Consider the following 103,764-nt stretch of genomic DNA (forward strand, 5'->3'; position numbering starts at 1 on the left):
GTGAGAGCACTGCAGCTCCTGAAGCTGCCGGGATGCCCATGAAGGGATTTAGCTCAAGCATTACACACAAGCAAAGCAAGGTTTATATCAGAACCACATCTTCTATTGTAGCAGCCAGATTAGATGAAAACCAGACAAGTTTTCAATGACCTGTAGAAAGCTGTGTGTGCCTGAGAGCCTGTCTTTCCTTCCAGCAGTACTGCAGCTAATAGACCAGCTGGTCCAACACAGGGTGTTACACCTCACCCTGAGAGCCACACGTACATCTGCAATAGCATTAACACTACCCCAACATGCATACTTTCATCATCTTCAAAGGAACTAACATGTTCTGAATTCAGTTTCTGGACAATATTATTATTATGAAGCAGCACAACTACTCTACTGAAATGCACTGGGAGTTCGTAACTACATTTCTTAACATAATCAGACATAAAAATTCTAGCATGCAGCAGAATGAAAACTGTTCTGCAATGAAAAATTGCTTCTTTATGGAGGAGAAAAGTGAGTGAAACAAGCAGTCAAAGAGCCCACATGTGTTTTTAATGCAGCCTGTGCAAGGCTAAGCATATCTTCAGGTATTCATCTTTGCTTTTGGCTGGTTGAGATGGTGGCCTGGTATCACAGGTGTCAACCAACAGCTCCACATTTGTCTTTTGAAAAGAGCTGTAGGCTTGGATGGTGTAAAAATCACCCACCATCCTGGATGTCTTGAAGGCCTTACATGGTACCATACACATGCCACACAATCACTGTTAACTTATTTGAGCTTTTCAAGTGATACAAGTTATTCCATTTTATGATAACCATAGGAGTTCAGAAATAATGACTTAAAGCTAAAAAGAAAAAATAAATAAATAAATAGCAAAGCTGGTGATGTATCTTAAAAATGCAAGCAAGCAGGTTTTCAAGACTTCACGTCATGTTCCTACTTTCTTTACATAACTTGTTTGAACCTTTTTCAGTGGAATATAAGCTTTGAACTTCCTGGGTATCTAAAACTTCTTGTGAGGACTTCTACAATAATCCTGTAACATCTCTCTCCTACTTAATCATATTTACCCTCAGCCCAAACTCCATTTTGGCACACTTTTCAAGCTCAAGGCTTGGTTATGATTAAAAAATTTCCAAGTGCTAATCTCTTCCCTACAAGTAAAATGTGGATATAATTAATACTGCTCTGTTTACTCTCAGTTGTTTTCTTTGCCAAACAAGAGTTTCTATTGGTTTGTTTTAAATCTCTCTCTCTCTCTTTTTTTTTTTTTTTTTTTTATGTTTTTGGCACTTGGATCAAGAAAGAAATATTTTAATTGATATTTTTCTTCTCGTTAATCTAAAAAACCACTCGTATTTTCTAAATAGCAAAATCCTATTTGATTTCAGTTTAAAGAGATATGTCACTATGAATAACTTTCTCAACTTGCCCCGTAGTTGGAGCTTTGGACATTCATGCTCTCCAGCATCAATCCTTGTTCTGAGGAAGAAGCAAAGTGAAAGCAGGCTGGAAACAGGATCCCTCCACAGCAAACAGGGACATGCCCTGCTTGGGCATTTGGACATATTTTTCTTTTGTTTATATAGTTGCACAAGGAGGCATTTGAAGACTGAAGAACTGGCTGCTCTTACAGTGACCTGTAAGTGTCTGTACCTATGAAAGCTTTTTTGGCATGGTGAAGGGATGCATGAACACAACTGCAATGCTGCAGGCCAGTGACAGTCTGTGACACTGTTGCTGTTCAACAAAAAAGGCCACCTGGGGCTTGAACCTGCTTCACACGAACACAAGTCTGGTTCAAGCTCAGAGCTGGTTCATTTGCTAAGAGGCATAGGACCTTTATAAAGAGCAGGAACTCTGCTAAAAACAAGTCCTGTAGAAATCAGGACAGCCTGAAGAAGAGATGTCTGTAGGCAGGGGGGTGTTAGAAATAAAAGAGAAGGAAAGAAAAATAATTATTAAAAGTTGGCTAAACTTCCTGATCTGATTCACTGACATTCACACAGGAGGATACAATAGCAGATGAACAAGGTTCCGCTTAAAGAAAAACATATAAAATGAGGACACAGATAACACTGTCACAGACTTAGATCCATCTGCAAGCTCATTCTGGAGGGACTGTTTTATCTCACCGTTGAAATACACACCTTTATACCACAAGCTTAAGCTATCCCCAGCTACTGGAAGAAGTGAGGTGCTTGAATAACTTGGAAATAACTGGATTCTCTGCTCTTTTCCTTCAGAAAACAAATGAAACCAGCAGGTACAGTCCAGATACCAAGCATCTATCAGTCCTAGCAGACTGGCTCGTCCTTGCCATCACTCCCATCCCTCTTACCCCAAAAAAACACTTCTAGGAACACATGATGAGTTAAAAAAAAAAAAGTTAAAAGAAACTCCTGTTTACAGATTTTTGCATAAGTTCAGTGCCCCAGTCCTCAGCCCTAGAAGCAGCGTGTTTGTGAGATGCAGTGAGCTGCAAGCTGCTACTACTTCTGAACGCCAACCTGGGTAATGTCAATGAGCAGCATCCCTTGGCCAGGGGACAGCAAGGAGCAGCGCTTCTCACTTCTCTTCCCTCCCACGTGCTGCCAGGGAGCAGCAGCACTGCTGCACACGCTCAGCTCTCTGCCTTTCTGACCGGGCATCTGCCGCTGCCTGTTTTAATGGCAAAGCACAAAAGCTTTAAACAATTGCATATTACTTGTTAGGTCATTTCAGACAGATGGGCCATTTTCCAAGCATCACAAATTTTCCTAAGTTCAACTGTGTCAGCACCGCTTCAGTTGCATGCCAGCTTTTTTTTTTTTTTTTTTTTCTGATTACGGCCGAGTGCAAAGATGACAAATGTAAGCACAAAGGGAAAAACATCCTGTTGGAACAGTACTCCCTGTTTTCTCAGGGTGAGAAAAGTATAAGCAACATTTCAACAACAAAACAATGAGATCCATTGGTAGAATTTATTTTTTTAAACCCATATCATAATGTGGAACTAAACACATTTCAAGCTCTGCAGGAGTGCAATATGAAAAAGGAAAAAAAAAAAAAAAAAAGAAGGAAAGTGCTAGAAAGCAAACATTTTCTAGCATGGGTTTGCATAAGGATTATCAGTGTTTTTTGGTTGTTATTGCAAATTCTTTTCTCATCTATTTAGCATAAAACTTTGGAAAAGAATAGAGTCATTTTTTATGGATTAAACAAGTTGACTACAGCAAAAACAGCCACTTAAATATTAATTGATTTCTTCAGTATTTTAAAGCAGATAATCTTACTAAATTTTGCTTCTCTAATTCATTTTTTTCATCTAACTATACACAATTTTCAGAAATAATCTGCTCCTCGGTTTAATAATTGCTGACTACTGTATAATAAAAGCAGCTCTGCTTCACTCAGCCTTCACAGAAGACATATATTTCTCCTCCCCACCCCACTAAATCCCTTTTCCATAACAGACAACACTGAAGTCAGCTCAAAATTATATTTGTTGAAGCTTTTCAAAGTAGAGACAGATGTTCCCAGGCACTCACAGAGAGCCTGCAAAACAGCTGGGGCTATTTAATTTAGTGTCCTTTCACTGCCTGTTGCTGCCCCTTCTCTAAGATGCTGCAACCTTTGAAAGCACTGTCCATTCAAATGCAATGTAAAATGTACTCAAGTAATATACAGATCTGGGGAAGAGACTGGGACACCTCCTTTTCCAGCTTTACCAGCTGAAGGAAAAGTCTCCTCCTTCTGCCTGCTGTCCTCACTCAAGTCTACAAGCTCAATCATCCATTTGGGTGAGAAGTTGCCCTCCCCAGCTACCTCTCTCCATCTCCTCTGCACCACACAGCACCAGCTGCAGGAGTTTTACTGTTCAGCTGATCTACCTCCAGCCTGGTGCTCAGGAAAACTATGTTTAAATCGCCTTTAAAAACAAACAAACAAGAAAAAAAAAAAAAACAAAAAAAAAAAACAGACCTTGGGTAAAGGAGAAGGGATAGGGGATGGGCAGTTGAAGCAGGCAGGGAGCAGCAAGCTGAAATCAGAAGAGGAGCATCCCTATCCCTTAGGCAAACCAGGTTCACTTTGCACTGAGACAAGAGCAGGAGCACGTACATGGTTCCCCTATAGTAGCTTAAGCTACAACAGCTGTTTGGCAAATGAGTATCAGACTACAACCTCATGTTCATACCCCTGCTTGTAGGTAACCTGAGCCTGCTAAAACATCTGCTTGGTTCTGCTGATAATTCAGCATGTCTGGGGAAGGTATCAGACTAAAAAATGAAATTAGGAAAGCTTCTGCTTTCATTGCTTGCTGCTCTGATGCATTATAAATAAAACAAATAAACCAACCTCAATGCCACAGTCTATAAGGCCAGGTGGAAGTGCAGCCAGATCCCAGGACTGTGTTAAGGAGCTGGGACAGAGAGCACAGGGCAGAGGCATGGGAAGCTTTTGGAGGCAGAAGCTTCAACAAATAAACCAGGCTGTTACCAACAGTAACAACTGTCAGGCACCCAATATCCCATTAAAGTCAGAGCTATATCCTAAAGTCCATGGGGAAAAAATAGGCTGGCTGGGCAGAGCAATGGAAAAGCAGGAAAAATCATTTTGGATTTGGGGGTGAAAGAAGAGAATACTTTAGGAGAACTGAGCTTTGGAGGCTCCAAAAGAGGGAATATCTCATTCTTGTTTTCTCTTCTGAGGGACCAGATGGGAGAAAACCATGCCTGATCTCTAGTCTATTGTATTGCTCCCTTTCAGTTGTGCGCTAGTGCAAAAGTCCAATATAAGTTAAGGGACATTAAAAAATTGAAGCCTATTTAGGTGCATTGAATTTATGTGGTCAAGCACAAATGACCTGAGTAATAAATCCTTTGGGGCTTGGCAGCCAGATGAGATTTGGACCCTTTAAGTTGTTTCCATTAAGAGAGGACTTAGATTGTGGCATCAAGCAATTCTTTGGTACAATCCTGTCGTTCACAAAGAATGTACGAAAAATGCTGTTTCCCTGAGCACAGAAAGGAATCCTATTGTTCTGGATATCCAAAAGCACTTAAGGGCTTCTTACATTTATGCTGAATGCCATCAGCTCCAAGGGAATTTCACCTGACCTCATAGCAGTGATCCCTTCCTTCTGTCCCACCCCAGGCACAACCTTGTCTCTTGTTTGCCTGTCCTCTTCACTGCCACTTCAGCTGTGCTGGCTGCAGTACAGAAAGAAAGGAAAGCAAAAACTCACAGATGATGCAAGCTTAATTACTTATAAAGTGTTGTTTCATCAGGACACTTTCTCCATACCCCAGAAAACATTTTCAAGCTGTCACATTCATCAGTGGTAGCAGGCACATAGTCAATACAACTGAAAATGTTCTACTCCAAGGAGAAATATACAGCAATAAGGGAGTAAATATTCTATAGATAGTAATTTCTACCTTAAATTTCACTTTATTCTCTTTGCATGTTTTACTGCTAGTTGTCAGGAGTGTTGGTGCTTGCTGCGGCAATAAAATCTCATCCTACTTCACCAAAATCTTGTCCTGCCTCAAGGACTCCCACTTAAATAAGGCAGTTTAGAGCAATCCAGCAAAATTGAGCTCTTTGAGTTAAGTCAATGAATACACAGGGGTGGGATGGGGTGTCTGTAGGCTGTATTCCTCCCCTTCGTTTTGTTATGCTGCTTGCAAAGTGCAGAGGGAAGTGTTCAAGTCCTGTCCCAGGTTTGCACTGGGCTCTCTGGAAAACATGGAGCAATTCCCTAGGAAGAGCCTCTGGAGATGTCCTACCTGTGCACTCAGCAGTACATGTGTTTGTCCCTTGCAAATTATCCCTGACTGGCAAAAAAAATAATAATAAAAAGTGACCTGGTGGGTTAGCTTGTGAGTAAACAAAAGCACGTGGACCCATCCTGGAACACCTCCCCATGGGCTGGCCCTGGCCAAGTGCAAGCAGCATGGCCCAACAGCATATGAAGCATGCCCTGGCCTTGTCCCTCTATCTGTTTGTGTTTTGAAGGGTGCCAATACAAAGCCAGAAGCTTGGATTTTGGCTTTAGGTAAAAAAGCCTGCATGAACAAAATGTTTTTATCCGATACGGTTAATATAAACCAAGTTCTTTGAGCAGTACAGAAACAAGAGGAAGGACCACAGCTGAAGGTACTGTTTAACAGCAAACAGCAAGAAATAAAGAGCTACGAAGAGAACAGAAAAGGAATTGTAGTAATGGGGGTGGGGTGTAGCTGCTGTGAGGGAGAGGGTTTCAACAGACAAATGGCAGGAATAGCTCTGGCCATGTTCTGCAAATACTGTGCAGATTGCTACACCAGAGCACATGGGAAGACAAAATAAGGTTATATTCAAGGATGAGCTTCCAAGAACACTCTCTCACACATACACATACAAGAAAAAAAAAAAAAAGCCAATGAAGAGTTGAATGACAGCAAAGCCAAAGATGGTTTCCAACACTCAAAGACGTCCAGGTTAAAAACTTTAAATTGACAAAAAGATATATACAAACAGAAGATCAGAGAGTGAGAGGCCAGAAACATGTAAAACTATGTGTTATGCATGCACAATGATAGAAGGGCAAGAGTTTAGGCTTCTGTATGGGGTGTCTGTGTTGGGGTTTTGGTAGCAGGGCCTGGAGGGGCCTCTGTGAGGAGAGGCCGGCCGCATGCCAGACACAGCCACTTCTGGCCAGCTCCAGCAGACACCTCAGGCCATGGCTGAGCCCAACAGCCGAGCTGGTGCCTTGGTGAAAACTGATTTCAGAAAGGGCAAAAAACACTGCACAGGCAGAGAGAATAGATAAAAATGTGAGAGAAACTGCCCTGAAGACACCATGGTCGGTGAAGGAAGGAAGGAGTGGAGGTGCAGAAATCCCCCTGCAGCCCATGGAGAGGAGGACCATGGTGGCACAGTGTGTTCCATGCAGCCCATGAAATAAACCATATTGGAGGTTTACAGCCTCCCTGTCCTTACCTCAGCCCATGAGCTTTTCTACCTGATGGTATCAGATAAGCAAAGGAGAAAGTGTGAAGATGAAACTTTTTAGTTACTTCCTAATAGAAAGTGTGGAAGGAAGGCATAAAGTTTCCTACACAAGTGGAGGGTGGCTGGGCAGGAATTGTATTTGGAAGAGGAAGCATCTGGAGACAATTTCTCTGCTAGTCACAGAAGTAAGGAAAATCCATTCTACGCGATTTGGCTCAAACAGGGCTACAACACTGGAGCTGAGCATATGTGCTAGTATTGTATAGTTTTAATCGCTTTTCTTCCAATTATTCATGTACAGCACCAACAATTGTAACTCCTAAGCATTTATTCATTTCTGGAGGCAAAATGAATAGTTTAAAATATGAAGACTGCTAGGACAGAAGATCATTTAGCATGGATCTTTCTTATGGAATTTAAACAGTACACAACAGCAAACTATTTCTCCAATGCCAGTAGGGCCTATATTTGTTTATCTATGTATGTATGTTTCTTTGACAGCTACCCTGTTCGCCATCAGTCTAAATGAGTGGAGCACACACAGTTTCATGGGTTTTGAGACAACAAAAGCCTGTGAGATTTGATCTGACACCCTGCAAACGTGGCTGCCTTTTCAGCAGGTGGTGAGCCAAAGATGGGGCTGCACTGGGAGCTTTGAATGCCCCCATTCAGTGAGGTGCAGAAGAGGTTGAGGATACCTCCAGCTTCACAAGCATGTGAAAACTATTTTATGCTGGTGTACCAGCAACAGCAGCTGTGGCTCCTTTTCCATAAGTAACCTGTTAATTTAGTGAAGCACCATGAATAAACACTTAAAATACCATATGTGGAAATTCAGACAAGGTGGTGCTGGCCTCAGGGCTTCCAGGAGCAGTCTCATGCCACCACCTTTCAGTGATCTCCCAGAACTAGTTGATACCTCTGCTTCTAGTTCAACTGATGTCAAAAGGATCACATTTGGCATCCCTGGGTAAAGCCTGCTATGTGAGAACACTGTTAGGAACAGCTACAGCTTTCAAGAATGATGCTAACATATATTTAGCTATCTGGCATTCAAACTTAGCTATCATCCTTTGTAAATATTTGGGAACCTGTCTGCTGCAATGACTTTAAATTTATAGTTTAACCATCATATTACATCCTTTGAAGCGAGGAAAAAATTTGTAGAATACAAAATTGAGTATTATTTTGTTTTCTTAACATCCTATACAGGCCAGCCTGTTTAGAGTAAACATTTCTATAACTTTGGACTTCAAGAGAGGTTCTTTCTTAATCTAAAAATTTCCATACTCATCCCTAAACAGTTAAGGTCTATTGTGGACAACCCGTGTAAGGGGCAGAGTCAGCCTCTTTCTTTTATTTTCTTTTAGGTACACAGAGCTCCAGCTGACCCCTCTCCCTACCCAGCACACTCAGTACTGATGGATGCTGAAAGGAAGATGCAGAGATCAGTAGTAATTAGAACAATTACAATTAAAATCTAAGCAAACCAGAAGCAAAAGAGACTCAAAAGAGGGACCCAAAGATTATTACTTTAGAATCAGACTAATCAAAAACATTACAACTTCAACCGTACAAAGAACTGCAAGGCAGGCACTGTTTTATTTACTCCTTATGAACTTGTGCCTCTAATCAGCACTTTACACCTGTAGCATAGGGAGTTAGGGGAAAAAAAAATTAGATCTTTAAGATGTTATTGCCCTGATTAAAGAAATTCATACATTTCCTTCAGGGAAAATAAATAAATAAGGCTTAAGCAGAGATGCCTGTAATGGGAACCCTATTGAGACAGATTGCCTTTAAGCCCAACACTTCGCTAGTGAAGCTCCAGACAGTGAAGATTTTAATATAAATCAAAAGCCAGGTGGTGTGGGAGCTAAAGTCATAAGTAGTTGTTTGCATAATATTAATATTGCAGGAGGTAAATACAAACAAAACAAGTTGCTTTGCTTGTGTATGTACTGGATGCCAATTTTAACATTGCTATAAGGTAAGAAGATACCAATGGCAGTTTATATTCAAAAGATGAAGAGAGAAGGCTATCTTCATAAGGTAAAACAAGCTTTAAGAGATGATTTTTCAAACAGACTTACTTCTGTGTGCATTAAACAATGCTTTCTATTTTAATTATGAATCAGAGGAGTTCCAACATCACCCCTAAGCACACATTGAACCGACTCTCAACTTGCCAAATCCCAATCCAAGCTACACTTGGCAAAAATACACTCACACTACTTCATAGCCTGCCTTTGCTTGTAATTATATTTACTTCAGACTACTTCAACAAGCCAGAAAAACACGGGGGGCGGAACGGAGGGAAGATGCGCCTACCGTACCAGTACCAGTGGGTCTTTTTTCTCCATGACTGAGGTTTGATGTGGAAACTCCGCTTTGCCCTGGCCCCTGCAGTGGCTGCCCTGGCCCTGGTCCGGCTGGCAGGAGGCTGCCCGGCCGCCTTGGGCTTGGGAGCTGAAGTCAGGGTGCCAGCTGCCCCGGGAGGACAATGGCTCCATTGGGAGATAGCTTGGGGACAAAGGCGCTGCTTTCAGGGTTGATTTTATATGCACACATGTGACCTTTGCCTGAAATGACTCTATGGAAAGCATCCCTGTCCTGAAGATCCGCTTTCAAATGCAGCGGACTGATGTGCCTACTTAATCTGTTCTTTTTTTTGTTGTTTTTTTGGCTACAGATGCCTCAGGAGAGGTCATGTGCATATAACAAGGTGGTGCTGAGCTCTTTCTAATCATTTAGTGGTGCCGTTCAGTAACTGATAGGGTTATTTTCTTCACTTTCAAAGCTAGCTGGATTATTTTTATCTGCTTTTAGATATTTAGCTACAAAACCAAAGAGTACTAGCTTCCAATCCTGAGCCATCCCACAAGCCTCTCCCAAGTTCAGCCAGCTTTGCTAGAGCACATATAACTTTAAATGTATGCACCCAGACACAAACAACAGAGTCTTTGGATTTTTAATGGACTTGCAGGATATTTGTATATATTTATATAAAAATTCCTATATTGTAAATGTGATCTTTAAGTATTTTTGAGGCTTCCTACTTTATTGGATATAAAATAGAAGTGATCAACATTTAGCATACTGGAAATCTAGATATTGCTATAGCTGGGCTGGTGGAGGAGAGACGAGGGAGTTTATCACCCTGATATAGGGATACTGCAGCAAAAACTGCAGCTGAGGCAGGTCAAAGGAAGGTCCCTTGGAGTGCTTCTTTGTTACATTATAGGGAAGATTAATAGCAGTATGTCTCTTTAAGTCTAGATAACATTTTCCATTGTAAGATCTTGATTTTTGCTGTTTATTACTCTGACAAACTAACATTTTCATCGACCATTTTTGTGCTGGAAAGTATGTGGCATTTTTTAATCTATTTTTAATTTAAGACAAAATATGCCAGCTATTTTTCAGAATTAAAACAAAGGGTGAATGCTCTGCTCTACTGACGTTAAACACATTTCCCCGTCCTTTCCATAAACAAATCGAGGGATTATATACCCTAGAAGTAACAGATTGGATTTGGGGAACCAGGGAAGAGTGGCCTTTTTGAAGTGAATATGTTCATCCATCCCTACCAAATTCCAACTGGGTTTGACCAAGTCATAAATCTTCAAGAAATCTTTGTGTATGCTCAGCCCCGTGTGTGACTTGCTCACATTTAACCACTGCTCTTTCTGAAGGTCATCTTCCCTGGGTGTCTTTGAGCCCCTTACAGACCACAGGGTGCACTGCAGGTTTATTTCAAGGGAAAAAGATATTTAAAAGGTGCTCACAGTCACAACTGGATAAAGGAGTGGGTCACCCCCCTGCTGCCAGCACAGCTACAGTTTTAGTTGCCCACATCTTTCCTGTAAATGCCTGTGCTTGTACATGCTGGTGAAGGGGATTCCTTGACCTGAAATAAATACCACACCATCCCCCAAACTAAACCTAACCCTCCATGAAATCTTCCTGTTGACCCCCACTCCATCCTCCCTGCTTCTTAAAGTCCCTTCCCTCACCATCGGTCCTTTGAGATGCCCACACCAAGAGGAGTATAATATCAGTGCTTCGAGCAGCTGCTAGATGGGTGGTGGGTCCTCTACTGGAAAAGAAACAGGGCAGCTGTTGAACAGACACAACGTAAGGGTCCCCTACAATGCAGAGACCAACAAAGCACAGAGATTTCAAGTACTCGATACTGAAATCTTAAAATATCATGCCAGTATCTTTCTATGTCAGCTCCAATAATTTTAGCTACAAATCCAATTAGAATTAGAAGTGCTAACTGCAAACATTTGCACCTTTAAATTTTTATTATTATTATTTTATCAAACATTTTGCAAGGTCTAGCAGCAAGCTATCTGAACATCCTACAACACAAGGGAGCAGCAAACAAAGGATTGAAGAAGAAGAAACAAATTAGCAAACTGACACAAGGTCTCCCCACCTCATAGCAGGCTGTTCCCAGCATTGTACTCCCTAATATTTGATTTCCATTTAAACGAGGATGCCCCTTGTTTCCCTTAGAAGCTATCATGCAGCCTGTTGTGCCACTGACATTTTTTTTTATCCTTTGATCCCCATCTGACTTTAATCTTTTTTTTTTTTTTTTTTTTTTTTTTTAATTTCAGCTTATCACTTCTAGCTATATTGCTGCCCCAGGAAAATGCATCAGTTCTACAGCAGAGGGACAATACATTTTCATAAGTGCTCTGCTGAATGGAGACAAGTTTACATAACAAAACAAATGGCTTCTGCACATTTACAGAATTTATGTCTTACCAACATTTGGAGACAATCCCAATCTTCCACACTTAGTCTCCTTCCAGCACTGTTAGCAGGTACTAGCATGATTTAACATTCCCCAATATATTAATTGCAATCTGAAAACATTTTAGTAGCTATTTACCCCTGTTTAACAGCACAGCATTCGTGGTCATACAGCTATCTACATCTCTGAGTCATACTCAATTAAAATAAATCTTTGCCAACCCTCTTTCACTCTGCATAAACAAACTTGAGCTGTGTAGCAAAACAGACACTGCTATCTCTAGCTGTCACTGGGAGCAGCAGGGCTCAGTTTGGATGATGCTTGGTCAGAATTAACTAATGGGATCTGGGACAGTTCATGCAGGGGACACATGGCCCTGGGCAGGACAGCAGCCAGAAGAGCACACAGCACTTCCTGAGCTGGTCCGTGTCCTTAGTGGTCCAAAACGCATGGGGAGTGCTTTAGTAAAGGGTTTCTAATGGGTTTCATAAGCACATCCCTTTTATATGTGTGCATTTGAAGAGCTAGTTTTGCAATAAAACGTGTTTAGGCAGCTTGATTAGTAAGTCTATTCCAAACACCAGTAAGGCAAGGCATGTGGGGCCATTTTCCTTGGGAAGAGGCTCCTCAGGAAGAGGCTTTTCAGGCTCATTCTGCTCCTTGCCCGAGCTTACTGGACTTTGATACCATAAGGTGGGGTCTGTGCAGTGCCACCACCACTCTTTTAAAGCCTGTGGCCATCGGTGTATGACATCAAATATGATCTCCTCGCAGCACCATCTCCATTGAGCTACAACCAGAGTTGCTGGATCTGCTTTCTGGGCTTAGCTTTAAGCAGCAGCAAGGCACAAAGCAGCTCAGCTCAAGGCAATGCTGGATGTACACAGGACTATTACTAATGCACGTAGGAAATCTCCAGGTGTGACGGGCCGGTACTTCCCATGTGAAGGAGCAGCTCAGCTGGAGAGACACTGGATTGCAAGTCTTGGATGAGGAATTAAAAATCCCCCCAAGTCCTACCTTGATCATGCCAAACCTTTGAAACATCCAGTCTAATGAAAACCAAAACTACAGTTTTCCAGATACATTAAGATTCAGAAATGAGTATTCAGGAATTTGATTTTACAAGAAATGCACCGAGGAGAAGACTTTGTGAGGGGCATAGTCTCATGCTTTCATGTGTATCCCAGTCCAGGCTGTGCTGGAAGGTTAACTGAAAGAATGAAATTATTCTTTCCTTTGCAGGACTCACAATTTGCAGAGATGATTGTGGGTGGGACTGAACCTGAAGAAAAGATTATACAGTCTCAGCTTTAAAGCAGCTGTTCTCCTCATCAGAATGAGAAGCCTGGAAATCTGAACATCTCTTGATCCTGTGCAATCAGAGGGAGCAGCTATATACTTAAGCCAGGCCACACATCGAGCACCTCTATATGGATTTCCGGAGCTAACGTTAAGATCCTATTTTTAAAAGCTGTGTTTACATATGTCCCAGTCTGCTAGAAATAAAGATCTTATGAACATTGCTCCTTTTAATCCCTTCATTGTCTGCATTTGAGCAGTATTGTTTCACATAAATTTTTTAGAAAATTGCACCAGCAGATAAATATGCCATGGGTAACACAGCATTAAAATCAACCTCGAAAAAAACAGCACTTCAAAAATATTGTACTGGAGATAGTCACGAATAAAAGAAGATTGTGATTTACAAGAAATATATGACCCCTCCTACTGTTAATCTGTTCCATATTTGTTGATTGAGCATGAATTACAGTTGAAAAATATCCCGGGGGATTACTTAATATACTGCCTAATCCAACCATCCACCCCCTGCAAAGTACAACCTCATGCGGTTTTGCTTCATTAGGAGTTTTCTCTGCAGCTCCAGTGTCCCAGCTCAATTTCACCTCCTGCAAACAGGTCTGAGCATGAAGAAATGGCTTCTGTGGCCAAAACTGTGCAGAAATATGTAATTCTGTACAAGCATAATTGCACGAGTTGAGCTAATGGAAAAAACATACTTTGTCTGACTACCTTCTAGGCATGACTGGAGTTACTCCTTCTGAAATCTGAATGGATGATGTGGTCTTGTATCTCTGGCTTTGCTTTGGCATGTTTTCATTTTTTTTAACCCTTAGTTCACAGCGTTATGGCTGCAGAACATAATGCAGTTTTGCTCAGACTCCATTTACCACCTCTCCTGTTCAACAACATTTTTTCCTGCCATGAAATGTTTGATCTCCAATTCGGTTTGCCCACCAGCAGGTATATTATGGCATCCTCGGCTTATGCAAAAACAAATCTTCACTTTGAAAAGCCATCTGATCCATAACGTCTAAAGAGCCTCTGTCAGAAATTAATCCTCCCCTCGTGAGCTCCATTAGCTGCAGTATACCAGGCTAGGAACAGTTATAAAACAACACAGCTTTACAAACTTGCACCACCTTAGGATCCGGCTTCTTGAGGGTATCTGCCACAAGTCTTGGAATGGAAGAAAAATGGCCTTAAACTGGAGCTGTAGGTAAATGCATGCAGTGAGACAAGGTGTGGAGATGTGAAAAACTGTAAGGATTGTAAACCAGAGTTCAGTTCTCCCTGAGCAGCATGAAAAGGGTCTGCACAGGCTGAAGGTTTATTCTGAGGAAGGATGAAGTTGCTGAGATAGCTTACAGCTTTATCACCCCACCATCATGCAGGGTGCTCCAGATCCCAGATAAGGCCAGCAAAGAGCCTTAGGGGAGAAGGGAGTATTGCTGGCATCAGACAAGATCCTGCTCCTTGACTCGAGGGCTGACACCACAACTCCTTTATCTGTTTCCATATCACTAAAACATTGCTTTCTACGCCTCCTTTCTCCTCTCACACCAGTTTTCTTGCCCTAGGCCCTGTCCTGAACATTTCTGTAGCTAATGCAGGAGACACTGCTCCACCTCCTTCTGAAGGTCCTGCTCTAGTACAATATGTACAAGCTATGTCAAATTCCATGTCCTGAGCAAGATGTACAAATTTCTTAAATGAAACAGTAACTCACAAATTGCAACTCGGGACCAAGTTAATAAAATAGTTCAAGAAATCTGACATGCCTGGGTCCCCAAAGGGAACAGTACAAATATTCAAGGCTGCTCTTATCTGCTCCAGAAAACCCAGTGTCAGAAGCGGGTTGTTAGGGTTTGAAAGTCCTGGATTTCTATCTTCCTGTAAAGAAAGTAATATTATGGAGAGAGTGTTAAAAATGCAGTATTTGGGGGATTGGGGACATTGGTTGATTTTTTTTTTTCAAAGAAGAAACCCAACAACTTTCTTGGTTCTCATCACCTTCTGCTGCAGTATAGGAGTTAATTCAAGAGAATGGTCAACTCATGCGTGCATTTTCCATTGCAGTGTGGATTGGGACCTTCTGAGTGCTGGACTGAACAGGTATCAACCACAGTGAGAGCTGCTCCTGCACCAAAATGCACTCAGCTCTGGGGAAAAAAATGAGAGCTCATGGGCCTCGTCAGTTTTGGCCACTGCAGAGAGGAGCTGCTGAGAAGTGAAGGCTTTGGGGCTACACAAGTGGTCTCTGACTTGCATTGTGCATGTAACTGTTTGAGACTTCTAATACCACTCCAGTTTGTTTGCGAAGCTTGGTTTATATTCCTGCTTGTAATTTATCTTCTGCTTTTGATTCCTCACAACATCTGTGTCCTTTTTCCAGACCCCCCTGCATGGTTTTATTCACTAAAGCTTTTAGAGTTTTGTTTTTGTTCTAACGTTTTTGCCTTCTAAGTTGTTTTTATTATGATGTACACCACACTGAGTGCTCTGGCAGCCTGTGAGGGGTGTTTTCTAAGAAGAATAAATTATGGGCATTAATAAAACAAAGCACAGAGCTTTTGAACATTTGGTTTCAACGTGGAAGGATTCTCTTTCATATGAGAATCATGTTGAGGATTTATTTCTAGGGGGACTTTTTCTGTTATTAAGATCTAACAAAGCAGTATTTTACTGAAGGCTTTTTGTTTTTCCCTCATCCACTCTGTCATGGTTATTGCAAAGCTCTTCTGCTGTTTCTCATTTCACTGCAAGGTACCTATGTGCATATGAAAGGTACACTGTGCAGGGTTTGCTTTTAAGTTTTCAGCAGAGTGGGGGGAGGGAGCTTTGGGGGGTTTTGTTTGAGGTCCTTTTGTGGAGAGGGATTAAGGTAAGAATACAGAAACCAGGGGTAAAGTAGTTCTTTAAAATAAATCCAGATCTCCCCTCTGTAAACACATGCCAACCAAATACACAAATTATGACAAATTGGTTGGCTGTGTTCACAACTGGGCTGGTGCTAAAAAACAAGAGCACTATAAGCAGGAGTTACAACATTTATTTGGACCTCCTTGAAAAGTCTTCCTTTCAGTAGGCTCAATCCTGCAGCATAAGCAATTTAGCTCTCATGAGTAGTCCCATTGACTGAAAGCAGGGCCTGGATTTACAGGGTCACCTAAACCAACAGAAGAGTTTTGAATGCAACATTTTCCCATAAGTCACTTCCCATTATACCCTTTTGCCACCTGGACTCCATCTCCTTAAATCTGCTTTATTGCTCCCATATGCCTTTATTCAGCGAAGTGCTCAGGCTTTGATGAAATGGGAGGGATGTAAGCGAGCACCGAGCAGCTTTGCTGAGCCAGTGCTGCAGCCGCACTCCAGATTAATGCCTCCTTTCATATAGCTGCATCCCCGCACTGCACTCAGGGAACAGCCTCCCGCTTGTAGTTCCCAAACATGCTCGCAAAATCCTCCAGCTCGCACCTCCATGGACATCAGTGGTGCAAGGGAGGCTCCTTTTGCAAAGCGCCAGTGGGTGTCCAACACCACCACGTGCTTCAACTGCCCCAGACTTCAGTCCCCTCTGGTTCCCAGCAATGGGGTCTCACCCACAGCCCAGCCCTCACTCACGCCAGGAGTCTGACTTTGGCTTCCCAACTGGCACAAAACATTATATTTTCCCCCCTGATTTTAGGTAGATTGGGTTTCTGGCAATTTCCCAACTGACTCACCTGGCTAAGGAGAGCCTCTGGGCTGATGCATGGGAATCCCAGAAGTGGAACACAAGGATGACAGGACCACCACCTTCAGCAGCACTGGATCAACTAGCTGCAAAATCATACCCTAATGAGGAAAGAGACACATAGTGACATCTCTGTATACCTCCCAGCCTAGTATCTCCATGCAGACGTAAAGGAGAAGATGCATTTTACAATACAAAAAGATGAGAAAACATTGCTTTCAGGAAATCTTCACTAAAATGTCATACTCTGCACATGGAAAAAATTTTAGCAGCATAAACGCATATTTCAAAGCTAGCATGTTTTATCTATGCACCTACTTTTAAAGATGCAAGCAGCGTGATAACATAATGCTCCAGATCAAAAGGAGGGGGTGGGAACTGTAAACTTTGCAATGTTTGACTTGAACTCAAGTGAAAACATCTGACAGCTTTTATTGGTGTTTGCACTTCTCAGGGATGGAATAAAGGTAAAAGCCACCCGATTGTTGCTTTTTATCACTTTCCAGCCGTGCTACAAAAACAGGAATCTGTTAATTGCTTCAGACACCTACGGGGTCAGGTTGGCAGCAGCGAGGAGCTCTGAGCCTTCCCCTTGTAGCTACTGTCATGAAAAACCTCGTGTGTTTCCTTCCTCACCGCAAGTCTCACAAAGAGATTTACTGCTGTGTTTTAACCACACGTCTATGAGCCATTCAAAATTTACAGCAGCAAATTTGGAGACTTATCTGTGACAGAATTTCCCCACTGATGGGCCATAATTTATAGTAAGTGTTTGCATACTTAATTAGCTGTGTGATGAGATGAAATACTACCAAACGGTGGCCTAAACGATGGAAGCAAATCAGAGGCACTATATCCCTACTTAGGACTGTGAAGAGCAAGCAGGAACTGAGGAATGAGATCGGATTTCTTAGCTGCACCATGCTGCTCATGAACAGCAGCAAGCAACTGTATAGGAATACCTAGAAATGGATGTTTATTTGCATGTCCTGAGGTTTTACTTTACTTCTCGCTGGATTTCTTACCATCAATGCCACTTCTGTAAATTCATTTTCAACTGGGCACCCAAACACCCCAGTGGAGACAAGGACCTATACAGGGAATTTACGCTGGTGATCATCTTGATTTGTTTAGACATCTTTTAATCAACAATGGGTTTGAAAACCACTTATCCAGGCTGTTTTAATGATCTGGTCACATGGAAACACAAAGCAATGCCACGCAGAGGAACACCTATCAGCCAAGCAGAGATATCCCAATTCCCCTGGGAGTCTGGAGCAGGATATGGAGAAAAGGGAGCTTTTCCTTGAAGAAAAGGGGTCAAAGCTTCAGTTTTACAGTCCATGTGCACAAGATGGGGCCTGGTGAAGTTGAAATGGGCAAGACGGACTTGTGAGATATCAAGGAAGAGGCTCTGGGCAGGTGAGAACTCAACACCCTTATTTCCCCCTATCACAGAACCACAGAATGGCTGAGGTTGGCAGGGACCTCTGGAGATCATCTGGTCCAAGCCCCCTGCACAACAAGATCACCTGGAGCACGTAGCACAGGATAGCATTTCTAGATAATATCTCCAGATAAGGAGATATACTTGAATATCTCCAGAGAAGGAGACTCCACAACCTCTCTGGGTAACACGTTGTTTCTCATTTCTTGGCACTGTGTTTCTTGACAGCTCTCAGCTTCTTTCATGACAGGCACACCAGGGAACAGGACAGCATGTCAAGGAGTCCCTGCAGAAGGTCTGAGCAATGCAGGTACTTTCCTGTTACCAGAGATGCATTTTTTCTCTCAGATCTCCTAGCTGATTTCTTCTCAACTGATGAAAGCTCCACTCCAAGTAAGGTGGTGTCAGCTCCTCCCTCTCATTTTTTTGGCGTGTGCACAGAGCAGAACCTCCCTCCATGCTTCAAATATCAAAACTTTCATCAGGGCTTTGAGCATTTCCATTTTAAATTGATATAACACCTTCTACAACATATCCTCATAGCCAGAAGAGCACATAAAACTCTGACACCACCACAACTTGCCATGCTGTGTTCAGTTTAGCATCTCATTTCCATTTGGAATTTGCTGTTATGGATCACGATATGAAATGAGCATATGTCAGACTTCATTAACAAACAGCTGTTGAGTTGACTCAGAAAAACTGCAAAAAGCTCTCCATCACAGCCTAATTTCTGATTAGATTTCTTGGTTCATCTCTAAGGTTCAGTAACTCCATTTCTTCAGGTCTGTTACACCTAGTACAGTGTTGATACTCCTACCAACTCTTTTGGCTGAAAAGGTGAAAATTCCTCCAGCCCCAGCCTCCTGTGCCTTTTATTAACCCAAATTAAATGCTGACAACAGCAGTCCATCTTCCACTTCCTCTTTCTGCCTTCTGCCCCATTGATGGTCATTTCCATTAGTTTTATACTCTTTAGCATATACCTTAGTGCAAAAATCACATTTTACCTTTACAAAGTGCTCACAGCACCTTCAGAATACATTTAATTACTACAGAAGTAGAATTTTGCCTTTGAACTGTTGGTCCTCATACATCTTCCAGTGTATCGATATGAATTTCAAAAGTAAAATTAAGCACAAAACAAATTTTAAAAGATAATTTGTCTTCCTGCATCCTAATGGGTTTGGAGAGCATAATCCCATCATGTCTCCTTCTCAAGTCATCTGTAACACACTCAGAAAAAATAAAACCATACCAAAACAAAACAACAACAACAACAACAAAAACACTTTATGCGTAAACTCAACTCATGCATAGCAAGAATAAAACATTTTTAAAGTGTATTGAAGCACAAACTCTCCAGAAGTTTAATTCTATTAACTCTATTAATTCAGCTCATTCTTTCCCAATAGGTAAAAGCAACTGGATCAGTTTGGAAGGGTGCAAGTAAATAAGTAAGAATATGACTTGTAAAGGGCTGCAGGAAGGTGTTGTCTCTCTCTTGCAAAGCAACAGCCTTCACTCTCCAATCCCTTATGCCTTTGCTATTCACCTAGAGCTGGAAGCAAGGCCAAAGTGCTCAATCAGGCCAGAGAGCCCACCAGGTTTCCACATCCCGGCTGTGAAAGGCCCCCTGTGTCCATGGCAGGGTTTTATGGGGACTGCAGACAGCCTGCCTTGATCAGCCCGACCTCTTCCTCCTCCCAGCTCTGAGGGAGCCCCTGGAGAGGCCTTGGGCCCTGGCTATGGGTTCTTAGGGCTCAGCAGTGCCAGCCTGCCAGGCTTTCCCCTCAAACAGCCAGTGGGCCCTTGAGCAGCACGGGCCTCCCTCTGCTTCCATACCTCCCCTTGGTTTTGTTGGCGGGCTGTACCTTCTGCACGTGCTTTGCAAAAGGCATCACAATAGCAATTAAGCATAGGAGGAGTTTGCTTTTGATTCCTTCTGATGAATTGCCTCAGAAAGCCCGTGTTTGAAGCAGAAGAGATTAGTCCTGTATTTACTAACACACCACAGGCCCAGTGAGAGGAGCGGGGAGAGTAATCCCTCAAAAAAGCCTGTTTGTTATAAAATACACCACAAGTAATCAATATACCCCAAAAGAGCAAGGACAGCGATGGAGAAAGCCCTTAATGTGAACCAGACCGAAGAACATGAAACAATCAGCTTGATGGGTGAAGTAGTGATTTGGCAAATGTTCTGACGCTCCTTGCCATGGGATTTCCGGACAGTCATGGTGAAAGTAAGTAAACAGGCCTCATCAGGAATAACATTAACAACAGGCACAGCAGGCAGGCACAGCTGGGCTCTTCATTCAGGAAAAGAGTTCCTTCCTTCACCTGACACTGGATCCTAAGCTCCGTGTTTTATCACAAAGCAGCCTGGATGTGAGTGGTACATGGGGTTTGCTTCTACTGAAATATTTTGGAACCGGAGGTACAGCAATGTGATAGCCGAGTTCACACGTCACAACAGAACCAAGAGGTTCCCTCAGCTAACCCGTATCCACTTCAAATGCTTGAGGAGTCACTCTGCAACCTGGTGCTTTCTGGCTCCCAGTCTCATGCCCTATCCATTACACACAGAAATTCTGTGTTTCAGTTGAAGGGTTGCCCAGGGCTTTCAAGCCAAATCAATTTCCTCACCTGTGAGACAAGAATAAGAAGGTTAATAGATATAAAGGCTTTTAAAATTCACTGTTTAAGTGCTAATTGCTATTTTCCATGTGACAACCAAAAATTGTTGTTTTTTTTTTTTTTGTGTGTGTGTTTATATTTCATAGTAGGAACTCCTCCCATCCCCGGGGAACACGAACTGCACAGAATGGAGAGAAGCAGACATGGGATGGCTCATTGTGTCAGAGAGGGATTCAGTCTCTCCAGTAAAACAAATAAAATATATAAAGCCACTTTATAAACCTTCAGATCCAGAGCCAATAAATCCAGGGTTCCTTTAATGTCTTCGGACTCAGATGATCTCCTAATGTCCAACCCTTCTATCTGATTAGCTGCAAAGAGATGAGAGCTGTTTTTGGTGACACCAAACTCAGGACAGGGGGAATTTGAGGCAGTCCTCTAGGCTGGAAATAACAGCAAACAGTTGTATACAAAGGTTTGGATTTCTGGATAAAACAACAGGGCCCATGGGGAACATTCCTGCATTAAAGTCAGCATGTGATTCCAAAACTTGACATCTCCAAGGTGCTTGGAGCTTTCCAGAAAACAAGACCATCACTCAAAATGTGACAGGGGCTTCAAACTGTTACAACATCATCTCCAACAGGCATTAACACTAAACTCTGAACACTGGAGTTTGATGTGGCTCCAGAAAAGGCTGTGCTAAGCTTCAGAGAGGATGTGCTAAATTTGGAAAGATGTCCAAAGAGAAAACCAATTATTTTCACCAGAAGTCCATCTAATGTTTTGCAACGACCTTGAGGCAGGCAGATATAACAAGGGATGGCAAGTAGCCACTGTTGTGAATTATATTTCATCTCAGCTCCAAGGTCACTTGTCACGGTCACACAGCTCGTCAAGGTCACACAGCAATCAAATGTGGAGAAGACACGTGGTGTTCAACAAGCTGCACAAGGCCGAAGGGAGCTTGCAGCTCGGCTGAGGGACAGCACCCTGCCCTCTTTTCCCTGTGGAAGAAGCTCCTGGCTGGTTGGGTGTTTGCTGCAGAGCTTGATCAAAACAGCAATAATCAGGTCTGTGCTGCAGAAGACATCGACTTGGTTTTACTCGGGTGGGCAGCCAAGCTCCACCACAAGCACTCTCTCACTCCCCCTCCTCAAAAGGAAAGGGGGAGAAAATATGATGAATAGGGCTCAGGGTTGAGATAAGGACAGGGAAATCACTCAACTATTATCGTCATGGGCAAAACAGACTCATCATAGGGAGATTAATAAAAATTATTACCTATTACTAACAAGCTAAAGCAGTGAGAAACAAATCAGTTGTTGGCTCGGCTCTGGGCAGCAGTGGGTCCCTGTGGAGCCAGCTGAAACCAGCCCTTATCTGACATGGGGCAGCTGCTGGGCTCTTCTCACAAAGGCCACCCCTGCAGCACCCTTGCAATGTAAACCCAATAGAAACACATCACTCAAAATGCACTCCATGTCACTCAAGCCAGGGCGGATCTTCATCTGGAGTTTGTACTCCGGAAAGACACATACATGGCTCCACTGCTCTGACTCCAATGTGTCTGGTTTATTCTTCAGGTGCTTTCTGCACAGGTCCTGCTGCTCTACACCCTTGTTTCAAATTACATTGTCCACAGCAAAGTAGATCTACTAGATCTTACCATCCCCTTGGTCCATCTGCCTTCCCACATCAGCACCACACTGCAGACCAAGCCAGAGATGTTCCAGATCAGAAATTTTGAACCAGCTTGCTTTTCAGCCACCTTAGTTTTTGAAAGCCAAATGGTGCTGAGGAGAAAGGGGGATGATACCACAGCCTTGCTGCTTGTGTGCTGCACAGTTGCACCTTGTGGCTGCAAGATGAGATGAACCTTTTAGATGCTACCAATGACACCAACAACCCACAGAAGTGACCCAGCATGGTCACTGAATATGAACTCCTGACTATTTATGGAACACCTTTCAAAACTCTTCTCTGGGCTGTCTCAAGTGATGTCTTTGCAGTAGTGTCCACATAGTACCTTTGCAGTAGTGTCCAAGCAGTTTCCAAAATGTTGTCACTTTACTCCTTTGAGGTAAAGGCAGCACTATTACCATTTTCAGATGAGACAGAGATACTAACAAACTATTTCTACTAATTTCAAGATCCTTCCTTAAGACTTCGAGAATCCCAGATTTAGAAGACATGGCAGTATTTGATACTAATACATTCTGTAACAGGCACTACCATAGATGAGCTGTGCTGGCTTTCTGAAGTGCAGACCGCTGTTATCTCCAGCCAGAGCCATCAAGACTCCCTGGTTCTGTGAATCAGAACTGTGTGCCTCCAGCTGAGCACTGAACAGAGAAGTTGAAAGTGACCTTTTCTGAAAATTATAGCTGAAATGACCTGGCAGAATCCCATAATAATTCTGTCTATGAAGACACGGAAAAAGGATACAGCTCTCCAGAACACAGTTCAGCTGAGCATGACTGCATTCCCCCTGCAGCCTCCTGCCCCACTCAAGACACTGCTCTCAGATCATCTCATCATACTTTGATGCCAAGGGGCTGAGTAAAGTTGCCCAGCTGGTCTTTTGTCCGCTTGTATTTGCAATATTAATCATATTCTCCAAAGAGAATACTTAAAAAAAAAATATTGAATTATTGGAAGAGCAATTTCTACTCTGTGTCAGTGACATGACACGTTGCCTCTTTCATGGTTCAACACCAGCGTTGGAACATACCTTGCTCAGACCAGGTACGAGACTGGCAGCTAACAGGGGTTGCAGATTGCCATCTTCTTGGTAACTGATACTTAGAGAGAATGTCAAGCATTTTAGCAAATGGCTATGTAACCTGGTGCCAAGGAGCATTGCGTCTCCTGAATCTCCAGTTATAACTCAACTTCTGTGACTCAAAGGGATTTTGTCCAGTCATTTTTGCCCGTTGTCCCTCAATGCTCAGCTTCTCTAACTTACTGCTGTTCCCTCTCAGACCATCCTTTGATTTCTACTTTCTGTTGCAGTTGCTTGTTCCAGTTCTTTATCCATGGATTTAGTTTCCTCACTCCCCAGGCTTGCTTAACTTTCCATTTCACTTTTGACTCACCTTCATCAGGCGTCAATCTAAACCACCACATTTCACGCCAGAGCAGCTGAGGCCCAAGCACCCATTCCCTTCAGCTGCCTCTGCCCTGCAGGCAGTGATTTTGTGACCTTCTGCCATTGATCAAAGTGGTAAGTCACCTGGTAGTTCACAGGGCTTAGATTTCACCATGTTTAAGACTTCTGGAAATTGGGCAAAAACTTCTAAACCACATGGACAGTTTGGGCAATTCTACCTCTAACATCCACCAAAAATTGCAAGTCTTGACATTATTTCAGGCAGATGTTAGAGGATGATTCTGGGAGTAGATAGATGTAGTTGCCAGCCACTGAGATGAAGAAGTCCAAGAGAGAGTCCAAGAGATGATAAAGTTGAACAGAACTGAAAGTTATCCAAAAGCTTGTAGCTTGTGTTCAGCTCCCTTGGGAACACACAACACACACTGAGCAAATGATTCCAAAATATTAAGAAATAAGCTAGCGTGTAAGAAAAATAAGGATCTCCTGTTGAATTAAGGAGTTAGGTCATTAATGCTTGTTCATATTACATTACTCACACTTGAGAGACAAATAACTATCTGTTGCCTCACTAACCCACATATTTATTTGAACAAATATTTCCCAAGAAGTAGGGAGAGAGAACCATTTCAACAGAAAAGTTCTATATTATGGTCTTATCATAACAAGCCACTTCACAGTACGCTGATGTGTATCGTATACAAGCATCCATTGTAAAAAGCTAATAAGTGTATCTCATTTTACGGTGCTGACATGTTCGTTCGTTCTCAGAGGTCATTAGCTCACAACGGGGCCTCTCATTTCCATATGCCTTACTGAGGTTTTGCTATATTTCAGATTCAAGCCTTAATATGAGCGTTATTAGCTCAGAAGAACATGATCATTGTCATATAAAGTCAATTTATGTTTATGTAATGCATAATATATACATATGCTTTACATATTTATATATAATATATGCAATCTCTATATACTTTACATATACACACACATATATATGTAAAGTTCTGCAATTATTCAAAACAAATTTTAATTAAAAAATCTAGTCTCTGTTTGCAAAGGACATAATGCATTACCAGGTTCAACTCTACATGCTTACTATGCTTAACAGAAGGCTGGACTTTTAAAAAGGAAAAAAAAAATACTTATATATTCAATCCTGAACAATCCTGCCTGCTTTCCTCTAGGTTCAAAATGCTGCCCAGCCAGGCCTGCCTGGAAACATGGTGCTGGAAGCAGGCTCTGAACAGAGGTGAATCGCTGCTTCAGCTTTGGTCAAACTGAAGGGTTGTCACTGCTCAGGTCCACCCTCTCCAATCAGTCCAAAATTTCAGAGGTGTTCCAAACAACCAAGGGCAGAACAGCATCGATCCAGGCAATAAAAAACACACAGGGAAAGTCAAAACCTCTGAAAGAGTAAAACAATAAACGGTGGGAGTAGACAGCAGCTACTTAGCAGACTGCTGTGGCACACGTGCGCGATTTTAACTGTCTCTGTAATGATCTACGGAGCATGAAAGACCATCTAATGGTGTGTACTGATACCTTCTGCAGAAAAATACATCCGTCTTCGAGTTCTGCTTTTGATCTCAATGGGCTTTAAAGCCTTGACATCCTCAGCAGGCTGTGTTTGAAGCTGAAGAAAATAAAATAATACAGTAGAGAAAGAAAATTGTGGGGAAGGAAGAGGGAAGGGGTCTGGGGAGAAGGAGCCTGAAAACTGATGGGGTGTGTGGTGGTCCTTGTCCGTGCAGTGAATTCAGCTTGCAAGAGCAACAAAACCACTCATCTTCTGCTCCTTGCCCCTTCCCCAGCCTGGCAAGGTGCTTTTACAGCACGAGCAGGCACACACGACATCCTGAGCAGTGCACCTAAACAGCAGATGTGCCTGATGCATCAGCATCGGCTGGGAGACGTGATGCACAAGGAGGGGCAGGAGAAAACGCCCCAGGAGTTACAACTACTGCTTGGGTGAGCTCAGGTGTCTCTGGTATACTTTAGCATGCCTCCCAAAAGGGCAGGGAAGGATGGAGGACTTGAGCAATAATGTGAAGGATGAGAGGGATGATGCCTTGACAGAGAGGGACTCTGCAGATGAAGAAATATCCCCAGCCTGAATGATAATGGGATACCCAAAACTGGGATGGTCATCTCCCTCCAATGGATGTCATCAACCCCCCAGTTAGGTAGCAAACATGCAATAACTCACCACCTGGGGCTTCTCTGAACAGTAATAACATTATGGATGTCTTATACCAACTAAACCTTACTTTGAGTAGATAAAACAAAACAAGACAAAAAGCCTGAAGATGTGCAGCTTCCCTGTTTGACGCCAGCAGACAGGGATGTGTCAGAGGTTGCTTCAGGAAGCTTGTGAGGGGAGCAGGATCATCCAAGCAGGAAAGACCAAATCTTCCTGCCATCCTCGGGTGCAGCCTCTGACATATGGCAGCAGGGGGAAGGCAGATGAATGACAAAAACCAGCACTCAGCACAGGGGAAGGTGGAAGGGGCTCTGCGTGGCCTGGTGGCATCTGCTCCCACTGGTGACAGACAGGAGTCACTGGTTTGGCTCAGGAACCACTACCAGAGGTAAATATTGATTAAAAACATAAATGCTTTGTACACTAAGGCCGATTCCTGGTCATGTTTCTGTTCAGCACTAGTACACATTACATACGTAGTTATAGAACAGGTAAATCAGATTCAAAGCATACATTTAATTTTCGTAAAACAATTGTAAATGACATATTTACAAGCCTTTTCTATTTTTAATAGCATAAACCATCAAAAGAAATATAAAAGAGAAAATCTGAGCTGTTAGTTTCAGATGGTTGACAGGCATTCAGTCACAATAAGCTGCTCGACCCCGCAAACGACACAAAGCCCTTGCTGGACTCTCAGCACTGATGAATACAACACTCAAGGAAGAATGGTCAAATTAAGCTGTTATGTTATACACATTATCAGTGTCTTTTCCTCATTATTTTTTTTTTCTCCAATGAAATTGTTGAGCTTTAACTGAAAAATAAGAGTAGTGTTTTCAAATATTCTCTCCATAGTTTCATTTATGTTTTTGCATCATCTACCTCACGGCAGTAGTCAACAACCAACTTCTTGAAGTCCTTTATCAGTCCTCCAATATCATTACTTCTCTCTCTTCAATTAAGAGACCTACAAAAAAGCTTTGTTCTCTCTCTTCCTCTGTCTTATCCTGTATTGTAAGCACTGAGTGCTTTATTAAGCACATGGAAGTTTTTCCATGCTGTAAAAACAAATTTATGTTTTTAAAAATCTGACTATTAAAACAATGGAAAGTGCTCAGTATTTTGAAACCAGTCAAGTGCTCAATAACAAACACATGAATCCCAGCATTTTAAAATGATCGTGTCCTTTGATAAAAGCTTTCGAGACAGAAACTTTTTCTACACACACTGCTCCAAATGCAAGACAAGAAGGATGTTTGCACTGACCATAGTGGATGGGGATCATCTCTGCCTGATCCTCCAGAAGGACAAATAAGCTGTTAGTAGCCTGCTGGTCACATAGCTGGAAAAAGAGGATGGAAAACTGAAACAGGGCACTCCAATGCCAGGATATCATCCTATTCCAAAGCAGCTTTGGTGGGTGTCTGAGTGATCTGCTTCTCCTGAAGCTTGGACAACTCTCAGGTGGCCACTACCTCAACAAATTGGAAGAAGAACTGAAGATAAACAAATTAAGGGAAACAAGTGAAGCCTTCAGCAGCCCCATGGGCAAACCCCAAATACCTCAGAACAGTAGGAACAGCATTAGGAAGGTGAGCGACCGAACTGACACGAGAGCTTTGATCTCCCCAAGCCTCACTTCACTGTGGTAGCAATCTCCACCCCTTCCCTTTCTTCTTCCCTGTGTCCATTTTTATTTTGTACAGAAAAATTAGGAATAAAACAACTAAAACTAGCAAGACAATAGCACACTGTTATGAAGGTTCATGGCTGCCGTACCAATTTGAAAAGCTGTACTCAAATATTTCCAAAACTGCTAAAAACACCTCCTTCCCACGCAGGCTTCCATTAGCCTCCTGGATGGGAGAGGAGCCACCAAAAGGCCTGTTGACAGTGCCAAAGCTTAATGCGGTTAAAAGCTTGAAGATTTAGCAAAATAAGCAACCAGAAGCTGAGCAGCACCTTATGGTAGTCGGTAAAAAAAGGTCCCCAAGTGCTTCTGGACGCAGTGCAGCTGGTGAGCACCTTGTGGTGTCCCGCCGGGCCGGCAGCCTTGGCACGGCCGCCCCGGCACGGCCCCAAACAGAGGCTCACTCACACGGCTCCACGCTGCCTCAAAGCCGTGAGTCACCGTCCCTCCTTTTCCTGGAAAGGTGAGGAACAGATAACTTCCAAAAGAGGGTTTTTCCTGAAGTAAGTTTTTTTTTTTTTTTAAAAAAAGGGGAAGAGTTGATCGGGTCTTGAAACACGCCTTCACTTCTGTGGTGCCCTCAAGCTTGGGGACATACTTTCTCTGGGGGACATATGAGGGATATGTTTTCATTTATCAAATATATATTTTTTTCCACAATACATTTTATACATTTATAAGAAATAGGAACCTTTAGGAAACTAAAAGGACATTTTCAGAATGAAATACTTTATTAAACCCCTTCTGCAATTCAATTCAGGGGATAAAAATAAGGCAGAACAAAAATAATAATTAAAAAAAAAATCGCCTTGACCTGAAGTCACCCTCTGGAGTCATTTTTGAAGGGAGTTGCTCTTGACCCTGACTCTTGAGACCGTTCCTTTTTTATTTTTAACCCAGCATAGAAAATAAATAACCTCCAGTCACAGAAGTTCATTTCACTTCACCGTTCCAAAACTTTCGAAATGAATCTGGTTCAAACCCCCCCCCCCAAAACCTAGCCACAGCAGAATTCGGAGTCCCAGCGAGGAGCAGATGTCAGCGCTCGAATCCAGCCTCGTTTCGTTTCCCCTGAGTGGAGCTGCAGGAAGGAGCCAAGCCAAACCGGGAGCGGCGGTGCCAAGAGGGGTTTGTTTGGCTCGCTCTTCACGCTCCCCTCTCCATCCTCAGCCCCAGGAGCTACGGATGCAGCCAAAATCAGCCTTATTTTGTCCATAGGTGAGTAGAGTCAAGCCACTGAAGAGCCCAGCGAGTCCAAGGTGAGATTATGGGGCCAGGAGCTGGGGCAGGAAGCCCTGCTCCCCGCAGCAGCGAGCCCAAACTACCCCACACAGCTGCACTTCTACTTAGAAGTGGGGAAAAAAAAAATCTTGCTAAGCGCACTTAAATTTCATGCTGCCATTTTATGATGTTTACCACAAAAATACTGTTTTTTCTTCCTAAGCACCATATGAGATTAAGTATGTTTCAGTAAAATGCGAAGTCCTAATGAAATCCCATCTCATCTGCATCAGCAAAGGTCACTAACATTGCACATTTATCCACACAAAATAAAACAGTAATAAAAGAAAACCTTAGAAATGCATTTAGCGAAACTGCATTCAGGATATCAGGTGAGTATGGAATAACAGACTTTATGGATTAGCTGCTATGGCTTAATGCGTATGAAAACACTTGTATATTATTATTGCCATTTCACATCATAAAATCAGGAAATAAATACATAAATATTTTACGAACATATTTATATTAATGTAAATTATAAATATATAAAGTGATTAAATCTCATTCAAAAACATTTATATTTACCTTGTATATTTTAAGGACCCTTATGCAATACTGACACTGTGTTAAAAATCTTAATTTTCTGTGAATAAACTGCCTTAAGGAAATTAAAATAGGCATGCCTTAAATTTCCTTAGATTAAAATTTACACAAATGATCAGATCTCTATGAATACAAAATCAAGTAAAATGAAATAGCTTTTAGATCCTAAAAAGCTAGGCAGTGTAAGGATATGCTGCTACCATTGACACAAGCCCTGAGGTCAGGTTGAGTACATTATGGGATGGCACAATTTATGATGGAAAGGCAGTGCCAGCTCACCCAACAGCTCAGAGTTGTACACTGCTGTCCTTCCTCCACAGCATCAGGACAGAGTGACAAGACCAAGCAGAGCTGAAATGAATGCTTACTTAGACACCAAGGACAGAAGTTATATCCTAATCAGATATTTGAGCATTTCTACAAATCTAAGAAATGCAGCAGTCATTTTGTGAACATTTTATAGTTATGCTAATAAAACCAAACAAAAAACACAAATGCAAATGTGAAGTCTATGTTAAAACAGCATATAGGTATTTTCATGTTACATCTTTACCTTACACTTGTGTATTATGCTTATAATGAACAAAAACGAATTCACATTAAAAATTTCATTGTCTGAAAAATGGGAGATGTAAGAAACCATCAAGACAAACTGTAACAAGGTATCTTAATCCAAAGGCCTGCACTGTGGCAAGGCAAAGCATCCCCTAAACATCCCCAACAGATACTTGCCAATTTACGTCTTAAAAGCCTACAAGAAGAGTTTCACTTCACCATGAGGTGTGTGCTTATTTTCCATCTTAACTTCATCATTCTGCAAAAATTCCTTTTCTTACAAATAAAGCTAATCCTTTCCTTCCCAGAGGAAATACCAAGAACAGCAGGTACATTTTTTTCTTCTTCTTTTTTAAGCAGTCTTTTAGGTATTAGACAGGAGAGTTCCTTCCTCAGACTTATTTTATTCTCTAGACCATTATTCAGTTCCCTTTATTTTCTTCTTATACACAGTGCTACCTGTTGGTTCCGTTTGGGGGAATTTGCCCACCTGTTTCTTCAAAAGTGCTGCTCAAAATCATTGGCACTTGATGGAATAATTATTGCCATGTTTTACATAAAATCCTGTTAATCATCAGGTAAGATTTGTTTTTTTTGCAATAGTCTCCAATTGCACGTTATTTCACATTCACCCCTGCTGAATTCATTTTAATGTGCTGGTGCAGGGCGACCTGTGCCACCTGCCGAACTGTCCTGACCTCCAACTGTGCCTACCAGCAGGCAAGCACGCCTGTCCACCGAGCACAACACCCTGAATTCAAACCTATTTTGTATCCCATCAAACACATCAATGGATAAGCTGAACCAGCAGCATGACATAACCTCATAAACCATACTGGAAAAAAGTCTCTTTATTTTTTTCCCCCTCTAATTTTCTGGTAACTGTGTCTTCACCACATTTCCTTACCGTATGAAATAATTCACTTCGAATCCCTCAGCCAAATAAATGACGCGAGAATTACTGCAGCTCTGTCTCAGTTCTGTGCCTGTATCACTAAACAATACATTGCCCCACAGCATAGGAGTGTAAATCCATGCCTCCGAAAGTAGAAACATCAACCTAAATTATCCATGACCTCATTTCTAAAACATAAACGCATCTGCCTTCGCTCTGCCAAACAATGCCAGCTTTCATTGCTTATTAGCCCAGGTCTCCCACAAACACCTTTGGCACTGTTACCTCACTCCTTAGCCAAGGGAAAAAAACATCTAAAAATATTTCCATTGAGCTATTCCTATGGCCTCCTGAAGCTCTCCCTGCGATTCACAATTCACGATGCTAATGTAACAGCTCTCAGGCCAGGGGGAGGCGGTAAGCTGAACTGTGCATTGTTGGCCTGCCCAGAACAGGCTCGGTCCCTTGTCTTACCCATGCTTGGTGTTTTTCCTGTTGCATTTACTTCATTGAGATCGCAGGGGTGTGCAGCCTTGGCAGGCTACGGAGGACACAAGTGACGCCAAGGTGGGCTGCTCCAGAGGTGAAGGGCTATTTGCAGGGTAGCAAACGGCCAAATCATGCATGGAGAAAGGCTGTGATGCTGCCCAGCTTCACCATACCCGAATCCAGCCCCAACACACTTTAACACCTGCTTTGAACACAGCAATGACCAAAATGATTCTCACAGTACTAAAGGGATACGGTGTTTGTCTAAGTAATCAGTGTATGTGCATTACAAAATGCATCTGTCAACAGTTGTACAGAGAACTTATTACAAGAACTACACGATTCAACAGCAAGTATACAATATAAAAGCATTTATTAACTTTCATGAAACAGAATATGGCTTTAAAAAAAAATCTTCACGGGTCCCTGTCGAGCTCTCTCTTTTGCCCTAAAAGGAGAATCAGTCTCTCACAGGAATTTGGGAGAAATTCTAGAGAAAATACTTAACCCCAAACCAACCATCTTGTAGAAACCAAATGTGGTATGAACCCTGGACAACAGCAGTCAACTGGTACATGGAAGCAAAACCCCTGCCTCTATAAACAAAGAAAGAACACACATAAAAAGGGGCAGAGATGATTTATCTCTATTACCAGAACTTCTAAAAACTTGTAGCTTTTAAATAAAACATTTGCTGAGTGTGAATAGCACACTGCATAAAACACAGCTGAAGAGATCTGAATGTATCCATCATTTAAAGTCCCAGACCTAGGTTAACCCAATAACGTGTTGTTCTTGTGAATCCATGAATCTTGTGAATCCCTGAAGTATAGAATACTTCCAAGAAAACATCTGTCAGCAGGACGAAATATATATACTTTAATCTTTTAATTCTTAAGCTTTCAAAAATATTTCTTTCATTTTAACAAAGACATCTTTCAAAAGCATATTGCAATGTCGAGCTTGAAGAAAAAAAATCTGCCTTTGTCAAAATAATTTGCACACTTTATTGGATTTTTAAAAGCCTGATTACAGGACAAAACATGCATTAAGCATTTTGCTAAAATTACAAAAACATAATTGCAGAACGTCATTATATTCAAATGGTCATGTCCATAATAAATACCTGCAGCTTAAAAGCAGCTCAGACTTTTTTTTCCAAGTGTTTTAGTATCTGAAAAAGGCAAATGTTCTGTGTAATGTTCTTAAAATTCTGGTGTTACATCGCAATGGTTAAAGCAAGAAACAACTCAGCTGAAGACTACAGAAAAACCTTGTCTTCTCAGGAGGTCTATGCTTGGTTATACAATACTAGTCTGGAAACAGCACTTCACCAAAGGTCTGGCAATTGGCTTCTGTTTAAAACATACTCTGCCTCATAACATTCTTCAAAGGATTAAAACATAATTGATTCTGGCAGTACACATGGTCAGCATGATGTGCAGGGGGTTGCCAGTGGACATGGGGCCCTTACATAAAGGGCTGTTTTCTTTGTTTAAAATGGAAAAAAGAGTGGGAGGTGTGGAGAACAGTGAAATACAAAATGACTCAGAATCATAAAACATATTTTTTGAATCAGATTATTTCAACAACTGCATATGCAAATAGAAGGCTTCAAACGAGGGTGGTGGCAGAGCTTCTGAATTGCTGAGGCAACGCACATATTCCTACTTCCATAAAAAAAGATAGAAGCTATAGTTATATACATCCTTCTAAGTATTCAGAGAATATTGCAAGTTGAACTCCAGAGAAGCCACCAGTATCAGTCTGAAAGCGACGGGGAGCGGATTGATCGTGCACTGGCTGGACTGTTGGAGAAAGCAAAGGGATCCTTTTCCTTTTCTTTATTGTCATGTTTATGTTTATGCTTATGCTTATGCTTGTGTTTCTTCTTCTTTTTCTTGTGCTCGTGGTGGTGATGGTGATGATGATCACTATGTTTGGAGGAGTTTGATTCCTTACTAAACACAGAGAGTGGAGCTGCTGAGACAGGGTGCATGTTCACCTCTCCTGAAGACTGTTCTTTACCTAAAAGAAATTAATAAAATAGGATTAACAAATATTTAACTTACAGCACTTTCTGAATTGTTAGACCTACTTTATCATTTCAGTGTGCAAACAGAGTCCATTACTATACTGATGCCATTGGTTTCCTGCTTTTTCAGAGAAGGTTCTGAACATGCCATTAATGCTCCTGTAGTACTGACAGCTCTGTAGAGGTAACTCCTTCCTCCCTCAGAACTACAAACCTATCCCAGATCATTAGGAATTGCAAAGAGCTAAGCAATGGCAAGCTACATTGGCTTCCAGAAATAACATTTTAAACACAGTAAGGAGGTCACAATACCGTGAGCAATTAAAATCTAACTGTTCATGAAAACTACCACATAAAGCACACACTGACATACATTGAAGAGCAGTTTTGGGGTGTGAACTTTTAGTCAGGAACTAAAGCTCCCAGCAAGAACGTATGAACAGTTTTGACACTGAACATCAAAATAAATTAATTGATATTTCAGAATTGCATCTCACAATCACTTTCACCTATTTTAAAGATTATATGAACTTTTGTTCTTAAACAATTATTCCAACAAAGACAATTACACCAACTCTATTAGTGTGTATTTCACAAATACACTAGAACTACTTATATGTTAAGTAAACTCAGTATCTGAACTGGAGTAGAAAAAAATTGATCCTTGGCTTCTCATTTTTTGAGCCACTTCCTCATTCTCTCTTCAGAATATTTGGTATTTCGTTATTTCACACAAACTGCAATAGCTTCAAGAGTAGGAACTAAGGCGAAATAATATAAGAATAATATAGTTAATGAGGGGAAACACTTGGAGGGTGGGAAGGCTTGAATTCCTTTAGGTAGAATTTGAATCAAATCATTCACATTGAAAGTACATGCTTTAACTACTCGGTATGCCTGAAAGCACCATCAGACTTTTGAAGGATATTACTCCTTTAAAACTTTCACAGAAGTAGATTTTCTTCCCTTGAGTATTTTTTTTTTCTTTTTGTCCCCTCCAGTTTTCAGAGAAAACATCCCAGGTCAATAACAGGTAATTATTATATACTTTATAATTGCCTTTTCCCTGTATATTTGCAAACACATTTTTTTTCCAGTGCTTTTTTTTTTTTTTTTTTTAATATCTTACTTTAAGAGCAAGAATGATTCTTCTGTGGTAATACTTTAATCCTGGAAGTCTGAAGAGCCAATTCACTGTATTATGGCAAGCATTGAGAAAGATTTCCATGCAATCTTCCTAGCTTTATCCAAAGATTAAGAATGGATTCAATCAAGTACACACACGGGGAAGTTTTTACACAGTACAGCTGTGTGTTTTTTGAATAGAGGTGGAAAAAAATCTACATCTGTGAGCAGCATTTAAAATTCAAAATAGAAATATGACAGATTTTATGCTGTAAGGATAATCACTGAGTTTTTGTTTATTTTTATATACAATTCTGCTCATGTTATGGAGGTCAGACTAGGTTACAAGTTTCCTATAGACCTAAATCTCTTATATGGAAATATTTTTTAGACAGCTGTAATTTTGCATTCATAAGAATGATGCAGTAAGTGCATGTTATTGACGCAACGACTTATTGCTAGAACTTGCACTGCCTTTACTTTCTGAAGGGTATTATGGCAGATACGAGGTATGCACACAAATTCAAACTTTTGCTTGCTGTAGTAACTGCTTTTTGCTTGCTTGTAGTAACTGCATTACAGCACTTTTTTGCTTGCTACCTGGAGCAATTCTCAACAATGCAAACATACTGTACTGATGCAAAAAGTTTGCTTCATAATTTAACTATTATTTCTGATTATATTTCTGTTAACGAGCTCCTACCTGTACCTAACCCTGTCCCTCTGATGCAGCAGCAGCTCTAGTGCCAACTGCCAGTGGACACAAGGATGCAAACAAACCCTCCTGACATGTGCTCATACTTGTGCAAACCTTCTGCTGTTTATAGCACTACCAGCTCTGCTAAGAAACAGCCTGAATTATCATTTTATAACTTATTTCAGCTAGGTTATAAAAAATCTGTATTTAAAGCCCTTACGTAAAATATTATCTTGAGTGAGCACATATACAACAGCCCTTTAAGACAACGGGACTGAAGGGGTGGTGATGAACACCTGGAAACTGAAAAAGGCAGGAGATCCTTCAGAAAGGAGGGAAATCTGATCCAACTGTGACTTGAGGGCTACTGACACTGAAGGAAACAATCAGCATTGGTAATACGGTACAAATGTCAGTAACAAAGTGTTGTTACAGAAATCTGCTTTTCCTGAGCCTGTAGTTAGTACACATACATTTTCTTCAGAGATCACTGAGGACCAAAATCTGTTGTGCTTGCCTTTTTTTTTTTTTTAAATTCAAAAACATGAGCTACCCAGAAAACATCCTCCTCCTTTTTTTATTAAAGAGTGCTTTGAAATCAGGAATCAAATTCATCAGCCCCAGATGTATGGGTGTATGCAGAATGGATGTATGCAGACTACTGAACTCTGTAAAATGGAGAGACCTGTAAAAAGACCTGTAAAAAGCTCGAAAAAAAACATTTTACAGATGTGTACCTGTCAAACTCACTCTGTAATGAAACTACCTTTAAACCTGCAGAACACTTTTTTTTTTTTTTTTTTTTTTTTTGAGTTCTTTTAAATTAAATATCTATTCAAAGCCCATGCTAGGAACCTGCCAAAGTAGGAAAACAAAGCTGAGGAGGAGTTGCTTTAAAGGGCATTAATACCATTCTCCTATCAACAGGGGGGAGACTGCTGCAAGGAGGCACAAAGCGTTCCCTCTTCCTGTAGGGAGCCCACTTCCTCCTGGCATAGGCAGCGGGATGGGAACCCGGGTTTCTCGAATAATAGAAATGCACAATAAGGAGAGGGCAAGCCCACGAGCTCACTTCTGAAGTGGTTAGTAGCATTTCTTGGAAGGAAACACACATCCATGTGTCTGTCCATTTGGATCTCCTTCTGTTTTGGCTGTGCATATTCCAATGTAATTATTGGCTTCTCGGTGTTCCAGCGAGCTGGGCTGGGCAGTTGCTTCAAACCAGACAGGATTACTATCCCCTGGGGGAATGACCATAAACTTTGTATACACCTTGTCACATGGAACTACACAAATGCTGGAGATACCATGAGGGAGAACAGAATATAAAAACACCCATCTCATGGTTTAGTTTTAGAACGAAAGGGTTTTAGATCTTGATAGGCTTTAAGTGATGTTTTCTGTCATGAATAAAAATTGCGGTCAGATAATTACAACATCCTGTTCATCACTTATGAGATTCAATGTTAGAGCAAGGTTTTTTTTTGTTGTTGTTGTTTCTGTTTTTTAATTTAAGGATCATCGGTGCACAAACAGTGAACAATATTGTTGTGTAGAGTTTTTTAGCTAGATTATTTTGTATTGAACCTGTACAGTTTGGTAAAATGTAACTTTAGACTTTAACATGCTAACAAGCTTTCATTAGATCTTCCAGAAGTTCTCTCCTATACTTCTGCATTTCTGTGAAGAGGGTGGGACACCACAGACTTACAGTCTCTGTTTCTTTGCATTTACAATCTATTTAAAACTACTGGCTTAAATACAACTTTTCCAAATTGATACTTGTTAAAAATGACCCCCCCCTTGACACCCTGATTTATTCAAATGTCACAGAGGAAAAAAAGAACTTCACAAATCACAGCAAAGGGTAAGGCCCCTGGGTCCAGTGTTCTGGCTGAGGACAGGCTGGTGTTCCACAACCTGACACCGGCCACCTTTGGGAAGAAGGTGACATCAACATGAGCATGCTAGCACTTAATAAGTCTCTCCCAGAACCCAAAGAAAGCTTGCTAATGAGAAAAATCACGCACTCCCTTTGACTAGCAGTTGGGCTGCAGCTCTGGCAAGTATTTTTTCTAAAGAGCTAAGACTGAAAATGCTGAAAAGATCTTGAAAACTGTTTTGACAAGTATTTTGTTTTTCCTCATTTCTACTTTCCTTGTTTAGTATTGCCCTGGAAACATCTGACACACAGTGTTTTAATTTAATGTTGTGTTTATGCATCCCTTGAATCATCAATGAAGGGCACACAGCAATCACCGAGCGTAAATATCCCAAGCTTCCAGGCTGCAAGTGTTTTGTCATTTTGTCTTAAGAAGCAGAATTTTCAAATCGTGCATCTCTGAAAAAAGTTACCAACTTTGTCTAGTCGAGTGTTCTTTTAGTGGCCATACTGTAAAACTTAAAGAGTTTGAGATTGAGAAGGTTTGACTTAGCTAAAAAAAAAATCTGAGCTTGTGCTAAACATGACTGATTAAATTGGTTCCAAGGTAAAAAAAAAATTAACTAGTTCAAATTTACAGATTCATTTGACTTCATAGAATTTTTAATTGGATTTATAAGCAGACATCATTCCTTCTTATGCATGTACCAAAACTATAGACTCTACTGAAGTATTATAAAGACAAGCCAGTGATTTAACTAAAATACTTTTGAAACTGGTAATTGTTTTATTAATTTCCTCATTTGACTTAAAAAAAAAAAAAAGTTATTTGTCCTTAATAAAACAGCTTAACTATTTGTCCTTAAAAATAGCTCAACTCTGGTGATGTTTTTACCATATTTAGTCTAGCATTCTAGAAAACTTACTGATAGAAATGTAGTTTTTCTCTTGTAAGTAAATTCAGAATACTTTGTGCCTCTAACAGCTCTTAGGTAGTTCACTTGAGTATTTAGCTGGCAGCCTTACCCATCTTCTGGGTTTGAATGGCCAGTTATTTTCTCAGAAAGTCACAGCTCCAACATTACGTTTTTTTAATGAAATAATGTAGCTGACACACTGCAGCCACACACTGATGCAATTCTCATTTATGTTGTCACTTTATCTTACAGGGCTTGTTTGTATTAAAGCTGCTTTCATGGGTTTCAGGATAAAGCCCTTGAAAACACCCTCCCTTATGAAGCACAAAATTAATCACAGTTGTTTCAGTGAGGCAAAATTAGCTAGAGAACCTCAAAACTGGTAAGTTACCAGACTGGAAGCAGTTACGTTGACTTTATTACCTAAAATGTAAGTATTTGATAATATTCATGTTAGTAAAGGATATTCTAACAACACAGTTATAACTGCTTTTTTCTCCCTGAAGAGTAAAGCAAAAATCTATCATTGTCAGCATTGTCCTTTTATCCAAGAAGCAAAGTTTATTTACTTATTTGTCTGTAAGTCTGATGTTCAGTAACTCCTTTTTGACAGGAAGCCACTGATCAGTGGTTGAATTTTGAGGTACAGGTATTCATGTAGCTAATTTGGCTAACTTAGCTGAGCTGCAGAGGACTGAAATATTTCTACTGGTTAGACTGAATTCCTATTAACTACTCTATTGGACACGTGGTGATGTGCACCACAGGCTCCTACATTTAGACTATATACTTACAACAGCAGGTTGTCACTGAAGTAGTTTCCCTCTATACTTTACAGCAGAATTTGCTCTATTCAAATCATTCCAGGAAAAATTAAATCCACCTAAGCCATTATTTCCTGAAGCTTCAGACAGAAAGACCACAATCCAAACAATGTGCATGACTATGGCCTACATCTTTAGAGTTTTACGTATATTTACATGGTAAAGAGAGTGGAAATTTCAAGCGTGATTATTCTGTAAAAGCACTGAATGAATTAAAAGAATGGTCAAAGAGTTTTTCTGATCTGAGCTCTGAATGCTCGGGATGTGTTCTCAAACCACGCTGCTGCTGAGTGCAATCAAAAAGGGCTGCCAGCGCATGAAGAGAACATCGCTTATTTACTACTGTACTCACAGCATTTGCAAGTAGCACCGCACTTAGAGATGAGTGAAATGCTGCGAGAGGAGTGAAATACTAAAGTAAATAAAGAACTGTATCATCTTAATCTAATTTCACAGAAGTCAACAATGCATGAGTCACCTTACAGCCTGCAATAAGATGTTAAACCTACTGCATACATGAAACCTAATCTTAAAATTCTTTTGATCTTAAGACAGAGTAGGGCATATTGCTACTATTTTTGATGACTTAGTAGCAAATAAGAATCTGTTTTCATTTTAGAAACATGACCTTACAAAGTTTTAGAGGTTCAAAAGTGGCTAGCATGGTTCTGGTACATAGACAATAATCAAAACAACTTCAATCGTGAATTGCCTGAAGAATGCTGTTTTGTTTTAGTAACTTCTTGCAAAATACTTCGAATCCCATCTAACTATCAGAGTCCACAATTCTATTATCGTAGGCAGGATGCTTTAGTAGGATTAAAACCATTTTCTATATGAACAAAGGTGCTGTAAACTGTACTGAAACCTGTGATCCTGAAAGACTTGTACTGCAAGGCTTTTTTTAACCACCCTTGCAGCATGTCCAACCCCTAACCTTTCATATCCATGAGCAGAAGCCCACAGAGAAAATGCTTTTAAAGGAAAACAATATTTTCCTGGCTTTACAGAGGTTGTATCAACTTGAACAAATCCAAATTAGCATTCGGGAGGGAGAGGGGCACAGGGAGTGTAAAAAACAGAATACGCAGATAGAGCAGCGCTTAGAGCCAACACGAACTTCCTCCTTGCAGCTGCGGTTCACAGGCTGTGCTTGGCTGATGACCTAACACTTCATGTGACATGTGGGGACATAACCCACAGCTGTGAGAGGAAAACTAAGTATGGACCAAGAGCTCGCTGCTTTCCAAGTAAAAGTCACAGAATCGGGGCAGATACAAGATCTCACAGATTTAGTAACCAGATTCTGGGAACATTTCAGAACCTGTACCGATCTGTTTCACCATAATCACTCACTGAAGTGCATCCATCCTGTCACGTCTGCAAACAATCCGAGGGTCCTCAGGAAACAATATCTGCGATCCCCCTGTAAACCTGTTCGCAGACAAGTGTTCTATCTTATTTAGGTATGCTTTTATTTTCTTCCATCTGTTTGACATTTTTTCCTCAGGAGTATGCTATTTCCTAAACACTGAACTGCCTTTATTTACTCAGCCTGAAATTCATACAACTCTGCTTCTAAGAAAAATGCCACGAATAAGAAACAGGTGAAATTTTAGAAGCAAGGAGTATCTGAAGTGGAACTGCTTCTAAGTGCACAAACCAAAGAAAATGAAATTAATCTGAAATGTTTCAAAGTAATACTTTTCAAAGGCTTATTGCTTCAAATGAATTCTGTGGAAAAAAACAACATTTGTCTCATTTGATAGCTAGGAAAGAGAATGCATTCCAGTGTCCTGAAGGCCTAACCGGCAGAGGTGACAAGGTGGCTCAGCACTTCGGTGACACTCGTGGCTTTTCTGCCTGCTGTAGATCTACAAATGCAGCAGTCAACTGGCCATTACTCCCCTCCTGATCAGACTTCACCCATTCTGAATTACAGCACAGAGCATTCCCGAGCACAGAGCTGGCTGACAGAGGGTCCCGTAAGTCCTATTTGTGACGTATTTGGCTGAGTTTTGCTTATGACTTTATATCCCGTAGAGTGTGTAAGTCTAGTAAAGAAATTTGTTGCAAAATATCAAGTAAGAGTTATAAATACTAATCCTCAGTGGATCAGCTTCACACTTGCATGCCCTGGATGTGTCATTCTTTGCCGTAACAGAAAATGTGACGGCTGTCCGTAACACCAAGGACAAAATTCAAAGCAGCTCTGAGAGGTTTAAAGTAAAGGTTCTGTAAAATTAAGCTCCTAAATTCTTGAGAGCAACCCATTTGCCCCCTTCTCCTTTAATCTGCTGGGATGGCTATGATTTAGGGAAAAAGTTGTGAGTTTTCCTATTCTCCATACCTAACAGCAAATCCATCCTGGTGGAGCTGGCTGGACAGGCACATATCAACTAAAGGCCATCTGGAATCCAGAAAGCAGACCTCCCTGTGTTTTGTGTCCCCATATGAACTTAATTTGTTAGCTGAGCAATGACAGCAGTTACCTTTTATTCAGAAAAAACAAACCTTAGCGGCTAGAGCATCTGCCAAGGAAGTAAAATCGAAGTTCTAGGCCCTATGGGAGTATGAACCTACAGCTTCCACATCCCTGGCCAGCACCCTAGGCACCAGGCTCAGCAGGATACTCGGAGCAGAACCACCACCAGCCCTCCTCTTCAACGGGGCCACGAACTGCCAGGAACACTCAGGTCACAGGGAAAGCAGATGAGGTCACTTGTCAGCATAGCTAAGGACCCAGTGCTCAGACCCTAGGAAACCAATGTTCCAGATCCTGCTGTTAAGGTTTTTTGTGTTGGACATTAGGCAACCACTGGATAAAAACAGAAAAACAAGCGAGAGGGCAGAGTACCCTGAATCCAACTTCTGGGGCCAAACACTTAGCTTTTACACCCTGCGGGGACTGCAATCTGAAAATCTTAACACCTCATTTTTGGTGTGCACCCAAGATGTTGCAAAAGGTTTGTTCCACGGTCACACTACCTCAGCTTAGCTCCACCAGTACATCTGGGAACTAAAGTTAAAAACATAGTCAAAAGGTTTTCAGAAACCAAGACTAACTACTACATTTCTTTGCTGGGACAGGTAAGAAAAGAAGGTGGAAGTTCATTAATGAAGGTTTAATTAAATTGCTTATATACACAATACATAAATATTAAATTAATTTAATTTATAAAGGTCTGCCTTAAGGTTTCTAAGAAACATTATTTTTTGAGCAGTAATTTTGTCAAATATTTTATGACAAAGAGAGGTAGGAATAACAACAAGGTTCAGAAATGAAACCGTATTTTCAGCTTTAAAGAGCCCTTCTAAGTATCTTTGAGGCTTGCAAATTTCTTTCAAACTACTGATGTTAAGCTACAAGTCATAAGTTTTTTTTTTTTTTTTTTTAAGATAATCCTCAAAATCATTCTTCTTAAAAATCATACCTTCTGCAAAATAAATTTCACCCAAGCATTTGAGATTGTTTCACTTTTTAATTTTATTAATTCCTTAGCTTTTCATTGTTATAAGCCTGACAAATACTTACCTGACTTAGATATGCATGAAAACACACATGTACATAATTACCTATAAATACACTGAAAGCTAAAGAATGTTCTTGTGCACCCTTTACATATTTCCTTGAATTCAGCTAACATTTAACTCTTACCAACAACCAAAACAGTTGAAAAATTCCTATTATCATTTGCCAATAAATTTATTCATACCTGGTGTTGACGGTCTCTCCAACATATTCAAATGATGGTAAATAAAGGCTTGACTGTCATGAACCGTGTCCATATCAATCTCCTCCTCTTCTTGAGAGTTTGAGAACTATGATATCAGGAAAAAAAAATAAGCAGATGCTAATAATTAATTCTTAGGAACGTCACTTCATAAAATTTTCTTTTTTTTTTTTTTTTTTTTTTTTGAAGTAAACTGGGGGTGAGAGGGAAAGAAGTGATATCTACCACTGCTAAGGAATAAAAATTCAATGAAATTAAAAGGCGTCAATGTCTACCCTTCTAATTTACCGTGAAGCTGTGTGAACAAGAACATTAACTGTCAACTTCAGTTCTTGCCAGCCAATAAAGAATCTGATGGGAAATGATTTTGCCAAAGTAAGCGTAACAACTACTGTACACACATACACAACATGTCTTTTGTTTGAACACAGCTTTAAGGAAAGTCAGCAGAAGCCATTGCTGTTATTCCGAATACTCTGCATATTGTGCAAGTTGAATTTCCATTTCTTACTCTGATTCTGAGTTTGACTTTACTGTCTTCATTCTTCTCTAGTATTTGCCCTGGCTCCAATGGAGACCCGAGTGGCATATCAGCCTTCCTCTTCACCCCCTGCTGATGACCAGAAATGCTGGATGCTGTTTCCTTAATAAGATGATCATCCTCCTGAAGCAGCATTAAAAGATCAAAATTAGAAGATAGCAAGAGCCATGTTTCAGCCTAAAAGAGCCCTGATAGCTGAAAACACTTCTGAGTAAGTGGGTGATTTGAACAAAGTTTTCCCTGTAGTTCTGGCAAGAAGTATTTTCTAAAACCCTGCATGGATTTGTGCCAACCTCTCCTACAAACATGGTTTCTCTTTACTTCTATTCCTGCTCCCTCTGCATATCTAGCATTGGCATCTTTTCTGTCCCTTCTCACAATCATGGTACTGTTGGTGTGCAACAACATTTGCTGCCTCTGAATAGCCTTTCTATAAATCTGTGCCTCTCAGACTCTCCTCATTCCAAATCTCTTGAAAAACTGTGATAGCCTCTGATCTATGCATGGGATTTAGCTAAATCTTCTTTTAATTAGCTTTAAATGCCAATGCTTTCTTTGTTGAATACAAGTCAGAATGAGCGATTATAGCCTGGTATTATTTTTGATATCACAGCAATATTTATAAGAGTTAAACTGTTTTGTACATTACTGCTTAGATTAACAACACAAACAGGATCAGAGGAATATAAAAATAGCAGGAGAGTCTAGTAAGTTACACAAGTAGTCATTAAAACAGGAGACAGGTGTTCCAACAAGTCTAATACGCAAAATAGAGATGGAAAATTAAGTGCCCATAGCAGCAAGCATTATTAAGCACTAAAACCTAGATAAAAACCTTATCATGGTCTCTAAAGAGCACATGATGCCCAACTGCAACTGCTCTTCCCCTATTACACAAAGGGTATTCCAACCCCACAAATTCTTGCCCTGAGCAACTGAAATTTTATAAAGTGGGTGACTCTCACCATCCCTAGCACGTTCAGCATCAAAGCAGTCTATTAGACTGATTTTAGCTCGCTTGTGCTCTCAGAATATACTGCTTTAAAGAATCTAGTTAGCCTGATGCATTCTATCACCTGTTTATTCTTCTTTTAACCTCAAATATGCATTTCCCTCTTTTAATCCTTATTATTTAACCCAACACACTGCTGCTGTGAAACGCTTTTGATTTAAGCTTTGGCTGATGCAAGAGAGTGCCTTTGTTTTGTATTTCTGGTTTGTTTTTCTATGAGGAAACTCGATTCCCTGAATTTTCGGTGTGTTACAGTGAAAAAGATCACCTAAGCAAAGTAAGTCGTAGGAGAATGGAGATGAGGCCGAGGAGAAGACACAAAGGATAAAGTGTGCATCGAGGCTTATACTAATGCCGTAGGCAGCACTGCTGCTAACAGAAGCAGCCTCTTCCCCTTTCTCAAGTTTCTGTCCTGGGCCACCACAAGCATTGGTATAACTGCATGATGAACTAACTAGGAAACTGATTCAGCAGGAAATATCTGTTCATAAAATCCTATTTTTCAACCAGATCCTCCCCTGATCCAACTCATTATGTAGCAACAACTGTACTAGCAAGAGGGAGAGGACAGTATAGGAAAAAGAAGAGTTGAGAGGATATTTTTGATTAAGACAGACTGCTAAAGAAATTTTGGATGTCCACTGAATTGCAGCCTAAAAATCTGGCAACAAAATGTCTCCTGTTATTTAATTCTGATGTCTGTGTGTAACAAATAAGGATTTACTACACGTTCTGCGGATATGTAGGGTAGCTCTACGGGTATGACTCCACCATCATTTTCTCCCCCTACTGGTAACAGCCTGCAAGGTACTGTGATAATTTGCACTCTCGGTATCTCTCTGAAATAAAAGCAATTCAGAAATTATCTATGGGATTGAAATAGTAACAGTAAAAAATCCCATTCAGAAGGGCGGAACAAGTAGTTTTCAAACATGCTAATCACATGTTCACATCCTCTTTCGGGATATACTCCTAAGCAGTTTCAGTTAAATAGTTTTTCAATCTGTTAAGGAAATAACTTATTATTTCCATATACGTTGAGCTTTTTGCCTCATAATTAACTTTGCCCAGCAAAAAGACTTAGTTCTGCAGCAGTGGCAGCTATTCTGAAGAAATGTATGACTTGAATAGCTTGTCAGATCCATTTTCTAACTACACAATGGATTGCGTGTTAGGGCTGAAGCCTCAGAAGCCTGGAAGATATCAAACTGAACATGCAACTTTTCAGAAGTTGTTACAAATCCTTCAGAGCATAGTACTACGAAATCAGATGGAAGTGTTCAGTGAAGACATTGAACTTTCAACTTTCATTTCTCAAAGTTGATTACAGAAGTTCATCTATGCATTTTAAGATGTAATGGAATTACTGATAAAAGGTTTTGTTTGGGAAAATGGCATATCTTGCCTTTAAGCAATGTTCTTAGTCTAATTAAAGAGAATTTCTTAACAGCATCAAACATTTCTGTGAAGCACTTCATGTCTCATAAAAAATACAGGAAAAATAAAGTTTTGTAAGGAATACAAATGATAAGAGTAGGAAAAAAAAAAAAAAGAAGTCAAAAGCTTCTATGCAAAACGGTTTAAAAAAAGTCAGAAGAGGTATGTGGAATGTATGTGTCAGCTTTTCAAGTGGAAGGAATAAAAGTAACAAGGTGGAAACACAGCTTAGATAAATCATGAGCAGCTCTAACACGATACAAGATGAAACAGGTAACCAATGCAAGGCCTCTGAGCCAGCTGAATGGGATGTGCGCAGATGGGTTGTGCTTACGGTGTTCTGAAATCCTACTGACTGTCCATGATTGTTAGTACTATTCACAGGTTCCTGATTATTTGCCACTGATTCAGGGATAATCGTTGGATTAAGCACAGCCTTCTTTTCCTTCAGATTAAGAACGAGTCCAAGCTCTGGTAACGGTAAGCACGAAGGTCTGCTGAGGCCAAAAAGTGTGAAATAGAGGTCGACCGCTCCGCATCGTAATCTCCAGTCATGTGAAGTTCCTAAAATCCCAAAGAGATTACTGTTAATACAGAGGTACAATCTTCCCTACTCCACAAAAAAGATGGTTTTAGCCAATCTGCCTCCATCAAAGTATGCACATATCTGCTGTGCCTAAGACAACTTCCCTCATTACTCCAGCCTCCTTTTTATTTACTCAAACTCACCTGCTAGATCCTGCTTTAAATTAAAAAGCTTTAAATTATAGACTGTACAATACTTAACTGGAAAACTACGAGTTATAATAACATAAGAAAAAATAAAATGCTTTTATTTTTTAAAGTTTCTCTTTAGGTTTTAGTATTGGACAAGTAAAACAGAACATTTTCTTACCAAACTGGCTTCCCACATCAGTGGATTTGGTCACAATTGCTTATTTACTTTATGTAATTCAGTAGGAGTCTTAAGTATGACTAAGATCTATAACCTCTGGAAACCACCCTGATGGACAGCACAAACCAGAGATGCATAAATGGGCTTTTTGATGTCTACTGACTACTGTGTCATGTACTTCACTGGGTACTCAAATACTTTAATTTGCATTCGAGCTGTAGACGCATAGCACAAAAAGCACTGCTTCGTTGATTTTATTTTTCACTACAAACTCTGTATTGCTTTTGTATCTTCATACACAAATAGTCAAAGCGTGTTTGGCACCATTCACAACAGCAAGACATCTAACATCTGGTGCAACGCTGCAAATATAGCGATTCTGATGTTAACTCGGCCCAGCTCTTGACTGATTGCAAGTTTATTGGACATATTGTTCCACAGCAGGAATAGGGCTGTATCTGGTAAACAAGACACAGATGTGCCAACTGCCATGTTAATGGGGCCGTGCAAGACAGCACAAAATAAAATTTTAAGATCTGTCCCTGTATGTACTAAGTTTCAGGGGACTAAATTGCATTTTGTCTAAGTTTAGATGTACCTACACTTACCCAGTTACAAGCTACTCTGATAAATTTCATGAACAGCTGGGAGAAAGTGATATAAGATATGATATAAGAAAGTGATCTGGACAACTCTAACACTAAAATACTCTCCAGAGAATGACACGTTCACAAATATTAATTTCAAATCTATCATAGCATTTTAATAAATAATTTACTCAATGCTTTAAACTAAAGCTTTTTAAAATATGATGAATTCTCACTCAATATCTCTCCTCTTTTCCAGCAAAAAAGCTCAAATACAACTGGTTGCTGAATTTCTCTGCAGTCACTGCAAACTGTAAGCATTATCTATTTAATGTAGAGTAACACAAAAGAAAAAAAAAATATACATCGGAGTATTTTCTATTATTTGATTATTTGAAATGAAAGCAACTCATGATTCTAGAATCATGCAGCTTTAAACCTGGCTACTAACTTGTCTCACATTAACAAATGTCTTTCTGGGCACCCTGGAATGCTAAGGTTATGCCTTACAGAAAATAAATTGAAACATTATGTCATCTTGATACATAGAAATTTAAGTCCTTAAAGCCCCATGAATCATAATAAGAATGTATACCCTATTTGTTACTTGCAAGAAGAAGTAATGGTTGTGAGTAACACTGCACACACTCTTCTCTCAAGAAAAAGCAAAAACAAACTCTGATGGGAACATCAAAATTGTTTATTTTCTGTGCCTGACACTTGGCAAATCCTGCAAAACTGAACTACTAGTAGTCTCCCAGCTTCAGCCCCTGGAGTGTTGCTGTAAACTTTCAAACACTAAAAATAATGATACACAGAAAACAGACAGCTTTCAATGACCTAAAAAACCTATATAAACGTTTACATGTAATCTGCAGAAATGTGCCAGATGTTAAAGGGCAGTTTGTTAGGACTGGATAAAACTGCTTCAGTAATGAAAAACAGGTCAATGGTAAAGATGCAAACCCTCCTCTCATTAGGATCTTTCTTAATCATACAAGGCAAATTAAGCCTTAGGTTTAAAATAATTTACTGGAGAGTTTTAGAAGTTTGTCTACACAAATGTTATCCTCTCGTATTCTCAGAGTTGGATAAAAGAGGACAAAGAGAGACTGCCTAATTTAGAGCAAACTGTAAAGGAAAAGGTAACATACAGTATCATTTGGGAAAATGTCTGATGTGAACAGCTGGGTCAAAGAAGGATTTTATGCCAAAGTGTATCAAAGCGCACTACAGGAGTAAAGGAAGTAATAACAAAAAACAAGGAGTCCACTAGTACATCACTAGGCAAGTTCAGTAGGTGTTTGAAAGAGAACTTCAGAGACTGAGTTTTCAAGTCCTAGCAATCCTACAATATAGAAAACATAAAAACCAACCTGAATTCATCAGTTTCCAAAGCTGATCTACCAAAGCTTCATTACATAAAGGGGACTCCATGTTCTTGGTAAAAGGCGGATTCTTAGTCAGCATATCCAGAATCTTATGCCTAAAAAATAAACGATATTTTTTTTATTAAATCCAAATGAGTAGACTAAGAATAAGAAGTCTACTCAATTTGCAATGTTCTTACAGAACTCTACTTTTCAAATACACGGTATGTACAGACACAGATTCACCACCAGTAATATAATTTAAAGATTAAAAAGTAAAGCACAACAATGATTATTTGTAGTGTGTATTATTAGAAATGATTTTTATTTCTGAACAGTTAGATACAAAACTGTAGGCTGTATTATGCTCTTTGGTTTAACAGCAATCTTTTTTGCACGCTGACTTGGTAATTACAAAGAAAGAGCTAGCCTGGCAAATAAGCTTACAAACTGACATCAAAGAATTTTAAAATAATTTAACATGTTTATGACTGATACAAAATGACAGGAACAAAACTAGTGACGTGCACATCCGTCTGGAAAGGAACACTGTCACCTCTTAAGTTACACTGGTGTATAAAAATTCCACACTTACCATGTTTGCTTACAATATTTATGCATTGAGCTGTAAGCAGATGCATTTTTCCACTTTCTTTATTTAAACTTGGACTTGAAAACATTTTATGAATGAGAATAATTGTGTGTTCCATTGCTTATTATAAGTATTTTCTTTGTATAGAAAGCTTTCTCCTTGTAGTTTTACACATCTGGGACAAGAAAATTACCTTTTCCTTTTTTCTTCTTCTTTTCAGAAGAGGCTTACATATAACACTTTATCCAAAATGTAAACAAACTCTTCCTTAAAGAGACTCAAATGAAATGATACCTCCTACCTAGTATGAGGCTACACCTCCCTTGGTGACTTCTAACTGTACCTACTTTCATTAGAAAGAATGGCGGGAAAAAAAAAAAAAAAAAGAGAGGACAAACTTGCAACGATGAGCTTTTTTACCCGATCGCTCACTGGTGAAAACAAAGTTGAAGCAGGCAATACTAGAAATTACACTGCACTTTCATGTATTATCCTTTCACCCCACCTACAGTCTAACAATTGCTTTACATTCTTTGCTGGCAAAGCATCATGTGTGTTAGGTCTCAACCTTTGTCTTCAATAAATATCATACAATCTGTTTGTGCCATACTCAACATGAGACTTGTATACATCATTTGTGAGTAGGAAATGATCTCCAACTTCAGACATTTAAAGGTGCAGAACATAAAAATAATGGAGATTAAGAAGCAAGTATATTAACTCTTGAGATGTGAACTGCTGAAAAATCACAACACATTTCAACTTAGGAGCAACAAGGAGAAAAACAGTTGTGTAGAAGTATTAATCAGCTAAGCATTTGATCGATTCTACCAAGCCCAGGCCAAGAATTTACGTAGCAGTCAGTAAAAACTAACTGGTTCTTTATTTGCTCACTAACCTTATGTAGGGTACAGGATCATTCTGAACCATTGTGAGCAGCCACTGTAGTTCTTCATAGCTCCTATCAACTGCAAAGAATAAAATAACAAAACTGGTATAATTATTCACAAACTGGAAAGGTTGATCAAGATGAACACGGCTTCCTCAATTAGCACATGAAGAGCTTGAATGACTGCTACTGAAGAGGAATTTCGTTAATTATAGTGCAAATTCAAAACATAAGGAAGTTCACATTATTTTACTTTACACCAAAATAGAAACATGAACTTCATGCCTGAGTTGTTCAGTAACTACCAACATGATTATTAGCACATAGCTTGCCTATGAGCACTGACTACAAAAGTCACTGAGAAAATTACCTGCTTTGTTTTAGGAAGTACGCGGTATCAATACATCCAAATAACCCCCTTCAAGAATCTATATTATATTTTTCATAGGGAATTGAGAATAGACAGTTCTTTTACACAAGAATGAGTGACAGACCATTAACTATAAAACAGAAAGAGGAAGACCAGTGGTCTTGCACAAAACTGTAAGCGTACTCATCTCAGTAGTCTTCCTTAGTTGTTTGTTTTTTCTTTTAAGTCAGTATACTTTGTAATTAAAATATATTTTGAGTCTTATCAGCACATGCTTCTAGAAAATACTGCTTGACGCAAGGACAAAATCATCTAATTAGTTGAAAATTTAAACAGTCTGTTTTGCTGAACATAGGTTTTTGCAGGCAGATTGAAAATTAGCTCTGCATTTCCTGCAATCCAGCCACATCAGAAATGGTTACATGGTGAGGCACTGCACCAGGCTGACATCCTCTGCCTCTAAAAGGGGTTCACTAGTTCATGTTCTGCCCCATTCAGACCACAGGTACACAGCATAGGTCAAATCGGAATGATGCCAGAGCAAATTTGTACGTGCACAGACCAGTACAATTACAGATTTGCCTTAAAAATCTGAGAAATCTTTAAAAAGCTCTGCCTAGGACATGCTTTCAAGGTATCAGTGACTGCCTATGCTCTGTGCACAGCGCCTTTCCTGGCAGCTACCTTGCTTCAGACAGAAGGCAGAGAGAACAGTGCATAAAGAAGTTGTTTTGTATGGAAGAAAAATAATATCGTTCTGAGTTTTTGCTGCATAGTTATGCATGTGTGAATAAATTAAATCATAATAGTAAGCAAGATTAAATAATTTTAACTGCTAACAAAATGGATTTTAAAATGGTTTGTGATTAGAGAATGAGCAAATTGGGAGATGAATCCTTTAGGCTGATAGTACTGGATAACAGAACCTAGAAACATCATATTTTTGTGGTTAAATAAGTTTTTTGTTGTTTCCTAATCTTATTTGTGCTTGAAATAAAGTAATTCTTCCCTGCCATTTACCTGGTAGAGTAAAGCAGCCCTGCAGGACTTCCAAAGCTTTGCTACTAATGCTTTTAATCATCTCTTCAAATTTGTATAGCAACGTGACATTTTGGGGAACAATGACAAATTAACCCTGACCTCTAGCAGAATAGATCTTACTAGCCTGCAGAATGATGTGTAGGTCTTCATATTTCTGCTAGCCATAAAAGTGATTGTTTTTTGAAGTAAAAATCCTCTTGACATTTTTTCAAATTACAAGAGATCGTATTCAGCTCTCAGTTACAACAGAGCATCTCTAAGACTGAATTTTCATTCATGCAGTTAGGTAGGTCGGGATACTTACAAGTTTGTTTTTATCTCCTCAAATATGCAACTGCTTTGTTGTATACACGACATCTAGCAGACATAACTACCAAAAGCTACCTTTAAAAAGTTGATAATTCCTGTTCACTTCAAGCCAGTTTAGATCAACTGTCCAAGTCCTTATATGCTGCCTCAAGCATTTTAGAGTTAGAGTGTCTCAAAAAAAGCCTACTATTAACAGCAAAGAAAACAACTTATTCTGTTCCATGGTGAAATGATTTCTTTTAAAGTAACTTAAAAAAAGGCAGCACTATTCCTGCCCTGAGAGTTGATAGAAAAACATGGGAGTTCCACACTGCCCCAGAAAACACAGACTTTCCTTTTTATGGAAATAACAAAAAGCAGTCAGCTTCCTTTACAAGAACTGTTAAAAAGCCAGCATTGGCACAAGCATCAGGCATTTGATAGCTGCTGTTTTACATCCAATATGAACTGGAAACCAGGTAACCGGGAACAAGGAGAATCAGACCTCTTGGCAACAGATGACCAATCATTTCTTCTTCCAAAGCCAGAGACTTAGGGCCCTGCAAGACAAGCACTTCTGACTTCTATATGGTTAGCTGAAGTTAGCACACTGAGCTTTCAGATTTACCCCTACAACATAAGCCACCAGTCTTACAGCAGGAACAGGAGCTGGTGTGTTAAGTGCTGGAAGGCTGTATTTGAGAAGTGACACGGATGGCTAAATAACATGGGAGGCTGCGTTGTGAGTTGTGTTGACTTTACAGCAGATACATATTTGTGTCTGATACTCCCTTGTCAGAGAAAAAGCTGTTGGCAAGGCAGCTGGGTACAGTAATACTCTAACCCATCACTTCCAGACCTGACAGAGAGCTCAATCATAATATATATGTAGCTCAATCACTGATTTCTTCAAGTAATCTTTCTTCTACTTTTTACCACTCAAGTTTTCCCTTCCTGTATCTATAGAGCATTTTGAGCAACATACCCTACCTTGCTTACACAGCAACTCATCTGAGGAGGTCTTTTTTAAAGATGTAACATATTACTTTGCAATACTAACACTTTCTTACCCAAGTCAATCATTAGATGTAAGCAACACCCATAAAAGGTCGAGAATTTAATGAGAAAACATTATTTCCATCAGTTTGTCTTTCCAAAGGGTGGGATGAATTATTGAGATTATCCTAAAGGAAGCTGGCTGATGAGTAAGCTTTCCATTCTCCAGCAAATCTTTCCACTAACACTCTATGAAGGGAGGAAAACAAAGTAAGCACCAGAACAGAAAGAGATATGCCCAGTATCAGCAGAGTTATGAATTCTAGCTGGGTAATCACTCACAGGGTTACAAAACAGTACATTTGCAGTGGGTTATGGATCCAGAATGCCTGCTGAATTACAAGAAAGAGAACTGAGCCCGAGGGTGATGCCTTGAAGTTACCACTTGTTTTGGTTTCAGTGTGTAAGGATAGGTCTGAATTCTCTCAGATATACTCACTGAAATTGAATTAAAACCCTCCATTACGCACCTAGTTTGAGATGTCTTTGGACACAATGACAGCAGAAAGATACAAGCAATAAGCTTCTTATAAAAAGTGGAAAGAACAACTCATGCAGAAAAGCAAGGGAAAAGCTACTGTCCTGAAAATGAAAACATGGAATTTGACGAGGAATAATTAGAAATCTGGAATCACCAAGCTTCTCACAGAGAAACAATTAAAGGATGCAGCTCCTTTGATAGGAATAACCCTTCAAACACAAGAACTGTCACAAATTCGTTGAACAGAGAAAGACTCATTCAAGTAAAGGAACAGATTATCTAGGAATATATTAATTTTGTAAATGCGAATCATTAATTTCCAATTCTCCCTAGAAAAACTGTCAGGATTGAATTTCAAATTTAAATATCATTTAAGAAAGCCACCCTGTATTTTTTTTTTTTTTTCAAGGAACTGCAGCAGTCAGCTAAGATAAAGAAAATGTTAAGAAACAGAAGTCTCACAAACACAGGCTGTGTTTAAGGAATGGCAAAGCAGAATCAACCAATAAGCACTAAAATAAACTAGGTCTGCAAAACTTATAGCTATAAGATGCATGAAAAAAAGGCAAAAAAAAAGTGATTAGTAAGACAGCAAATCAAAACCTAGAGCTTTGACTAGCCATTATGGCTGAACTCACTGAATAGAAATCACTGAAAATGAGGTGTTTAAAGAAATCACCAGCACCCCTTATCACTACTTATCTTGCTGTCTACTCGTTATTTCAAAACTCCAGATATCTGATTCAGTTTTACAGAACACTGAGAAACAACGCTCACCACACCTTCATAAAACTTGCATGCTCTAGGACAAAACATTAATAGCAATCACAGCTTCTCTTATCAATACATTTGTCACCACACAAGCTCTTCTGGTAGACAATGCTTCAATATAATATTAACGAGGTAATTATTTCACTTTTTCTACTATATCACGTGTTACAAAGGGTCAAAATAGATGCAAAAGTACCTTTTGTGTAGTCAACAACAGCCTCCAATGCTGCTATTCGGACATCTACAAAGTGTCCATACTCTGCATATGACTTGAAGAGCGCAGGATCGCTTGGGACGTGACCATTTTTCTGAAGCACCCGAATAGCTTTTAAGCAGCTAGATGGGGTGAAAAGAAATTTATATGAGGCTTCCAAAATGCCAGGCACAAAGGACACAGTTATCTCCTTCAGAATCAACTAGTCTTGTCATTTTTCTAGAATAAAATTAACCTAATTACCATGTTACAATTATTTTCATAGTATTAACACGTAGCACTCATTAATTCTGAATTAGGCAGAACACTGAAACGATTCTCTGCTGTGCCAAATTCAGTTTGATTTGTAGAACTGCACTTATTTTCACAGAAAACAGTTTAGATTAGTGTTGTGTACTCTACAGAAATTGTTACACTACCTTTTGTCAACCTTTCATAAACTGAACAATTAAGACAAACTCACACTACCAACTTTTGGAAATTAGAAGGAATTTGCCATGTAAGACTAAAGGAGGTAAGCTAAAATCTCAGTAACTACAAAACTATAAACACAAAAATAGTGTTAACATGTCTTCTCTTTTTGTACATACAACAATTACTAAATCACACCTGACTGTAATGGTATGCCTGTAGCTGGGAAGAAGCTTCTCCATGTTTAGGAAACGTGTAATTTCCTCAAGAATAAGTCGAACGTCGGGATTTAAGTTATCCAGTGTTCGGACTTCATTGTTCACGCTGACTGCAGGAGTCACAGAGTTGGCCAGGGCATCAATCAGTTCAGCACGGTAGTAGTTGTCTGAAAACTAGATAAAAACAGCATTAAAACACAAGCAACGTAACAATATATGTTGTTATACAGCAAGTAATGTTGAAGCACTGTTATACAACAAGATGTTTAAACGGAAACCATAAAACAAACTGTAAGAAAGCAAAAACAGTTGAATAAATGTGTTTTGAATATAGATCTGAGAGCGCTTGAGCAAGCAGATATTCTATCAGCCATTAATTTTCACTCTGAAATAAGAGCATATCAATAGTAATACACTGGTTTCCAAAAAAAAATAAAAATATATCAGGTACTGAAAATTTTCCAGATTTGTAAAATAAAAGCCATTATTTCCTAGTGTGAGCTCTAAAATTACATGTCCCTTTCTATATTCCGTTGCAAGGTTACCAAGGTTAATGGGTGCTTTACTCCTCTGAAAAATCAGAGGTTTCATCTAGATAGCCACTTCAAGTGCTTCTCAGGTAAACTAATGCCTCTCCGCTATATAGTAAGGAAAATCTCGCTTCTTTATTTCCTCCTTTTTTCTAGGCACACAGTTTCACCCCTTCCCTTGTGCTAACTGTAGCACTTTTTGGTCATGTCAAATTACTACATAGCAAAAAGTAGAGAAATACAACTATAAAAGCAGAAAAAAGTACTGGGTGGCATGTTAGTTAATTTAACCTAAACAAACCCAAGAAGTGCTAGATCTTACAGAAGGTATCAAACACATGTTCACAAGTGAAATGTAGAAAAGCAAAGCGGGATCTCTCCTTCAGTGGTGGAGAGATGTCAGTACAACTCAGCACATCCTGTGAAAACTGGTGTGTACGTTATCTCTTTACCACTTCACACTCTATCATCCCCTTATTTTAGTACTTTTCAACAAGTGTCTTGTTAGTGTTTCTACATACTAGAAAATGAGATTTAGGAGAACTCAGATTTGTTCCACTGAAATTTGAGTACTTAATTTGGAGGATTATGTTAGGATTCTAGCAGATGTGGACTTCTTCTAAAGCTGGGGAAGTGGAATCTTGTATCATCTCAGAATCTTAGAGGTCCCATAACCATCCTTCAGAGGTGCTCCGTGTTGGAAGGAACTTCAGGTGCCATTTCCAATTCAAGTGCTTCAGTTTACTGATGAAAAACTTTACATTTGGTTTCAGCTGTAATCTGACTACAGGAATACCATTCAGTTCTGTAAGCCAGAGCTGTTATTCAGAACCCAGAGTCTCATATATCGTAAAAACCAAGATAATTTCCTTGCTCTTTCAGACAATCTTCTCAAAGTGGAAACAAGTGCTTAACTTTGCATGCTACATTTATTCAGAAAGTGTTAACCTTCAAGCACATTCTCTCAAAAATAGATCTATGTGTGCAAATGAAGACAGGCAGGTCCTTAAGTTAAGTCAACAAGCACAGTGCTTCCTCCAAGAAAAACATCCAAGAAACGTCACTACAAATGTCAGCTAGAGAATCTTCTGTAACATTTACTGTTTAGTTTAGCAGATCAGCTTTTATCAACTCTCCTTGCTAGGTATTTACACTAGTGGCATAACACATCATATATTATATTAACTTTAAGACTTTTTTCAACAAAAAAAGAGATTAAAGAGATTAAAATAAACACGTTCTTTACCTTATTCTTTCTGTTATCGTTATACTTGATCAAATCCAAAATAAACATCAAAACCTCCTTAGGACAGAGGTTGTGAACATCTCTCAGAAGGGCCATGGCAACAGGCATAGTCTGTGTAATAAAATTAACATCATTCTTATGTTAATGAAATGACAGTCATGCCCTGAAAAGAACTACACCCTTAAAATAAGCAATTACTTTTGCAATACCAAATCTCTAAAAAGTTTTATTTTAATGTGTTTTGAAAAAGTTATAACATGCTGCACACAGTCTTCAGATCAAAATCAATGCAATTATTGCTCGATAATTAGTTATAGCAGACAGAAAAAGCTGTATATGGAAGAAATGACTCAATTCAAGGCACTGTCTAAAAGGTAAGAATTGGAAAACAGTGAAGCAGAGAAAATGACAGTGGAATTCATTCTGAGTCTGACACCTCATTTGAGTGTTTACATGTGAACCTGATGTCTAAGCTTCCATTACCATCAAGAGGTATACACCCAAAACAGTCAGTGGAATCTAAAGAATTATTAGCCAGATAGATATTAGTCTCACTAGCTCATTCTAAAAGAAATATCTAAGTAAGTCTCTAGGCACCCTTGAACTATAAATTTGGGACATGGGATTAGATGTCTTCGGGAGAAAAGCCTAAGATTTAGTGGTAAAGAATGAAGAATGAGACAAGGAGCAGAACAACACAGAAGGCAATCCAAGCACAAACATGGTGGGGAGGAGGATGAAACAGTTTTGGACAGAGAAATAAAATTTAGGTTGTCTCCATAATCAGAAATATGAGGTCTGTAACTCAATCATCCAATAATTACAAAGTAAACCTTGAGAGAAAACCACTGTCACTTATTTTAAATGCTACTCACTGTACAACTAACAACTACAGGTCCCAGTAAAAAAAAAAAAAAAAAAAAAGCAAACTGCAGCAACACTTGCAACTTGATGTTGACAACTAATGGAAAGGAGAGGGCAAGAAGGATTATGTAGAGCCTTAGAACCTTCAGCTAAAAGGCCAACTAATTTAAGATAAGCTTTATGAGATTTTATTTGTAGTATGAAACAAATGCCAATAGTGAAGACAGTTGATCAATTCACCTAAAAATGATTAGCTTTGTTATTGTGCAATAAATTGTATGCAAGAACGAGCTCACAAATATATACAACTAATTATTATATGTACTCCACTCTCCTGAAGGAATTGCTAATTTAACTTCGGCTACTCAGAAAAAAATTGCTAAGTTTTGTTAAGTGTTTTTTGACAAAGATGAAACGAACAGATACCAAGTAAGAAAGAACTAGTTATTTGGGGTTTGTAATGACTGGGTAAAATGGGACTGTGCTATTCACATTCTTACAGTTGTCATCTGTAGGAACATTTCTGTATTTTGACATTTAATTTAAAAAGCTCATCGGAAAAATAAATTTTACCTTTTGCAGGAAGTAGCTTTGAAAGTTCATGAAGTTGTTGGTCTTCACAATGTTTGGACAAGTCTTACAGCAAAACATTCGGGTAAAAAGTGACTTCATGGCTGGTGGTCCTGTCCATGTACTTACCATGGAATTTGCAATCTATATAATTAGGAGAAAAGGCAAGTCACATTAGCATCACCACTGTAAGTTCGGGTTGGCTGTAAAGAAATACAGATTTCCCATAATAAAACAATTGCCAAAAATATACTGCCCTTCAAACTTGTACCTATTTTCAACAACGTAATACATTATCTAAGTTTTCCCTGCCATCCCCAATACATCTTGTCTACATTAAAGGTAAATTTTTGTAAAATTGTTTCACTTGGAAGACGTCAGCAACTAATTACCTTTCCATGATAAGCTTCTGTTCTTAATTATTTTCTCTTTTATATTTTAGGCAAATACTCTGTTTTTATTAAGCCAAGTTTTCTGACTCTACAGAAGCCAGTGATGGAAGAAGCTTTTACAATACCAACTTCCCAAATTTACCCTGCCAGTAACTTCAGCCTAGACTTTAACTAGGTCTCAGCCACCCTAAGCCTAAAAGACCACCCCTAAAGCGAAAGGCAAGTCAGCCATCTCTCAGCTTTAATCTTCATAGAACGAAGAATAGAATATTCCTCAAATAACCTTAATTCACGGCAAGACTGCAGGGTGACAAATCTATTGCTATGATCTGTTTTGGTGTAAGGAAGCAAGGTTCTACAAGGACAAAACTGTCTTTCTGCCTTTCTAGCACCCTGGGGATTCTATATATTTGTTGTATGGAACAATGCAAGCGTGCAGAGAAGAATATCTGAGTGCTTTTTAACAAATGGGGCCAACACACACTAAAATTTAGGATTTTCCAGTGTTACAGACCTTCCACAAACTAAAGAAAATACCATTTTCACACGAATGAAAATGAATGTGATTATCTCCTTTTAAATTAGTTTACCTTATTCCAAAGACTATTACATATGCAGTAAGAGAAAGAAAAGCTAGAGGCTACTTAAAGATGGGCAGCAATTAATTTCACCTTCTCTTTTATGTAAGATGTGGGCTTCGTTATTGAAAGACATTTTCCTTTTAAGTCAGCCTTCAAAGGAAAGTTAAAGGGAAAAAAATAGTGCAGGCAGACTAGACTTACAGTAACAGAAGTCTTTTAACTACAGATGCAGGTATAGCTTCTTGTGTAATATACATAACAAATTTTCCTACAAAGGAAGTTTAATTCTAAAGGCTACTCAGAAACCATGAAGAAGAACTTAGAATTGAAAATGTGAAATTTATGTAGCAGGAAGCCTGTCTTGCATTAATATCGCTTAAAAAGGTATACTTTATTGCTGCATCTATCAATTCAGTATATCATAAGAACTAGCAACTTATTTGACCTAAAATATAACTATAACGCACAGCTACAAAACTCCTCATTGTTTTGAGTTTTTTTTTTTTTTCCCATTTGTTTTTTAAACCTTACAGAACATCACTGGCACTGCAGTAGACCCAAACCTATAGACTGAAAATCAGCCTGTATGCTCCCAGGACTTAATATCTTAACTTTATTATTTTCTCCTTTCTCTGCAGGGTCATTTGCCATGAACTTCTCAGTGGTCTATGCGTGTATTTGCACATGCACACATGCATCTATACATCAATGAGGATTTAATATTTTACATGGACACCTGACTGAAGTGCTGTTTTACAAGTCGTACATTAGAAAATGAGATCATAAAACTGAATTTATTACACTATCACTTTTTCTGTATCCATGTTAGTACACCAAGAACGTTTCACCTAAATAACCACTACCCAGCCAGAAGTTGCAAATTAACACAAAATAACCCTGCCACTAACAAAACATGGAGGACTTGACTTTTTCCAATAAAGACTACAAATCTTGAATATTTACAAGCTGTGAAAATTAAACTGAGTTAATAGGAAGTGATTCTTACTAACAGCCTGACGTTGGAACCACTAACAGAATATTTTACACTTTTCTCCCACGTAGCATGGGTAAACATATCTACAACCATGTCCTTCCACGCCCCTTCACACTGATTTAATAACACAACTGTAGTGTTCACATAGATTTAGGATTATTTTCTGAGTCAACCATCTTATCTCTAGATTCCATTTTTTGCATACAATTTCATAAAAATACAACTGAAAAAAATAGCTATGATTATCTGTAGCCCAACTGCCTGTGAATTCAAAGAAAGAAAACATTTCAGCATTGTTAACAGCTGCTCTTTTATTATTGACCGGTGGAAGGCACCTAAACTTTTAATTATTCCAAATAAATTCATTATGACATATTTAAAGTCAGGTAGCAGCAGTATTGCTCCAAGTACATACACTGGCAGCACTATTTATCAGTGTTTCATAATATTAAAATACACCATCGCAAGCATTTCTTGGATTTTGATTTTTAAAATATTCCCAAAGGGTTTATTTCTGTACAGGTACTGAATTACTCTTAACAGGTACCCAGCAGAGAGGAAGCTATATACCAATAATTCAACCTCTACAAACTGTCAGTAGCATGCCTTTATGCAAAGCATGTTAGTAACATGCCTTTTCAAAATTTCTTACTCTTTTGTGTTTCCATCCAAGTGTTTTACAGGGATCTCTATGTTTAATTCTTAATACTAATTTTGTGTCTAAACAAGAAATATCTTCCTTTTTTAATGGCAACGACCTGGCTTTATGAATATTTAATTGCAGACCAACACTGTTTACTTTGTGCCCCTATTCAACTTGAAACAACATACAGCAGTAATGTGAATTTGCATTAGACAGATAGATGAATTTTGAAACTTCAAATTTCTCAGAGAAGCCAAGGAACTTCCTAGTAAAATAAAAAAAAAAAATAAAATGAATTTTGGCTCAGAAAAAAAATGAACAAAAGTCTTTTATTTCTGCCACTTAATGAAATCTGGAAAAATCCCTTGTGGTTTTCATGTCTGACATCTCAATTTTGACAATTATGAAAGCCTTCTGCAGTCTCCATTTACAGACTAAAATAATACAGCTTTCCTTTCAAATCAGTCAAGTTAAAAATACTTGGCAAACCCTTTTAAGAGGCTAAATATCAAGCCAATTTAAGAACTGTGGTGAGTTTTGACCCATTTTCAAATGTTTACAATGTCTAGCACATTTCTTTCCTTATTCCCATCCACACAACCTCACCTTTGCAAGGCAGAAGCAGGCCAGCATTCTCACTCGGTAGAAGCACTGTTCCTGTTCTAGTATATCAGTGAGTGCAAGCCGTGATGCTGGCGTGGGGAACTTTTCCAATGCCAGAATGGCTTCTTCTTGTGCCACCACGTCTCGCTCATATCGAAGCTGATACTGCCACATGAAATCAGACTGTTCAAATTCTACCTTCCTCAGTACTGACATATCAGGGTCTATTCTTATCCAGAGCAAAGGGGAATCAGCACTAAGACAGACACGAGAAACATTAATAGTTTACAGCATTTCAAGACTCCAGAAATCAAAAAGATGTTCTAGATGTTCTGACTTGTTATGAGTTATGTTTGAATTATTTAGAGTCCAAGAACCATACATGAATTTAAGTTAGAAGCGACTTTTGAAAGTCACCTGATCCAGTCTCCCACTCCTAGGATGGCAACTCTACAGCCCTCCAGGGCAATCTGTCCAAAACTTAAATATGTCAGTAAATGCAGTAGTTTCACTATTTTTAAACAACAGGTGTGAGTTCATGGTAAACTATTGTATAATCTCAGTGTACTTAAATCTTCTTCCTCAGGTACTGTCGTGGCTGAGCAGCACACTTTATCACCTTCTACACTTGAAGACTACCAGAAAAAAAAAATCAAAAACCCATGGTAACCACCTAAAGCTTTGCGTAAGGCTTTCATCAACAGACATGAAAGTACTTTACAAACACAAACATGCTATCGTGTTGAAAGCTGACAAGGGTAACCATGCAATTGCAGACAACTGTCAGGACAAACAATCATAAAAGCAAAAGTATCATCAAGCAGGGTTAAAGTTTTAGTCCCAAAGAAGAATTTTCTTGCATTCTTTGTATTCAGTTGTATTCTGCACAAGTGTTTTATACTTAGTATTCAGACAGCACCATTACAGTACAAGTCATTCATGGGAACAGGAAGCACAAATAGGAGCTAGGTGCTAAATGCTCCTAAAAACAATCTAAAAATCATTTATTCATGTCTGTTAATATAGAAATTATAACAGTGACCTGCTCAATGACTATATCGCCTCTATAAGATTATTTCTGGGCATTTTTAGATAAGGTTTTATTTACTAGTAATCTCCAGCACTTTAAAGGAGATGAGCAAACTATCCTTCTACAATGAGACACCGTTTAGTTTTCAAGAAAAGATAATTTACTTTCATCAGCAAGCAAACAAAGCACCAACACCTACGAACACCTTCCTGAGAGAAACACCAGCTCCAGCTCAAGGAGGGTAAAATGCATATTTACTCTGTGCAAGAGTTTGCTTCCATAGAGCTAAAGAGTTCCTCTGAAATTAATGTCCTGTCTACCCCAAATATATTCTTTTTGATATGAAGCATTTCAGCATTCATTTGTAATCTAAAAAGATTCCTTTAAAATTAACCAAAGAGCACTGAGATAAAGAAGTTATGGAGTTAAGTTAAATGGTCTTCATCAAGGTTCAACAAAAAACACTGACTTTTGTCTTGAAATCTGCCAGTCATATAATGAAGTCCAACTTTACTGTCAAATTCTTCAAACAACATGCTTCAGATAAGGGTGATATGGCTCAGTGTCACACTGAGAAACTTCAGCTATCTAACTTACTCCATAGCAGAAAGGTCCATGTCCACCTCCTCTCCATTCATCAGTGGAATCTTTTTTTTCTTATTTCTATATAGAAAAAATAGTAAATAAAGTTAGTATTTAGAGATTACCATACTAGCTAAGATATGCTTAAAAATGGAGATTAAGTTTGCTAGAGTACTGTGTATTTTACCACACCAAAAAAAAATTCTTAACAGGTAAAAAAAAATAAGTTAAGCTGTACATTAGTTCAGAAAATAATCCACTGGGGACTCTAACAGAAAAGGAAAACTATGTATGTGCTTTATCCATATATCCTCACTATCAAGGATTGATACTATTGATACTTCTCTTGAGAGAAGAGATACTTCTCTTCCCTGTCTACCCCTTGGAGAGAAATCCCATTCGAGGGCTTTTTGAAAAATTTGATGAAGCAAAGGGCTTCATTGAACTTGTTCTCCTTTACAAACAAGTTCTCTATAAAACTTTTTACAAAATTTAAGACCTTTATTCAGAACTGCATATAAAACATAAGGTTGCTTGCTGTTCACAAAAAGCAGTAAATTCTATTCTCTCCCCTTACATCACAGGTAAATCTTATTCAGTAGAATCAACAAAATGTAGTTATAAAATTTAAAAAGCAACTATTTATTATCAATGCCCTACACATTTTCATGTATCCACAGTAAAAATGTTTACAGTTTATGTATTTCTTACCTTCTGCTTTTAGAATGGCAAGGTATATCATGCTTAAGACTGTTTTCTTCAATCTGCAACGTATGGTTAAATGACCCATCAAGTTCTTGCACTGTTACTTTAAGAGGACCCTTAAAGTTCAAAAGATTGTTATTAATGTTAAAAATAATGTTTATTAATGTTCATATCACACTTAGATGTATAGGTAAAATATGGAAAATTGACCTCACCACATATTTCTGAGTCCCAGGAGATGTGTAGTCTTGTTTTATTTCCAATTCCAAAACATTCCGTTTTCTATTAAATGCAAAGCTGCCGTAAAATTTGACCACTCCACTCTGATCTCTAAAAAGCAGTATAGGAATTCTGCGGCACAATGCAGTAACTATAAACAAATACAACTCCCAAGGTTTTCATTTACTTTTTACACTTGCTTTATGCTTTTTTAACTCTAAAATCTCCTATCCCAAGAAAACAGGAAATGGAAACATGTTCCTTCATAAGCATTTCCATTTTTTTTCTTTAAACGGTTCTTTAATGTACATTCATGTACACACAGGAAAAAAAAAAAGTACAGTGAAAATTATCCAGGAAGAAAAAATTCATCATGAAAAACTACACTGGACCTCCCCCCATTCCAATGTCCCTGAGGTGCTCTCAGAGAAAGTTACTGAGTAAATGTTTAGTAATTTCAATATGACTTGTTTTAATCAGTTAAACCAAATTAAGAGGAAAACGTAGTGATCTTCTGTTTTCTACCTGTGTTGCACTTAATTATTTTATTGCAGTTTTTCAAAAATGGGTCATTGCACATGTTGTTCAGATGTATACAGAATAGGTCACATATATACACAATGCGACCAATAAAAGCTACACAATGTGACCAATAAAAAATAATTATCTCACTCCAAATTTTATTACAGGCAATAACTTCAGGTAAACTGTTCCTTGAATAGCTTCATCATTCATTATTATTTTGACAGCCATTACTACAGTTTGTTTATAATAAAATTACAACACTAGGAAGAAGTGTTTTAGGCTAGGGCATGCTCCCAACAAGTGCCTGATGACATATAGCAAAAGCAAGGAAAGAAACCTGTTCTGTTTCAAGCAGGTTTCCTACTACACGTTAACTTTTCTTCCCAAATACGTGCATTTGGCTAAATATATAGCTCAGACAGACTGGTTCTGTTCATGGTGGTTGCCTTCATAAAGGTCCGTGACATTGCCATTGGGTACAACTTAAGGCATTTTAGTGGTTTCCTTGACAGAAAGTTGGAACTCAGCAACAACACAGCAAGCAGTAAGCAGAGCTAAGACAGTGATTAGTTAGCAGTAGTAAGATATCCTCCCAAACAATGCAAACAGCAGCTGAGGGCTTACAAGGTGGAAATCTAAGACTCACCCAACTCAGATAGTAATGGTAAAATTTAGACACTGGTAGAGCGTGAATGTATACAGATAAAATACCTATTTTCTGCAAGTGCTTTGCACAGTTAAGTACGGAAGCTAGCATAATGGATATTCACACTGTATGTACACTTTTAGATATAATACTAACTTCTCCTATTATTCTATAAAAATCATACATTGATTTTTTTAGTTAGATAGATTCATGAATGTGATGCATGGCAAAAGTCAATTCAAACACTCTAAATATAAATACCTATTTTTGCTTTCTGTTATAAGTCAGGTATGGCTTTGCTACAGTCCTGTATTGTTTTAACCTGCAGTCACTTTAATTAAAAGTGCCAATTAAACCTGTTAAATGAAGCAAATTTAAGTTTACCTTCACATCAATCCAAAACAATAAACCCTATTTCTTGATTAACATCACTGCAATTTGAAGCATCAACACTCAAATTTTTATTTGAGTTAGACCTGGAGGTCTAACACCAACACAAGCTACCAAGCTGTTAAATACTAGTTTATTTTAAACCATCAATCCGTGCTTTAGGTTACGCATTCCATGGTGATTTACTGGAAATCACATCTAAAAATGCACCAGACTATAGCATTTTCCATGTCAGACTTCAGCATATTTCTATGGGCAGTGTCCTCTGGAATTCCGTTAGTGTAATTTGGCCTTGAATTCCACCAGAGTTTTTGTGCTTCCTTCAAAATAAAACTTAAAATCGCAGCAATTCCTTCTGGTAAAGAACACCCAAAAGAGCTAGCAAACTCTAAATGACTATAAAAGGACTATGAACCTGTGACTCAGATCTATTTCTAATTCAACGAATAATGTACTTAAATGTTTAAAGCAAAGACATGAAATATCTTTCTTCACATTCCTTTTGTAGTGCCAATTAAAAAACAAATTCATTCTCCATATTAACAATCCAAACCAAGAATAAAAAGGATACACCCACTGCTTTATTAAAGGTTGGATGTCTTTGCCAGAGACATTTGAGATAGATTTCAAAAACCCAGATGTGGAAACCAACATCTGACTCCACATGTGTGACTGGAACTTCTGAGATGAAGCAGTGCTGGCCAGACTCAACAACTTGTTGAAAACCTAAAATGATAAAAAGTAATTTCTTTCATTAAGCTCTTCAACGTACAAGATAAGCCTTTCTTTCCTGATTAGTTGCAATTGAATTGTAACTAAATGCCAATAAAACTCATTCCTTGGTAACTGACTTCAAAAAAAGTTTTTCAAAATAAAAATATTTCAGAAAATTATTTGCTTGTCCATATCAGAAACTGTGATTTGCAGACATGAATGCATCTTTACTTGAGGCAAACTATCCATGACGCTGAGAAAAGAGATGAACCCCCAGCTTCGTTACATGAAGGGTGTTTTAACAAAAATAAACTGAAAATGTCATCTTTGCTCATAATTGCTGCAGGTACAACTTAGGCAGCTTTTTCACAAATAGAAATGAACACAAAGTGTACCAAAACATTTTTTGGCAGCCATTTTCTAGTTCTAACCATCTCTAATGAACTACACTTCAAAAACCAGGCAATTTATGAAGTTAGTTACTGCAAGCACATGTGACCTTCATTTACCAAATTAGCAAGGTACTTTTAAATCACTTCTTTTTACCTGAGCTTTCTCAAATAACCAACTTTTTAGGAGTTACAAGTATACCTTTTTTTTTTCTTTTTAACTTAAGCCAACACTTCACACACTTCCTTACCATAGTCTTACACAATGTCTATTATAAGTCCATAAGCTTTTAATAATTATCTATAGCAAAACAGATCACTAAGTAAATCTGCTTTTTAGAAACAGAAGTCAAGAGGTTCTCTGTTAAACTTCCTAGTATCCCTTTTCTCAAAAAAAAATAATGTAAAGAATAATTAAAATTTATCCAAGGAAAGGTTTAAATCTGCTGTATTTTCAACCTGATAACAGCTGCTTATAAGAAGTTTTAGCACATCCACATACTTGTTATCTTTAAAAAACAGGAATCAGATGCTGAAAGGAAGAAGTATCACCTAGTTATCTAGTTTGGTGCTTCTTTATAACACCCTATCTTTTTAAGGCATGTCACAAAACATTTAAAGAAACTACAATTCTGCAGAAGTTTAATATTTCAAAATAAAATGACAATCTTCAACTCAACTGTTTCTTCTAATACAAAGATCTATGCTCCCTCTAGCACTGAAAATGTTATGCAGTGGAAAGAACAGAAGCAAGATTCTCTTTACTTTCATCATTAATATCTGACTACATTAGCTTATGGTGACACTAGTTACAGTAGCAAAACTACTAGTTAAACAGGTTCTCAGTGTTAATAACCAGTCATTTACCCAAAGCAATGAAATACCCTAATATTACTAGTTATGATTAAGAGTAATAGCTTACCTTAGCCTAACACAATGATCAACATTTTATGTTAGTTCCATGCCGCTTAAATTACTACTTAAAATATAAATGGAATCCTATGAAAAGCTGATTTGCTTTCTTAACTCCATTTTATGAATAGAAATTGCAAATGAAGACAAGTTATCTATACTCCTCATAAACGTTTAATTACCTACCTGTAACATGAACTCCATGCTGATCCTGTTCTCAATCAGTCTCATAACAAGATGTGCTTTACACTGGAACATAGTGTAATACTCCCAGGAGAGTGTATGAGGGTGCTTGATAGAAAAGTGTAAATGTGACGCAGGGCTGAAAAATAAAAAACTTTGTTTTGCATTTTATGGAATGAAAACTAAAATATAACTTAACAACTAAGATTACAGGCACACCAACGTTAAGATCTCTTCTACTGCTTTAAAGATGTAAATTATGACACTTGAAATGACTGCACAAGAAAGGTTACTGGGGTGCGTGTAGCTGGAATACAGCAAGTACTGTATAGAGAATAATGACAGGTAATACATGCTGCACAGTAACTTCTCAAAATACTGGTAGCACTGAAAAACAGAGCAGGGAATCTATGACTTGACTTTGGAAATTACTCAAATTGCATTCTCCTTGTTCCACTTCCACTTTCAAGTGCTTGTACATAGTTAATATTTTACATTCAAGCAAATAACTTTTGCAATTAAATACAGTAGGAGCTTTAAGATTCAAAAAAGACTTTCATGATCAATTGCCCTGAGTCATCACATCTAATTTTAGTTAGCAACTTTATGCTTTCAATAGTTTGGCAAATAGATGCCTTCTAAATTAGCTGTTATACCAAGACAGACTATGCAGAGCATCATGCTACCACTGCCACACTATTTCCATAACTTCCTGTGGTGCTCCTTCATACATACCCTTTGTGTCTATAAGCAAAATACTTAAAACAGTCTAATTTCATTCCATATCAGAAGACAGCCACAGACACCCTGAAACTTTTCAAAGCAGGACTGATTTCTCGATACCCTCAGTGGCTGTACAGCAGTAAAGCACCAAATGACCTAATTTTGATGCACTATAAAGTAAAAGTTTCACACTTCAGAACAAGAACTTTCCAAACTTTAGCTCAGTTTTAAAGTAGAAAAGTAACTTTAATACTGCATCTCCCTAGAAAAGTAAGACGTTTTTGCCCCTTTTCAACTATTTGAGAAGATAATTCTGAGTTTATTTTAGTGATGAACCAAGGCTGTGAAACAGTATTGAGTTTTGCTTTGTTTTTGTTTGTTTGTTTGTTTTGTTGTTGTTGTTTGTTTTTTTTTTCTTGTAGTTTTTCTTTTCTTCTTCACACTTGAGTTTTTTTTTCTCATGAACTAATAACAAATACCTTAAAAAAAAAAATGGACCCACACCATGTCGGGCCAACTTCTTAAGAAACAGAAATCCAGACTTATTTTATGCTGGTTGGTGAATGACAAATTAGGCATTGTGCTGTAGCAAATGCCAGCCACTTAAAACTCCAGGGTTCAAAATGGGATTTTCCAAGGATTCTCACTTACAGATTACCTAAACGAACCATTTCAAGATGGACGAGGCAAGAGATTTGTCCAAAGACTTTAGGAGACATCGCAAGACAGAATTAAATAATTTGTGAATTTTAACTATTTTAACTATCAAAAACAAGAGGTGTAATCCTGATCTTTCATACCTACCTGAGTAGGTATGCTCAGCTACCTGAGAAAAAGACAGATCTTCCAGGAAGTTCATAGACCTATTAAAAATGTATTTTTGACAAGCCTTTCCATGCACTTGTAAGGTGTATGGCAGTAGGAAGCTTTCTAACAACAGAGAAGATCAGTATCTAGCTTCTTGTCTGCAACTGTTAAGGTTTCAGAAGATAGCATGGACCAAGACAGCCGTAACACCTTAGCCTTTTTTTCCAACCCTTTTATTTACTTGGAGATTCCCTTTACTTTACTCGTGAACATCTGTATGAATATCAGGTACACTCACTATATGGATAAGAACAAAGTTAACATTACTACTTGCTGTTTCTTTTTGGTTAGCAATTATTGAAGTCTCCCTTATCAAAATTGTCCTGCAATTTTGGACACTTCTGTATTCTAGGGTAAAGAAGGGTTAGCAGCCATGAAACTGAAATGCAAGAATGGAACTGAGGTTGTGGCTCAGACATTATATAATAATTTGGTCTCAGTATAAAATTTTGTATCCAGCTTCAAATTATACACTTGATTGACTTTGGTAAAATTCTTTTCTTAAAAATTATAACCGAGCCAGGACCACATTCTTGGCCTTCTTAAATTCACTAAGCGTTGATTGATTTCGGCACATTATTTAACTGCAGATTAAAACAGACCAGTTCGATTGCATTTGAGAGTTGTGTTTTGTAGTTCATTCAGTTTAAATACATTTCTTCCCTTTGTATTTTTCTTTAACCATTAGACTTTTAAAGCTGTTACTGGATTGGCAACAAATAAGAATTCAAATTAGCAATATGGGCCTAGGACCTTTCTCAAAGTGAAAAGCAAGCTAGTAGCTCTTCCATGGAAATTTATAACCCTTGTGCTCTTGAGCAGAGTCCAGTCATTCAGTGCAAACCTGTCAATCTGCTTCTTCCACTTGAAATGCATCTTTATACACTTCTTGAGGCTTTTGTTTTTTTTACAGCAGGGTGGTACCATCACAGTCAAAGACTGAAGACAACCAAAAATGCAAGAACACCAAATGAAGAGGTAACAAGCACAACACTTCACTTTGAAGCTTCAATGCCATATAGCAGTTAACCTGCAGTTTCCGTTCCTTCATTTTCCCAGGCTTTGGGACTTTTTTCTCAAAAACAAACAAACAAACAAACAAAGCCACCAAAGTTCTGGAGAGCAGTGTTTGTATTGCAGTACATATATAAACAGAATTTGTGATACCTGTTTTGTACAAAAATTAATTTACCTGAAAAGTTTTTTCCAATTATTTCTTTCCATATTCTAATTCAGGTGAAAATGAGATTATTGTCCAATCTAGTTTCTCTTTATATAATTACGAATTGGGACTGCTATAATGTTTGGCAGGAAACCTTATCATAACAATCAGAACAAAGAAATGCAAAATATATGTTGAAGAAAAATGCTCTAGACATCACCATTATGAAAATTTCCTCCCTAAATACGAATCATTTCCCAGAGGCAGGAACACATACTTAATTTAAGTGCAAGGAGACTTTGCAATCTATAAGAAACAGCAAGTTGTAATTTATATTTAAGTGATGTTACAATTATCAAGCCATAATAGAGAGAAGCAGCAAGATACACATGGGAAGACAATTTCTAACCATGATACATCACACAGAGGAAACATAAATTTAAGGGGATTAGAACAGGAATTGGTCAATTATTTGGTTCCAATTAAATACAATTAAATACTAAAATTAACACTTACAAAGTAACTTTTCTTATAGTACATTTATATTAATGTAGCCTTTTCCCTAGTTTATTCTGATCCCATTAGCCTAGATTTAGTTTCTCTGTGAGGGAATACGCTGCCAAGTTGTAACTCTGCCAATTAAAAAGTCTGCCAAGACCTAACTCATTACCCCACATTTTCCTTAAGAAAGAAAAAAAGGACATCATGACCAATATGCCTAAAATTGATGCCATTAGCTGTGACTTAGTTTTCAGTGGTATATGCAACAAGGCCACCTAGGTACTTGTCTGCTTCACTGCTTTGAAATAGGGCAGTGAACTAAATCAAAATCCGTCATGAGCAGTTGTTGAGGATTCACCTGGCTGGGAAACTGGCCAACACCTATTCCTGATTTGAAAGAACATTTCCTTCTTTCTTCTTCTCCCTAAACCAGATCGTTATTCATATTTAAGTGGGTTATCTGTATACTTGGTTCAATCTTAAATCCAGAGTTTTCATTTTGAATGGAAAGAAAAAACACAACAGGATTTGTACCCAAAAGCAAGAGAACCACTGCTGCAAAAAATTTAGGTCAGATTTTCCTAACGGGGGTTTCTGCTGCAGTAAGAACTTAAGTTGATGTATTCTGGCACTCCATCTACACATTCTCCATTTGTTTTGCACATGCTGCTCATGAGTTTCCAAAGAGCACCTTTTTGTAAGGCTGTGTCATAACTAGATTAACTTATCCAAGATAAGGAAACACGACAAAAATGTTTCACTGACACCTGGACCAACTTACTGATCTGCTTTCCAATCTCCAAAATTTCCAATTTTGACCAATGCTATTGAGTGGGTAGTGCAGGAGTAGCACAGAACAGGTAAGGAGAAGGTTCCTAAGCTAGCACTACTGAAGCTACAGTTACTAATGAAAACACCAACTCAGACTGTTCACCACAGTTATCAGTGGTGCTTCATGGACAACTGATCTAATATTTTCCCCTCCCGCAATTGATAAGAACAATTTTCATGCAAGATTTTAAGGTAGTAACTGAGGTAGTAACTGACAGTGGACACAAAACCAGCAAAAAAGAAGAGAACTGATAATACCTTAAGCAGCCTAAAGATTACTAACTACTCTATAAATAGCTCAGGCCAAAATTCTGGCTCCATCTTCACTCTCATCCTCTTACTAAAAAGTAGTTTCATAACAGTATTAAAAACATTCATTGTATTTTATTCCCTTCAGGATTTAAAGCGAAAGAAAAATAAAACAACAGTGACCCAATATACTCAAGATGTACTTTATGAGACTGGTAATAGATGCCTTGGGCAGCTGCAGTTCTTCAGCCTTTGGCCTTATGCCGCACAACACACCCAAGGCATATATTAACGGCCCCATAAAAACATACCCCTGTAATGACTTGCTGCTTAAATAAACATACTTGTCTTTCTCTTTTCCTCCTCTCGAATATTGGATGCAGCAGAACTCCACCAGTCTTCAGTTCGTACGCCACTATTTGATCTAACTCCTAAAAAGTACAACATACGTAAGTGAGAATAATTTTGGAAAGTAGAGAAATTAGTTGAAAACATGAAAGCTTGTAACATCATTGTTCAAGCCATACCTCATAAAGAAACTTTTTTTTTTTTTTTTTTTTTTTTTTTTTTACAAATGCAAAGTAGTATTTTAAAATCAGAGATCTTCCTCAGCATGGCAAGCAATAACAAAATAGTAGAAATTAGCAATTAATACATGTACTTGTTCTGGGTCTGGATAGGGGGTCAACACACAACAATATTTAATTATAACATACCTAAAGAATATTTATTGCTCACTGAGTAAGTTTCCTCTGACTGATGGAAGTGTTCACCACTTACGTGCAGTGCAAAGTAATACTGGCTATACCAGCGCAGTAGACTGCAATGTATAAAAGCTCACCTCACCCTGAAGTACATCCAAGGCAGACAGAAGCAGGCTCTGTGTCTGAATTTGTGTGCTGCTGTGCCCATGTTAACAAGCACACTTCAAGGCAGGATGTTTGCGTGGGCTCGCTATCATCCAACAGTCAGCATGGCTTTTGGATCGAATCGGGTCGTCGGTTTTAGCACAGGGAGAGTGTCTGACTGCAACCCGATGTTAGGCAAAGAGTTCCCAAGTGCTGACATTTTGGCATGTATTGATTTGTATCAACTGGCACCCCTTGTGACAGCAGCACCTCTCAGTTCTCCATGGAAGCACTTAACCCACAGGGAAAGAACGTGAGCAACTTATACTCAGAAACACACCAGCATGCAGCACTGGACTCTAAGACATCCAGTTCTGTTGTTCTCTATAGCACAACACAGGGCTGGGATAAATGTCTTAGATAAGGATGGCTTATGGGGTTCCTGTGTGAGGAAGGGACATAAATGAAGCCCATGGGGCTAGGACTCCAATTTGGAAAAGAGGGACAGTAAGAAAATGTGATAAGAGGAGGAAAATCTTTCTACGAATGAGTGTCACTGACAAAGAATGGGGACTCACTGCCGTTATGGCTAATGAGTCCCTGTCTCACAGCATTACATTTAGAAATGTAAGCTATAGACAGAACTTTCTTTTTCAAGATAGGCGACTCTCAATGGAAAACAAAAATCTTAATGGAAATAAGAAAATGTCACCACGGACATCAAAAGCTTATTATAAAGCTAGGACTTAAACAAGGCTAAAAAGATACCTGATCCACTACTACTCCAAGCTAACACCAGAGCCCTTCTGAGGTATAGGAAAAGGCCATCACAGTATAAGCAACATTAATTCACCAAACAGACCTCCTCGTGAATCCCATATTCTACTGTGAGTGCTAAAAAAGAAGTACTCTTCCTTTTGACCCTTTTCTGTCTTTGAGCAAAAATCAAAAGAAAAATAGGAAAGCTAACTGCAGAGAGAGACAATGAAAATTATTATTGGTAAGCCCAGTCATGGAAACATATTTTGGTTAATATGCTTGGTGTTTCTCCTTGCAGCAAGTAGTGAAAATATTTTAGCTCTAAGTTTTGTTACAATTTCTTTAGATTGTAACGCAAAACTATGTTACATTCTATTTTCATAATGCATCTTTGATGTGAAAAGATTTAGAAAATGCTACTGTTATTACCTGTTTAATCCAATGGCGATATTCATTAACACCAAAGGTTTTTTTCATCCAAAGACCATAAATATAACCAGAGATTCCCTTCAGCACCCATTCATCTGACCTATAATAAGAAAGCAGCAGGAATTATGGCACTTCAGAAGGCATTTTGTAAGGGATGGCATTTTTGACCAGCTCAAAAAAGCCACAAGTTTCATCAAGTTATATAACTTCTCTAAGTCAATAGAGATCTGATGAGCTGTGAACCAATTTATGTAACTTGGCACCTGGTTGGGACCGATAAAACTGAAGAGCCAGTGAAAACTGAACTTGTACCACAGAAGCCCAGATTAAAACATAAAAGCAAAGTATTTCAGCTGAAATAGAAACAATTAAATGGTAGAAGTGGATAGATACTAAAGTAAAACAATTGTTAATCTACACGATTAGCATGACTATCTTAATTTCTTGATAACCATATCAATGCAATGGAGAACATGCGGAGAGCAAGTGGACAAAGTACGTATCTCACAATTTGGTGGACACTCATTTAATTACCTCTTCAAATACCTCTTTAAAGGAGAGAAAAACAGGGGGAAAAAACAGAACATGAACATGAGCTAGAAAATGAAGCTTAAAAATGACAGGTAGTTCATTTGATGAGGAAGGTGAACAGAAGGACACAAAATGGAGTCAAGAGACAAAACTGTCTTAACCATGGTTACATGGTAACGTATGATGCTTATTACCAGTAATAAGCATCAGAGCAAGAGAAATTCTACTAGTATAAGCATCAATTAACTTTATTTTTTTATTTTTAAGAAGCCAAGAATACTCTGGAACATACGCTTTTGCCACAAAAAAGTAGTAAGCCCCTTGTGCCTGAAATATAAAGTGTATGCAAAAGACTTCAAAATAAATACTGATCAGAATTACATGAGACAACTGTGGGCGACCTTCTGAGGGATGGAGTTACAGGGAGTTTACCAACCCAGTGAATTTGTCCCTTTGGCACTACATCTGTATTCCCCTCTCCTGTGCTTCTCCATTACTTATTACTTCTCTGCCCAACAAGTACTTCCTATACAGGTTACATTTCTTCATCTAGAGCATCTGAGAAATTCACTGATGATACAAAAGAGTCTCCTCTATAAATTTACAGGTGGCATAGCACACTATGACAGTCAGTAACAACAACCTCTAAGAGAAGACAAGTTCAACCACTACAGTCTTTTGAACCTATATCTCATATTCCCCTTTCAAATAATAATAATTAAAAAAAAAAAAAAAAAAAACACGAAAACCCCACATCCTCTTGGATTTTCATTTATTAAGCTGGCTTTATTGCTCTTCCTTTTATTCTACAGCTACTTTTTCACTTATTCTGCTAAAATACAACATGCAAATTAAAAGTTTAGTTTCCTAATTTTTCCCCATTTTCTAGAGAGTACAAAAGTAAAGTACTTACCAGGACATTCTGGATATAAAACATCCAAAAAACTGCTGGGCCAGGGCCTGTGCTAAGCACCTCCTCGTCAGTGGAGTTTCATCTATAATCATTGCGCTGTGCAAGAGATTTGTGCTGGACCGCCATAAAAAGAGTAACACAATATAAGCACAAGCTCAGAAACAAAAAAAAACAAAAAAACCACAACTACAGCAAAACAAAGACCTTATTTTAAGAGCCAAAACAAATAATTCTTTGACTAGCTTTCCAAGGACATATTAAGATCCTTATTTAATAACCTTTATCTAGACAGATCTCTTGCTATTTGCATGCATATACACAACTTTTTCTGTAGAGTCAAAGTAATTGAGCTGGTGAAACTCTTTATGGTTCACAGTACCTTCTCTCAGCTGAAGGAAAACAGAACATTATCAAACGTCTGCACTTAGGTCAATCTCAAATATTTCATGCATGGAATTCAGAAAGAAAACCTCTGCCAATTTAAGATTCAAATCCAACATCCTTATAATACATGTAATTGGAAATGGTGTTAAAAGCCTGTAATGTCAACAAAATCCAGCTTTTTCAAACTAGGGAGCCCAAAACTCAAGCTATAAAAACAAAAAGAGCACCAAATATTTCTCAACAGTCTTGGACCTACAGTTTCTAAGCTTGTGGATTTAGAAAGTGTAATTTTCTCAAATACTAACCTGAAAATACTCATGGATGCATACGCAGCTACTTCAACATATGCTTCATCAATAAAAACAGTCTTGAAGCAGGAGTACGGATAGCGGCAGGTAAGAATCTCCTCGTAAAATTCAAATACCTCATGAAGGTATGATGTGGTATGTTTGAGCAATGGGAGTAGTTGTGGTAAGCAAAAGTGAGTCACCTACAAAGGAAAAAATTTGGTATGGGATTGATGAATATGTTCATAATGAACTTGATATTTATGTAACAAAAAAATACAGCTGCCACAAATCAGACAACAGTATTTTCAAGCTGTGATAATTGATGTGATGACTGATTTTTTTTTGTTTTTAAACAGCTATTATCTGTCACAAATGAGCATTTCCCACCAGTAAAATTTAACAGAATGCCACGACTGACGACAAAAATCTAATGTTTGCCTTTGGATCAAATAAAGCATAACTATTTCCGAATATTTTCCTATTATGCTTTCAAAAGGGGAGTCTTTATGCCAGCCTGGTAACTTACCAAGTCCATCCCTACCCAATCTGAAACTACAGCTGTAAATTTCAGTCACTGGACTTCAGCATTATGACAATGATCTGGTACGAATGAAAACCTTGTGTCCAACTCAGTTCAGAAGACTATTTAACTGTGTAGAATTAATTTTCATCTACTGTCAACAGGATGGATTTAAACCTATTTTGAGATGTATGTTGTTATCAACGTCAACTAAATCAGCCCCATGAATTCAGGAATTATTCATTCAAAGGCTTTACTTTGGAAAAATTTAAATACAGGCATTGCTAGACAAGTTTTACTATGTAACTGTATGAACAGAGACAGTATCTAGACATAACTGTATTTGATCAATATGCACAGGTATCAACATAAAAATAGTAACTAGCTCTTTACAAAACAAGGAGACCTCACTGAAGACAATTACCTCATGCATGTATGGATCAACAAGTATTTCAAAAGGTCCTATGGCCAAGGAGATGTTAGAAGCTGCAGTTGGAATAGCCAGCATGTAATGAAAAGTCTTCTTTCTCATATCGTGGGTATATACAGTTTCCACCAAATCTCCGTTTGAAACAGCCACCATTGCAGCATCCACAGTATACTCAAGTTTCCAGGTACACAGCTCAGAATATGAATCCACACAAGGAAACCAAAACCTAGGGAAATCAGGGTGGGGGAAAAATGGTTAACAATAATGTTTCTATTGCACAGATAATGTTTCTCTCAGGTTCCAAACTACATCCTCAAACACTGTGAATGCTGACATACTCCCACTACATGGCAGTATTACTAACTTTACAGAGCACTGCAAATTTCCTTGCCACTACCTCCTGCTGAGCTATAATGACTAGAAATCCTAATTACTACTAATCATTAGATGCCTTTTCACACTGGTGAACTCCCTTCAAGAACAAATTAAGTTTTTGAACGTTCAACATTACAAGAACTCAGGGAAACTCTATTTTCTACGCTTTGAGATTAAATAGGAAATATAGTCTAGCATTCAGTGTTCTTACCTTGTAGAATTTTGATAACCACATGAAAAGACATGAGCACCTCTTTCTGCCATGCTGCCCTCCATGTTAGGTACCACAAAATGAAGACCTCCTTTTGGCTGGTCCAGAGAAAAATTTATATGCACCTTTAGGACTTTTAACTCTGTAGCACCAAGACAGAAATGAGATTAAATATATAACTTTCATGAAAGTTACTTTAGAATAATGATTCAGTTTTAGACTATTGGTCTTTCGAGATGATGTGTTTACTTCATTCTCATGGGCGTACAGGTTCACTTTACAGAGCACAAAAGACAACCTTACAAAACTGAGACCTCTTAGGCTTAGCTTACACAATTTGAATTTATGAGACTTTGTATTACTTGATAAAAACAGCAATTGGAGTTACACTTAATCTCCCTATTCCTGGATAATGAAGAATCTTTATACACTTATTACACCCTTAGCATGATCTTATTTGTACCTTGCTGAAATAATTCTTTACAAAAACTGCACGTAACAGGCACATTCTTAAAAGACATGTTATTGCCATTTGCAGTTTCTTAAAACCTCTCAGTATTGTTAAAGCTTTTCCTGTAACTGAAGTGTCCTTGCTTTAGTTTAGTTCCACAGAAATCTTACCTATGAATAGATTGGCAAGAAAAGAAATTCAAGCATATGGTGAAATTTAGCCAACAAGTCTCACCATATTTTGACATTCAAGCTTGGGAAAGAAAAAATAAACCTGTTTGAATATTTTTCCCTTCTAGGCTTGCAAGTGACAGAACAGGAACTTAAACATAAACTAAAGTAACAAAAGTGTCTTTCCTGGTAAGATATAACTGACAACACTGCACGATGCAGCTTCATGACAGTTGATTTTTCCTCCATATTCCCACAAATCAACAGGAGAAATAGATAAAAACCACAACAGAAAATGAATACAAAAAACTAATTGGAGAGTGACTTATTAGAACAGTTGTTCCAGTATTCCAGGTTATAAAGTTGATTCTTTGTCACTATGGAATCAATCTTAAAAGAACCATTCTTGAGAGTGAGATGGGAAAAAGTAACACAGCTTTATAAACAACATGTAAGCAGACAGATCCTTGTAAATTATTTTCTTTGCTGACTCATGTATATTGTAAGCAGCTTTAAATGGTTATAATTTAGCACCCAATTTACTCCATTATACCCACATCCCGATGTATACTTTTGAGCTCATGACCACCCCAGTTTGTTTGTAAAGGGTGTTGCAACTATTTCTCCATACTACCAAGAAGCATGAAGGTATTTTTCAGCCTTCAGATGGAAAGATGTATGAGGAAAAAGAAAACAGTAATCACCATCTCATAAAATAATGTAATGCTATTTCTATTTATTTAAATCTACTATCCTTCTATGAAAGCTCATAGCTAACAGTTCTGTGGCATCTTAAAGTTCAGCTTTCGCTGTATGGTCTCTTTACTTTACCGTCAACATGTTTCCACAACTCCGAGGGAACCTTAATGCAGAGTTCGCCGTTTCCAGCATCTGGGTCCACAGCACTGACTGCAGCAGCATAGGCATTGGAAAAATAGTTGAGGTTCCTCCTGTCAGAAATAGCCATTTAATTCTTAAAGTATACGCTGAGCTACAGAAAACCCCACAACTTTTAAAGTGATATGATTTCTATACGCAATTTCATGGTGCATGTTTAACTAAGTATTTTGTTCTGTTTTTAAAGGAGAAGGGGGTAAAAGGAAAAGCACCTTTTAGCCCCCAGAAACAATTTTTAAGAAGTTAAAGTCATTCATTTATTTAGGATGCAGACACAAACTTCTCTCATCAGGATGCAGCTGGTTAAGTGACTATTTGCTCTTAACTGACTGCACATCTCATTCCAAAGTAACACCATTACCTCAGTTGTGACTTTGAACAGTTTTCTATTGAAATGAGCAGGAAAATGCATGTGTCCACTGCTGCAGCTGATAAAAGCAGAATGCTATCTTATTATTATTCAGTATTATTACATTCAGATACTGGAAGATTCACCATCAAGCTCAGAAATAACCTCGCTTTTTTATCTTTATGCAAGCGCTTTCATAGTTTTTCAGAATGGATTTTTAAACTCCATAAAACATGGGCATGACATCTATCTTAACTCTAATCCTCTAGTAAACAGTTCTTCAAAAATTTGATTTCTTCTCCAGGAGAAAGTGTTTCAGTTACTCATCACCTTTCCTTTCAGAAGAATCCTGAGCATTTAGCTGTGTACCACAGGAGAAACCAGCAACTGCGAGGGCAGAGCTGCAATCAAGTGTAACGCTATCTGCGGCACTGCTGCACCACAATGGAGTGAATTAACTTGTGGCTGTGGGCTCCATCCTTCCATGGAATCTGAAGTCCACGCAGAGCAGACATGATCTCATTTCAGGATTTTACTTTCTTTCATCTAACCACTCTCTGTTCACCACCCACAGAGAGAACAGCGTTCAACCCAAATTATGTTACCTTACTTGGAAGAATAAGGGGTAATTAACTAAGCCGGGATCATCCTGCAAGGCTAGGTAAGTCAAATGCCATGCTTATATTCCCAGCCTTCCCCATCTGAAAAATGTAGCTAAGTACTGAAATATATTGAGAACATATTTTCATGCAATTCTTGATCTTTGGCAATCATAGCGCACACATTCCCTGGCACCACTACCAGGACTGGGAATGTCAGGAACACTAAACTTGTCTACTTTGCTTGGAAGCTGCTGAAAATAGGACATTAATAGTAAATGGGAGCATGCTAACAGAGAAACACCCAAATCCCAAGTTTTAATACATAGCCATGATTTCTTTTTTCATAGCTGAAGTGCACCTAAAGATAGGGTATAAGACAATGTAACACCAACAAGTTCTAAAAACACAAGGTTGAACTTGCTGTAGCTTTGAGTATGGTTCCAGAACAATTCCAGAATCGCAGAATGAGGTTGGAAGGGACCTCTGGAGGTCATCTGGTCCAACCCACTACTGTGTTGAAGTTTGTCAAACCAGATGAAACTCAAGCTGACGCTCTATCTCCCCATCTTTGCCACTCATTCCTGTTCCCTCCCTCATTAAGGATACTACAGTTCATCTGACCCTGCACTGATGCAACTTGAAGTGCTAAACGGGGAAAAAAAAGTCATTTTTGGCAGTCCGCTTTGGGTTGGGCTAGCTCCCTGATTTGATATACTGAGGGCTCAGAGGAGTCCTCATGCTGAGGCACAGGAGACTGGCAGGGACATCAGAACCACCCCAAGCGATGCGGCTTTAAGCTGACTTTTAACAGCATCCTAGGAAGGCAAACAATTATCATTGGAAAAAAAGTCTTTAAAAACACTATATGACTGAAAACTATCTTAGCAATTAAAAGGAACTAGCAACAGAAAACATCAGTAACATTTCTGTTAGATTCTCCAGTCTCAAAGTTTTTCATTTCAATGTAAACTGGTTCTAGGGGACTCCTTTTCTAATATATCTGTAAGAATTTTTTCCAAGTTTGAGTCTCGTGATGAACTTGTGGTTATATTTTAAACATCAATGGGTTCACAGACAGGAAAAGGTTATGATTTTATGACACAAAAGGTAGACTCCACAGGGCTTAACATTTAATGGGAAATGGTCTACTCTGATATTTCTATTTTCATGAAGTGTTCCAGTTCAAAGGGGTGATTCATTGTAAAAGGAATCCATTAAAGACTCAGTACCACGAATTAATCTTTTCATAGGTAAAACTATTCTCAACAAACCACATGTGGCCATTTTAACAAAAACAGAGCACAAGCCAAAAGTTACAGTCCAAGAAATAAACGTAAATTTTCCTAGTTGTAAGCACAGATCAACAATGAAAAACTAATATGCATTCATGTTTTTTCCTGGTAGAGACGCGTTTTATTATCAGAATTGACCCAAAAGCCTGTTAGTTACAGCCCAAGTGCATGCTAGTTGACTGACTGGAAAGTAGTGATCTCGTAGAAATTTTTTTTTAAAGCTACTCATCGATTCCAAATACCTCCACATCAACTTTTTATAGCATCCCTCCTACTAGTGGCAGCAACGCTATGTAACGTTATGCTGCACAAATGTACAGCTTACCATGGTTTCCTTATATTGACAGAGTCAAGAGAGCGAAAATTTACAAGGGAAAGAGGGAAGAAGAGGACAAGAGAGGTGTCTAACACTACAGCAACAGCCCTAAGAAGAGACCCACGCAGACATGCTCTGACACTGTTTGCAGGCTGGAAGCAGTCTCTGCAAGATTTCCAACTCCTCCTTAAATGTATGAGCTAAACGGGATTCTCTGCCACCTTGTGTACACAGGGAAAAACTATACCAAGTGTTTTATACCCATCCAGCCTCTGTTCAGTCAGGCCGGAACCGACCATCTTAAGCTCATCCATCTATAACAACATCAAAAGCTGTGATGTCCTGACGACTCGGGAAGAAATTACAAGATTGAAGACTGACACATAACACTTAAAAGGCTTTCAGATGTTACCTGAATGATGTTTTGGGATCCATGGACAAACTAGCAATGGCATCAAAGCTGAAAATATACTTAATGTACTCATTGAAGATTTCTAATATTTTCTACAAAATTTACTAACTTCTAATTATCTTTTTAATAAGTTTTTGTTACCCAGCAGAAGTGACAACATAAAAGATTAAAAAAATTGTCCCACCTTCTACTACACCAACACTATACAGTGACAGAAAGCATGTCAATAACTTTTGCAGAAGGAGATAACAGAGTATAACAGTATACCTTAAACTGAAAAAAAAAGTTGGATTCCAGATCTAGAACACAAAACTGATCTGACAGAAAATGTCACACAAAAACAGCAGAGAATTTCTTCATAATGAGTCAGAAACAATTTCAGCTGGCTTTAACTGTATTTCATAGATAAAGCTCTCTTTAATCTTGACTTTCTCAACCCTCTTAAAGTTCTTGCATGCCTAAATTTGTACACCATAAACAACAAACATTTAACCACTTCACTTGACCTTCACCTCGTATCAGTGAGCATAACATCTCAAGTCACAGATGCCGGAGCAAGTCTTCCCATAGAAATAATTACAGTGGCTTAAAATACAGAATTTTTCATTTTTAATTGAATTCTGTTGCTAATTAGGGGAGCAAGACTTCTTCAAAATACTTTATCTTTGACAATTAAGGTAAGAACATTAAAGTAAGAACTTCTTCTACATAGTTTATATTTTTCTTCTAGAAATCAGCATCTAACAAACCAAAAGCATCATTAAAAACTAGAAAATATTTGGACATAAAACCTTAACAGTTAAACTAATTTTTATTTGCTACACATCACAGGAAAGTAAAGTTTTAAATCTACTGATTTTAAATGAACAGGTTGCCAAGATGCATACTAGCTGTTTGTGAAGAACATTTGGTGACCTCTGTCTTTCAAATCTATGAATAACACTGGAGTTATTTAATAGAGTCTTTCTGCAAGTTCTTATGGCAATGTAAAAACCTGCACCAGTGAAAACCACGGGCTGCTCTCACCCTTTGTGAGTGTTTCACTTTGCATGCCTTGTCCTAGTATGCCATTCAGGATTCACTGGTTATCGCCCCCAGCCCCTTACTTAACAAAATGGAGTGCTTCAAATGAAAGTCCTTCAATGCTTCTGCAAACTTCACCCAACTGAGCCAATCAAAAAAGTGAAAACACGAACGTAAGTTTCAATAAAGACTTAATAATTAACTTTGTGAACACATTTAGCCATTATGTTCTCTTACTGAATAACAAAAGAATCAGATTTTTATCAGTTTCTTCCCATACAATTTCCTCAAAACAAGTGGAAAACTATGTTTTTAAATTTGCTCTTCAATATCAGATAGTGAGAAAATTTGAAACTTCTTTCAAATTTTCAAGTTATAATTCTGATAACATTTTAGGACTTAGACCCTAATCTATGATACTAATAAAGAATGTTTGACCGAGGTTATTTTAAACTTTTGATGTCTATCTTCTAGCTGTTCAGAACAATTAGAATCTTCCCTGCTTTGCCTGATGAAGATTTTAAATTTCTGACTTAATAATACAACCAGCAACAACAAAATCAAGTCACAAAACTGACAAGAGCTACTTAATAGACTCAAGTGCTTCAGCATCAGGACAAAATTTCAGAACTGAGATCTAGTTCAGTGTCTTATGTAAGTCAACATTATATTAGCAAACTGAATTTCTGAAACTCTTGCATATACGATGAATAAAGGAATAGAGTGTCAGATGTAAGCAGTTCTAGTCCAAAGATGGGTAACTTGGTATAAAACTTGGTTTGATTTTCAGGTGATCTGTGCAGAGCCAGAAGCTGGACTTGATAATCCTCGTGGGTCCCTTCCAACTCAAGATATTTTACAGTTCTACGAGAAAATAGCACTTGAACCCCAAGAACTTAAGAACAGAAGTTCTCCTAATACTCTAGTTTTCAGAAGATTTAAAAATCAGGCTTAACCTGAAAAATAAGACGGGATGAGAAACATCTCAAAGGCTCTAGTCATTAAGGCAATGAGTAGACAACCCTCTTATAGATACATAAGTTTAGATAAATATATAGATACATAAGTATAGCTACATAGTTTGAGAACATCACTGTTTGCAAAAATCCAAGCAGCAGAACTGTAGGTTAGCTAGCTCAGATCTGTCTTCATCAGACATGTGAGTTAATGAAGGTGGTATCACCTCTGAAGCTGCTCACTGAGCTTTCTCCATCTTCTTGGCCAGCAGATCTCTCAGAGCAATCACTCTGGGGACACTATGGTACACAAGAAATGTCTGATGGATAGTAATAAGCTTCTTAATTTAGTAATCCAGTAGTTAACCTGATACGGTTGCATGATTTGCCTTATTCATATTGTTTGTTTGAAAGCAATAAACTAACGCTATGCAAAATTACTTGGAGATATTTAGTAACATCAGAAACAATGTTTAGAAAAACTTGTTAGGAAATTGGGAAATATTTCCATGAACTTTGATCCCATATTCACTGGTTTAAAGATGGGAAAGACCATCCAAATCTGACATTGCACATGATAATTTTTTCCTGCAAAAATTGTGATTTTTTTTATCAGAATATAGTAGCTTTTGACTAAAGAATATTATACTGCCGCAACCTAACCAACTGTGCTGAAGTTAGAAAAAAAAAAGACAGTCTTATCACATGCAACTCTCATATGAATGTTCTCACACCACTGTAAAACATTCTCTACAAGAGTATGAACAGATGTTATTGGCACAATAATGTCACCATTTTCTCTTTAAATAAATAAGCACATAAGATGTCCATAGATGAAGCTTATATCTGAAATCTATCAAAGATAAAAACATTTCAGCCAAAGATATTCTCTTGCCATGGGGGAAAAAAAAAAAAAAAAAAAAAGACAATTTCATAAAGCACCGAGAGACTACTAGTGGATTCCTACCACTTCTTTCCCATAAAGTACTTAAAAAAAATTAAAGAAATCTGATACTTGACAAAACCATACAAAGAAACATTAGAGAAAGAAATTCTAAAGAATAACTTAAGAGTCAAAATTATAGTCAAAAAACTTCCCCCAAAATAAGTCACACTAACAGAAGTTTTGATAGAAACTTATGTTGTTATCAGGAAATCACCAGGTAAAACTAGCCAGTATAAAATAGGTCATGCTTCACAACAAGAGAAAACACTCCATCTGCAAAGTTTTAAATACATCACTTACTGCTTTGACTCATGGTGACAAACCTCCAGCGTTGGATCGTTATAGATGAAAGCTGCTTCTAAGTCATTGACTCTTACTCTGTAAATGCGGCACTGTTTACTGTTTAGTTTGATTCTATTCAGGTTTGCAACCGTGGGAAATATTGTCAGTTCCACATAACCCTATGAAAACATAAATCAAAACCTTCTATAAAGACTTTATCAGTTCACAATGTAAAGATATTAAAAACCTAATGCGTTTTCAGAGAAAAACTGCAGGTAAAAGCTAATGCTATATTTAAAAATGAAATTGTCTTTCCCTTGTAGATGTCTAAAAATATTTTTTCATATAATTTAACAGGTGAATTTCCCCAGTTGTGAAATAATTAAAAAAAATAGAACTTCAAAATACTTACTTTACGGGAAATTATTTGCCTCTACTGCCTAGATTTCAAGTTACTACCATCCTTTTTTTCCATCACCATGTTTTAGGTTTTGGCATCTAAGTATGAGACAACAACTCTTAAAACCTAGGCAGAATTTATGTAGTCATACACCTAAATTCACAAAAAGCCTCAGCAACTCAAGACCCTTCCTCACAGAAGTTAAAGTATTCACTATTACAAGGCATCCAATCTTAGGCACCTCTAGGAATGACAGACTTACAAAAAGCACCAGTTGAGAAAGCATAAAACATAAAGAAGCCAAAGAACATTATCAGCTTATGTGTGCAGTTGATCTCTCTAAAATCATGAAGAAAACCCAGACTTTCCATTTCTACTTCTGTATTTTATTAAAAACAATACTTACTACAACAGATTTTCTCTGAAAATTTATGTTGTTGATACAAACTACCTGGTGAGTCGTGCTGGAAGAAAAAAAAAAAAAGTAAATAAGTAAGGTTTTGCATAATTACAAGTATTTTAAATAATCTTTCAACCCATTTATAAAAACAGGAGATCATATGGTATATATGCATGTATAGATACATTCTATTCCACGTAGAGCATGTACTTGTAAAAGGAGAATTAATGATGGCCTAGGTCTCTCACATAAGTGGTCCAAAACAAATAATGAATATAAGTAACACGCAAAGTCAGAAGAATTACAATAAAATCAAAGTGTAGTGTAAGAACGAACATTACTAATAATAGAAGAACATAACAGCACGGCTTTTGAACATCACATAGCAGTATGCAAAAATATGGTATTACTAATGGTTTGGAATCAAGTTCTAACACTTCAGTGATGCTCAGCAGTGGAAGTGGCATGCAGCCGTAACATTTGCGATCAGAGATGTGTGGAACATCTATCTGGGAAGCTGCTTCTCGTACGTAATTCATATAAGTGGGTACTATACATTAAAAAAAAAAAAAAAAGCATGCATTTTTACTATTAGTATAAAAGATAATATTTTAAATAAAGGTAATATATTAATCAAGATAGTATTTTAAACAAGTCAAATGCATTTACTTAAGTTGTGAATTGTGTTTTGAATTGTGTTTTAGAACCACTGGTAAATAAAACTGATTTTACAAATGAGAGATAAAATAGTAATTCCAACTTTTTTTAAAACTTGGGAAGTTATTGCTAATTTTTTTTCTGTACTAGATGGTATCTTCACAGGACTTCAGAGTACTGACTCACGATATAACCTTGTAACGCAACTTTTACGCCATGTCACACATTAGATGAACATACTCAAGTACTCTGTGTATTAAAAAATGACTTGGCTTCCACTAACAAAGCTTAATAAAAAAATCCTACAAGAAAATAAGACAAGCCAGCATCCAATGATGGATTCAAATAGCCTACATACACATTAAAGTGTATACACTAACATCAGTAATTCTATTTAAAAATACGTTCCTGTTGCAGATTTAATAACTTCATGATTCCTTTATAAAATACAGGCAAAGATCCTCTGAAATCTGCAACCAATTTCTATACAGCTAGGTTGCAAACCAAATAACAACAGTGTAAACATAATAATTTGCTTGGCACAGATGTTTGCTTTTATTTATAAATGTACGTGTGTTCGTATATGGAAAAGGCCTGCAAGACTATTACGGCTTGACACAGCAGGAAGAATGAAATTTGACGGCATGATCTGTAGTGCTGACGCTGCGTGGAAGGATCTCTAAGCTCTGAAGAGCAGAAGTTCAGTATGTTTGTATGGTGAGACTGGGGGCTTACAGATTCTTTGGCTACAAGATCACACAGTAGGACATAACCCCACAACGTGTTTTCTGAGAGCAAGCTACGCTGTAAGCCAGAGCTCCAACCTTTTCAGGTGGACAAGCACCCTGAGGACTGCTTCAAAACGCACGCTGATCTCAAGCACAACAATTTTTTAAAACCGGATACTTATAATTTATACGGTCTCGGGCTCTCGAATCCTTTGTCTCCTTTCTTCCTATTCATCCTGAAGAGCAGCACCAGACGCACACTGCTGTCAGACCGCCAGCAGCACCATCCCCGCTCGATGGGCCCTTCGTCTCGTCGCCTCCCGCCGCTCCTCAGGGCTCATCTCCGCAGCGGATCGGCGCCTCCGGAGTCGAGCATCTTCGGCCGGCCCCCGCAGCGCGGTTACCCCCCGAGCGGCATCCAGCCTGCCCGCAGAGCCTCCCGCAGGCGGCACACGCACCCCTCGCACACCGATACCGCTCCGGAGGCGCCGCTTGCTTGCTTCCCACGAGAAGGACGGAGCTGAGCCGGGACCCGGGGACTTTTCTGTGGAGAGAACACGGCCGAGGGGGGGCTGCAAGCCGAGAGGGAGCCGAGGGGCTGCAGGCGGAGCCCCCTCAGCAGCGCCGCCGCCGCGCCCCGCCGCTCCCCGCCTCAGCAGCCGCCGCCATTTTGTCGGCAGCCTTTAACCCCCGCCGGTTGAAAGGTCACGGCCGGCTCCCTCCGCGAGCGCAAAAGCGGCTCGTTTTCCCGAAGCGGCGCCGCCGCGCCTGCAGGAAACGGACATTATTGAAGGAGAAAAATAATAAAAATGAAGAGAACAAAAGCCGAGAAATAACCCCAGAGGGGTAAGGGGGGGGTCGCGGCATGGCCTAAAGCGCATGCGCGCTGCCCCTCACCCCTCAGCAGCCCCGAGGCTGAGGCGAGCGCATGCGCAGCGGCTCGCCCTGCCCCGCAAGATGGCGGCGCCCGCTCGTGGCTTTCCCGCCCTGCTGCCCACCACAGGGCTCGTCACGCTGCAGTCATCACCACAGCAAGAATGGGGCTTGTTTTTGGCTCCGACTCGCAGCGTGGGGTGTGCTGCAACAGAAATTGAGCCTTTAGCTGTTGTCTGGCTCCTCTCTTGTAAATCCACAGCCAGGTGATGCTGGCTGGGAGCTTTGTGAGGCAGCGCTGTGGGGCAGTAAGGTGCCAGCTGCAACTGCCAAACCTCCCCGGGGTCACAGCTCCAGCCGCACAAAAACAGCAGCATCACCCTCCAAACACTCTGGCTGCTTGCTAAAACCTCTCCCTATCTGTGCTTTCACTAGGGAAATTCCAACGCTTGACAGAAATCTAAATCTACTTGAAATGCACAAAGTATAGCTGCACTTAATTTATTTAAGGTAAACTTAAGTTAAACCAGACTCAGTGGTAACAACAAACACTAACAGGAAGATAATAAAGCACTGCAGTCCTTGCTTTTGAATCAAAAAAACAAAAACAAAAACAGTTTAAGACAATAACAATGCTGCTGAAAACTTGCAAACTTGACACAGAGCAAAAAAAAAAAAAAATGATTTCCTGGCACTGTCTTCCTTCATGCTCCAGTTGGTACTGTGGAGGGCTTTTAGTTAGAATTATTTGGACACACCATGAAATTTCTCCATAACCTACATTTGTTCTATTATAAGCAAGTTTTGCATCATTTATTTTATGTTGAAGTAAGCTCTTATATCAAAGAAGCTATTTTATTTAGGTTATTCTTTTCACCTTTCTTTAGTAGGAGTTCTTGAAATTCAGAAAGCATCAATTCATTGTGAATCTCACATGGAAAACCAATTTATATAAAACTGAATCATTACCCTAAGTATTATGATACAGCACTACTCATGTAATACCTCTAATCTTATAAATTTCACAGACAAGATCAACTGTAAATATATACTGCTGTATCACAGATTATGAACCTACTAATTGTCTTGTGTGTTTCAACTAAACAACTTAAGTGATGCAACTGAAGTTATTTCAAAAGCTTTCAAGTTCACATTTCTGTTCAACTCTGAGAAGGAACCTTCTGGTGCTGTTAACAGAAAGTACCACATCATTGAAACCAAATAGTGAACAAGGCAATTCTTCCAGGAAGCAAGCCCAGCTGAGTCTCTGTGCAGCTGGGCCAACAGCACACATGTACACTACAGAAATGCGAAACACAGGGAATCAATCAAGTAGTTCTTTTATTCAGCTTTTTTTTTTTTTAAAATCTGTAACAAAATCCCAAGGATGCAAAATCCATGTTAGCATTTATACTTTTTAGCTTCTTTCCCCCTCCACTGCTCACCATACATTTAGTAAGCTATATAATTCCAAGAATTTTTTTATACCTTACATCTGATTTTGATGCAGAAAAATTTTTGTGTGAAAAAGCAAACACCACATTAGTTTAGTTAAAAATATTTGAAAATATTTAATACTAAACTGGTTCACTGACTAATGCAAACTTTTTTTTTTTTTTAATAATCAAGAAACTTCAATTTCAGGCACTCTATTTTATTGCAAATATCATAGCAGATTTGTTTCATCGTTCCAAACAAAGGAATATTCAAAACATTATGTTTTCAAGGCACAATTGTTATGTGCAGTTACTTTCCCTATCAAAATTTTAAAAAGTTCTATTACAAAGATTTACAAGTTCTTTTTAAAGCAAAGGTAGCATTCAGTAAAAAAATAATTTTAGATCAGCTACATTCTAACAGCAGTTTATAGGAACTTCACAAAACAATTCTCTTACATCTTCAAACTTGATTTTACAAACCTGATTGTTATGCGGTATTTTCTTTGTAATATTTAAAAGGCAATTTTGCCAAGTGTTAAAATGTCAAGGGTTTGTGCCAATCTTATTCACAAAGGTATGACTACAAAAGAACCAGTTTCCAAAAGAATGACCAGTGTAGCCTCAGTCAGGAATAATTCATTCCTGAGCTTGTCAAGGCACGTAGTACACAAAATGTCAACACAGCAACAAAATCTGCATGTTTAAGAACGCTCAGTAATGGACAAAAGATTAAGCATTCTGTTTTGCTGTTGAAATCTATGTGATACAATTCAATTAATTCAATTATTATTAATAAGGTTTTAATTTTTAATTATAGTCTTTGGTTTATGGATAGACAGCTGAAGTACACTCAAAAAGTAGCTCCTGCCATAACTATAACGTAAAGGAAAAAGAAGGTGGGAGAAGTAAAGTAGGAATGGGCTGCAGACACTATGCTTTAGGAGAGGCAAGTTCCTTCACATTCTACATAGCTGTGCAGAAAACAGAACTTTTTACAGAAACTCAGTTGCTTAAACTCAAGAATGCCACATAACATTTGCTGACAACTCCTTCCCCCGAAGGCAGGATGAAACAGCGTTGTTACTCCACTCAGAAGTCTCAGTTTTTAAAACAGTGTTTGTTATGAGATGGGTCTTCTGGAATTATAAACTTTAACACCATTCTGCATTGAGGAGCGAGCGTATTTTGTCAGAAGCGCACCAACTGTCTGCTTCTCTGAACATAAGTCTCTACAAAGGAAATAAAGCAGATGGTATTGATATTAGAGGTGTTCTCACACACAATGATTCAATGAAATGCTTGTAAATATAGGAACAAGCTGGACTAGGGTATTGAAGAAAAAAAAAAAGCACAGGAGTAACTGTCACAATGCTTATCTAAAGTTTAGAACTGTGAAATTTAATCAGCAGGAAGAAACATGATTTACTTGAGAAACAAGGAATTGGATTTGGTAGTTCTTTTTTTTTTGTTTATTACTGCTGTTCTCTAGAAGGCTTGCAATCTAGCAAAACAGTTTTTGAACTAGTTATTAAAGTCAGACTAAATTTAGAGATCCTCCTAAAGAATTAACACAGTTAAATCTGGTTTATCATCTACGTCTGCTCACGTGTATCCTGACTGGGCCTTCCAGATAGTATTGTAGTTGATGACAAAAGAGCAAAGGATGCAGTATACAAAGCTCTCCTGCTCTGTAGATCTTCACTTGTAAATATGGAGACTAACTATAAATTTCAGGATACTTATCCTTTAAGTTAATTTTGTCTCAATCAAGTCGGTCAGAATTATCTCCTGTTTAAATTTGGTAAGATTAAAAAGTTAAAATCCAACAAATATAGCTACCAGTTCCCAGGAGAGGGAATTTTATTCATATAAAACTTGTAGTAGTTTAAAACAAAACAAAGTACTTAAGGTAGTCATAGCTGATAAGAAATCAGCCATGCAAAAAGGGAAGAATATTAACACTATTTATATCGTAATAATTCTACCTCACTTTTTTTTAGTGCAATCGGATTTTAATGAATCCTTACTGTATATAAGGGGTTATATCCTCTTCTGTCCACTTTTCCCGTACGCTGAATAAGCTGTTGAATCTTTCCTGATTATCTTCAGGTAAGTCTTCTACTTTTAGCAAGAAGATGGTCTCTGGTCTTGAGTTTTTATCCACAAGAGCCAAGCCCTGTAGATCAGCACCAGAGAGAAAGTGTTAATTAAATCAAAACAATTTAATTTATTTGTTTTAGCAACAATCCATAACAAGTTGCCCTCTGCATCTCCAAAGTCTTCTAGAACTGCACTGACAGCAGCAATGTGAAAAAATACCATAATGGTGCTGTTTTATTGGCAATATTTCTCATTTCCCTTATGACAAGAAGGGCAAGGAAATCCATCTAATTCTGACACCTCCCCACCTCCTTTCAGCAAAAGGATTTTCCTAGTGCTTGCCACCGTAGAGACCATCACTAGAGTCTAGTCTGCAACAGGTTCTGCTTTAGTTACATTTACCAGTAGTAACTGCACAGCTGCAACTTCTCTTCAAATAGCGAAACATGTTAGACTTACAGAAGCCTGAATCACCGTGATTCCACACTATTGACACTCACAGAGGATGTCAGAAGTAATACTGACAAGCTGGCAGAAATAATACAACCAGTCCCTGTCAATTGATAAAATCTAGATGTGACACTTGGCTGTGCCTACTCATGGAAGACTCCACCCTTCTTTATGTTTTTACCTTAAGCTGATCAAGCCTTGTTGTCATCCCCTCAGGGACACTTTGTTGCCAGACTTCTTGAAACTCGGCCAGATTGAATTTAACTGCATTTTGCAAAAGCATTTGTGCTATGGCTCTGCATATTTTATCTTCACGCATTTCAAAATAAACCTCCCCTGCTGAGAAACAAAAGACACAGTATGGTGGGTTCTTGCTTTTTGATAATAGAACAGCCTCAAATATCCATTCTGTTCTACAGTCTTCTACAAACCAGCTATTCTGTTTTTATTTTTCTGGGGGAGTAACCTGACTCTGTATTACTTCAGAAAAATGATTGTTGTCTTCCCATTCTTGAGAACAAATTATGCAGATCACTGTGTGTGTGTGCAGCAGTGTCTGCTGCTGCATTCATTCATATCACTCACTGTATTTATGACCTCCCCCCACCATCATCATCTTTTTCCTTCTCCACAGGGACACTTTCTCCTACAGTTTTCATTCCTACTGGCTTGTATTAGTGTTTGCTGCCAGTACTTGAACAATTAAATAAAACTTATTTCCTTAATCATCTTTATATTATGGTATGACAAAGGGAATGAAGAGAATCTATTTTAATTTTCTTGGCTAAAATTCTCTGAACATCAGGCATGAACACTATGTTCCACCTTTTCAGTCATCTGCACTCCCTGTAATTCAAAACTATTCTTTGTGCAACGTGCCTTAATATACTAAAAAAAAAAAAAAAAAAAAAAAAAAAAAAAGGAATCTGTATCGCTACAACTGCTCCCCTGTGTACTTCAGTCAAAGGTGAGATGAAAACAGCTACAGGGAAGAATTTAGGTGAAGACACTGAACTGTTACGTATGTATGTGAGACAAGCAGTGGAGATGTAGGCAGTACAATCAATGGATCTTGCTGTGCAGTTCAGGGGACTAAGTCTAAGTGTCTGCTTCAGGCAAGCCAAATTCACATTCTATGGACTGTTCACAACAGCACAACCAATTGCTTAAAACACAGGACATCCAAGACCTCCTAGTGGAACATAAATTGGTTTATAAATATAAAATGGAATATAAATTCTCAATGGAACATTTAGACAGAATATAAGAGAAATTCCACCTAAATTTTGCAAGAAACCTGTTTTCAGTCACTAAAGTATTGCTTGTAGACACCTAATATATCTCTTTAGGTACCTCTGTTAGTTCCTAAGTTTCCTCTAGTGTCTCATACAGTTCATCAGTCCATTTTCCTATGATATTTCTCTTAACAATTTTACTGTTTTTATTTTTTTATTTTTTGGTTCACTGTTTGCCTCCTACTTTTACTGGCACTGTAGCAAATTAATATTTGGGCCATCCTTGCAAAATCTTCAGTTACTAAAGAGTAACTATTTTATTTTTAAAATTAAAACATACGCGATTTCCCAACCTTACCATCATCAGTGTATTTCCTTCCATAGCTTAAAAGGATATGTTCTATCATCTCTCTGCATGGAAAAAAAAAAAAAAAAAAAGCTTTAAAACTTGCATTTGCCTTTGTATGTTACCATTTCCTATTCATATCAAAACCAATACAGTTTCAAAAATATCTGTGAACACACTTTGAACTGTTCTTCTGAGTTTGCCTAACCAGTTTCATTAGGACATAGTAAGAACAGTTACCAAGAAGTTGTAAACAATTACAGTAAAAAACAAGGAGAATGGAGGATGGGACATTATAACCTAACTGCAGATGTAACACCAAAAGGTTTTTTTTTTTTTGCAAGCCAAATAAACATAAGAACACTCCCTACTGTAAACCTGAGATTTGGTTTAAATGGTAACCCTAAATTATTTCATGACTTTTGATGTCAGCCTAAAAGTCAGCTCTTACGAACTGAATTCAGTATTACACTAGAAATACAACATCACAAAAACATATTTAAAAGAAATAAGGAGACAGATCATGGTTGCAGCTTACTTTAATCAGCAAACTAACTAGACACTGGGTTTGGAACTAATCTACACCTCCAAAAATGCTAACAGTAACGTTTTCCTGGGTAGATACAGCAGAGAACTATTAATGCCCTTATGTATTTTAGAGCCAAAGAAAGTTTATCATTAACACCCTGGTAACTGGAAACCAGAGTTATAAACATGTAATTCTAATAAATAATTAATAGTGATTTCACTAATAATGATTATACACAATTTTAAGGACTAAAAGTAATTGCTTACAGGTCCAAGCTCCTCAAGACATGTACGTAAAGGAACCTTACTTAAAGACCAGGATTCGGAGTCTATCAGCTGAGTCACATGATTCAAGAGTTTCATCTCATAGTCAAATTCTAAAACTCTCCAAAAGCCTTCCAAATAGAAAAAAAAAAAAAAAAAAAAAAAAAAAAGAGAGAGAGAAGGAAACATTAACACCTTAGCCCTGATGATACTTTACATGAGTCAGGATGTTTAGGTCACACCTTTACAACCTACAGAGCATTCCGACCTTTTCAGGATCAGTCTAAGAGGAAGAACAGAAAAGTAAGATTAAATGTAAAGGAGCAGTAAAAAGAACTCATTTTTTGTAGCTGTTTATATAGATTAACTGCCACAGATACAACAACACCAATCCCATCCTGAAATGGATCAGAGCTGGAAAAAATAATTCAGGCTCAGAATTGTATGAACAGAACTGACTGCGCTGGTTCTTTGAAGTGTCAGCTCGGGTCCAACCAAGAGCACATAAAACCAGAGGAAACAAAGCACAGACCTGGTACAACAGCGCTGTGCGGTAATAAAATGACAAAGTTATCCATGAGATTGTCCTTAACTTCCTAACGGGACTCTATAGAGAAGACAGAGCAGAAGGCTTCCAAGCAGTGCTCAGGGGTGAGACTGAATGCAACAAGCACGAGTTTTGATAACAGAAATCCTAGCTGGGTACTAGGAAAAAAAATTTCACCTTGCAGACAGTCAAAGCCCAGAACAGCTTGGAGTGAGAGATTGTGTCATCTCTGTCCTTGGAAATGCTCAAAACTCAAACAGGTGAGTTCCTGAGCAACCTGCTGCAAGCTGTCCACGTTCTAAACTGGGGGTTTGGACCTTAAAACTCCAAAGCTCAGTTGCACCCCACACCATGACCCACTGACTCTAGGACTGTTCTCACCTGGCATAGAGGTGAAGGTTTGGACTTGGCCAAGTACAGGACGAGTAAGAGCTGTCCCAAAGTAAGTCACCTGCTCCTCCACCCTTGCCTTACACAGCAGGGAGATTTCTGAAATAAGCCATGTTTGGGAGGAAGAAAGGACTGTCAAAGGGCTGGGTATACCTAGGGAACAATTATTTTTGCCTCTAGATGTACAGAAAGCTGTACACATTCATTCATGAAGGGGGCAACCACCCAAAAGATATTCATGCTAGGGGTGGGAAACTGATCACAGTGCCTGTAGAATCAAAGAAGGAACTACACTCGTATCCTGGTTTCAGCTGGGACAGAGTTTATTTTCTTGCTGGTATGGAGCTGTGTTTTGGATATAGGATAAGAACAATGCTGATAACACACCACTGTTTCAGTTGTTGCAGAGCAGCACTCCTCCAGAGCCAAGGACTCCCCAGCTCCTTGTGCTGCCCTGCCAGCAAGGGGCTGGGGGTGCCCCAGGAGCTGGAGGGGACACAGCCAGGACAGCTGGCCCCAAATGCCCAAAGGGACATCCCACACCACCTGATGTCACACTCAGCAGTAAAGCTGGGGGCAGTGGGTCTGGGGGCTGCCAGTGCTTTCAGACTGGATGGTCATTGGTCAGTGGGTGGTGAGCAGCTGCACTGTGCAACCTGCTTTGTGTACTCTGCAGCCCTTTCGTTTCTGTTCAGAGGTCCTTATCTCAAGCCACAAGTTTCACTTCTTCATTCCCCCCACTTATTTCCCCTACTCCACTGCTGGGCCGAGTTATCAAACAGCTGTGCGGTGCTTGGTTGCCTGCTGGATTAAACACCGAGGAAGAGCCAGACTGGTTGATGCCTGCCCGCTTTTACCTTTTTAATCACTTTCACAGCAGCAGAGGGTATAGGAAATATGGAAGCAGATTTTAGGACCTTGAACTAACTTGCAGAAAAACAAGGATATGGAATGAAAAGATCTATCTTATTAGAGAAAGAAGATATTTTTGGGGAAAAAGCAGGGTTATTTCCTCATAAGTAAAGAATATTGTTTAGAGACAAATACCTTCAATTTTACAGGCATCTAAAACCTCCAACTGGTGCATTATTTCTTCTTCACTTGCTTGAACCACGCTTAACAAATCTTCTGTTGTATACTGCAACAAGGAAAAAAAGGATAGAACAGGTTATCCTTACTCCATCTTTGGATAAATGCATTATACAAAATAATAAAAGACTGGGTAAAAAAAAATAAACCAATTTTCCAAAACTGCATTTTCTAAGGCTTACCACTCTCGGACACTTTTCCTGTCACTTCCAACAGTTTCTCAATGAGTTACTCAATATAAAAAACAGCCTAACTACAGGGAAGCCTTTGTGCCATGTGTAAGTATTCCCAGGATGTCAAACTAGCTTAAGTAGGTATCAGAAGTAAAGCAACACAGCAAGAATGAAAATGGAATGTGTTCTGTCTTCATTAAATCACATTTTAATCTGTGATATTCAAACAAGTTTAGAGACTCAAAATCTCTCGTCACCTTTGGAGGTCAGAACTCAGTACCTCCTCTGAGGAGAAGCCCCCAGTGTGACCTCAGGAGTTGTGTGTTGTGTTTTGATGTCTGCCAGCCAATTAGCAGATGCAGCACAGAAGCAGCCACAGCACACGCAGCTTCTTGGAAACCAGTTACTTGGTGAAATGGGAGAGCACTCTGGATACCGGTAAAGATTTACGAGATGTGGGAGGAACAGAAGGTATTGTGAGGAGTAAAGTAAAGGGAAAGAACACCAGGCATAAGCCCATAGGAAACAGGGCTTAATGATTTCCTTTATTCACCTGACAGTCTTTTTTATTTTTTACTTTTATTAATATTATAATTTTAATAATTATAGCCTAAGAACATTTCCTATCAGAAAAACAAAATTTGGAATTTGTACTTGCTACCGGAACACAAATAAAACAAACCAACACTAAGTTTGGCACATACCCTGTACGTTAGGAAAGAATTTAATACAGAAGGGTCTCCTCTTCTTGCTATGCCATTCCTATTAGACAGCATGTTGAAGCACCATTAAGCTATGCAGCACTGAACTTACATCAGTACTGCAGCAAGGGATTACTCTGTTAAGCAGTACTTAAATAAATACTGACAGCACTTCAGGGCAAATATATCCCCAGATCAGTATGGGTGTTTGAGTTCAAAACTGCCATTCAGTTAACACCCTGCACAGTTCTTTGGTTCTGGTCCACTTAGGCCAGGCTAGCGCTCTACCAGTCGTTATCTCAGCCTTTTTAAGAAATCACTGCTCTCAGCTAGGATGCTTTTATCAGCTGCATCACTCTTGCAAAAAAAGGGACTAGGTTAGGATCACGGCCATTACAGCCATTTCCAGCTAAGGTTAGGGCACCCATTAAATACATTAACTCAGACACATGCAACCATTTGAGTACGCCTTGCTACTTCACTGTAAAATCCAGGCTTTTGATTTGGTGCATCCTGAGCAAGCTGTGTATTAGCTTGTTTCTAAGTTTTCATGTAGTTTGCTAAATCACATCACCGTGTGCCAGGCTTCCTTACAGTACCTCCTTACAATGCTACCAGTTCCTTGGCTCCACAACCAGTGGCTCCACAGTTCTCCATGTATGACACAGTACAAACAACTGAAAGCCATAAGAAGTTCACATTAAACCACTAAAACTGAACAATTTGTTTTCAGACAAATTAAAGGTGGCTTATTTGTTGCCAACAGATGGAAAACACTAAGTGTAAGCAAACACCAGAATGGAAATCTTTACTAGATGATTCTTTGGGATTCCAGTCAGAAGCAGTCCCATACAGAACTTTGACTCATTTACAGCTCCATCAACGGCATAGATGAAATTTTTCTACATTTATCTGATACATCCAGTTACTCTCCAGTAAGCTGATATGTGAAAAATTCTCCTTCAGAACAAATGCAGATCAGTTTTCAAACTGAGCACTAGTGTTCAGAAAGACAGTGATGTGTTTTTATGGTATTCATTTAATATTACCAATACACATTGTTGCATATAACGTCTTTTTGTGTTGCTAGCCTTTGTCTAGAAATTACAAGTATTGATAATTTAATCCTTTTCCCTTCTGACATCCCTTCCTAGAACAGAGTTGGTGGGGAAATGAAAGGTCAAGAAGGCAATGCTGGAGGAGCAATTCTGTAACTGCTCAGGAATTAGTCCACAAATCAAGAGAAGCACCATTTCTAAAGGAGAAAAGTAACACTTATGTTTGTACATTCAAGCACAAACAGATGGTTTATTAACATCAGCTTCAGCCAACCCTCAGTGTAAAATGCATCGAAGCTACCATCTGTTTGTATGCATGCACACAGTGGTGTGGGTATCTCCATTAGTTCGATCTTAAATTGAATTTCCTGGAAACATAAAAGAGGAGCAAGAAAAAAAAATTAGTTGTTTTCCTTTTTTTTTTTTAGCATCAGTCTCATTCTCTGCCTTTTATCATCTTTGTTATTTTCTGCTACTCCCTGTTGATTCTTGTCATCATAAACTACTGACTGGCCAATGACTTGTATGTGACATCCTGGACCTCATACTTAGGTCAGACAAGGCACGTCACACATGAAGCCCCAGAGAAGGAAAAGCTATATATTACACCTCAGCAGCCCTATAAGTCTCTCTGAGTTTTGAGAAGGTTCAGAAGAATGTATTCAAGAAACTCTCCACATAACAAGGGAAATCGCCAGTCTCTTCCAGTGTCCTTCCTTTTCCTCTTCTTACTGAAAAGCTGATAGCTTACCTGCGAGTCAGTGGAAGTGCTAATAATTACCAACTTGTAGGCTTAAAAACTTAACTCAAAGCAGCACTGTGAAACATCAAAGCTGTTTTTCTAGTTAACAATGTTTCTTTACTTTTATTTGCCCATGACTGACTTCAAGAAAGTGACTTACATGTGACACTGTTGAAGTCTGATCTTTCCCACTATCTGGTCCTTCATATGGATCTTCCATCAGAAGCTTCCTCAGCTTCTTCAGTTTAGGCCGACATCTCCGCAACTCCCAGTAGTTATTGGAGAAGCCAGCAATCTACAGGAAAACACAGGGACATTTTAATGTACCACTTGGATTCACAGGAGCTCACCAAAACATTATCATCAAAACGTTTTAATCTAGTCGCTGAGAAAAAGAATCTACTAACAAGTGAATGAAACATCACCATAATATTTTCCTTTAGAAAATTACCACCAGAAGCAAAGAATAGAAGTCCACAGTTGTATGATAAAAAATATTTGTAGTGCATATGACAAATGGACCAGCTCATCTCTGCATGTAAATGATAGGCTGTCATAATGGGATATATTCGTGCACAATCCTTGTCAATATTTCCCCTTAATGCTAAGTTATATTACTGCCGTAAAACCCCTCCTGTTTCCATCTTCCCTTATTCTTCCCATTTTGGGATCTACTTCCTTTTTTTTTTTATTATTATTATCTTAATGACTCATCCTATCATTAAGCTCAAGTAAAACAGACATTAATGAGACAGGAGGCTGCACTTTCATACAACTAACAGAACACCTCTATTTCTTAGTCTGATTCAACACCCAGATGTAAAGTACCCAGCAACAAGCTCAGGTGTAATTGATTCAACAACACTATCTAATAAATCTTTACCTTCAGAGTAATCTGAATGCTTTATCAGATTATTTATTTATTTGGTAAAGAGCTCACCATTAAAAATACAACAGCAAAAGACCCCTGAACTTTGAAATAACACTGACTTCACAGAAGAAATGGTGATGTTTTGATTATTACATTCACCCAAGGACAAGCAGGATTACTCTTCAGTGATGTCATTATGTCTATTAAAGCAAATAATGAACTAGTAACAATGTTTTCCTAACTATTTTTTTGGCAGAATTTTATTAACTACACTTTAGAGAATTCATTGTTCTCTGCTCCTCTAAACTCAGAACTCCAAAATCATCCACTCCACCAAATCTTTCCAGATGCTAGTTGAAAAAGAGTAACCTTTGAATATATTTCTGTACTTAAAAAATAATATTCAAGCGTGACACGGTATAATCTGCCTTTTGGGGAAAACATTCATAAGAATCAGTTTACAAACAGCCTATTTTAAGAAGAGCTGCTAACACTAAGAAATCAGATATTCTTTGAAAACTTTTAATTATTCTTTGAAAAATTTTAATAACTTTTAAATATCTACCACAAGTAATTACTATACACTCAAAATACACCGAAGTTTGACCTTCTTAGAAACAATAATTATCATATATTATAGATAAAATTTGGTTGCCTAAACAAGGGCCCTAGAGCCAATTTGGACACCCGAAGGTATAGCATGCCCCCTGTGTATAAAGCATGTTTTTGAAGACATTCTCCTGAGACTGGTGGATATACAAAGAACGTACAGGAGATCCATGTCATTCTGGAATGGCAGCTCGTAGCTAGACCACAAAGCATCTAAAGAGGCATTGGAAGTCTATGTTTAGGTAACTGAATCCCACCCAGGGTTTCACATAAGCCTCCTGTATAAAATACAAAAAAATATGGAGAATGTGGGTTTAGAGAATTGAAGAAAAAAAAAAAAAAAAAAAAAAAAACAACAAACAAACCAGAAAGCCATACTTGTGAATGAATAACACTGCCAGATGCTTCATCTGCATTCAGCTCTTCTGGAATTTTACAACCAGGAATAAACAGCAGCATATTTGAGGTATCTGCTATTTTCATGTCGTAAGTTTTATCTTTGCTGCACAACACTGCTTGTTCATCTTTTTCACCACGGATTACCAGGCTGAAAAAAAAAAATCACAAAAATAAAGATGTATTTTTACCTCTATTTCTGGATGAACACCTATTAAACACGTGATTTTTTTTCTTTATATTTAAACATTGGTAAAGACATTATAAACTACAGTTCTATTTGGTAGCAGCAGTCACAGTGTACCAAAATGTAAAGTTATAATTGTCAATTTATCTAAAATATCTTAACACCGTCATTACCTCTCGTTTTTTGAGTTTTCCCACTCTGAAAGACAGGTATTCAACGCTTTTATGCAGACCACAGCCTAACCTCCTCACCTGCCTATTCACACAAATCCCCCAAATCACTGAGTTAGCAATGCTTAATGCCTGAACCAGCTCACTAACCTCAGAAAACAGATTATAGCTTGAGCTGCTCCTTATTGAGGACAGAAATTAGCCCATTGTGAAACAAGAAGCAATCAGAAATTGTTTGTATCCTTCAGATATCCCTCAGACAAACTTACATATTTTCTTGCAACTGATTCCAAGCAGGAAACACACAAGAAAAATAATAGTAAAAAAAATAATTAAAAAAATAATTAAAAAAAAAGACTTCTATAAAATTTCCAGATAAAGAATCAAGGCAAATCCCTTTCTTCAGCTCATACTTGACTACAATGAGATTCGTAGTGAGGGCATGATAATACCAAAGCAGGACCACAATTCAGTGTAGTCTGGGGGAGCTAAGTGCTCACTTTCAAGTTAAGTGAATTGCCAATTTTGATTCCCAAAGCTTGGATGTGTGACCAGAGCCCAGCGATGCCCCAAGTGGTCCCCCAACCACAGGCACCCCAGCCATCTTCCACCCAGCACCAACAAGCTCACTGATGGGTATCTCTGAGGACCTTTTTCTTTAGGGGGAGCTCTAACGTTGCATCACCTAAAACATTTTTTATTGTATGGTTAGTACTGCAGTTGATAGTTGAAGAAATTTTAAAACTGGCTCAAAAACTTGATTCTCTGGTGTTGGTGTCGAGGTTGAGGCTGTCACAAAACCACCCTAGCATGTGCCAAAACTTCCCTCGCTGGCCTGGTTGTGGGGCTGGTAGCTGCTCTGCCACCTCAAGCTCCAGCAGGAGGACCTGGGAAGTCAGCAGGACTCCTTTAAGGATTTCCAAATTTCTAGCCGTCTGGCAGGAATCCCTTCACTGCTCCAGATAAAATCTCAGCAGCGTTTCTTCCCTATAAACCTACTTTTTTCCACGCGGAAGGAAAGAAAACAAAAGGAGCAAACACTCCCCAACAACAACAAAAAAAAAAAAAATCAAAAATAGCAAATGCTGCCTAAGTTTTCTGTCATTAACTCAGCCACCCTGACCGCACCGGGGGCCCAACTTAGCTCACCTCCCCCCCTTCCCTCCCATCCCCCCAACCCCACTCGCCTCAGGGGGATGCGGTACCTGGCTCCGGCCTCCAGCTGGGCGCAGAGGCCGGGCTCCAGCTGCAGCAGGCAGCACTCCCCGGGGCCGGCTGTCCCCGGCCCGAAGCTGAGGCACTGCGCGGCCGGCAGCAGCTCTGCGGGGCTCAGCTTGGCGCTGCGCAGCGTGGCCTCCACCTCCGCCCGGCTCCGCATGGCGCCGGCTGCGCCCGCCCGCACTCGTTCTCTCGCAGCGGCGGGAGGCGGGAAGCAGCCGGCGCCCTGAGCCCGCTGGGTGGTTGATGCTGTGGTTGTCGTTGAGGCGCGTCCGGAGCGATCGGTGGGGCGGGCGGGTCTGAAGGGAAGTCACTCAACCCACCCAATAACTGAGTGGTTGAGGTAAAATCTCTCTCTCTGTGCCTATAAAATGTCATAAAAATGCATAAAATGTCCTATTTTGGCACAGTGTCAGAGGGAATGCTCGATCCTGCCCCATGGCTCGCTGTCACACACTCGTGCTCCTTCCCGCATGATGTGGGGTCTGGAAGTTTGCTGAGGGCAAGCACCCAGTTCTCCCGTGGCCAAGTTGTCCCTCAGGGAAGACCATGGCAACCCAAGGTCAGCTCGTGTAACCCTTGCGATTTGAGCTCCAGCTGGGTTTCATGCTATGGCACGAAGGAAAACCCTAAAGTGTAAGAAAAATAAAGGTCAGGAGACAGCTGTTCACCAACACTGGGAACCAGTACTCGCTGTGGAGCAGCAGAGGCTGACATGTCTCCACCTCACCC

The 103,764-nt window shown here is 38.7% G+C and overlaps 2 protein-coding genes across 2 annotated transcripts; both read right to left on the reverse strand.

The window, feature by feature from the left end:
- Positions 1–31,991: 31,991 nt before the first annotated feature.
- On the reverse strand, positions 31,992–88,328 carry TAF2 (TATA-box binding protein associated factor 2). The gene is given in 27 exon segments (XM_084306841.1): positions 31,992–33,665; positions 42,834–42,939; positions 43,363–43,515; positions 46,176–46,405; positions 48,700–48,809; positions 50,184–50,253; positions 54,378–54,517; positions 55,005–55,198; positions 56,801–56,911; positions 58,238–58,378; positions 61,451–61,703; positions 63,075–63,140; positions 63,771–63,880; positions 63,980–64,094; positions 66,116–66,270; positions 67,746–67,881; positions 72,420–72,442; positions 72,444–72,506; positions 74,112–74,211; positions 75,556–75,669; positions 76,245–76,429; positions 77,174–77,405; positions 77,766–77,907; positions 79,218–79,336; positions 85,480–85,640; positions 86,268–86,322; positions 87,829–88,328. Coding segments are annotated over 27 exon segments (3,603 nt in total). The 5' UTR covers positions 87,882–88,328; the 3' UTR covers positions 31,992–33,399.
- Positions 88,329–89,951: 1,623 nt separating this feature from the next.
- Positions 89,952–103,207, reverse strand: DSCC1 (DNA replication and sister chromatid cohesion 1). Its single transcript, XM_084307047.1, is given in 9 exon segments — positions 89,952–91,187; positions 91,986–92,134; positions 92,690–92,844; positions 94,102–94,153; positions 94,870–95,012; positions 96,866–96,956; positions 99,742–99,876; positions 101,440–101,608; positions 103,020–103,207. Coding segments are annotated over 9 exon segments (1,176 nt in total). The 5' UTR covers positions 103,193–103,207; the 3' UTR covers positions 89,952–91,078.
- Positions 103,208–103,764: the final 557 nt, after the last annotated feature.

This window comes from Netta rufina (genome assembly GCF_964035555.1).
Source record: "Netta rufina genome assembly, chromosome: 2".
Lineage (NCBI taxonomy): Eukaryota > Metazoa > Chordata > Aves > Anseriformes > Anatidae > Netta > Netta rufina.